The sequence below is a fragment of the Cavia porcellus genome, unplaced genomic scaffold (assembly GCF_034190915.1).
Source record: "Cavia porcellus strain 051 isolate PalLab524CR breed Dunkin Hartley unplaced genomic scaffold, mCavPor4.1 scaffold_33, whole genome shotgun sequence".
Taxonomy (NCBI): domain Eukaryota; kingdom Metazoa; phylum Chordata; class Mammalia; order Rodentia; family Caviidae; genus Cavia; species Cavia porcellus.
In genome coordinates, this window is record NW_026947516.1 from 24928970 (window position 1) to 25073148 (window position 144179).

General features: G+C 37.2%; 1 protein-coding gene across 2 annotated transcripts; it reads left to right on the forward strand.

Moving 5' to 3' along the window:
* Positions 1-16107: 16107 nt before the first annotated feature.
* On the forward strand, positions 16108-71662 carry Ptchd1 (patched domain containing 1). Of its 2 annotated transcripts, XM_063243022.1 has the most exons (4): positions 16108-16182; positions 16599-16950; positions 52357-53017; positions 64751-71662. In XM_063243022.1, exons 2-4 carry the CDS (start codon positions 16600-16602, stop codon positions 66403-66405), a joined length of 2667 nt encoding a protein of 888 aa, XP_063099092.1. In that variant the 5' UTR covers positions 16108-16182; position 16599; the 3' UTR covers positions 66406-71662. The 2 variants fall into 2 exon arrangements, with proteins under 2 accessions (XP_063099092.1, XP_003466451.2); XM_003466403.4 differs by lacking the exon at positions 16108-16182 and having other exon boundaries at positions 16484-16950.
* Positions 71663-144179: the final 72517 nt, after the last annotated feature.

Here is a 144179-nt window from a genome sequence, read left to right on the forward strand (position 1 = left end):
AGTTCATGGCTTTTCTTTTCACTCTGTTGGATATTTCTTTTGACATGCAAAAATTTTTAATAAGACAAGATCTTAGTTGTTGATTCTGAGAAGTATTTCCTATGCAGTTTGATTTTTGTTCATGAACTCTCTGCCTACTCCTGTGTCATCAAGATTTCTACCTACTTTGTCTTCCAGTAGATTTAGTGTTTCTGTTTAATATTTAGACCTTTGATCCATTTTGACTTTAGTCTAGTGCACAGTGATAAACATGGGTCTAGTCCAGTTTTTCCAGCACTACTTATTAAAGAGGGTATCTTTCTTCTAGTGAACATGTTTGGCCCCTTTTATGACTGGTGTTCTTAATGAAAGGGAGAATTTGGACACAGACACACAGAGAGAATTCCATGTAAATATCAAAGCTAATAAATTTATAAAGCCACGGAGAGCCAAATATCACCAGCAAATCACCAGAATCTAGGTGAGGAAGCATGAGACGGATTCTCCCTCATAGCCCAAACCTGCCTACACCTCAGTCTCAGACTTTCAGCCTCTGGATGTGTGATACAGTGATTTTCTATCATTTTAGCCCTTGGTTTTTGGTATTTTGCTATGGCAGCCCTACGCTATTCATATAAGAGGATAATAAACAAGATCTCTAATGTTTCAATTTCCAAGTGCTACCTCTTCCACAGACTATCTTACCACCACTAATAAATTACTACTGTCTAAAGATAGTAAGATATGCTATAAAAATATATGCTATGTATTTTTACCAATTCCCCCAAGATAATTATAAATATTATGCATTGGAAACATATACTAATTAAAAAAACTAAAAAAATATCACTGACTTGGTTTTCATTGCTTCTATAAGTTGCCTTCTGCCTCTGGCCCATTCTTATGTATTTACTTCTGTTTCATGGTTAGAAAAATCTGTGTTTACTAATTTTTGAGATGAGATTGATGCAAAGCCATCTGTTAAATGAGGAATATTCCTGTATGTATGAGATAACCAACAAATATGGTTCCAACTAATGACTTTTTAAAATAGATATTTAAATATTGATTTTACTATGTTCATATGATGTCAAAACAAATTATTTGCATGTGACTATTTTAAATAATTGGCTCTTTCATCTACATAATGCTAAATAATGTGATTGAATTTTGTTCTGTTATCAGATTGACTGGACTGACCACTGGTTTGTGGTATCATAAAGTATAGCCTAGATTTATTTATTAATACCAAGAGACCAAGACAGAGAAATAAAAAGGTCTTTCTTTTCTTTAAATCCCTAAGGACTATTAATAATGAAATAGTACAGTGGAGGAAATGTATCATTTAGAAAATATTACTTAATAATATTAGTTAATAGTCCTTTCTGAGGGATTTTGTCACCACCTTATTTCATTTTTATTGTTCTGTAGGGAAATTCATTACTGTGGCTTAGGTGATACTAACTGCTTTAAAGAGATCACAGTGTTATTATTCCAAGTAAAGGCAAACTAAACAATAGGCCAACCAACCTTATAAGAAATAGGGAGGCCAAAAAGTAGAGAGAAAGGTAATGAACATGTATGTTTTCATTTTCTTCTCTTCCCCATTCTTTAATTTCCTTCACTGCCCTACTGGTCACAGTAATGGTGACTGGCTGGATAGACATAAGCTGAGACTGGAAGCCAGAAGTTGGAGAAAATAGCTTGAACTGGAGAAGGGGAAGACCTGAGTTGGATACATTAATCAGCTTTCTGTCAGTGTAATGAAACACTTGAGTTAGTAACTTACACAGCTTTCAGTTTTACAGATTCCAGCCCAAGACAAAATGGATCCAGTGCTTTGGGCCTCTGGTAGGTGTGTCCTACAACAATGGCAGAGTGTGTGGCAGAGCACACTGCTCACCTCAAGGCCAGGAAGCAAAAGAGAGTGAAGAAGTGGGAAGAGTCCTACAATCTATTTCAAAGGCATTATTTGCTCAGTGCCCTAAGGGCCTCACAGTAGATTCCTCCTCCCAATATTTCCCAATAGAGCAACACTGGACAGCAGCACATGGACATTTGGAGGACATTCAACATCCAAATTATAGCAATGAGGAAGCTTCCAAGTGGGTCCAAACCAGATCTACTATCATTACTCAGGCACTAGTTCTCTGGCTACCATCCAAACTGTAAGCAATAGATGTCACATTGAATCCTTGTGACCTTCTCACAATTTTCTTTGGGTCTTTTACTTCTGATTGGCCTTTCCTCCCTTTTTCCCTCTTATGGGTATGAAATGAGTGACTATCATGTGTGTATGGTGGGGGGACTTGGCTGAGAAGTGAGTGCTTACACTGCAGAGGAAAAGCACACAGCCTCAATGACAAATGAATGGTGAAAGAAAACAGGAAGTTAAGATTAATGAAAACTGTTGTGTCTGGCTGTTGTCCTTTCAGCCTGGAAACAGCTCCTTGCCCTGTTTTTTTTTTTTTTTTTTTTTTTTTTTTTTTCTACTTTTGTTTCTTCACTTACACTGATATTCTAAATAAAAGCTGGAAAGTTCTCAGCTTTGGGATTTCTCCTGGGATTCTCTCTAATGCTGAGTGCCCTCCGTTGAGATAGCCCTTCTGGGCCTCTTGGTGATTGAATTAAGTCTTGTCTCTGAGTAAACCTTCATTCTCTATACCACCACGGCCACATACTATGATAATGTGGTCACCATCTTCCATCTTTGCTGTCCCATGCTTAAAATTGAAGGTTCTATGGAAAACTTGGGATACTGTTGCAAGATGTGGACACTGTAGTCTGAAATTCAGGATCTGCAAACAAAGATCCTCCCAGTAATTAATTGGTGCAATCCTGTATATCTTCTAGACAATTTCATAAATTCTTATGATAACGTGGAATTTTCAAGTCACATTTTAAAGTATTTTTAAAAGGTTTTCATCCAAAAGTAGAATTTAAAAGATAAAGAAATCAAGAAGGAAACAGCAAAGATTTTATTAAGCTAACATCTAGTAATAAGTACAGAACAGAATTAGCATATATAATGTTTTAAAAACAAAAAACATTTGTTAAAAACAAACCAAAAAAAATCATCGCTGATGAGAATGAAAAATATGTCATGCACTTTGGAAAACAGTTTGTTAATTCTTCAAAATGTTAAGCATAGAGTTATTATATGACCCAGCAGTTCCTCTCCTAGATGTACACTCAGGAGGCACGAAAACATGTGTCTGCCTAAAAACTGAAACAGGAATGTTCACAGCAGCACCATTCATGATAAAATAAAAATACTTCAGTAAAATGGTTTCATATGTACAGTGTCCCCATATAGTTGTCAATGAAAGGAAGTATCTAATACAAAAATGTCTTATTTTCTTAATTCATTTTAAGTTTTAACTATATAAATTAAAACAAGCCCAAAGATTGTGCATATATTTGTTTCTGTATATTTTTGAGAAGGATAAAGCTGCTTGCAGGGAACAGAGACCTTATATGTACAGTGGGTATGGGCTTTGATCACTTTCAGAAATGGATTCTAGCAAACCATCAGAAGGAAAATCTTCAGTCATGTTTTGTAAAGATGAAGAGAATTGATATGGACCAGAGAGAGAAGGTTTTCTGGAGACTTTCACTCAAAAAACATCATGTTTTCTCCCCTCTCTTCCCCCTCCTTCTTCTCTTCTTTCTCCATATTTATCCTCTTTCCTTCTCTAAGAAAAGTTGTTTTGTCTAAACAACTGACCCTCAAATCTAATTAAATTCCCTTGGAAGTAATGTCATTTATTAATACACATGAATATTCACATAATGGATGTGACCTAAGGACTGTAGCCTCCACTTTGTGGGCTCCTACAGGCCAGTGACTTACCCATTCAAATGTCACATGAATCCTTTCCATTTAGACATCATTTGTTATTGTTCATAGTTTAACATGGTCAGTCCACCTTTTTTTCTCGCTCATCTTGACAAGAGTCTCTTTTCCTCAGTGGAATTAGCTAACAATAAATTAATACTTCTTGGGTTGGATCTAGTTAAGCGTGATACTGTGTCTTTAGATACTACAATGCAGTATTTTAGCTCCAGTTTGCAATCATCAGAGTCCTGCCAATTCTTTGCCCCTATAAACATATCAGCTCTTCCTTCTCTGTTCATTCCCCTGGTCTTTACTTGCTACGAGCCCTAATCCTTCTTGTCCTAATTATCATGATGACCTCTAAACTAGTCTCTCTGCTTTTAGTATTGCCCTCCCCTGTCTGCTTTCTATGTGGCCACCAGACTTCTAGACTACAAACCCAACCTTCGCCATAAATTCCTATTTAATACCCTGAAATGGCTCTCCATTACCTTTAGAACAAATACCCAGGCCTTTTTCTAAGCGTATAAGTTCCTTTTATAACCATTTCCAACCTACTTCTTTTCTAAACTATTAGCTATCCATTCTGAACCATTTGTAGCTCGTAAGACAAGCTAAGCTCTCTATCTCATCTTTATTATTTGAAATGTTATTCTGCCTAGAATATTCTTTCCCTCAGTAATAGGTTAGCTAATTCTTAAATAATTTTATTGAGGTAAATGTATTTACTATTAATTTTTTAAGATTTAAGTGATAACTTTGCGACTCCATTTAGATGTCCTCTCTTATTTTGGGTTGGGTTCCCCCAAAACAAAGATGTGGATGCAAATGTTTTTAGAAGGGAACAAGGGTACCAGAAAGCAAGGCTGGGCATGGTGGCACTTGCCTGTAATTCCAGCACTTGGGAGACTGAGACAGGAAGATCACGGTGAGTTTGAAGTTAACCTGGACTACATAGTGAGTTCAAGGTCAGCCTGAAGTACCTAATGAGACACCATCTCAAACAAAACAAAGCAAAAACAAAATAAAAATTATTTTCAGAAAACAGAGTGAGCAAATGACCAAATGCCAATGAACAGTATATTAGTGAGTGTGAAGATGTCAGTGATATGGACAAGTAGGGCTCTAGCATGCTAAGAACTCTTTGAAAGTCTGTGGGAAATACATCTCTGAGTTGTTCCACAGGGAAACAAAAATGTCTGGGTATTCATCTATTTTCCCATCCCTCATTAATTCGGAGTCGCTCCTCAGAGCATTAGTTCTTGGCCATTTACAGGATGGCCTATGACTACAAAATATGTCAGTTAGAAATGAAGTCATCAGCCTATATGGGAGCTTCCAGGGGGAGGCCAAGAGGCTAAGAAGGGAGCACCACAAAGCAAGTGAGCACATCACCTTCAAAGCATTTCCAAACTGCACCTCTGCTTTCCAGGTAAGGTCAGAAGAAACCACCAAAGTCCTTTGGCTACTATGCAAATTTTGTTTGTTTGTTTGTTTGTTTGTTTTGGTGTTGTTGTTGTTGTTGTTGGTAATCTTTGGGCTTGCTCCATTGAACAGTGGACATCTTAAAAGAATGGTCTTTATATCTCTGCATGCTCCACATTTAGCAAAGTTCCTTGTACCTAACAGGCCCAATACTACATATGTGGTATTTCAGGGCTCTTTGTATTCATCATCATTTTACACATGAAATCCTCAGCAGGGAAATATAATAATCTTCTTTATAATACTCATTTTAAGGACAGAAATCTTAAATTCAGTGAGGAAACAGCTGAATGGAGGACCATATCTTCTAACGGCTATGGCAGTATCTAAACTACTTAAAGTTCCTGTTGCTTGGTGCACTCCAGGAGGTAATGGCATTCACCTGAGGCTAAACTTTTTAAATCTTGGCAGAACAGAGTTATCCAAGTCTAGAATAATCCTCTTTACAATATTCAAAAGATGCCTGAAGGTGGAAGCACAGCAGCCCTGGAAATGCCAAGTCTTGTGCTTTATCTGTAAAAGAGATCCTTGAATTGTTTTCTTCCCCTACTAGCCCTCTCCTAAGAACTGCTTCCCAATTTAACTTTTCTACAATTTTAGTATTTGTGAATATTTAAATAACATTTTACTATTAATTAATTCACAAACATAATGCCATTCACTAGGAAGAAATGATCATTCATGGGGAACAGAATGTCTTGTAGCTTTGTCATTTTTAAAAGTCAAAGCAAGAAGTACATAGTTCTAATAACAGAAGAGATAAAGTGCTTTGTTCTTAGGTTATGCTCTAGAGTACAACTTTTTAAAGGATTAAATTATGTAAACATCAAAGAAATATTTCCCTGAAGCTAAGAGTTGTTTCAAGAAACCCCCTGATTTTTTATGTCCCTTATTTCAAACATAAGACAATGGATATGGTGATTAGAACGGTCTCTGTTCACTTTACATGGTAAAGGAAGAGAATTAAAGCAGCTCTCCCTTAGCAATATAATGATGACTGGTAAACCACTGAAACATGGAAGCATTTCAGCATGCATAAGGTCAGAGTGTATTTGGTTGCTTTTTCTGTTATGTATTTTGGAACCACTTGACAGTTTTCCATTTTAACATTTTGAGGAATTTTTCTTGGTAGAATCCAGACAAGGACTACAGAAGTTTTGCCATCTGCAAAAAGAGTGGGTTGGATTAGATCAGCAAACATTTTGGGTTCCATAGCAATATTTTTGTTGGTCCACAGAACTCCTCAAAGAAATACCAACAACAGAAATGAATCTAAATATTGTAAAACTGGTTTATTGGTAGGTCACAACATTGCCTCTTTACTATACTATTAGCAAATACATAAATACCAATAAATTGATTATAATATTCATAACATATTATATTTTCTGATAATGATTGCTTCTACACATTATGATAACCAGTCAAGGTATTTCAGAAAAGGAGTTAAGTAATTTTCTGCTAAAATGTAGAAGTACCTAACATACAAATATACATTTTTATATAGAATGGTCCTGAATTCTATATATACTTTCATTACAGTAGAACCATGGACAAGATAGTTAATCTCTTTAATCCTCAATTCCCTCACTTTAAAATGGGTCTGGTAAAAATTAATAGCCTACAGAGTGTTTTTTTCAAATTACATAGGCTAAGATACTTTAAAATACCTAGGGCTAAACTTGTACATAAAATGCACTTAAATGGTCTTTTCTCTGTTTTCTCTCATTCCTGTAAATTTTTAGCAAAATTATTCCTAAAATGTAAGTGATTATATCTTAGTCATTTTAAATATTTTCCTTTAAATGTTTCCCTCTCCAAATATATCAAGAGTATAAAGTATTGGACATAATTTGAAATATGGCCATATTGGACCAGTAGTCCACCAACTCAAATTTATTTTCATTTAATTGGCCTGTCTCAGAAATCACACTCAACTACCTTATCTTTGATAAAGGAGCCAAGCAGGTTAACTGGAAGAACTACAGTCTCTTTAATAAATGGTGCTGGAAAAACTGGCTCTCCATTTGCCGAAAACTAAAGCTAGACCCATGTCTATCACCATGTACTAAATTAAAATCTAAATGGATCAAAGATCTGAATATTAAAACAGAAACACTAAATCTATTGGAAGACAAATTGGGTAGAAACCTTGAAGACATAGGAGTAGGTAGAGAATTCATGAACAGGACTCAAACCGCATGGGAAATACTTCCCAGAATCAACAACTGGGACCACTTCTTATTAAAAAGTTTCTGCATGTCAAAAGAAATCTCCAGCACAGTGAAAAGAAAACCACAAACTGGGAAAAGATTTTAGTGAACTCTCTCTCAGACAAGGGAATCTTGTCTAAAACATATAAAGAATTAAAAAAAACTCAGACCCCCAAAATTCAAAGATCCAATCCAAAAATGGGCATCTGAGATGAATACGCACTTCTCAGATGAAGAAATACAAATGGCAAATAAATACATGAAAAAATGTTCATCATCATTGATCATTAGAGAAATGCAAATTAAAACCACACTGAGATACCATCTCACTCCTGAAAGAATGGCCAGGATCAAGAAAACCAACAACAAGAAATGCTGGAGAGGCTGTGGGAAAAAAGGAACTCCCTACACTGTTGGTGGGAGTGTAGACTGGTACAACCTTTGTGGAGGTCAGTCTGGAGATTTCTCAAAAAGCTGGAATTGGAAGTCCCATTTATTCCAGCTATTCCACTTCTAGGCATATTCCCAGAAGAACTGAAAGCATCATACCACAGTGATATATGTCCACCTATGTTTATAGCAGCACAATTTGTAATCGCCAGATCTTGGAAACAACCCAAGTGTTTATCAACTGAGGAATGGATAAAAAAGTTGTGGTATTTCTATACAATGAAGTATTATTCAGCTATAAAGAAGGATCACATTGAGATATTTATCAATAAATGGGCGCAGCTTGAGACCATACTCATAAGTGAAATAAATCAATCTCGCATGCATGAATACCGAATAGTTTCCCTAATGTAAGTAATGATTCAAATATATAAAAGTATGTGATAATCGTGATTCCCCATTATGTGGCCTTGAAGCCTTATAAAGTTTTCACTTATTAATTGAAAAGTCTTTATTCTGGGCTTCTTGATATGGAAATATTTGAAGCTATAATATATGAAGTTTTATTCAAATATTTCAAGGAAAAAGACAGACACTATGGTAACTACTATTAAGTCGGGTTATTTGGTGGTGAAGCACTAGGTTGCTGAAACAGTCATGCTTTGACCTATATTGTTATGTTGTTATGTCCTCTTTTATCCCAATCTCTCCCTTCATTAAAAATTTATTCATTTAAAAATTTATTCATTAAAAATTATTTAGTTACTTTTATGTTTTTTTAATTAAGGGGAAAAATTTTAAAAATTAGCAGGATATATTACAGTAACTTTTTTTGATTTCCTATTAACTTGTTTTGAATTCCTATAATACTCCCACTATCTTGTTTTGGCTGATTAGACTCTGTTCCATTCTGTATGATAGTATCAAGTTTGAGGGTATAGGCAGCTACTTTGAAGGCAATAAGATTCACTAAGATGCCCATTCTGGTTTGACTATTGTCTCCTTTGGAAGACCTGTAATGTTTACAATGCCTAAGTTTTATTGGTCTTGTTCTCTACTGTTTTGTCCAACTTTATAATACCTAATGAGATAAACAATTCTTTTTAAGGAAACAAGAGACATTATGGTAGCCATTGTTAATAACCTTGTACTCTGCTCTACATCATGTGCTATGTCTATCCTTGGTTTTGACTGACAGCTTTGTTTTGCCATATTTGACTTTATTCTCTTCCAAAAAAAAAGTAATAAGAACTAAGGAGTAATAAACCCCCTCCAAAAAAAGAAATATATGCTCAACTATTGGATTACATTAAAGAACCTTTTTAACTGTAAAATTTTTCTACAACTAAGTTGGAAGTGAGAAAAGCTGGAAAAGGGAGGGGTTTAATAAGATCTGTCCCTGGTGCTGAAAATGAATAAAATAGCTTAATTCTTCTCATTTTGATGGCTAGTTTAACCAAATGAAAAGCTTAAATACCACTTTGTTTGCTGTAAAAGTTATAAAAGTAACATTATTCAGGTGTCACCAGAATCAGGAGAGATTATCTCTTTGACCCAGCTCAAAATTTTAGGCCTATTCCAAAGAAAAGAGAGGAAGGGATTTTCCACTAGTCCAGTGATTCAAAAGGCTGATAGGTGTGCTGAATACAATCCCCTAACTACTCAAATTATAGATTAGCTTTTAAATGTTTTACACTTACTGCTTTCAATGTCTCCAGTGCCTCATAGTATTCTTGGTAAAATGTGTGTAAACCAGTGTCCCATTCCACACAGTTTAGCATTTATAATTAGCAGTATTCATTTGCATGCTAAAATGTGCTCAACCAATCAAATTCAGAGTTCCTCTTAAATCAGCATGCCCCCACACCCATCTAATTTACAACCCAAATTTCTCATGTACATTAGCACATAGTTTGCATGTGTGGAATCAGAATAATTAACTTCTCCCTTAATTATTTTTATCATCTAACATTGATTCCAATAAAAACATTCTAAAAACCATTTTTCCAAGTAGACAACATCCCCATCTTCCTTGGGCAACTTATATATTTTACTTTAATAAACCACTAATATATATTTACTGAAGCCTGCTCTGTACCAAATCATGGCACTGAGGATCTGAAGGTAGAATAAAAAGGTCAACATAAGTTTCTTCATCATTAGAAGGTTAAAATTTTGTTAAGGGAACAAAAAGATATTATAAATATATATGAAACATTGGATCACAAGACAAAAAACAGGAAGCAAGACAATAACTCTAGGATAAAGGTATTCTAGAACAAGAGACCAAATAGTGTGTGTGTGTGTGTGTGTGTGTGTGTGTGTGTGTGTGTGTGTGTACTGGGAATTAAACCCAGAGCCTCAAGCATGCTATCAAATGCTCTACCACTGAATTATATCCATAGCCTTCATTTATTCCTTTTATGAGCTCACAAATTGGTGGGATGGGACTTCTTCTCTGTCATTTAAATTATGCAGGTTTATATTTTAATTCTCTGTATATTTACTTAACACTATTAGACAATGAATTCTTTAGCAAAAGGAATCTGAAATTCAATTTTTCAATTTTTGCAAATCATCAGCCACAATAGGAATTTGCTCAATGAAATGATTCAAATAAAATTGCTCAATGGAATTAAGTTAATCAATCTTGGTTGTGACAGACCAAAGAGTCTTATTATATGATCTGAAATTTTAAGAAAACTTTGAAGGATAGAAAGATTTTACAAGGTGGAGATAACATAAGGCCTTACTTTCATTTGAAGAAAAAAACAAGACAGAGATTTGGGCCAAGTTTTCTTCCTACCAGGGGCATTATGAGCACAAACACTCAGATAGTGTATGCCAAAATGTTTTCCCCAAAACCATTGTGAGAAATAACCCTCTTTTAACCCTGAATGCTGTATTTATTCAGAAAAATAATTATACATGGTCTTTTCCTTATTTTTCCTGGATCATTCTTCTAAAAGACTCATGATGACACTGAGAAACTGCTAAGCTGGCCGAACAATCTGAAAGATCAAGATATACAAACTACTCTTTGAGGCAGGGTTCCTCTACACACATATTATATCTCTTCATCTTAAACAGACTGTTAAGGCTTGCCACACCAGCTTTCTCTCTTCAAGTGCAAGTTTAAATTACCTTTAGAAGTTTTCCTTGCCATTTTAAGGAGTACAGTATTGCTGTGCATAAAACAGCTTCTCAATTAAAATGAGGATGAGATCTATTGGAGGCAAATGATAGATTTCCCTAATTTGAATCCTAACCCTTGTTTGACCTTGAATGCATGTTCCCATTCTCTAAGAAATCTCACCTAGATCCTTAAAGATGGTTTAAAAAAACCCTCCACTTAGCAATATACCAATATTGAGATTAGAGTGGTATAAAATAATTACAAGAAGACCATACTAAGTGCCAGCCTCAATCGCAGCCTCTCAAAATCCTTTGCATAATCCTATTTTGCAAAGTGATTTCATGGTTGACATAGAACTGTTTAGATTTAAGATATACACATGAAAATAATTCACTGTTTCTCAGCAGAAAATGGTGGCATAATTTAAAGTTAACACCTGAAACATTTGCTAGGCAAGAGTAGACCCTAGTTTCTGACCTTATCAAACCAAATAACCTTTTGTCTTAAATCCACTCTCCTCCACCACAATCAATCTTTCTGGCACCTCTGAGTAAGACTGAGCCAAGAGACCGATTGCAAATGTAATAAATGATACAAATCCCTATAAAGTGGTACTAATTCAGTATTTTATCAGTATTTAACCCCTGTGGAGGAATGATTTTGTCTCTTCCAATTTAACAATAATTAGAAAAGCATATGCTAGAGGAACTCTACTTAAAATGTAATAGTGGACCTTTGACCCTAAAAAACAGAGATGCAGTCTGAGATTTATGTACAGGATGTTCAGATCAGTGTTATTTACAATAGAATATTTTTTTAAAAAAATTAAATGTCTAACAATGTAAGTTAAATAATTAGACACATGGTGGAATTCTATAGTCATTAAAATATTTTATGGCAATATAAATCGACATTAGAAAATGCCCATGATCTTAATGGGAAAAATGGTTACCAAACACATTATTATGATCCTCAATATATAAACACTGTATGAATGTTGTCAATACCAAAGACCACCAGGACCATACAGTAGTTGACCAAGTTGGGTTGATTCTTCATTGTTGTAAGGGAGAACATACACTATGGAGAACTAAGGAAATCATTAATAACAGAATGCTAAAAATGATATAGCTTTGTATTAAGTGATTCAGGGAAAGGTTTAAGTAGGTGGGCTTTGCTCCAAATTGGATGTCATTAGCAAGCAGGAATAGTTTTATTGCTGAATAGCTTGAGAGAAATAGAGAGAGAGAGAGAGAGAGAGAGAGAGAGAGAGAGAGAGAGAGAGAGACAGAGAGACAGAGAGAGAGACAGAGAGACAGAGAGACAGAGAGACAGTCTAGCTCTATAATTTGTGTCTTATAAGGCCACAATAATCACCTGTATTAACCAGGATAAAAATCTGTTTAGTCATTCTTGTGGTTTAGACAAGGTTCATGTTTGGTGTATGTTCAGACATGATTATAGGGTGGTCTTCATTTTATCTTAATTCCTCACAGTTACAGAACATCCTTATTTGACATCAGTGTTTTAGGAAATGCTTTATGTTCAACCAGAGAATGCCAAAGCTTAGCTGTGGGTGCCAGAACAGCTCCTAGCAACACTAAGGCCCAGCTGACAATACCAAGCCAGCTCTTTAATGTCAGGGACTGATTTGCTTTTTGCACACATATAGAGAGAAGACTAGAATTACAGTGGCTATAATTTATTAGGTTTTTTATACTCAGTGCTATTTTAAGTGTTTTACATCTTATAATCCATTTAAAACATTGCAGCAAATTTGTGGGGTGAATACTATTATTATTCCCATTTTCCAGCAAAGAATACTGTGGCATAAACAGGTGAAGTTATTCACTAAATGCAGTACATGGTGCCTAATAAATACTGGAGCAAGGACTCAACTCAGTGGCTCAAAAAGCAAAAGTTTTAATCTTTGGATTACATTATCTATGTGTACAAGTAATTATTAACAGAGATTACATTTAAATGGTAGGAGTAAAGTACTGAGATAAAGGTGTTTTATCCCCCTTTCTTCCAATTTTCTAAATGACTAATATTAATATGCATTAATTTTAATCCAAAAGTGTAATTAATGAATGAATTGGTGGAATCTGTTCCACAGTCACGGTTCCAAAATCAAATCCATGTCTTTTGCAATAGCAATGGTCTCCTAATGTCAAAGTCAAAAGAAAAATAGGGAGACTTGCTGGCTCCGTACCCCGCCCCCATGTGTATGAATGTGTGTGTGTGCGTGTGTGTGTGTGTGTGTGTGTGTGTGCGCACGCGCGCGCGCGTGTGCATGTGTGTGTTTGTGTATCTGTCTCTCTCTTTCCAACATTAACTGCATTGCTCACAATAAAAGTAGTTAAAGATCCACTCCCAGGCAGTTCTGTCTCCAAATCAAAACAAGCAGCGTGGAAGTTCCCCCACAGGGGACAGTTACAAATTGGGAGTTGGGAGGACTAGCTATGTCTGGGTCTCAAGGGCCTTTCTGTGTGGGAGAACAACACACCCACCTTGGTCAGCTGAGCAATGCTGAGTGTCTCAGGCTCTAAGATTTCAGCCCAGGGTACTGAGAGGACATGCCTGCTCTTCACCCTGCATAAAGGCTGACATTAAAAGGCCAGAAATTCTGAAGAAGAAAACCAAGGTTGGGAGGGAATCACTTGAAAGTACTGTGCAAAACAAAGACCTCAGAATGGAAACCTCTTCGCTAAAATATTCAAGATTCCCAAAGAGACCTGTGGGCTAGTCTCCCTTTCCCTCCTCTTACTTTTGTCCCTGCACTGGCGTCAGGGCACATGAAATATCACTGTCCCTTTTACTGCTGAGAGACCGATTTTAGGCCTCTTAAGGAGTGCCCACCCACTAGATGCGGCTGGCTCACGGTGCTGGGCTGGCAGGATTTCCCATTGCCCCCCCCCCCTATCTTTTCCTCTGCCCGGGCTGAAAGCCACACGGGGCATCCACTCTGCCATTTAGCACCTCCACTTCTCAAGGGTGGGTGGTTTCCCAAAGCGTTTGCCCTAGCAGCTACTCTTGCTCGCCTCGCCGCTTGCAGGGGCACAAGTCAATGAGGCTTCTCCCTCCGCGATCATCGTGAATCAGCAAAGCGCTGCAGAGCAGCGGTGTCTCAGCCAGCAGAAATTAAAATGCTGGGGGAAGGGCATCAATAGAGCATAGCTGGGAATTTCTAGCCCCTTTCTCTCCTGAGGAGGTGTCCCCCGGGAGAGTGGTATTAGGGAGCAGGGCGGGGCCAAGGTGTTAGCTAGAAGCTGCGGGACTTAGGCGTCCCGGGGAGCCCCGTGAAAGAGAAAGCAGGCTGAGGAAGAGCGTCGGAGAGCAGAGAAAGTGGCCTGAGAGCTGGTTAAAAAGACCTAGGGAGGGCAAGCCGAACAGAGCGAGAGTGCTCCCGGGTCGTTAGCCCAGCAGTTGCAGGTGTTGCTGCTGTCGGAGTTTGTGGGGGTGGGGTGGAGAGGAGAGCATCAAAAAAGGAGGAATTCCCAGCCTGCGACTTCCTGTTTCCAACGTGCAAGTTCCCAAGTTCTGTTTGAGAAGTGGAGGGCCGCTAGGCACTGGGGAGTCTGGGATGGGAACGACAGAAAAATGCCTGAGTTTTTCTCTCTCTTTCTCTTTCTCTCTCTTTCTCTCTTTCTCTGCCTTTCCCGTCCCTAATTCTGTCTTCCTTCAGCTTTGATTAATATGCAAGTCCATGCTCAGTTGTGCGGGCTACACTCCAGGGGCCGCACCTCTGGTCATCACCACCTCCCACTCGACTCCTGGCACCGGGACACCAAGGAGGAGCGATCGGAGGTGTGGGATAAGGCCAAACGCTTGCATCGCAGAGCCTGAGGACCCCTTCCTCGCGCCCTAGTTCCCACCCCTCTCCCTTGGCCGTTCAGGACGCCTCAGTGACCTACACTCCAAGATCTGGCTCGATCTACGTCGCAGTGGACGAACCCAGGGGTTTGGAGCACGTGAAGAAACGCGCTAAATTGTACCTGTGCGTGGCCGTTCCCGCCGCCGCCGCAGGTCTATCCCGGGCTGAAGCCGGCGCCCGCCTTCTTAGGGAATTCTCCCGAGGGGAAGTGCGAGGGGAACCACGGTAGCTGCTGGCTAGCTCACGCTGGAGCGCACACGCCCAACTTTGCCAAGCCGTCCGCGCCCCCCGGGCTCCCCCGCGCCCCCTGCGGCTCGGCGCGCTTGGAAACCTGTATCTTTCCAGGTCTGAGATGAGGTTTCCCCCACTCACACCTTTGCGCGTGAAGGAGGAGTGGGAAGGGGAAGGGAGACAAGGGGGTTAACTACTGGCTCCCTGACCAGCCTTTCTCAAATACTCTACACCCGCAGGGGCGCCCGCGCCAGCCCCGCCGCACTAGGTCCCCCAGACTTGCCAGTGACGACAGAGAGGAGCAGAAGGCAGGGAGGAGAGCTCAGTGCCTAGGAGCCCTGGCGACAGACAGTTCCATGGAGTGCCTCTCACAATCAGACTTTATTACTGGGGGATTGGGTGGGTAGACTGAGGGAAGCAACAAACCTGCCTAGCCTCAGTGCACTCCAGAGCGATCCTAAATTAGGGCCCGCGAGAACAATCCTTCACGGACACATTTTGGGTGAACGTGCTCCCGCCGCACACCCCGAGCCCATGGTCCCGCCGAAGCTGCAGTGTTGGGGCTATCTTAAATGGCTCTTACTCGGGTGGAGGCGTGATTTCCACCCTCCAGCGTTTGGGCTCCCCACCCCCTCTCGGAACAAGCCAGTGCGCGCCACCACCTGAGCCTGGCGAGAGCCCGGGCGCACGCAGTCTTCAGCCTGCTCCTTTCCGCCTCTGGGGAGGCTCAACTCTAAGCGGGTCCGCCCGACGCCCCCAGCCCCCGCTGGAGAACTCTTTACTTTTTGTTTGGAAGATCCGAGCCATTTTTTATTTATCTCTGGGTCTCCCCAGAGGAGGGCAAGGGAGGGGAGCGCGAGCGCGGCGGGCCGGGCCGGGGGAGGGGAGCGCCGGGAGGGGAGGGGACTGGGTGTAGCCTGGAATTCTCCCTCCTCGTGTTCCTGGGCTGGCGCGCAGAGTCTCCTGGCGATAGCGCCGCCGCCGCCACTGCCGCCGCTCCCAGTGCCACCCCGTCGTTGGCCTCGGGGGTCGGGTGAGTGGGGTCATGACGCGCCGCGGGGGCTGCCCCGGGCCCCGACCGCGCTGAGGAGGGACGCGGCGGAGCAGCGTGGAGCCCCCGGGGCGGGGAGGCAGCAGAGGGTGGGGAGGGCACTGGGGGTAGGGAGGAGTGGGGGCAGCGCGGAGGCCGCCAGGCTGGGGGGCTCTCCGGGCGGGCGCGGCCGCGGGCAGGAGGGCGTGTCTCCAACCGGAGGGGACCCTCCCGAGGCGCGGCGCGGGACTCCCCGATGGTGGTGCCGCGGCTCCAGGAGAGCTCAGGGTCTTGCCTCCGCCGCCGCCGCCGTCGCCGCCGCCGCGGGCGCCACCACCACCGCCGCCGCCGCCGCCGCCGCCGCCCGAGCCCGCGCCGAGCGTGCGCCTCGCCCTCCTCCCGCGCCCGCTCTGCTCTAGGATGCTGCGGCAGGTTCTGCACAGGGGCTTGAGGACGTGTTTCTCCCGGCTCGGCCACTTCATTGCCAGTCACCCGGTCTTCTTCGCCTCGGCGCCGGTGCTCATCTCCATCCTGCTCGGCGCCAGCTTCAGCCGCTACCAGGTCGAAGAGAGCGTGGAGCACCTGCTGGCGCCCCAGCACAGCCTGGCCAAGATCGAGCGCAACCTCGTCAACAGCCTCTTCCCGGTCAACCGCTCCAAACACCGGCTCTACTCGGACCTGCAGACCCCCGGGCGCTACGGCAGGGTCATCGTCACCTCCTTTCAGAAAGCCAACATGCTGGACCAGCATCACACCGACTTGATCTTAAAGGTGAGAGAGGGACGGGTGCGGGCAGGCTCCGCTGGCGCCAATGCGGCGGCCGGGCTGGCTCTGCGCGGGGTCCCGGCTGAGAGCGCCGCCTCTCCTATCCTAGGCGGCTGCGGCAGGGGCTCCCCTGCACTGCGCGCCCCTGGGCCGCCGCTCAGAGCCTCCCAGCCTCCCCGTCAGGGAGCGTCCAGGTCGAGACCGGCCCTACCCGCACAGCCTTCGCCGCCACCCCGCAGTTGCTGCAACAGTTGGGGCGGCGGCGGCCACAGTGCTGTGGTCTGTGCGCTTGTTTTGGTCGCAGTGGGCTTGGGGGCGGGGAGACTTTGGGGTAACTGGGCCAAGCAGCAGCAGAATGAGAGAAGACATTCAAAGTCCCGCTACTTGAGAACAAAACATTATCCTGAGGGGAGGGGTAGAGAACCACTCCAGTGTCCCCAATCTTCTTCTCCCTTCCTCTGGTCCCAGAAGTGTTTTGCGGAAAGGCTATTGGGGGGGGGGGGCAGAGAAATGGGAAGCGATACAGTGGGGAAAATTCTCCCATTCACTTAGAAAAAGTGTGGTCCCTGATGAGGACACTGTCTGCCCTGCTGCCCTCTCCTCCCCAAGGTAGCCATATCTAAGTAGGAAATGTTTGCAATTCGCAGTTATTTGTTCTCTCATGATAGCTTCTTTAGGCAAAAGCTTCTTTAAGAACAGAGGAAACCCATGGATTCACTTTCACTTGGTGCATTTGAGCTCAGAGGGAGGGGCAGAACCCCCGGAGACTGAGGGCAGAAGCTGGGGCTGGGTGGCCCTGAGAGGATCACAGGAAACAGAGCAGCTGGTTAGAGGGTGGCACTAGCAGAAATCGGTTGTGCCATCAGCCTGAGGTGGGAATTTGATATGAAAAGTGAAGTTAATGGTGATAACTTTCCAGAAGTTCCCAAGGAAAACAGGAGCCTGGAGATAGAGAAGTGGAGAGCACGGGAGAGGAAAGGGAAACTAGGTGAGAATGTTTCATCTGAACCCCTGGTGGAGACTGTGGGTTTGTTTACGTCACATTCTCCTCTGGAGACAACAGGGAACCTGTCCTAGCTAGGGCTCTGACTCCCAAGGATGGAAAGTGCTGGTTTTGTTTGAGTCTCTGGTCCAGATCTGGGACTTGAAGCAAATTAGATTTTTAGTCTACTTATGCCAGGAAGACTCCGCTAGTGAACCTGAGGAGCTCTTCCTCTCTTCATCTCCAGGTAACAGTTTATCCCTAGAGACAAGCTAATTTTCCTGTTATTTTCCTCCCTCTGTTTGTTGACATATTATCAGTCAGCAATTAGTAAAGAGGGGAATCTGGCTAGAGACTCAATGGAATTAAAACCATCCACATTGAGTGGCTCATGATGTTTTTAGTGGCACACAAATCACCACAGATACTTACTTATTGTAGGGCCTTATTAACGTTAAACCTAAAATGTTCAATTTTTTCTTGATTATCCTTCCAACATCGGAGTGTTTTTTAATGCTTGTGAACATATGTTGACACACAGATAAACACTGTTTCAAATGCTTTCCCAAGAAAACAAGTAGTAGATTCATTACAGGCTTAAGGAAAGTATAATTCAACCAATCCTGACAGTTGGAAGTGCCCTATTTTTTGATAAGTGATCTATTAAATAATGTTTCTATTTGGAATTTTTCTTCCCTGAGATGTTTCCATTGGCTTTTTCCCCCCTAACAAACCATCACGCCACTGTGACGAGCAGTCACCAGTTACATTCAGTCTCAAGGTTAATGAGACACCAACGGGCACATCAGATCTTTTTTAACTGGGTTCTTTCTCCTTATTTGCTTTTGATCAATTCAGCAAAGGTTGGGACTGGAGAGAGGGAGGGTGGCTTTGCCTCCCTGCCTAAAGGGCAACTTTAAAGGACAGTGGTGTACTCAGTGAACTGTTTTAAGAAATGGGATGGTTTTTTGTGGCCTAGGTGTTTGGATGAAATGAAGACCAAGCTAAATAAATAGTGGTCAGAACTCATTTGTGTCAGATGGCCGCTTGATCAAATTGGTTCATACTCATTTGATATCTTATCAACCCTAGGGAATTGTCCCCAATTTTAAACTATATATTGTCTTTTCCCCCTCTATCTAACTCCTATTTTGGTAGGTATGGAGTACGGTGATAGGAAAATGGACCTTCAGTAGTCATGGTAATGTAAAGTGTGGGAGTGAGCACTTTTTTCTTTTTCCATTTAGAGACATGATGACTTGTCCTTTACAAAAGGTGTTTTGAGTGAAAGAGTCACTGTTACTGTAGTAACTGGTGTTATTCTGATATGTGGTTATTGGCATCAAGGTTAGCACCAACAGTTAACACCTACACAATACCAAACAGCCCCTGCTTGCTTTGAGGCATCTCATTCAGAGTAAAATTAAGTGGGCAGATCTTCAGCAGGATTGGAGGCATTCTTTGGATTACCAAACTGGAGGAAAAAAACCTGTAGGGTAGTGTAGGGTATTTCAAGCATAATGTTTCTCTCTTCATGTTTTGGGGCTGTACTATTCAATGAAGGTGATGCTTCTTAGGATATTACTGTAGATGCTTGCTGACTAAAATTAGGCTGGGCAGGGATAATGACAAAATTTGAAAAGCCACATTGACTTTTTGAAAATGTAATTGAGACTATCACAGAATAAAATCCATTTTTGAAAATCTCACTATCCTGGTTCAAAAGTGATCTTGAATTTATGCAAGTGACGTAATTACCATACTCTGTAGTATGGCATTTGATCCCATAGGGAGTGAGTCTCTGTACAGTGCTTTCCTCTGAAGGCTTTAAGCCAAAGATGTAATTTGGGGCAAAAGTGGATGATGAAAACTCATGGTGGCTGCTAAAGGCTCAGCCATTAATTTTTGAAATTTTGATCTTCAAAGGCTTTCATTTAAGTAGAAAATTAAATTAACTCATTATAACTTTTAACAGAAAATCCATTATGTTCATCTCAGAGCAAATTTCAAAGCAGGGCCTCACAAGCTTTCATAGATATGTTTTTTCATGATCACATAAAAAGCGAAGTACAAGAAGATCCTGCTGATAATTGATTTGGGCTGTGACTAAGACAATACTTGATTTATCCCAGAATCATCCACACAGAATGAAGAATGAGTATAGCTGGGTTCTTCTGATAATGTTATCACCTTTAAAACACTCTGTATGTAATAATACTGGGAAAAGTGTCCCATTTGCAGATGAAAAATGTACTCCTTAAAAGTTAACTGATTTGCCCACAGAAAAAGCATGGACAGACTGGGACTAAACACAGGGTTTTAGAATTCAAGCCCCATGCTCTTCTCACTGTAATTTACTGCCTTTCATATGAGAAACTAGTTGAATGATGTAAAATATGTATTTTGTTATCCAGGGGAAGTACATTTGATCAAAATCAAATATCCAATTTCGTACCATTGTTCCATCATTAGTAATTGAAGAATAGGGACATTTTCTAGGCTTGTTCTTACTGGTGTTGATGAAAATCTACATATAGAAACTACAAATGCCCAAAGTAAACATCTGATATTTGTAATCAGCAATATACAAAGATATACTTTACTAGAAAAAAATCTCTAGATGACTGAAAATAGTTGTTTCCTCTCAGAGTGCTGTTCATTGGCAGGCTCCAGGTGAGTTCAAGTCTAGGGCATCATACAATCCCTGGCAGAGAGCGTCTATACAATAAATACTTGTTGAATGGAACTCTCCTAGTTTCCTAAAACATTTAGGTGATGGCTAGAGAAAATTCTATAGAAACTACTTTGAAATATATTTTAAATGAAATTTTTATTTTACAATTTTACAGGCAATTTTTAGGCATCTTTTTTTTCCTAAGACACCATTTTCCCTTCCTTGACAAATCTTGTTAGTCCTATCAAAACATATTTTGGTTTTACACTGGGGTAAGAAAATTTCCTTTGAGTAATAACCTCTTCTTCAAAAGGACTTAGGACATTTAATTCCAAGCCAAGCAAAGAACGCATCCCCACTAAGCAGATGTTCTTCTAAATATTAGAGAGTCTCGTTGTGTTCAAATATCAAGTTTCTGTTTTATTTAAACCTTTTATGTTTAAACATATTAAATAGAATTAAACTGCAAACAAAATTAATGGAATTTAACCTAGAGTTATTTAATTTCAGGCTTTCCAAGTAGGATAGCTTAACTGGTTAGCTCTGGGTCACAAAGACCTGGTAGCTAGATCAAAATCTAAGTTTTTCCAAATACTGTATCAACACTTTTGATCATTATAGGAACTACTATCATTTCTTCCTTTACAATCTAAGCAAATTTCAGCCAGTTTTTGTGCTCCAGTGAATTTTTACATATATAAAGGATTCTAAACAAAATAAAAACAAGACCATACATTAGGGACTTGGGTGACTCAAAAAGCCTAAAATATTTACTATCTGATTGTTTTATGAACAAAGTTCCTATGTTGTATTCCAAAACCCTTTCAGGATGTTGACACTGTTAAAATAACTCATAAAGCAGTTTTGAACTAGGGGGTAATTGTAATGCCCCAGGGACATTTGGCAATGCCTAGAGACATTTTTGGTTGTCATAATGGAGGGGTAGGCTATGCTGGTGGGATCTAGTGGGTAGAGGCTAGAGATGCTGCCAAACATCCTGTAATGCATAACATAAACCCAAGAACAAAGAATTGTCTGACCCCAAATGTTGATAGTACCAAGGTTGAGAAACCTTCCTCCTTATGTGTGTCTTTTTATTACTTTTTTTTAAGATAGACTGATTATATAAAATGAAAACAGTGTCAAAGAGAAGTTCGCATTCAAAAATCTTACAGGACTTTGGAGAAAAATATTAATGTAACCTCTGAGATGATGCTGTCTTGGGCAATTGGGCAGACACCAGATTTCCCAGTGTAACCTTCCCCAGGATGCAGTTATCTTTGCTTTCTACAATAACCCTATCCCTTATGGTCAAAATCCTGCCTGCTGTAGGGGAACTCAAGAAATCAAATGCAGTTTATTGCTTGCATGGCAAAACTGCTGAATTGACGCTGGCAACTGAGAGTTGTCAGTTAGTAGATACCCATTATTGGCATATGTGAAGCCTCAATATGTGATAGTTGCTCACTTAGGCTGCTTCTGACAGCATATAAAACCCCACTGTGAGTCATGACCTGTTCAGGACTGAGGAGGCAGCACTTTGTCACCTCTTCCAGCTGCTCTACTTTTCTGGGCATAAAATGACAAAAGAAGAGGTTGTATCCAAGAAATATGGAATCAAAGAACTTTGGATTTGGAAGGCAACTTAAAGGTCATCTTCACAGATGCTGATGCTGGAATCTGGTCTGAGCATCTTAGAGTGGCAGGTGCTATGATGGCTTGGGCAGTCCAGTCTCTTCTTCAAGTTATCCAACAGGGAGATATGCTTAGAAAAGCCTGAGCCCAGGCCTGAAAAAACAGCACTCATATATATTATTTTTATAATAGGAGAAAACTAAGAAGAGGGTGAGATTGCTTTCATTCTCCTTTCATTTCATAGAAAGTAAATCCAAAAAATCTAAGTACAGTCTCATTCTATCATTGTTTGACTTTTAAATATATTTTATTTGTGTGACTGGTATGTCAAATGCCTGCCCAACTTGTTTCATTTAGATTTGAGAAACAATCTTTTACTTTCACCATGAAGGTAAGCATTTGGGACAAACTTTGGTTATTGTGCTATTTCATACCAAAATTTCAATACAAAGCCATCAGAGGAAACCCTATGTTTTAATGACTCACAGTATGTTGGTAGATGCAATAGCAGAGTTAGGCAAGGATGAGTATTTTTTAAATATACAGAAAACTAAATCTCTCAGGATTCTCCAGATATGCAAACTTCACAGAACAGATGAGCATTTGACTGGCAACTCCTTGTAGAAAGAAGAGAAGAAGCTAGCTATCAGAAATTAGTTGTTTTTTTTACCTGGCATGTCTTGGCATGGGAGTTAGGGAAAAGTGAGATGTGGGTAAGCTGATCAACTTTGACTTTGTGGGATGCGCCATCTGGTACTCAACTTTGGGGCTCACTGTGAGCCCCAAGTGATACTTGAGATAGGCTTAAAGCAGACCTTTCAAGTCACCTGCTTGGTAGCACATCACAGCAAGCAGGCCTCTCTGCAGCACTACCTGTGTCTCCGCCACATACCCGGAAGGCCACAGAACCACGGAGGAATCCTGCCAGACTGATTTAATGACCAGCAGGGGAGGTGAGTAATCTCTAACCTTTAAAAGACGAGAAAGAAAAAGAAATCAACACCAGTTGTTATTTCATATGGGAAGCCCTGAATAATATGTCATAATATGTCATGCCTTCAACTTCAGAATTCATATTTTGAGCAAAAGGAGACAATGAGGGAATAGAGAGCCTATTTTTATCTTCTTGCTCTCTAAGAAATCCTCTCGAGAATATTGTTTCTGGTATTTTTAAAGATACCCGTTGTTAGGTCTTTAGGTTTAAATCAAGGGCTCCAAATATAGTCGAGATGAGGATTTGAGTATAAAGCCGTTTCCTGAAAGGTGATATCAAAAAGTGCTTACAAGGGAGTGAGGAATTAAAATAGAGAGTAGCCATTAGTCAATAAGGGGAGCATTATCAGGCAAGGGTTTACCCTTGTGTGAACAACCAGGGCCCATTTTTGCTGGGGAACTCAGCGAGATACTGTAGAATATGCATCCAAGAAATTTCAACTGTGGGTGAGTTGGGTAAAATTCCCCAACTCCAGCAAGGGAGGCTGTATATAGGGTTCACAAATCAGTGGCATCTGTATATACTCAGTATACCCCATATACTGAATCTGTCTCTGGAAGATTGTTACAGGTGCTTGTAGTAAGTGATATTGGCATGTTGAGGTCAATGTAAGCTGAGAGAATATTGAGTTGATCTCTAAAAGCATCTGTCCTGGAGTCTTACATCCAACCATAGTTGTGCATTTAGGGATTTAGGGCCCAGTTCCTAGAAGATGTCCATTCTTCAATTCTACTAGATGTCTATGATCCTATCTCTATGAAGCTTACAGTCACGATCTAGCATAACTGTTTAATTATTCTTGAGTTTAACGGTAACAAGGGGATGTTAGTAAAGACAACTGCAAATAGGTCCTGGCACACACCAGCAGGACATGTGGTTTTAGATGATGCCTAGCCTCCACATTTCAATGGCACATACCCAGCCACCCTTTTCTTCTGTAAATACCGAAATCTTCATGCCCCTGTCTCATAGCCTCCATCTTCACACATCTATTAATTTTATTTTCCTACTTAGAAATGCTCCCTTCCTTCCATAAGAGCCAATTCACATGCCTCCAATTTAGGAAGCTTTTGCAGATTTATGGCTTCTGTCCCTTAAATCTACCTATCTGATACTTGTATCCACATTCCTTAATCCTCAGACCATTATAGAATTTGCTGTACTGTCATGTGGTTACTATGAGTAAGATCATGAACTGTGCATGGGCAGGAGCAATGACTGATGCTGCCAGATCTCTCCCAGAGACGCGCATAATGTGGAGTGTGCAGCAGGTGATTAATAAATTGTCACTGGGTGATGGCTTAGAGGATGGGAAGTGTGCTCTCCCTCCCTATTGATTTATTTGGGTCAAATATATTTTTGCCTGGTGCAAAACCACATGATTTCTTTAGATCTATCTTAATTTTTCATCCTTGAGAAATTCTGATTTCAAACTTCTTGATAAGCATTCATTCTGCTTCTAGATCCACTAGCATTTACTTCATATGAGGAGAAATTCTTAGAAAAGCAAAAACCTAACCATGTCCTCTGGTCCAAGTGTAATTTGGGGTGGCATAAACTTAACCCCAGTCTCCTGTGAGTAGTCCATTCCCAAGTGATAAGATGGAACACTGAAGATCCCAATCAGTACTCTGAAAGTTAGCACTCCACACTACCCATGCATTTATTTGCTTGAAGTACAATCTCAAATCATTGGCCATGTATGTATCTAAAAGTTTATGAAACACACTTTAAAAGTCAAGGGTAGGTGGTTCTTAGCCTTAGCATCAATGTTCAAAAGATCACTATTGTGATACTGCTTTCCTGTTCTTAAGAGTGAGCCTTGAGTCCATAACAGTAAGTGAAATAAACCAGACACAGGTAATATAACATGGTTTCTCTCAGATGAAACATAAACATAAATAGAAGAGTAAATATAGATAGTAGGAAATAAAAAGGTGGACTTGTTGGAGGCGGGGAAGGAGATCAGGGGAGAAAGAATAGAAAGATAGAAAATTATCAAGCTAAGGTATATAAATGTATCCACTTTTCAAAATGAATATAACCATGATATATTACAAATGCACTCATTAAAAAAGAGGAAAAGGTTGAGGGGAGACTAAAACTAGAGTAACAAAGTGTTCTAAGATGTGAACTTAAAATGTATTACTAATACAAGAATCAGCTTTTCTCTGTGAATTTAACAAAAAATACTGATTTTTCAACTATGAAAGGGAATGTTCTTTTGTCTTTTCTCCCATGAAGTTTCCCCATCGCTAAATAGCATGGCTTTGTCAGTTCTTTCTAATTGTCTCGAGAAAAGAAATCCATCCCTGCTATAAAACTATCAATATAAGTGCTCAAAATATCTTTGTGATATTTAGTACCATAATTTACTGAGGCTTGAATTGCTGGCTTTTGTTGTTGTTGCTGTTCACGTGATGCATCATCTAGGCAAGTGGTCATACTCAATTAAGTTTATTTTACTGCATTTAAGCTTTTTCACATGCACTTACATCACCTGTGCTTCTTTGTTAAAAAATAGGTTCTAATTCATTGGATCTGTGATGGGATCTGCCAGTCTGCATTCATAATACACTCTGACATGATGCTGATGTTACTTGTCAGCAAACCATACATTCAATAGCAAGGCTCAAAGTTAACTCTTGTGAACAGAATACTTGATTTAGAATAAAGAAAGCCAAGTTCAAGTCCCAGTTCTCCTAAGTATGTGACTTTGGGTAAGTCACCTAACCTCTGTGAGAAGTGGGTTACTCATTTACATTGAGTGTAATGACATCTCTTTCATTCAATAATGATAATGATGCAATGAGATAAGGTATGTGAATGCATTGTGCAATCAAAGCCTTGGTAGGTTCCTTATTACTATTTGCATGAAAATGACTATTATTTCCTGATATGCCTTTCAGAGCAATCGTTGTCTTTTGAGTAAATATACATGTAGGCATTTTCTTTCTTTGATCCTATAGGCAGTAATGGATTCTCAATCTACATTTTCAGTACTCAGATTTGCAATATGTTGGTCTTTACTAATTCCATCTGAATCCTTACAGGTAATTAGATTCATCTTCCTGCTGAGCATGCAGCTCCTCCTCCTGCAGAAAATCTTAGGCAGGTGGAGCTGGATTGGGCTGAGTGCTTTGCATTCTATCATCAAGGTGGTTTCTTTGGGCCACATCTGGTCTTCAGGCTTGATGGGACTTTGCATACAAAGGAAGCCTTCAGTTGCTGCCCAGAGAAGTATCTTTGGAACTAGAAGCTCTGGGAGGCCTTGGGCTCTGGTTTCAAAATTCTCTTCACCTCTGCCTACAGCACAATATGCCAAAATAAGAGATTCTCCAGCAGGTTAGGTGAGAGTGTTGATAATTCTTTTTCACTTAATTTTCCTTGAGTACAATGTTTCCATAGGAAATCTTTCCCAAATAAGTAGATCTGGAAGCACTTCAAAGGAAAGAGTATTGTCCGAATTGCCAGAGATCGAAAGAATTGGGCAAAGTGATGATTGTAAAGCTCTTTGATAGTGAAATGTAAAATCTTGCTGATTAGAGATTTTGATCATTTAGGTCAATGTGTTTACCCATCTATTCCTTTTCAAAATTTATTTTTGTAGGACTCTAAGAGAATTCAATAATTAGGCTCAAAGTCAAATCCTCTGAAGAAGATTCCTCTGCCTATCTTGCTCTCTGCCTTCTTCCCACAAAATTTGCCTCAATGTGAGATTTAGCAGTGCTTTTCAAGGTTGAATGTGCTTCCAAATTCCCTGAGAATTGCCATGAACATGCAGATTCTGATTCAGTAGGTCTGAGGCAGCAGACCTGAGACTCTGCACTTCTAACAAGTTGCAAGGAAGTGAATATTGCCAGTCTCTGCGCTACGCTGTAGTACAGCCATGGATTAGTGAATCCGAGGAACATTGCTGAACCTTTGTGTATCCTGGCTAAAGGTTGCTACTGAATTTCCTGTGTAAATTAAAGCAGTGGTTCTTCAGTGTGACTGGATAGCCCTTAGAAGGATTATACAAGACTGGCCTTCATCTCTGGAATTTCTGAATCAATAGATCTGAGATAGAGCCTGAGAATTTGTACTTCTACCAATTTTCCAAAGTACTATTGTTCTGCCTGGTCCACGGATCACACTTGGAGTGCACTGCTATAAAGTATCTTACTAATTAGCTGCCAGGACTAATTCCAAGTATGCAGTTTCTCCCCAAAGAAGCTGGCCAACAGATATAAGTGGGGCGCAAATGTTATTTGTTTAGCAGTTAATTCTGAATGATGCTGTAATAGCTATTGTGCAAAAGATACCTACCACATAAATCTGAATATTTAAAGTTTGAAGTGTAAAGCAGGCATGTTGGACAGGGATAGCTGTTCTGTTCCACGTTTCCAAGTGCTCAAGTTCAGAAGAAGGGCACTGAGTAGAGGACGGGATACACTGAGAAGGATAAAGAGAGAATTTCCCTCCACTTACATACTGTGGATGGTGTTGCCACCATCACATGATTACCAAAGCTTCCTTTCTTCCAAAGACTTCCTTACAAAGTCACCTGCCATTTACAGCTGCAAAAACTTGCTTTACAGCAAACCAGAAGGCACAGAAGGTACAAATAGGAGCTACATGATACCTTTCTGAGACAAGGCCCAAGTTCTGTGGTTGTGTTAAAGAAAAAACTTACAGCATTTTTTAAAGAATAGTAAGACAGACTTCATGCAAGGGGAACCATAGGAATAGGTGTAATGTCTAGGTATAGGGTTTTGCAGTAGGGGAAAGAGATAGGGCTCAACTCATAAGACAAAAAAGTGGGAATTTGTAGCCATGGAATAGGACATGAATCCATGAATGTTAAATTGCTAAGAAGAAATGTCAGGAGTAAGTAGGGGATTCTGACTAAAACATCCCTACAAGATTCTTGCGAAAGGAAAGCTAAAGTAAGGCGACAGTGGGAAATGAGGAATTTGATCAGAGGTTTAGAATAATCAAATATGGAGGGTGAAGGATTCTGACTAAATGGCTTAGCAAGATTCTTGCTAAAACTGGATAATGTAAAGATAAGCCTAAAAGCCATAGCCTAGTTGGGAAAAGGGTTCAGGAGTGCCTGATTGGAATTTAGTCAAGGAGAGGGTCTTTCTTAGTTACCAGAGGCAAGGTGTCCACAAGGAGGAACATAGCAGCTAATGTTTAGTCTCACCTACTGTTTAATGTCACTGCTCTCAGAAAGGAAGAAATTCAATTTATACTAGTATTGAACTAGTGTAATAAGCATTGTTTCAGAACCCCATAGCTCTGTGTACCTAGGATATGAAGTACAGTGTTAAAGTATCCTTGATCATGTCACCTAGCTCCTCTGGGGGTCTCAATTTTCTCAACTGGAAAATGGGATCAGCAGTATTATCATTGTGAAATCCATCTAGTTGTTTCCATAACAAAAGTCTCCTCTCCTGGGCAACGGATTTGCCAGAGTACAACTGTGAAACTTTAGCCCCCTTCAGCCCTCCTGCACTACCTAAGAGGGATAGATCAACTTTATGAGTCAGAGATTCAAGGAAGTAGATTTAGAGCACTCAAGCCAGAGAAGAACACAGAAGACAAGGAAGCAGAAGAATCTATATCACTGAAGTACCTGTAAAGATTATAGCCCCAAGGTACAGGCCCACTAAAAGATTGAGGTTTCTTTAGAAGATTATATAGCATTTCCCCTTCTCACACTTTACCACCGTATCAATAGGGCTTCAGTATAATGAAGTGAATCACAGCTGAAACAAGATACAGACTCTCTGAAGAGTAATATATAAGGAAACCCAGAGTCCAAAAGATAGACAAAAGCAAGGTCAGTGGAGGAATTTGAAGCTTCGGTTACCTGTACTACAGCTACAGCAAACATTAAATGCATCTTGATTCTTATATTAATATCCTATTAACTACTAAATGTCCAGCTTTGGGAAAATAATTTATAAGGCATGCCACAAGCAAAATACATAGTTTAAAGAGACAAAACATCAAAGCCAGACTCAGATACAACATCAATGTTAGAATTATTAGAAAATAATATAAAATAACTGATGACTGTGTTAAGGGCTTTAATGGAAAAAATAGACAATATCAAGAACAAATGGGTAGTGTAAGCAGAGGCAGAAAGTCAGTAGTAATCAAAAGTAAATGCTTGAGGCAAAAAAGTAAAATGAAATGTAGTTTTGATAGACTCATCAGTATAGATAGCATAACCCTAGAAAGAATCAATGAGCTTGTGCACCTGAGATTTAGCTCAGAAGCATAAGTGCCTGCCTGGCAAGCACAAAGTCATGAATTCGATCTCCAGTACCAAAAAAAAAAAAAAAAAATCAATGAGTTTGACTATAAGTCAAGAGAAACACCACAAACCAAAATATAAAGAGTTAAAAACAAAACCCAAGAAATATCCAGGAATTTCATAACAATTTTCGTAGTAATAACATTGAGTTGGAATACTAAAGGCAAAAAGAATTTGAAGCAGTAAATATATTTGAACTAATGACTGCCAGAACCTTGAAGAATTAATGGTATATACCAGACCACTGATCAGAATAGCTCAGAGAACACTAACAAGGCTTAAAAAAACCATAAAAACACAAGTAGGCATATCATATTCAAACTAGCAAAACTAAAAAGTTAGTCTTGAAATACACTGTGGCAGGGAGTGGGGGAATCTTGCATATGGAGGAACAAGAATAATAGTATTAACCTTTGAGTACTAGAGGAAAATGGAGTGAAATATTTAAAAGATTGAAAGGGAAAGACTCGCCAACTTTAGGAGTGTATATCCAGCAAAATTATCCTTTAACATAAAGGAAACTTTCTAAAACAAAATTAGAATTCGTTGCCAGCACACCTGTCCTGCAAAAAAAGTTAACAAGTTTTTTAGGCAGAGGAAAATGATATAGGTAAAAAATTCAGGCCTCCATTAAAAAGGTTAGAGGAGTAAATGAAGCTGACCTAAAATCATTTTCTCTTTTTTATTCTTGTGGATCGAGAAAGTAACTGTTCATTTACAGCAGTAATACTAACATTGTACTGAATGGTTATATGGTGGACAAGTGAATTGAATGACAATTATATTACAAGGGACATGGAGGAAGAATTGAGAATATTCTATTATAACTAAACATGTGAAGGTGTGTAATATTATTCGAAAGTTAACCTAATTGTAAGTGCTAGGCAACCAGTAAAGTTTTTTTAGAAGAAGTGTAATTGATATACTAAGAAAGAGGATAATGTGTTCAATTAAAACCAGAGAAATCAGGAAAAGAGATGGAAAAATAAACAAATAATAATTATATTCAGAGTAAATAGTAATCCAACTATATAAATAATCAGTTGAAATATGAATGGCAGAAATATATAAAGCAAAAGACGTGTCAGCATGAATTATGAAAAACAAGACTATTGCCTACAAGAAACCCACTTTATAAATATCCACATAGCTTTAAAGTGAAGGGATGGCAAAAAATACCATATTAATACTAATCAAAAGAAAGCTCAAGCACCTGTGTTAACTTGAGACCAAACTACAAAACTAGGAAAATTACCAGGAATAAAAAGGGTTGTTACATAAGGATACATCTTCAGAAACATACAACAATCCTAAACATATGTACACCTAACAAAAGAGAATCAAAATACATAAAGCAAGAACTGATGTGACTGAAGGGAGAAACAGATAAATCCAGTACAGTAATGCCTTGGTTCATGAATACTTCTGTTCACAAACAATTCAGTTCTCAAAAGCACTTGACAAAGTTTTGCTTTCATTCACAAAGTCCACATTGAATGAGAAACACAACCATGGTTATTTCCCCACACAAACACAAATGTAGCCATCTTGCCCAAAATCATAACACAAAATAAGTTTGCGAACCAATATAGCACTGTAATACAATTGGAGACCTATTGTCAGTAATAGAAACAAAGCAGAAGATAAGAATATAGATGACCTGAACAGAGTGAAAGGCAAGATGTCTATGGGACTTAGAATGATCAAACTTTTATAAAGATAGCACTCTCAGAGGTATAAAAGTTAAAGTGGGGAACCAAGACATGGGATAAAGTGACTCCCTCCTCTACCCAGGGAGCTGTTGGAAGTCTATAAACAAGAAACTTGAAATAAGGTAACTATAGAAAGAGAAAAAAAATAGTAAGATTAGACTATTTTTACAAAATGTGTTCTAGGAAAGTTCCTTTTAGTGCTGCAGTAAAATCAGACTTTGTGGCCAAGTAATTTTGGCAAATAATACATAAGGTACCCCATATTGGATCCCCGCATTGACCGTACATGTTCCTACTGAAGACTAGTGTGGTGCATCTAAGGCGTGCATACTGCAATGGGCTGTTCGTATCATTGAAAGCTCTAAAAGGTTCACCATCACTGCTCTAGACTGTTTCACTGTGAAGAAAGCTAATTAACTCTGCCTAGTTTAGTATTTCTCAAATATATTTGATATGGATACTTTTTACTCTTTTGAGGACCCCTATTAACGTCACTAGGACTAATGAAGTTCAGAATTCAATAAAAATACAAGCTCCAAAATAGGAAAATAAATCAATATTGTGGATCACTAGGTCTGGGAGTAAACTAAGGAGAAAAGGTGATTTGAGCTTAGATATTTCCCCACCTGGGTAAGTAGAAAGAGGGTGATGCTGTTAACTATATATAACAGGAAGCAGGTGAAATAACAAATTTGTCGGGAAAGATTCAGCTGTTGGATAGGTACCAGATGAAATACTGCCATTGTTGTATTTGCAAATCTTCAGGAAGCAGATGGAAATTCAAATCTGGAGTTTGGAAAAGAGGTGAGGTGTTGAAGTGAACTGGAGATTGGTCAGCAGAGGGTGAGAAGTCAAAACATTGAAGTGTAATTTACCGCCTGTGGAAATGTTTTTCTAATGTAACAAGATCAGAAGTGCCAGAGATAGCATCTTGAGTCAAACCAAATTACAAAGATGCAAAGGAATGAGAGTCAGAGGGAAGAGGGACACTGAGAAAGCTAGGTGGAGAGATTAAAGAGGAGCCAAGTAGTAGAATTCATCATGGGAGAGAGGGAGGATTTCAGTCAAACCGCTGATATTTACTGAAACCCTTGTTTCCAGGGACATAGTAGGGTGAGTAGCTGTGAAGAAATCATGCCCAGGCTTTACTGGACCCTACTGGACTCCCATTGAAATCTCAACATGCTTAACTCTATCTTTTAAGTATTCCTTGTATTATTGACTTAACTGTGTGTACTTGCTGTAAGTTTAAGATGAGAAAAACTGAAAAGTACCTGTTGAGTTTATCTCCTTGGAAGCTATTGAGTTTTAGTTGAGTGCCAGGATAGGGCCTAGACTGGAGTGGTTTTAAAAGTGAATGGGGGAGCTGGGGATTTAGCTCAGTGGCATAAGCGCCTGCCTTGCAAGCAGGCAGTCCTGAGTTTGATCCCTGGTACCCATAAAAAGGAAAAAGACAAAAAAAAAAAAAGTGAATGGGAAGTGAGGAAATGAATTCAGCAAATAAATGTAAAGGAGGGATGTGGCAAAAATTGGAAGGAATATGGGGTTAATGAGACCTTTTCTTTTTTGGTACTGGGAAATCAAATTCATGAACACAGGCTTGCCAGGGCAGGAGCTTATGCCACTGAGCTAAATCCCTGGTCCCACGTTTTCTTAAGTATGCAGAGATGCGAGCGTGTTTTAAAGTTCATGGGAAGGAGTTAGAATTTGAGGACATGGGAGAAGAAAGGATCTGGAATCTAATGAAAGGCATTTACCTTAGAGGAAAGATCTTGGCTTTGATTTCATTGGTGGGAAGGATGAAAGCAGATGTAAGTATTTTATGGATATGTAGCAAGAAGTTGAAGGGAATTTCCACTTGATAGTTTACCTTTCTCTGCAAGGTAGAAAGCAATGTCAGCATCTGGAAGTGAGTCTTTCTTGTCAAGTGCTAAAGAAAAAGAATATTTTCATATCTGAAGGGGATGCGTATATGTATCAATTCTCCAAAATGAAGGTAATTATTATGTATCTCAAACATACCAATAAAAATATCTGTGGGCTTGACAACAAGTTGACAAGGGAATAAGAAGAGACTAGGTAGCAGTGTGGAAGTGATCTCTTTCATGGAATTTGGATATGAAAGTGTCACTTTCTCATTGGTTTCAAGGTAAGCAAAAGTATAGAGAAAAAATTGAAGTGTAACTAAGGCAAGTTGAAAGAGTCCACACAAGCTATGTTTAGATTTCAGAAGAAGAACATAGGCTATTGAGAGGGAAGGATGTCTTAACTCTTTAAGAGTTGTTTAGTAGTTGAATAGCTCACTAAAAGAGGCTGAAATGACCTAGGATGGCTTAAAAAGAGGTTGAGGAGGTCTGGCCTCCAAATATAACACAGCCTCCAAATTCTATAATATGTCTCAGTAGTTCTCAAATGTGTCTACATGTTAGAAGCACCAGAGAAATTCAAATATCCATACCAGATCTCACACCCATTGATTCTCATTCCATTGGCCTGATGTGCTCCACAGACTGGCAGCATTGGCATCCACTTCGCCCTTGTTAGAACTGCAGGCTATCAGGCTCCGTTCAAACCTTTTGCATCTGAATCTGCATTTTAACAAGACCCCCCCCCATTGAATTTTGTACACATTAAAGTTTGAGAAATGCTGGAATAAACTCTGGTCTAGATTGGAGCTCAAATACAGGCACTTTTTGAAACTCCCCCAGGAGATTCTAATATGCAATTAGAGTTGAGAACCACTGCTGCATAGAAACAGAGATCGTCTTAAAAACTTAATTAAGCTCACATGATAAAATTTCATGGCCTTGTACATTCAGGAGAAAATGCACATTAAAAACTAGAGAAACCTAAATAAGGCCTGTAGGTGATTGCATTATACCAAAGTCAGTTTCATAGTTTTAATAATGTACTGTGATTATGCAAGATATTATCATTGGGGAAACTGGGTGAGGGATACATGGGAACTCTGAACTATATTTTCAAATTCTTGTAAGTTTTACATTGTTTTAAAATAAAAAGAAACATTTTAAGCTAAGAGAAATCCTGCCTATGATGAGGAGCAGCTGTTCTCCATCATCATCTAGGAAGTACATAAGCTCCATTATTCATTGAGAGGGGAGCCATTGGAGGATTTAAAGCAGAGGGAAGACAGGTTTGAATCTGTGTTACAGAAAAATGAATCTGGTGACTGTATGGAGGGTAGACTTAAAGCAAAAAAGATGAGTTAGGAAGCTGTTTCTGTCATCCAGATAGATTAAAGGGCTAAAACCAACTCAGCAGCAATGGAAATGGAGCAGGAGACGATGGATTTGAGAGATTTGAGAGACAAAGCTGACAAGATTTGACAAAGGATGCAAGGGTTTTCAAACTCATCTCTGTGTTATCATCCTCTGGGAAGCTTTTTCAAATGCAGACGCCTGATACCTTGCCAAGAGATTCTTATTTAATGATGTGAAGGTGGGCCCAGGCATCTGAGTTTGTGCAGTTCCATGGGTTCAAAAGGGCAGAGGTAAGAGGGGCTGAATATGAGGCTCTTGCTGAGAAACCAGCAAGTGCAGATTACTCATCATGTTTTCAAATCGCTCTCCAGCACAGAAGGATGAGGCAGCACAGTACAATCAAGAAAAATTAGGGAGGAAACCCTTCCTCTTTCACTTGTTCATGTTGGGGAAAAATGTAAAAACATTCAGTTAAAATGTGTAAGGCCATAAAAATCCTTGCAAACTAGCTAATCTTCTCATGACCTAACTGAACAAATGTGTAAAAGAAAATATTTCAGTCATCTGTGCCATCTACCTTAACCTTAGCTTATTAAACACATCCTTTAGGCAGTCTCAAATTTGGATATATACGAAGAACTCTTCAGGAGACTGTGCTATGATGGGTTGGGAATAAGGTGGACTTCATTTGTCTGCTCTTAGCCCCTCTGCATTTTCTGGAAAGTGTCTCCCAATTTATCGTCTCAAGTCCACCAAGATATACTTGCCCCATTCTCTCCCAAAGCCTTGCCTTTGGAATTAGTTTGTGCTTTTGTGCAGCTTTATTTTGGAAAGCAGCCAAATGCTGCAGGGGGTGTAGTATGGCTGCTCCTGTCCCTACCTCCAAGGCTAGCAAGGCAGCAGGCACATCAGAGCCTCCTCCTTGCGATTCCATAGGTGTTCTGAGAGCACGCTCCCCGTCCTCAGACTCGAAAGTAGGAAGTGACAGTTGATTGATGGATGGTTTTTATAGGGTGATCTGCCAAAGCCACCAGTCCTTGCCTCATAAAAACAATCTGAGAGTTCACCATAGAAAGTTGTGTGTGGCCTGGTGAGCTCTCTCTTTATAAAGTTACATGCAAAACACCGTGAACATGTATCCAAGTCAACATGGCATTTTGTTCTTTAGCATTTCAGTTTTCCCCTTCAAGGACATTTTTGTCCTCTTGGGACTTAAAAAGAAGTTACAAAGCCTGATACCGCACATTGTAATAATGCACACATACCTCATAATATGTAAAAATAAGCACATCACAGACTTCAGCAATTATTTTAAGTGGTTAAAGTAACATTTACAGGGATACTGCTATGGTCCAGGTTCTTCTATGACCTGTAAGGTTTTTACAAGGTAACAGAGAAACACCTCAGCTCATCCACTTATTAAATGAACTCAAACTTAGTTTGAGAACTATGGACTGGGTTATATTGATTATAGAAAGCTACTTCTGCCTTGAAACAAGACGTGATTAACTCAGAATTCAAAAATAATCTTTATTCCTAACTCCATGTGCTATGGTTTCTAGAAGACCATACATTAGTATCTATGTGTATTCCCTTGAAAACTGAGCCGGAAGCATTGCTGTCATTTATTTTTTACTTTTGTTTTTAAGTTGCCATAGTATCTTTACTTTTGCAGACATAAATGTACATGTATTCTGTTTAACAATCATCTAGTCCCACATGTTCCGATTCCTCGTTTGCTTTTTTTTAATTTGTTTTGCTTTTTTCCCCTGAATCTTTGAGAACTAGTTAGTACTTTTATTTAATCGCTTCTCAGTATTTAGTTTTAAGACATACAAGGGGAAGCTGTTTAATGCACATCAAGGAGACTGTTCAAGGAGTATGTTGGCTTATCCAGAAAGTGTGTCTTGAGTATTCTGTGTCTACTCTTTGCATTCATTATACTAGGAGCAGCAATGAGACTCAGTTCCTTTCCTCCAAAAGGTAAAAGAAGATACCATGATAACATAGCAAGGGATAAAATAGAAGTGCTCACACACAGGTTACTGGGGGGACTTAATCTGCATTTCATTGCAGATGTCCTGGAGAAAATCACCTTTAAACTGAGCTCATCCCTCCTTGCAAATTGTAACTCTTAGAAGGGAGAGCAGGGGACTATGTCTTTGTTGCTCGCTATGCAGACCTTGCATAAACAGCCCAAGTTTCTTATTAGTACTGATCTGTAGCAGTTTCCTCCCAAATGAGAGGACAGGGATCTGAAAATTGCTGTGGCGATCCCTCCTCCCTTACATCAAGTAAGTCACTGAAAAATAGCATATGATGTTCAGTGAACTTTGCCAGTGTATCTTCCACAAAAAGAGAAGTGCTACTTCTCACAGAAAATAGAACCCTCACATCATGAGAGAGATGGTGCACTATGGCAGCAGCACTAGACAGCCAGGAAAAATGTGAGACTTCTAGGCATTAAATTAAAACCATCACATGTCTGATGAATAGCAGCTCCTAAGGGAAAGTGCCAGCTCTATCTTCTGATTGAGATAAAGAAAGATTTCTCCATATAAAAGTGTACTGAGTACTTGTGCTGGGCTTTTATGACAGGCATTTTATCTGTGTCTTATCCAGAAGTCAACAATGCTGTGAGACAGGACTCCCACTTTCATGGTAGGAAACTGAGGTTCCAAACAGATAATTTGCTCAACAAAGTCATCAGGAAATGACTCAGTTTAGTTTAAGTACAAGACTGTATGATTCCAATGTGAGGTTCTTTTTGCCTCTGGTGTTCTTCTTTTAGTGTTTTCAGTCAGTTTTGTTACTCTTGAACTTAGATATTCTCCTACAGATCAATAAGGGAACAACAGAAAAACTCCATAACCAAGGAGGCAAAAGGCTCGAATAGGCACTTTGAAAAAGAAGATAGTCACTAGGCTAATGAGTATACATAAAGGAACTTAGCTGCGGTCCCTTCAGAAATGCAAATTAAAACTAAAAATGATATACCAATATACAATCCACCAAAATGCTAAAAATTAAGACTGGTAATACCAATTATTGATGAGGATATGAGGCAGTTGTAACTTTGATATATTTTAGTGGAAATGTAAAAGGGTACAATCATTTTAGAAAGCTTAACTGAAATATATATCTGCTCTCTAATCCTGAAATTGCATATATACATACGTACGTACAAACATACATACATACTATCAGTTTTGAAAATCTGATTCAGTGTATTTTTTTTCTAATTCAAACCCTTTTGGTAACTTTAAATTTGCCACGATACGATTATTTGTAAACACGAACTACAGCTATTTTTATTAGAGAACTGATTGTTAAACATTTACACCACCATGTATATCTGAGAGAAATGAGAATATATCCTCTGAAAGCTATGTGTGTGCATAGTAGTTTCATTTATAAAAAACCCCAAACTGGAAATGACCCAAAGAGTTCGATAGGAAAATATAAAAATAAACTGTATTTTCTCACAATGGAATACTGCACAACAAAAATAAATAAAAATAATAGACTACTGGTAAATGCAACGCAAATGGATCTTAGAAGTCATCACTTTTAAGATGAAAAATAGAAAATAGAATGTACTGTATGATTCCATGCATAGGAAGCTCGCAGACAAGCAAAACTAGTCAATGTTGGTGAAGTCAGAAGTTTTGCTCTGGGACTAATAGAGATATTAACTGGAAAAGGAGATGAGGAGGCCACTTGGTGCTGTACATATTCTGTCTCTTGATCTGAGCAATGTTTATGTGGGTGGGTTCATAAAATTTATTGAACTCTACACTTAAGATCTGCACATTTTATATAAGTTGCACCTCAAGAATGAACACTGTAGACACACTATTTAGTGACCCTGTGAGTAAGGCAGAAGAGTTGGACCACCGTCCCAGCAGTATAGAGTATAGAATATGATGGTGAGTACCAACAAGAAGAAAGACAGCCTGAATCTTGGCAGACTAATCAGCTCAGTTTTACTGACATCCGACACACTGCCATCATGGAGTCTTTCAACAACTGTATTGGCAGCAGTGCTGATGCATGGAAGATTTGTCTCCACCAGCATATACTCCCCAGGCACATCACTGCCTGGGAAGGAATCCAGTGAACATATCAGCTGTCTCTCCCACACACCTACTGCCATAACAGCAGAAATCCAGAAATGTAAAGATAGGGACTCTCATCCAACTTGGGCAGGATGCCAGAATTTGCTGTCAACAGAGAACACTGAAGCCTGAGACCTTACCTCCTGAGATATTCCAAAAGGCTCCAATGAGACTTCTAACAATAGCACTCAGGTTTTTTTTTTTTTTTTTTTTTTTTTTTTTTTTTTTCAAATATTGAAAAGCCAAAGAAATGCCTGATTCCCTTAACACTAGTAAGAAGAAAAATGAGGGATTGTATCATTTCATGGTTCTCTATTCCTAGCAGGATGCAGGCCTAACCCCTTGTTCTACAGTACATTCTTGTCATCAGTATACCCTGGACCCATTATGTAATTAGCTGTAAGCCTTAATGAAAATATTTGACTAAGGCCCAAATGAGGGAGAAGTAGAGTTTATAGCACCTGGCCATATGCATTTGTTCATTTAATAGGATCACTTGGAGAGGTAGATATTGCAAACCTACTGTGTGCATCCTCAGAAAAAGGAAGGCAATTCACAAAATCCTAAGAGCTGAATTGCATTTCCACATACCCATGTTTGAATATGCAAGATGTTGGGTATTTGATTTGACAATGGTTTAGTGTTTTGAGACACCAGCAAACGAGTTCCAATAGGCTTTGGGCATTATTGGTCATTATCTTCATTCTGGTTCCCCAAGAAGCCAACTCTGAAACAAATCAACTAAAGGCAATTTGTGAGGTAAAGCCTGATAAGAAGGGGAGTGAGGGAGTGAGTTAGAAAGGGGAAGAAGCATGAAAGGAGATGTAACCACCAGGTCAGTTCTGTGACAACTGAAGTACAATACTCGTGAGAAAGCTCCATGAACCAGTTTCAAACACCCCAGAGTGATCTCACCCATGTAGAGCAATCTGGGTTTTCATATACTAGCTCCCATCTGTCATTGGCTGAGGGCTGCTCCAAAGAGGTGTTAAATCCCCAGCACTTCTGCCTGCCAAGTAGATGGCAACGTGGGCTCTCTGACAAAGAAGCGTGGGTGTCGGCATTTGAAGTTGGGCAGGTGTGCTCTCAAGAGATAAGGGCTAGAGGATATGAACAGAGTGCCAACCACATCTGCCACAGGATAACTTGAAACAGCTGGCCAGGAAATTTGGGGTTTATGTGGTCTGTGACAGAACTTTAGAAATATACATAAAAAGAGTGAAAGATGACATACTAACTAAAGCTATATATTGAAAAATCTGTAATTGATAGCACATTAAGATTCAAAACTGGGAAATGCAGCCCAAAAGCTTAATCTGTGCCATGAAGCTAAAAAGTTGTTATCCAGTAGACTAACTTCCTGAAATAAACTGTCCAGATCTAGATAAAGGTAGAAACAAAGCCTTCTGCCTTCTTCAAACCAGTCCAAGCATTCTGGCGCCCTTCATCTTACAAATTGAACTACTTATGACATTAGTGTTGTAGTCTCTCTCTTTGCCTCTCTCTTCAGCCTTCCTAATCCAGCTACCATATTGTGACCTTCCCAAGACAAAATTCTGATCATCTCATTGTATTTAAAATATTTTATTCACTCCCATTTTCCCACAGGACAAAACCCTGACTTCCAATTTCAGCAGACAAAGTGTTGCATGGTGTGGATGTTTCTTGCCTCTTTAACTTTGCTCACAGATTTTCCACCACCTGGATTACTTAAATTTCCCTGACCTCATTTTTGGCCCTCTGAGACTTTTCCCATGCCATAGCTTCTACCTGATATGCTCTGCCTACCAGTTCTTTACCTCTGGCAAGCCAAACCTCTTCCCATGATTAGCTCCTCATCATTCTTAGGCCCTAAGTTTAGCAAGAGGTCTTTCTTGATGCCTGCAAGTCTAGCTTGGATGCCTTTCCCTAAATACCCTGCATTTCTCCCATCTTAGACCTCCACACGGATTTTGCAATTGCCTCATTGTTTTTTTTTTTTTTTTTTTTTTTTTTTTTTTTTGTCTCCCATAACATGGAATGCTCTGTGAAAGCAGAGCCATATCTATCTTACTCACATGGCTTGAGTTGAGATTCGCTTATAGTTACAAGAAATTTCATTGAAAGGATGAATGAGAATAACCTCATCTGGTCCCTATTTCCTCTCCAACTTTGTATTTCATTGCACTCCACCCACAGCTACACACATGCTTGTGCACTCACACCACACACACACCCTACTCATTAACATCCTAGAATTTCTGTCCCTGATGCACCCTTTAGCTACTCCTTTCATAGCATTATAAGCTTTGCTTCACTTCATGACTCACCTGTGCTGACAAATTTTGGAAAATTTGCCTAAAATTTCTCAGGTAGGTTGCAAGTTTCTTGAAGGCAAAATTATGTCTTAACTTTCTTTTCTTTATCTCATCAGGGATCACATAATGCCCAGTATATTACAGACATTCAATATATGTTGAGTAAATGGACCATTGGTGTAACTGGTGATGAAGTACTCTGGGCATTCTCTATATCACCTCTAATTCTCAACAAAGCAAAAAGATTCTGCTTTCCCACCTGCTCAGTGTCTGAGACCCATCACAGTGTCACATGTGCAAGCCCCCACACTTTCATCATCCATATCTGCAAGGCACTATAAGCATTAAAGCAAGATAGAACCACTCAGAGTGACATCTTTGGTGGTAAAGCAATCTCTGCTCCTGGCTGGGTGAACTGCTTCTAGAAGACTCCTGTCAGTGAGACAGCTCAATGGAAGCCACCTGTCAATTCCAGCAGAGCCGGTGTGCTCAGAAAAGGTAGATGAAATGTTCTGAGGGTTGGATGGATGCACTCCTCCTCTGCAGTCACTAAAAAATCTGGGCTGCAGGAGAGCTGAATTGTGTAAAACATCAGAGCTTTGTCATGGAAGGAAGTTGCAATGGTAAAAGGGTAGGAGTAGCTGAAAGTGGTTAGAGATGGAATGAGTTTTTCCAAATTCCTCTCCTGGAGGCCTTTACAGTAACAGAATAATGCCATGTGCAGTATTCTGCATTCCACCACCAGCAATAGGGCTATAAAAAATTGCTATCTAAGGTCCGCCATGAGGCAGAGGTGCATGAAGTCACATCACTGCTTGTATCCTAAGGAATCCACAGGGAAAACACACATCCTGGTTTGTCTGTGATGATCCCACTTTACTCTTGTTGTTCCTGTGAAATAACAGTGCACTTATTCACTCTCCAAAGTGTTAATAGTTTGATAAATTATATGGTTACACTACCTGACAGCATTTACAGTAAGGGCAGAATCTTCAAATAGATATGACATTGGATGAAAGGTATGCTACATTTTTATACTTGTCCCTAGACTTCTATATGTTTAAACTTTTCTCCTAAAAAACCCCAATACATTATGAAAAATTCCAACTGCCCTGTAATTAAACATAACACATAATTATTTCAGTCCCCAATTGCCTACCTAAATTGTTTTTCTGCTCTTATATGTTTTTGTTGATTATAGTCTAACAATATCCATTTGTCTGATGAGATCAGCCATTTGTCTGCAGCATGTAAGAGACAGGACCAAATTCAATGTCATCTCCTTATTTAAGATGTAAATTATATGCATGTAGCACAGTGGCCTTTGGGTACAAATGAAGTATCATTCAATGTCACCAGAGAAAATATAAATCAGCAAAAAGGAACAAACACTGAAGGTTCCATCCTCGAATCTTTGTTGGGCTCCTTCTGTATCCCAAGCACCTGTAATGGTCCTTGGGATACAGGATTAAATTAAACAAAGTCCCTGCCCTCATAGGGTATATATTTTCTGTTGTTAAATTGTTTTTGGAGAGGTATAATATCCAAATTATTTAACACCACTGTCTTCAATCTGATTTTTGCAATTTTTCAAGCTGCCAGCCCTTTTTACTACCAATATATCTGTAAAGTTTTTGTTCCTTTTCTCCTTTGTATGTCTGTCGAGTTGGGGGTAACATAGGAAGCATATATGATACAAAAGATGTTATTTGGACAAATGAATGTCATCTCTTTCATGTCTGGTTTCTTCATCTCCAGCCATGAGCATCCCTGCCATTGCTAACAGGGTTGTGGCTTCACTCTGAGGTTTATGTTGTAAATGTCTGGCACTTACCAAGCTTCAGAAATGGTTTACTTAGGCTTCTTTGTCCTGTTTGATCCCTTGGCTTCTCTGTGTCAGTACCAACTCATGCCATAATTGATCATCCTTAAATCGAGTGCTGGAAGCAGAGTAATTAGGATTACTCTTTACCTTGCCAAAGAAACCCCCATTAGAGGACAATCTCTTAAGCCTAGGATTTAAATATGCTCTGATTCACTTATCAAATTTATGACCTTGGGAAGTTTATTTGAGCCCTTTGAAGCTCACTTTCCTCACCTACAAATGGGGATATAGTGTATACCTGCCTGAATTACTGTGAGGATTAAATAAACACATACAGCATTCTTTGCACAATGCCCACTACTTAGATAATTAAAACCTTTTAGATTCCTTCTTTTATACTCACCACTTTTCCCCCAATGAGTTCTTTAGGTAGTGTCTTTAATAATCTTAACTAGGGAGCTAACCTGAAGAACATGGAATGGTTTCCAGCGTGAAGCTTACACTGTAATTAGATAGTGTCAAATTTTATACACATACTATCCATGTGTTTTCTTAAAATATATATATTGATGCATACTACCACCTGCATTTACCCCTTAATCTCTTGGTGAAAATCTCTCACATTTACATTTTATTGAATATCCCTTTCATGAACAACTGAGAAAGTTTCATTGTTTAAAGGAATAAAAAAATGAGAGTAAGCAAGGCAAAACAGACATAGAAATAAGGTGTTCTGTTTGTTCATTTTGGCTTTGCTTTCAAACAACTATTGCATATTCCTGTGTATCAGACTATGATTTGAATTTAATTTTGTTATGTCATCTTCAAGAATCCCAATGACATAAGTGCTATTGTTTTCCCAGTTTTACCAATGAGGGAACTGAGGCACATATCTACAAATGCCAAAGCTGAGATGTGAGCCCAGGCAGACTGTCTCCACCAAGCCAAATCATACCACCAATGTCAGCACCTCTGGAAGAGTCAAGGCTTTAGCAAGCTGAACCAGAAATGATCATAACCTTCTTCCTTTGCTCTGCCAGATTGGGAAAAGGATAGCAGTGACTGAGATATTCGTGTAATTTTTCAGGACACTAGTTTTATCTATCAAGTAATATGCCCTTTTACAAATTACATCAAGTACTTATTCTTGTAAGGCTTATGGTCTGTCATTCAGGAAAGTTTCTTCCATATCATTAAGTGGAACATTTTTCTTGTTACTTCTTTCATCATCTGTAACTTTCACTATTCCCCATTTCAGTGCCCATTAGAAATTTAGAAAATCTTTTCAAGGAAAACAGTGTCAAAGAGCTCATCCACTAGAGTTATATATTCATTTTTTTCAGATTTAACACTGTTACTTATTATTTACAGTTTCAAATATTTCAGAGATATGAGTTACATAGCATTTGAGTTTTTTCATGGGCGGAAGCTACTGAAAGTGAGAATACCAGTAGCATACTGGGGCTCGTGCTCACAATGTGTTCAACCTTGCCTGCAACTATTGTATTTTTCCTAAGAGCCTGCCCTGGTACCCCTAAGCAGTCTTTGAAAACCAAACAAAATTGCAAGATATACCCTCTAGGTAAGTTAAAGTTCTGACAAGACTCTTGGGGAAGAGAAAGGGACAGGAGTGGGGAAAGGACAAAAAAATACTGAGCACATAAAATTTCTACAACTAAACCACTTATGGACCCATAGAAAGGGAAATTTCATGTAGTTTAACCTAATACTAAATGCGAGGCTAGAGATGTTTTATGTTGTCCATCATAATGATCCCACGAGATAAAGATTATCTCTATTTTACAAATAATGAAATTCAATTAAATGTCTAAAGTCATTGTTTTAGTTTGGGTTCCCCAAAAGTTTATCTGATGTTAAGGACTCAAGAGAAGTAGTACATTTAGCAGACAATTCCAGGAAGTGCTAGGAAAAGGATGACAGCATGAGAGGAACACATGCTGTCGGGTTTTCCCTCTTGTAAGGCCATGCAAGCTGGGATGTTTATATACAAACTATCTTTAATAGGAGGTCTATAATCTGTGAGATTGAGATAGTATGTTAATGCTCTAATGTTTCCACATTTGGCTGCAAGTAGGGCTGATGTACAGTGAGGTAATGAGTGTGAAGGAATATGGACAGGGCCCAGCTATATCTGCTTCAGAGCCACAGATAGTACTAACAGAGGTCGGCTTTAAACTTCTGGCATTCTAGGGCTGGGGATTTAGCTCAGTGGCATAAGCACCTTGCCTTGCAAGCAGGCAGTCATGAGTTCCATCCCTGGTACCGATAAAAAGTTAAAAAAAAAAAAAAAAACTTATGGCATTCTGACCTCATAACTCATGTCCTCCACATGAAAATACAAGATGCTGTTGAATTAGAAAAGATCATAGTCTTAAAGGCAATCAAGAACCAACTCTAAATTTTATCTGGACATCTATAAAACCATTAACAAGAGGAGATACCATCCGGGCTTCCTGTTGTGTAATAATAGCAGTAACATTTGCGTAGCCTTCCAGAGTTTATAAAATACATACACATCTATCATCTCCTTTGGCCCCTGTCATGCCCATATTTCATTCCCTGCTGAGGTTATTACATCCTTGCATTGACTCCATAACTGCAGAGCATATGTTCCAGGTACTGTACTAGAGAGCAGAGATGTAGAGGTGGATAAACACACACACACACTACAGGATGGTAGAATGCATTCCAGTGGGGCAGCAGAAATAAAGAAACAAAGACATATAGTGCAGTGTCAGATCATGTTTAGTGCTGTGAAAAAATTAAACTGAGATGATGGCTATGTACAGGATCCTTTTTTTTTTTTTTTTTTTTGAGTGTGGTGCTGGGGGAAGATTATTGCATTTAAGCAGGAAAATGAAGGAAGTAAAGATTCAAGTTGTAGAGAGTCTGGAAAAAAGATGTTCTGAGCAGAATGAAGAGCCAGATGAGCAGCACATTGGGAGCATAGTGAGATATGACTCTGGAGAGCTCAGCGGAGACCATGTCCCATGTGATGGGCCACAGCCAGCACTTGGAGTTAGCAGAGAAATGGCATGTTTTCATAGGTTCATGTTTTGTTTATCTCCAAGTTATAAGGATAATAGAAGCCTGAACCAGGCATAAAACTGAAGCCATCTGACCCCTAACGCAGTATTTCTTGCACTCATGTCCACAGTCATTCTCTAGAGCTGAATGTCCTTGGCATCCTGTTCTTCTGGTCCCCTACATGGTTTGTACTCTGCTGACCAAACCTTAAAACAGGTAGTGTTTCTTCCCTGTATATTTGTCTCCTTTACTGTTTGGCCAGTCAGCTTTTGCATTCTCCCATTTCTGTGAGCATCCCGTCCTCTTTGAGCTATTTAATAAAGCTCATCACCCACACACTTGCTTAACTAGAGTTTAAGCTTAACCATAAAAGTCAAGTGAGGACATAAGGAGTCTAATAAGAAAGTTTAACTTCACTGATTTCTAGGCATCCTCGCCATATTAAGGTTTTTTTAATTGATCAAGTAAAATTTTCTCCTAGATTCTGGAATTAAGATTATTGGATCTATGGTTCACTCATTCATCTTTCTCATTTAGACTGTAGAGTCAGGCAAGAGTTACAATGAGATACTAGGGTTTTTTCACCACTACTGTTTTTTATTTTTAAAATTTTAGGTTTATTTCCTTCTAGTTCAAAGTTGCTTTGTTTTTCCAGCCAAGGCTACAGAGACAAACTCAGTTTGTTTGGGGAATTACAAAACAGGGCTCTCTTGATGCTTCTCTGTGTCAGCACCCACAATAACACCATTTACCCCACTGTAAAGTAAGAAGCAAAATATATGCACTCCGCTCTCCCAGACCGGTACTGGCATTGCAGTACACTCTCACACATGTGCGAAGGAAGCATGTGGCTACATAGTCACTTGTTTAGCTTTATCCACAGCTTAAATTTGGTGTCCTCTGAAAATGTAATGTTTCAAAGGCAGAATGATTATTTCTGTTCACTTATTAAGGGATGACTAACTTGCTTTTGGCTGCACTACAAATGAATCACGGTAACAATCCCCAACTTGCGACTTCTGGTGTTCTGATGTAATGCATTTCTATTAAAAGAAGAGGAAAGAGAGTGGGTGAGAGTGAGATCATGCAAAGACAGAACATAACACCAAGGGAGCTAGCGTAATTTATGAACTGCAGAGACCAGATCCATCCACTTCAAGGTGTTTTCTTTTATCCTGGGTGAGGAAACCTTGCCAGTTAGTATCTATTCACTTACCATTACAGAATATAGACCCAGATGAAGGCCTGGAGTTTGGAGGGATTCAGTGAAGAAAACATCTGATTTAGGGGGTGAAAACAATATATTCCTTGAAAGCATTTTCAAGCAATTCTTATTTAGTGTGACTCGGTAATATTTGGGGGCAAATTAATTATGAAAGCAAACCAGCTTTCTTTCTCTGTTTTTTAAAAATATGTATGTAGATTATTTGGGATAATAGTAGCAGAAGGTTGGAACATGAGGCCAGGAAAGCAGCTGATAAAGACGGTGTCATCAGGCTAACTTCCCACTGAGGCTCAGTGACTGGAGCTCCACTTTGCTGGAGACCTGGGGAACCCGCACCTCCTACAACTCTTTGCTTACAGTGAAGATTGCTGGGGGACTGCTTGAGGCTGCTTCCAGAATATATTAATTACCCTACATGGGAGAGCACCCTTCCTTTTTTCCTGCTTCCTTTTTTAATACGAAGAAAATGAAAGAGATCCAAAATATATTGTATAAGATCCTCTAACCCTACAGGTATTTTTCCTGTGTTAATCACCACTCAGAAGAGGACACTTCCTTCCTCCCAGATCCCTTCTGTACTCTCCTCCACAAGGTGCCCCTGCTGTCTTCTGAGGATGATGTGCGTATGCCAAGGAAAGAGAGAGAGGAAATGAGACTCTGGCCTGTCGTGACCAACAGCCCATATTGGCTCTGTCCCAGGCTCTGGCAGAAGGGGATTAGAAGAGTCAGTGCCTCCCCAGAATTGGAAATCATTCTGGGAAGAAGATCTTTCTTTTTTTTGAAGTAAACCTAGTTCCTTTACCCTGTTTTCTTTCTTTCTCAGTATTATCTGCTATCAGACCTGTCATTGCCCTAAAATGAACTTAAATGTGTTGGGAAAGCCAACCACAAGCACCTGTAATAAGTCTCAAGTTGATATTTATGAATTTAACTTTTTCTCACCTGAGACTGCACAGTTTGTAGATGTTACTTATCTTAGAGTTATGCAGTGTTCAAACTTGGAAAATCTGTTCTTAACGATTCACTAGACCAATGCCTTCCCCTTTTCTTAACTGATAAATCTGAGACCTAAAGTCTCAAATGTGAAGAAGTAAAGTAACTAATATTCCTAGGGTTTCCAACACACCAAAAGTAAGCAGCAAGAGTCATAAAGGAAGTCCAAACTTCCTCTTACTGGATTCTATTGTGTCCCGTGTCGCTTTCTTAATAAATCTGTCTTGAAAGTTCTACTTGGCAGCACTAAAGATGGGCAAGAAAATGAGAAAAGTCAGTAAGCTCAAATCTCATCGCCTTTATTTACCCATTAACATTGCCACGTACTGTTGTGGTCTGGAGATGACAGTTGACTCTTGGGATTACTTCTGGTCTTTGATAGCAAATCCCAGACCTCTAAGTATGGGTGTCCCAGAGCTTGGTCATTTTCATTGCCAGCCATTTGAACCAGGTGGCATGACAATTCTTTATTCTTCTCCATTTTGCCTTGGTCTTCATTGCAGAATTCACATTATTCTGGGGTTTAGTGGTCTGCTGTGGAGTAAAGCCTGATTTAGAATTAGGCACTTGACCTTCAGTTACTGGGTTATTTTAGATGAGTCATTGAAATTTTTTAAGCCTAAGCCTTAGTCACTTCCACTGTAAAATGGGGATAATAATTTAACCACTTCCATAGGATCTTTACAGTGAATAAGCTCTTAAACTGGTATAGGATATAGTGAACAGATCACTAGCTATTACTGTTATCATTGTTAACTTGAAGAGTGGTGAGAATAAAAAGCCTACTTAAGCTGTCTGTTCAGAGCCTCAGAGTAAATGTCAATTTACTATTCAGCTCTAGCCACCTTGGCAGCAAACAATAATAAAAAATATAATGATTATAATTGGCATTGGATCAAGCTTTCCTAGTACAGTGCTTAGTGGTTTACCTTTAAGAGCCTTCCATTATTTTGGACATTGTATCTCCTGATTTTCTGTGTGTGAGTGCATGCACACCAAATTCAGGGAAAATATCCCATTAACAACACTGTAGTTTCATGAGTTCTTGTTGAATATGTGTTGAGTGAATAATCAAGAATGTACACATAGTTACATGAATATATAGATTCATATGACAGATCCAAACTATGTAAAGGATCAAGACTATTACGCTGTAATTTCCCTTTTCTGAGAGTCTCTTACCTTATTTAATAATAAACTTGTATGGCTTATGTTAGTACATTTTGTATATTATTTGAAGCATAGCTTTAATCTCTGGCATTCTTTTTCCCTGGTGAATATGTATATATCTGATACCATAGTTTAAATGTATACTATGAAATATTTCTTCTGTTCTGATTGGGGCTTCTTTGGGAAAGTAAATCAGGGCATTCTAAACTATGTGCAGATAGATGTTCAGAAAGCATGTGCAATGTACCTGCCCATGTCTCTGTGGATGAACAAAAGAGGGTGTGTGTGTAATTGATAGGTAATCATGAGTACCAAAGAGTAGAACTAAGATATTTTAGAAATCACAAAAAAGAATCTCAACATTCACTTCCCATGCTGCATTAATCCTCTCACCTTTTATCCTATGGTTGAATTCCACAAACTCCCCATACCTGGTGGGAGGCCTGAGCCAACACCCCCTCTCTCACCATTTTGTCATTCCGTATCACTCTGCCACTCAGAAGTAAGAGTGACACATGTTCCACCCACCACTCCATCAGAAATTCAAGGCAGCTGTGTCTCACAGCAGCTCTGGTGCTGAGAGTTAAGAAACCATCCCTCAGCATTCAGTAAGATTCCCATTTTCCAAGACTCCCTTCTATTGACCAAGAGCACAGAGGTTAACATGATGTCTACTTTCTTCAGTGTATGGTCCCAAGGGTCATAGCAGTTCCCAGCAGGGCATGGTCACCTTAAAGAATGGATGGAAAATATCCCCTTGCTATAATTGGGTTTGGCCCTGTGGCTTAACACTATCTTATTTGGCAGTCTTTTTCTCTTGACATATTTAGTAATCACTGTAAGGGAGATTTATTGCACTGCTCATGGGAACAAACAATGCACTAAATATTACACATATGCATGCTTTCAATACCACTCCTTTTCTAGTATATTCTGAATCTTTCCCAAAAGTCTTTTAACTCTTAGTCAAACCCCGAATTCTAGCTAGGAATTCTTTTCATCAACATTTACTAGGCAATGCTTAAAGAAGAATGAATGAAAACACTTCCACAGCTTAAAGCCCTTGAAAGATATTTACTGACGTTTAATCCCTAAACAAATTTAGCATATGATTAGAGTTGTGAAAAGAATATCCTAGGTATCTCTAGCACACTCTCTCTCTCTCTCTCTCTCTCTCTCTCTCTCTCTCTCTCTCTCTCTGTGTGTGTGTGTGTGTGTGTGTGTGTGTGTGTGTGTGTGTAAGATAAAAATATTTCAATCAAACATAATGCAGAAGGGGGTAGTGAGGTAGCTCAGCAGCACAAGCACCTGCCTGGCAAGCACAAGGTCTTGAGTTTGATCCCTGGGTCCAAAAAAATGCAATAAAGTGTTTTCTGAACCTACGAGTTGGCTTGGAGAGTCATGGGGGAAGGGAACGCTAAGAATTAGGATTCTCCATGCTAACTAAAGGACTCTGACAGCTGGTACACCTCAGACATTTTCAAAAAAGTGTGATATCCTTCTCATCCAGCCACATGCACAGCCTAGAACAGACTTGAGAGAAAGTATTTATTTTCAGTCGCATAAACACTAATGGGAGAGTCCACTCAGTGCTAGGCATAGTCCTATATATACTGCTTGACGTATCACTATACTACGTGTCTGCCACTGGCCTCAGTTTGCAGATGCACTACATTTTACACAGAGAAGGCAAAGCCACCATGGTGACAACTGACTAACAAGTTGAAACAGATGAATTAGGGACCAGTGCACCTGAAGCAGTCACCCAATGTCATTCTAAGACTGCCCTTAGCCCTACTGCCTCCCCCATCTGCATGACCTCTATAAGCCTCAGTTTTCTCCTCCATACAATGAATTGTTGAAAAGGTTGAAGGTGCAAAGCCCTGACACATGGTATAATTCACTAAAGCACTTTACTTCTCCCACTACTGCCTTGTTTTTTGTTAGTAGATTGTGTATATTTCTACTTATCTCAACTTGTAGGGTCAGGGTAGTAAAATCACAAATTCAGGCATTAGTTGCTGGCAGAAACTCTCATTCAGGGCCAAGGACTTAGCTCAGCAATGTAGCACCAACCTGACAAGTGCAAGGTCCTGAGTTCAATCCCAAGTACCAAAAAAAAAAAAAAAAAAAAAAAACCTACGGTCAGATGCTGGCATTACTCAAGATATATAATGAAGGGCTAGGAGCACAGTTTTGGAATCATAACCCACTCTGCCTCTTACAGTGTGTGATCTTGGGAAAGTGACTTGACTTCTTGGTGTTTCAGTTTCCTCATCTGTAAGACGAGACTAGTACTCATACCTACTTTGTTCTAAGGATTGAATGAGCTGATCTGTATAAAGGATGCAGAACTATACCTGGCATGTAATAGGGACTGTTAAGTTAGTGCTGTTACTATTCTCATTGCACTTTGGTAGCAAGGGCACAATAGCTGGGCAGTATCAAGTTTGACATGGGACAGGGTGTGTAGAATAAATCTCACTGTGCTCTTCAGCATGACAGCCATGTTGCGCAGTCCTACAGGCTCTTACAGATACAGATCCCTTCCCATATATGCAGACAAGGAGTGGTAGATAATACAAAGACTCTCGTGATCAACCTTTGTCATTAAGGTAGAGAGTAATGGCATGACGAGACTGTCTAGCTACCCTGCAAATTGGCAGCAAGATACTGGCCAGAGAGGATCTCCTCATTCGAAATTGTATCTCAGTTCACATTTTCCATCATATTTTTAAGAGGAAGATAGAACAAGGGACCTAGATAAGATTTTAAAACAGTGTAGAACAATTGGGTCACAAATAAAGAACATGTAAAAATAATTCTGGGGCTTTAATGCAGTATTTCTTAAACTTTAACTGGAATCAAAATCCCCTGGAGGGTCTGTGGAAAGCCTGATTCCTAGGATTTACCTCTGAGATACTGGTTTCCTAGGTCTGAGATAGGATCTGGGAATTTTCATTTCTGACAAGCACTTGGGTTGTACTGATGCTGCTGGTTCAGAGCCACAATGTGAAAACCACTATTCAAATGTTTATTTTGCATCTTTACTGCCCATTTCTGATTTAAGGTTATAGCCTTTCATTTGAACTCTTTGACTTAGTGATGAATGAATGAATAAATGATTATGAGGGGGTATCTATAGAGCTAATGTCACTTATTGATGTCTAATTTTTGGTAACAAACACTGACTCTCACTTTCTTCCCATAGTTGCATGCTGCTGTCACCAAGATCCAGGTTCCAAGGCCTGGTTTTAATTACACGTTTGCCCACATATGTATCCTGAATAATGATAAGACTTGCATCGTGGATGACATAGTACACGTTCTGGAAGAGCTAAAGAATGCTCGGGCCACCAATCGGACCAATTTTGCTATCACTTACCCGATCACTCACTTAAAGGACGGGAGGGCCGTGTATAATGGGCACCAGCTTGGAGGCGTCACTGTGCACAGCAAGGATCGGGTGAAATCAGCAGAAGCCATTCAGCTTACCTACTACCTACAGTCAATCAACAGTCTCAATGACATGGTGGCTGAGAGGTGGGAGTCCAGCTTCTGCGACACTGTCAGACTATTCCAGAAATCCAACAACAAAATCAAAATGTACCCTTACACATCCTCATCATTGAGGGAAGATTTCCAGAAGACCAGTCGTGTGTCAGAACGTTACCTGGTCACCAGCCTGATCCTGGTGGTTACCATGGCCATTCTCTGCTGCTCTATGCAGGACTGCGTCCGCAGCAAACCTTGGCTAGGCCTCCTCGGGTTGGTAACCATAAGCCTAGCCACTCTCACCGCGGCTGGAATCATCAATCTTACTGGTGGGAAGTACAATTCCACTTTCCTAGGAGTTCCTTTCGTCATGCTAGGTAATTACTGCCTTTCATTTGTTTCTTTTCTTCTATTAGTGGTGGTAACTGGGTTTCTAAAAGGCCAGGAATACCAATCTAACAACTTTGTTTCATTTGTAGTGTCTTCATTTTGCCCAAAAGGCCTGGGACCAGTTCTACAAAGTGCTGGTCATTGACAAGAAGCAACATAATCTGGTAAATATGCCAGAAATCCAAAGACTCGCATTAACCCTAGTTCTCCATGAAGTAGCTAAATGCATTTAGCATGTATTAATCTCCTCTTAATTAATCCCAGTATCAGTGTAGGAATGAAGAAATGAGAAAGGAAGGGAGACAGTTTTTAGTATATTAATGTTCAACTAATTTCAGGGTACCTGGGGCTCAGTCCCAATTGAGACATTTGGGAGAACATACCTCAGGGGGGACCTCCCTGAAGGCTTATGAAGCTGCGCTATTTACTCAGAAACCCCAGATGCGATTTTTTGATGGCTTCTCCCCAGGGAAGTTAAGTTCTAAGTGCTTCCAAGGAAGACCGAACATACTCCTGCAGCCAGAGAAAGCCACCAGCTGACTGTGGTAAGGAGTACTCAGTGAGCTCAAGAATGGTACATGAGTGGTCATACAAGTTAGGCACTGACAGTATCTGCTACCCTGAGTCTCCTCACTGTATAGATAGGGTGCATGTGAATATCACACAAAAAGACATGGTAATGTATAAGAACTTTGAAAGCAACACGTGACACAGCAGTAGGAAGCTTCCTTCCCTGTTCTTGCTAAAACTGACCGTGATGCTATGCTCCCAATGTATTGGCTTTTGGAAATACAGAAATTCTCTGACAGAGATAATGGTCAAAACAAAGCCACAGTGGTCATAACGCTAGTTGCTGTGTCCATCTGGTATTGAAGATGACACACTCAGAAAGCCTGATGGCAGACTTTCTGTGGGCCAAGGATTCAAGCAGTTAACTTTCCCCTTTTGGCATGGCAACTACTCAATTCCTTTAGCAAAATTAAAATGTCATTTGGAATAAGATATTAACATTATAAATGAAGTGGCAGTTTTTGTTGACTAGGAAATCACCATGGTTGAGTTCATTAGTATGCCTGATGCCCTGTGGGGAAAAAAAGAATTTCCTCCAGAAATTTCAGCTGCATTATAGTTAAATAAGCAGGGCTGGTGAGGCTTTAAGGCCACAGAATCACATTCCGGCTTTGATGCTCTGCAGCCTGTAAGAACTGAGACCTAGTCATAAACACATACTAGTAGCTTTTGTGAAAAGTGGGGCACTGTGGGGAGACTCTGCTAGATCTGTTCACTTGACATCCCGAAAACAACAGAGAAGGGGCCCTGATGTACTCTGAACTTCCCCCTAAGTTCAGTCCATTAAGATAGCATAACTTGCTTCTTTAAAATAGCCCCAAGACGATGTGGGTCAGTTGTGGAATACAGTACAGTTCCTTGAAGAATGAGTAGGGCCATTAGTAGCTTCTATGGAGGTTTGAGTCAAGCAAGGTTTAAATTAGTAAGATGTTTTGCTCATGATTAGTCACATGCTTGAGTGGTTAGAAAGTGTTTTGTTTTGTTTTTTTTTTTCTTTTTTTTTAGGTTTTCATTTTAAAAATAGTGTCCTTTGTTTTTGCAGGAGGAAGATAAACAGGAATAAGAAAAGGGTGTAGAACTGAAGGGAGGTAGTAAAGTGTTAAGGTTAAGGAAAAAAAGATGTCAAAGCTAGAAAAAAAAACTATTGGTGCTGACCTTATTACATTCCATGGTTGTTATCAGTGAGCTCAACGCATGTCCTTGTATTTAAAGCTTCTTAACAATGAATTTTAGTAAGTAAAATAAAATTGCAATTTTGAGAGCTTCTTAAAACTAATTTTAAGTAAACTAAAATAGTGATGTTCAAAACTTCTTGAAGTTCATTAAGTAAAATGAAATTAAACATTCAAAATGTAAAAGTAATATTACAAAATAAAATAAGTTACAAAGAACTTATATTTGTACTTTTTAAAAGGAGTTTTAAATATTGTAAGTAAAAGTCAATGCAATAGCAAGTATGTCACATGTCAAACCAGTAGGAAGGCATGGTTTTTTCCTGTTTTTGCTATGAACTCAGACAAATATTTAGAAGTAACATGGATGGCATGTTTTCAGTGTATTAACTATTGGAGTTCTCAGGAATTCCTGAACAGAACACTGGTCAAAACAAAACCAAACCACCCATACCATTAGTTGCTCTATCTGGTAGTATTAGTGGAGGGAAGGATCTAAGAGATGATAGGATGGAAATACATTGTTAGCAGGTGAGTGTCTTTAAAAACCAAGTCCAGAAATAGTAATTCCACAACTCCACAAAGACTATCACTGAACTTTACGTTACATTTCAACTCTGAAAAAGCAGATATTTGCAGAGAAAGAGAATAAGGACTGCAGGTGCCCAATACTCCCTTGTTTGCAATTTATGAGGAATCTTCCATGCATTGATTTGATAGGAGTTTTCCCTGCTGAAAATCAGTGTGCAACCTTTCTGTACATTTTCAGCCCAAAAAGTTCTCAGATTCCTTAGTCACAACACGAAAGGAAGCTACACATTTTAGTAGCTAAGACTCATTTGCAATAAACACTTTGCATGATTTAATGAGTGCTTAAATATGCTCACAAAGCTACCAAAGTCAGGATTTAAGATGATTACTCTTATGGATTTCTTAGATAAATTCTTCATTCTTAGAGTACGATTATAAAACAAATTATAAGAGAAGGTATGTAAATATTGTATTCAAGTCCAATGTTTAATTCTACTTTTGTTGCTGATCAGTCTTAAGATAACAATAAGTTTTTCAATAACCAAGAAAAAATACAATGCTAAGGGTTTTTTACTACAATGCATTGCCCATTGCTTAAATTTGCCTACCCAAAACAAAATGGCTGTGCTTAATCTAAACACATTTAGGCAAAACTTCTTAATTTAGTATATTGTATAAATATCAAATAAATACAAATACATATAGCTTCATTTTCAAAAAAAACTATCCAAGAAAAAAGCCTCAAATAGACATTTCTTTAGCTGTCAGTAGGTCTATAATGTGATAAATATTATAGATTTAAAATTCAACAAACCAAACATTCTCAGTGTGATGCTAGTCACATAAGCCCAGATCCAGCCAAATGCCAAAATGGCAATAGATTTAGAATGGAAAAATTTTAAGACCATGTGTTTCAAGCAGTATTAACCTGACAAAATTCCAGAAGAGGAATGAATGTGGATAAACTCTTAAGAGCTCACCATAATGGGATGTGTTTGTGTATTTCTAGCCAAGATGCTATGTGACATCTCTGGCAATAAGAATATATCCTATATGGATGAATCATTTTGGCAATGATGTAAGCATAGATACATCATGATTTAGAATGTTTTTAATCCATGTCGTGCATACTAGACAATCTCACTTCTGCCAAAACCTCTGTCCAGATGAGTCAGATTGGTTTATTTAGAACTAAAATCCTAAAAGGTCTGCAGTATTATAAATCCTCATTGACATTTTTTAGTTACTACAATTTGGAAAAGAACTTATTTAATCTACACCTCTTTTTGTGCATAAAATAATAACTTTTCTTTCCAAACTATATTGATATCAGGTAGTGAGGTACTTGAAGTGTCATTTGTAAACATGACATTCATCATTTTAATCTATTATGGAATTCCCTTTAAAGGAGGAAGATTTACATCATTGTTCTCCAGTTGGATATGATTTAACAGATTGGCATGAGTTTTGTGTGTGCAAGCTCTTACAAAGCTTAATATTTCTACAGCTTTGCTGATCAGACACAAATCAAGAAAGATAAAATGTTGGGAAATATAGAAGGAAGGCTTTCTTCTTTGTATATACAGAAAGTTTGTTCTTTCACATGCACTCTGTGCTACTAAAAGGAGAGAATTGAAGTCATTCTGATAGTTTGAGTATCAGTTTCTATGTGGTAAAGTAACTATATGAGATAATTTATCAAGATACAAGAGCTCGAGATTAGATGAGATCAAAAATACTCTTCAAGCCCTATTTCAAATGTCTGGAAATTTTGAGGAAGTCAAACGTCAAACCCAAGGGGCTCTTTTTCCTTCTGAATTATCCAAGCAGGCCACTCAGATTCAAGGATGCAAAAGGAAGGAGGGATTTGGATTAAATGCTAGGAGAAGAATAAAAGCAGAGAAATTTGGGGTCTTTCCACTGTAAGTTATGTTATTCATATTTTTATCAGAGACCAGATTGGTTTTAATTATCCAAGAATTTGTTTACATATAATGCCACTTATAATGTAGAGAATGGAACTTATAAAAAGAGATGGGGCAAAGTTCCTGTGCAAAAAAATTTAATTCAAACTGAAAAGTTGGAACTCCAAATTATTTTCACTTAGACTTATGCAAATATCAATGATTTTCAAAATTCTTGTATATAGCATTCCTAAAGTGATGAAAAACATTGGGGGGAATAACCAGATAATAATAAAGTTTAAACACTATGAAGTTGCCAGTATCTAACATTTTTGACCTAGGAAATTGGTACCAATCTCCAATCATTTTTTAACTACAAAAACAGTAGTTTCATATGATTAAACCTAATATATTATTGCGGAAATCTCACTATTTGCAACAATATGACAATCTATGTGACAGAGTTGCAGTATATTAGAGTAATATGGAAATATTCAGCCTAAATATAAATCAGTAAAACATTTCAGTAGTTTCTAGAAGGGTTTTATTCACATTTTTATGTATGCATCTGGTTTAAATTGAGAGTAATTCCACACAATATTTCCAAGGTTTGTTTCCTATCTTTGTAATGGCCCTTGGTTGTATGGGACTAGTTTACAAGATTTTATAATCTAGTTTTGTGATTACTTCTCATCCTTTTATTCTTATGCTCTACCAATCATATTATGATGAGGAGTGAATGGGGAAAATAAGTTTGGGGAAATAGGACATAACAGGTTCATAGTTCTGTTCCTAACTATAATCTAAAATAAGACTAGGACTAAGAGTGCAAGTCTAGGGACACAGACTGAATTCAGCAGAAGAATGAAAGGTTTTGTTTTGTTTTGCTTTGCTTTGCTTTCTTAGACCAAAATAGCCTGTCTATCTGGTCTTGCCCAGGGAATGGTGGTGGGGCAAACCTTATGATGGTCAGGCATCAGGAGACTAAGCTGATAAAAATAGAACAGAGGGGAAAACACCTCATGTCTACATTTGGACCAGAATTCAGAAAGTCACAGCTGGGTAGCTGCGACCAGATGGGTCTGCAGGAGCTCACAACCCAAACAGATTCAGAGTCATAGAGTTATTGTCAAGGAAGTCCTGCATTTTGCCCAGACTTCACTACTTCACTAGCCAGGAACCAAAATATAGAAAGATAAAACCCAAGAGAGGAACTCCATTCCCTTTTCTACACTGATTCGTGTAGCAGCATGAACACTTTTTCTACTTCATCAGCAAAAAAAATGTGTCAGCCTACTATTCATTTTGTGTATATATAACCTTTGTACATAATTTATATTAGCTATATTTGATATCATATGTAATGATATGCAATCACCTATTTGTATTTATATGTATAGAATGTATTACATATTATGCAGTATATTCTAAATGTTTACATATAAATACTATATATTTATATATTATGTAGTATTCATCCATTTTATATATAAATATATAAATAGATTTGAATAGGATATGTCATATATACATATACTGTACTTGTATATTACATCTGTCTTATGTATGAAAAGTTATTACACTATGACTATAGCATGCTATGGGGCATGTTTATACACACACTTTATACAGTGCATATATATATATGTGTGTGTGTGTGTGTATATATATATATATATATATATATATATATGACATCTAAATATGTTGTCTTTAAACAAGAAAGAATTGTTAGCAAATTTGTTTCTTGAGCATTACTTTGCAACTGCCTAGGAAAGAAAAATCATTTCTAAGACTCATGTCCAACTCCATGATTAGAATAATCAAAATGTATCAAGTCTCTAGTAGAAAGAATAAGATGTGTATATTTCCCCTGATGTGAACATCTGTTTTTACTTAAGCAGAGTACACCTTTACTCTTACTCTTAACTCTGAGACAAGACAGGCTGCGATAAACCAAACAATTCCACTTATAAAGTAAATGTTTATAGCTGGCAAAGTGCAAATGTAACCCAATTAATGAACTTCTCCCTGAAAATAGATGTTATTCAATCCAGATAGAGAGATGTAGATTTTTTAAAATTATTCTAAAAATTAAAAATCTTGAATTTATGTGGATGTCACTGAATGAAAAGAATTTTATAAACAGGAGCTACTTAGTGAAGCTCATCTAAGAATAAAATATGTTGTAAGCAGAGTTTGCTCATCCATTATGCTCTATATATTTTCAAAAACAAGGTAGTCATTTTATGTCCATATATGAAACTTGACACTGCCCAGGCATGCTATAAATGGCTTCATTGTCTTATATTAACTGTTTTCACACTGAAACTGAAGGATCATCCATCAGTGAGCCATTTCATTTCACCTCATCTTCTCAGCTATTCTTCGCTTTGAGAAACTCAAGCTGAGGAAATCCTGCTAGTGAGGGAGGGGAATTGATGTCAAAAGCGTCAGTTTGCCTCTGCTGTGTTTGTGTGGACTGGAGAAGGTGGGAGAGTCTGGGACTGAAGAAATATCACACTTAACAAAATCTAGATACACAAATTAGATCAATTTGCTACTGAATATTCATTTCCAAAACAAACAAGCAACAACAATAACAAAAACCAAATCACCTAGCCTACTTCTGATAGCAAAAGCAGTCAATAAATTTAAAACATGATTTACTTTATGAATAACTTTCCAGAAGCATATCTATGGATAAAGTTAGGTTAATTCTCAACTATTTGTTAGTGGATTCCTGCCTTAGTGGATTATAAACAACCCTGAAAGCTTTGGCCAGACCCCAGAAAAGTGTTTGGGTGAGTGAGATTTAATCTGTGAATATGCCTGAGAGTTCCCCCAAGTAACTGAAGAATGAGCTAGTTGCATTCCTTTCACATTAGTGTTATTTAGTATCTGTGCTTCTTTTTCTCCTCATTAGTTCAAAAACCTGGGAGTTAATTGCACATACAGATATAAAAAAAATCTTTGGAAAAGAAAAATATTAGCTTAAATTCTTTAGTATTTGATTTTACTAGTCGATAATCCCAAATTCTACTGCTAATAAAATTAATAAAAGCATTTTCCTTTAAAAAAAAAAAACACTTTTAGTACAAATTATGTCCGAACATTGGTGAAGAGCTTTACTGACCACAGCTAAAACCTGGCTAAACGCCCGTGTTTCCTCAAAGCAGTCATTCATGAATAATTAGAACTTGGATCTGTGTGTGTGTATGTATCTTGACACATACTGATATGCATGTGTTCCTATGTGTGTAACAATATGGACATACAGTGTGACAAAAATAGAAACAAATGCCTAAATGTGCTTTTAAATGACAGAAAATGCTTTCAAAGCCTCTTAATCTTTATAATTTGATAGAATGAGTATATGTTGTTTAACAAGAATTTTGTCAACTCCTCAGCCTTATATTATGACTGTAAGAGAATAAATGCTCTAGAATACTGGTAGTTTCTGACATCCTCACTATGACACCTCCGGGTCTCAGGCTATGACTTCCCCTTTGATAACAAATCATGACTGTCATTACCACCATAGTGCCCCTGGTTGTCAAGGTCAAATTCTGTTTAGGCAGCATCCCCGTGCCCACCCTTGTGAGCTCTGCTACCAGGGAATCCTAGTCAACAGACTTGGGGCAGACATCCCAAGTGATGCTTTGTGCCAATGACATGAGCCTCTTAGATGTAATAGAGAAGCTCCTGCTTCATAGAGAAGTTTTAAAAGCAAAGAGCATTACTTTTACTTTTAAAGCACTTTTTCAAAACAAGACAAATGGTAGTCAAACCTCTGAAAAGTACCTTCAGTTTACAGATAGTATGTTTATCTGCATCTATAAAATTTGGCCGCAGAGTCCTGCCTGCTGGATTCCAGCTCCAAAGAGGCCTGTGAATGTTGGTGATGCTAAAGAAGAAACCTATCCTCTTAAGGGAGCAAAGTGAAAAGGAACACAAGCTACCGAAAGCTTTCACTTCTGCCTTTCAGAGACTCTGATTTGCCCAGTTTCTGTAGAGGATGTGGAAGGTAACATCAGGGCTGGTTAGAGGAAAAACTGAGAAAGTTACTCTGAAAGTTTCCTACCTGTTATGTACACCTTCCTCAGCCTCAATCTCAGTTTTGTTTCCCAGACCTTAAGTGTTTCAATAGCACAGTGGCCCAGAGGAGTTTGCACTTGAAAATACTGTATAGCTTTGAAAGTGCAAACCAAAAGAAATTCAGCTGTAATTCTAGGCAGAGTAGGTACTGGAGCAGGGGGCAGGGTGTTCCTCACAACCTAGGGCTTTTGGAATGTGTCTCTTCTTGAACTCAGGCCAGGAAAAAAGGTCCCCACAGTTTGGCTTTCCTTTTGGGTAAAAGAGATCGACCTCTTCAGCATAAATACCCAGCTGTGAGCTGGGTCTAGTGCCAGGCAGGCACTCCAGTCTGTTAATCCCTGAGAGGTACCCACAGCTCGGTTGGCACTTATCCCTCCCTCAACTGACTAAGCTACAGGAAGGAGGCCCAGTTATGGCATCAGCAATTGTTCCAGAAATACAAAGGGTGTAAGCATGGCCAGAAAGGTGTGGCTTAAAAAACAAAAATCAGTGCTATCAGGAATGGTTGGAAGAAACCTTTGATGTCAAGGTCAAGGATGACCAGCAAAGCCACCTCATACTTCTGTGAGGGTACACACACACACACACACACACACACACACACACACACACACACACCTAGCAAGAGAAAAAAGAAAAGATCAAACTGCATAAAGGTGGTCCTTTAAAAATGCAACAACAGAATTCAGTACACAACAGCCTATTTCCACTTTTCCTTGAGTTTGATTCTTTTTATTCTGCATCCTTGAGCCTCACTCTTGTCACCTAATAGCTCTTAATTCCAATTCCTTTTCTCAATTCCCTTTTAAGATTATTCAATGGTAAGGTAAGAAATGAATTTTTATTATATTTTCCAACAAGAGTCAGGGCCAAATAATGTCATAAAACATCATACTGATTATAAAAATTATTGCAAAGCAAATGTAACTCAAATTCTACTATATGATTAATTCAAATTCTGCTATATGCATTCTTATTTTCTTAACATATTTGACTCAGTACTAAAGCCCTGTTTTATTATTTATTTATTTATTTATTGTTTCCAGCAAATAAATACCATTTGAAAAAAACTATTTGCTGTATTCAGCAATCTCTTGAAGTGTGTTTTGCCTTCCAAAGTTATTTGGTATACATGGGCCATAGAAAATGCTTAACATTGTTTCCCCAGGGTGCTGAAACCTCAAGGTATTAATCTTCTTTTTACCCTCATTGTCAAGGGATGGTTTACTTTTAATTAAAGGTCAGTTGGTCCATCTTGAGACCACAGTGGAAACATTTAATAGTTCTCTCTCCTGCGACTAGATTCTAACTACCTAAAATATAATTAATGACAGGATGTCAGTCAACAAGTATGCTTTTGTTTCATGTCTGGAGAGTTTAAATGCCTCCAATTTAACAGGGGCCATGATGCTAGTTATCAAATGAACAGTCTTGGCCTAATCTCTAACAGCAGTTGTAAAATGGTGCCTAGTAAATTAAGATAGGGGATGCAACTGAAAAACACAGAGAGTGTTTCAAAATTTCACAGTAATAGATGCTTTGCATTAATTCCCCTCAAAACACTTTCCCTCACTTCAAACACATTTATCCCATTATCCCTGCTACTTTCTTAAGCAACTCTGAACTTCTTCTTGTGTGGATGTCTTTTGTTGCACTGTCATAGCTGCCTTGATGTCCTGAATCAATTCAAAATGTTTACCTTTTATGGTCATTTTGACTTTGGGGAAGAGCCAGAGGTGGCATGGTGTCAGATCTGGTGAATAAGGTGAATGAAGACACACTGCAATGTTTCTATGAGCGTGCCTGTTCACTGAATGGCACTTGGCAGCAGCATTCAGCTTATTGTTGATCACATCTCATAAAGACACAAAGAGGACTTCCAGAACTGCTTCAGAAAGTGATGAGAATGATGGAGTAAGTGTGTTTCAAAAAAGGGGGAGTAATTTAGGGAGATCAGTAGCAATGCATCTTTTACTGTAATGAATGTTTTTAATTTAAACATTCACTGTATATTTTGATCTCTCATTGTAGATGTCACATTGCTCTGAGGAAGCTGGCCTATCTCATTTCTATGCAGTTGGGTATTCAGGTTTGAGGCTAGGACTTCAAAATAAGGATATAAATACCAACCTGGTAACAGGGGAAGATGTGTGCTCAGTTGTTGTACACACAAGATAACAATGACTCACTTCACTCACATTACACTTGGTTGGAGATTTTAAATTCTTTTATAAAAACAAGACTATTGTACCAAAGGCTAAAGATTTTATTAACCTTAATAATAGAATTGAATATGCCAAGGCATGGAAGCAAAAAATTAGAGTGCTGATCCCAGTGCCAAGATAAGAGTTATCAAATGCCACACTGGGTTATTTTGGTGGGCTTCCCAATGTTACAGAGGCTTGGAAACACAGATAGGCACGGCAAGGAAGTATTTGATTCCAACCTGAAGTGGCAGATGACATACTAGAGCTCCCAAGAAGTAGAACTACGTCAGAACATGGATGCTTACTATATATCTCCTGGTTCAGTGTTACTGGAATGCTTATCAGTGAGGCAAAGTCACTAAGCAGTTAAAGAAAGAGGTGGCCATCCTGGCTCTGTTCTACACAGGCCACTGCCAAGTAGCACGGAGAAGCCAGCAGAGTCACCGCCTGTTTGATGCGTCATCTATAAACAACCAAAATTGGTCAGACAAATCTCTGAAGACAAAATGCAAGTCATAAGCCTTCAACCTGAGTTCAAATTTTTAACAATAACAGAGTTCGTATGAGTCTTATTCCCTGTATACATTCTTCCCTCTTTCCTCGTCACTCAAATATGTTCCTATTTATTTTGCTTTCCCATTTCTCAGATTTATTTCTTCCTGCCCTGATACTTAGTGGAGAAAAACAGGCTGTGATTTAGTTTTATCTCAAGACTCAAACTAAATATAGTGCCTCTTCCTTACCAAAGCTCCCCGCTTGGGCAATTTTAAAACAGTTGACAGGATGTTGACTCAAAACTCTCTACCATTCTCTGTGCAGACCCCCAGCCAGATGTGAGGGGATTGAAAGCAAACTGATGATTGGCTAGGCATCTTCCCTGGAGTATTCCACCAACCAAACAGTGCCCACAACCCACACTATTGATGTATGTCATTCCCAACAGACATGGGCACAAGTTTACATGGCTTTCAATAGACAGATCATCTAGCTTTCTTAAGCCAGAATGGAACATGAAGATCCTAGCTCCACTAGCTGTCCTGCCCCTACTAACACTTGCAGTTCACTGAAACACGGATCTGTCTCCCCAAAGGAGAAATCACTGGCATTAACAAACCTCTCACCATCAGGCCTCATTATATATTTCTCACAAGCCAGTAGTCTCCATGATCAAGTTGCTTTGCCTCTTTAAGAAGATCAGTTCTTTAAACTTTTCCTCTGGTCTTTTTCTTCTCTCTCAGGTCATGGATTATATGGAACTTTTGAAATGTTATCCTCCTGGAGGAAAACTAGAGAAGACCAACACGTTAAAGAGCGAACTGCAGCAGTCTATGCAGACTCCATGCTTTCCTTTTCTCTCACCACTGCCATGTACCTGGTCACCTTTGGCATAGGGGCCAGCCCTTTCACAAACATTGAGGCAGCCAGGATTTTCTGCTGCAATTCCTGTATTGCAATCTTCTTCAACTACCTCTATGTACTCTCGTTTTATGGTTCCAGCCTCGTGTTCACCGGCTACATAGAAAACAATTACCAGCATAGTATCTTCTGTAGAAAAGTCCCAAAGCCTGAGGTATTGCAGGAGAAACCGGCATGGTACAGGTTTCTCCTGACCGCCAGATTCAGTGAGGACACAACTGAAGGTGAGGAAGCGAACACTTACGAGAGTCACCTATTGGTATGTTTCCTCAAACGCTATTACTGTGACTGGATAACCAACACCTATGTCAAGCCTTTTGTAGTCCTCTTTTACCTTATTTATATTTCCTTTGCCTTAATGGGCTATCTGCAGGTCAGTGAAGGGTCAGACCTTAGTAACATCGTAGCAACTGCAACGCAAACCATTGAGTACACTACTGCCCAGCAAAAGTACTTTAGCAATTACAGTCCTGTGATTGGGTTTTACATATATGAGTCCATAGAATACTGGAACACTAGTGTGCAAGAAGATGTTCTAGAATACACCAAGGGGTTTGTGCGAATATCCTGGTTTGAAAGCTATTTAAATTACCTTCGGAAACTCAATATTACCACTGGCTTACCTAAGAAAAATTTCACAGACATGTTGAGAAATTCCTTTTTGAAAGCCCCCCAATTTTCACATTTTCAAGAGGACATCATCTTCTCTAAAAAGTACAATGATGAAGTTGATGTAGTGGCCTCCAGGATGTTTCTGGTGGCCAAGACAATGGAAACAAACAGAGAAGAACTCTATGATCTCTTGGAGACACTGAGGAGACTTTCAGTCACCTCCAAAGTGAAGTTCATCGTCTTCAATCCATCTTTTGTGTACATGGATCGATATGCTTCCTCTCTGGGAGCCCCCCTGCACAACTCCTGCATCAGTGCTTTGTTTCTGCTCTTCTTTTCAGCATTCCTGGTGGCAGATTCTCTGATTAATGTCTGGATCACTCTAACAGTTGTATCTGTGGAGTTTGGAGTGATAGGTTTCATGACATTATGGAAAGTAGAACTGGACTGCATTTCTGTTCTATGCTTAATTTATGGAATTAACTATACAATTGACAATTGTGCTCCACTCTTATCCACATTTGTTCTGGGCAAGGATTTCACAAGAACTAAATGGGTAAAAAATGCCCTGGAAGTTCATGGGGTAGCTATTTTACAGAGTTACCTCTGCTATATTGTTGGTTTGATTCCTCTCGCAGCTGTGCCTTCAAATCTGACCTGTACACTGTTCAGGTGCTTGTTTTTAATAGCATTTGTCACCTTCTTTCACTGCTTTGCCATTTTACCTGTGATACTGACTTTCCTGCCACCCTCTAAGAAAAAAAGGAAAGAGAAGAAAAATCCTGAAAACCGGGAAGAAATTGAGTGTGTAGAAATGGTAGATATCGATAGTACCCGAGTGGTTGACCAAATTACAACAGTGTGACAGTGTCTGCTCGGTGTGTTTTCACCCTAGGTCTTATCAAGAGCAGAGATTCTGTTACTGAAACAGCTAAATTCAAGGTTGTTCCCTTTTTTAAGGATAAGAAGGTATTACAACAAAAAGGAAAGGACAAGGGGGGTAATTGGCATGGCATATTTTCAATCTTTAAAACAAAAGAGTTATTATGAGAATAAACACACACACACATACACCCTAAGAGACTCAATCTCTTAGGATCAAATAGAAGAAAGCTTATTAACAGGCAGGATCCCATTTTTATCCACACTGCAGATGTTGCTAGTATTGTGATAAACGCAACTGATTGAAAGGTCAGCTGCCAAGGCAGAAATAGCTTTAAGCATTATTCAAACAAGGCTTTCAAAACTTCCCCAGAGCAGTAGCTATAGTCAGTGTCTGTGGCTTGAGGTCTTGGCTGTCTCACCAATCTACCCAACACCTGAGAAGATGTTTATGAAAATTCTGACCAGCAAGCCAAAACCTCAGAATCAGACATAGTAGAATGGCTGTCACCCATGAACTGAAATTGAGTAACCCCTAAATTCACCTGGGTGAGGCATTTTTGTTGTCCAGAATGAATTTATCACATTCCCCATTGATGTACTTTTTAACATTTGTGTAGTTCAGTTAGTATACCTAAAAACCAATGCCAGCTTGAGCATTACAGAATTGGGGCAATTCTATTTTGGAATATCTTGCCACTTATCACCAAATGGGCCTGTTTTATTAGTTACATCTCTTGGCAGGAGGCTTTAGGGACATAAAACTACAGAGCCAAACCCAAATACCTGGCATGATAGAGAAAAGCAGGTGTCCACTTGAACCTAGGGACAGTGTCTTCATTTTAACAACAACAACAAAAGCCAGCTGGTACAGCTGTTTGTGGTTTGGCCCTGCACACATTTTTGCATGGATTCCCAGAAACAACATCTGCCCATATGTAGATGAGGATGGGAAGAGGAGCACTGAAATAGTTATTTGCCATACATGTCAACTTGTAGTACCAGTGTGCTTTTGCCGTGGGACGACTTCTCAGGGACTTCAGAAGACAAAACAAGATAGTGAGTCTAAGTCCTGCCACTGAGAAAGTTTACAGCACTGCAAGGAGATAAAGAGCCAAAAAGAAGAAAGATGACACTTACCAGGAAAAGTAATCACCAATACAGATCAATTGACAACAGCAGTCAAACTTTTCTGTTAAATTGGCTCTCCCTCACCTTCATCCCCCAACACATCTTTTCGGTGCCTCTCTACTTCACTGCAAGTCTCTTCTGTACATTAGCAAGCCCAGGTATTTATATGTTGACTTGCAAAATCAATAGGGGAAATGGTTCATAGGTCTAAACAGAAATGTTTTGTTCTAAAAGAGTGATTATGTTGCCACTGACCGCTGAACTTTTTCAAATCTATAAAAATGAAACTAAAACTTACTTATAGTTGAAACAGACATCTACAGTATTTTCCTCTTTGTAGATATGTGGCTTCTTTAGACATCACTAGTGGTAAGCATTTCCCAGAAGCATCTTACTTTTCTGGCCCTAAGCAGAGGTACTGTGTGACTTCCCAATCCTTGAAAGATGAGGAAACTGAAAACTAAAGGAATAAAGTGACTCACCCAGGTCACACCACTAGACAGTTCTCATCATTTTAGCATGCCTAAGACAGGACAGGTCAATATTAAGTTTTTTAATAAGAAAGATATTACCCCCCTTGAAATACATTTCTAAGACAGAAATATAGGACTTTATTGCCACTGGGCAGACACTTTTTAAATGTCTAAGATAAAAATGTTTGGCATTTCGGTGTACCATTGTCCTTCTAAATAGCAAAAAACAAAAAAACAAAAAAAAAAAAAAGCCCAAATGATTCAGATGTAACCACACCAAGTGCAAACCTGTGCTTTCTATTCATGTACTGTTGTACATAAAGTTCTAAATACATGTGCAGGGGATCATAGCTAGTGCATTACACACTTGTTCAGTCTCTCCTGCAGATACACTAAGTGATCATACTAACGTGTTATACACTCAACAAGAAGATAATGAGCTTTAATCCAAGGACAAGTACAGTCCTCACAAAAGGGCAAGTTTGCATAATAGATCTTTAATCAATTCTCTCTCCTAGGGGCTTGCAACTAGGCTATTATTTATAAAACACAACAGAAGAGGGGATTGGTTTTATTCTTAAATCATATGTTGCTAAATCATTTTCTGAACAGTATGTTCTAAATCAGCCATTGATTTAGTGTCAGCCACATGGAGCACCTCAGCTTAAAATGACTCCACAAAACTGACATAACACATACACCAATTAAATGGATTTTGTTGAGAATTTAATCATTCAATTTGGTCAACTGGAATGACTTACTATGGAACTTTCTTTATGACAGATAGTAGTTTTCCAAGTTGATTGAGTCTCTGTATACCCTGGGATATTGTATTTTTAAATGAAGGGCATTTTCAAACTTGTCAACTTCTCTTTTCAGCATTTGAAATCAAGGCTTCTGAAATTCTGACTCTGAAATGAATTTTTCTATTGGGGGATTATGCATGCCAAGATTTATTATTTATTGTTAGAAAAATATTATTTGTTAATGTTGGTTATTGCTCTGACAACATTGGTTTAGCCCCACCATGGAGAAGACACCTTAGAAGTATCTCAAAATCACATCTCCATAAATTTTAAGTCTGTCTGTCATGAAATTTTCTTTTTGGAATTGCTACAAAGAGGGAAAAAAAGATCCCAGCAAGCACTTGAAGTGTTTTTTTTTTTCTTTTAAGTCCAACCAAGACATTAGTGTTCACTTTACCAAAGAAACTTATTTGGTTGGTTTTGATTTTGTGTTTGTTGTTTGTTTACCAAAGACAATATTCCATTCATCAAAAATATTTCTTCTGGTCAAGTAAAAAAACTGTGATACATGAGGTCACTTGGCCTTCATAAGGAAAATAAGAAAAGCCAAGGTAAGGATGATGATATTCTCTCATTGAGTGAAACTTAGTAGAAAATGTGAACTCACAAGGAACTTAGGATTTACAAGAAACAAAATGATACATGAAATAGGGCATTATTGTTTAGTCTTATAGCAGTGTACCAACAAGTAGCAAAAGGGCTTCTCAGGCTAAAGGAAGTACAATTGGTTCCACAGAAATTATAAGAAACGCCTTCATGAAAATCCCTATTCATTGTTTCAGCCTATGAGTTTTGTTTTGTTTCAGGTTATTGTTTCCTTTTTGGTGTATATTGCTTTTGTTTTAATTTACGATTTATGTTTATTTCTGCCTTTCCTACCACTTTTACCCTCAATTTTCAGTTAAAAGACAGATTACCAGATGCTATCCTTCATGGCCACAGTTACTTACACAACATACTACTCTAAAGAAGACCCTTGAAATTTTCTTTATTTGAAATAACCACCATCCAATTCTAAGTGGCATTCTGTGACCATGACACTACTTTTTCTCCAGCCCCAACAACAGAGCTTGGCTGTGTCCTTCACAAGAACAGGAGAGATGGAGAGCTGCCTTGGGGTGTAGCAGGATACAAAGCCTCTTGGCCACAAGTGATATCTTTCTCATAATGGGTATATTCTTTTGGATCCTATTAAAGTATCCCTGCAGCTTGTAGTAGTGTTTGACCTCTGTGAATCTGTTTTGTCATCTATAAAATGGGGATAATAACAGTAAATATCTTTCAATTAAGCAAATATTTATTGAGTGCCTAATATTGCCCATATACTGTTACAGAGACTGGAGACACAAAAGTTAACAAATCAGGTAAAAAATAAGTCTGCCCACTTAGAGTCTGCATTTGAGTGATGTGGCAAGTTTCTGGTGAGAATTAAGTGACATGACATTGGGAAAGCAAGGACTGGCAAAGAGTAGGAACTCATGACATTATAGTTAACTTGTCAGCCTCACACAGTAGCACAGGGCTCATGATCTAAAGCTACACAGTAGTAGATGGATGTGGCATAAGATTAGGGCTATATAAACATGCAGGGAATTGCCACAAAAGTTAATTCCAGTCATTTTAGAACATTCAAAATTTGGCTGGATCACCACTTAGTGGAACAATTGTAAAGGAGGTATAAGCCCTGAATGTTGGGGTTGGGCTTTAACCATGAAAATGGGATATAGGCACTTGGGGTGGGGGTGGGGAGGGGACAGCGCTGATTATTTTTGCTATGCCTGGCTTGTCTGAAGACATTTGAACATTCCCTTTGGGTAATTTGCTTTTCAGTTGTGCTAAATAAAAAGCACCCAGTATCTGAAGACAAAGTTCCTATTTTTTTAAAAAAATGGTAACGTTGTAATACAAAGGAAAATATTAAGTTAGCACTATACTGGATTGGCTGGCAAAGAACTGACAATGGCTATAGACAGCATATTACAGAGTTCTTCCCTGTGGTGGTTACAACTGTTTATTTCTGTTTCATGCCAATCCAGGAGAAAGCAAAAGGGAAAGTGAATGAGCTCGAATCTGTTCACCTGCAGACAGTGTCAGGATGTCCTCCCTAGCCCATCTCTCATCTGCTCCCCTTCATTCTGCCCAGGTGATCTGTTTGAATTCCTCCTTGACACCTATGAGAGTGCCAAATAAGGAAAAGAAAGTAAGATGACCAGAGAACTCTGGCCTCTGTGCAGACTTCTGAGTTAGGTTAAAATTAGCACCATGAGATTTAGAGAAGCCTACCTAGTAGGGAAATAGGCTTCTTTTCAAAGTACAAAGAAAGCAATGTGTACCAAGGAGGCAACCCACAGACGAACCTTGGTGGAAAGGAGTGATGTTCCTATGGAATGTGCCAGCTTCTCCCTCCCAAATGTTGACACCAGATGCATCTTTGGATAGAAGTAATCCTACTCCCTCATTTTCCATGTGAGAAATCTAAAATCTGGAGAAGTGAAATTCTATCCACAGAGCTAGTTAGAAGCAGAAACAGAACTGTAAATGAAGTCTAGTTTCTAGTCTCAGTTCTTTCTCCATTTTGCCACTTTACTGCCAAATTCTGTGTATCTAAAATTTGGGGTCTTAACCTGGGGGTTGTAAATGAGTTGTTAGAAGGAGGAACTCTGAGCTCTCTAAAATTAAATCATATGCAAAAATGTGTGTATATGTTCAATATGTGAATTTTCCTAATTAGAGGGTTCCTAGCTGTCATCAGATTCTGAAAGAGGTCTGTGACCTAAAAGGAGTGAAGAACCACTGTCCTAAATTAATAAAGACCTCATTGGGAGTGTGATCCTGGTGTCCTTGTTTTAGCTAATGAGCAATCAAGAACTTCTCAACCATTTTGTCTGCAAGGAGCCAAGAATTTCTTCCAAATACTGGTTTCTTCATGCCAAGCCCAGTGCCTATTTCTGTTCATAAATTCTTCATTCACTCTTTCACTCATTCATTTGCTTATTCTGAAAACACATTTTCAGTGCTAATTTATTTCTAGCACAAGCTAAATATGACCTCCATGGCAAGACCATGAAAGGACTCCTTTGAATTGTGCCCTTGTGGATAGAAAAAATACCGGTTACTACCACAATGCAACAAAATCTATACAGCCTCAAAGTTACAGTAACTTCCCCACACACATATGCAAAGAGTGGGGGCCAACCTATAGAAGTGTGTCCTGTCAAAGAACGACATAGGTGAGCCCTATTTTGAAAGGTATACCAGGCACACTTGAACACACATGTTGCTGACTCCCCGACAAACAGTCTCATTCATCTTGATAGTACTCGTAGTAGGCAAATAAAATAAAACAATGACTATAAGCGGATGAGTTCATTTAAAGACAAGTGTGTGTCTTGGACACATATACGCAAATAGAAGGCTAGTCCTTTTGATTACTGGTCAGAAGCAAGATATAAAATAGTTTGATGGATGATGGAAGAATTTGGAAAATAAATGGCTCTACCTGTCCTTGGTTTTGCTTCTAGTATAACTCTAGGCACAATAATCTACCAAGATTTATTTACGAGCAAGCCTGAGGAAATCCCTGCTTGGCCTGCACTGAAACACAACACTGCCACTTGCTTTGCCCTCTTGCCAGCCATCAGGGAGACTTTTTTTCAGATGGAGGAACATTAGTCCTACACTGCAGCATCTGTTGTGAGGTTTAAGGGCTTTATTCATTAAGATCTGCAGCGCTTTGTGTAATTCCTACAAAATACCAAAACATTCCATTTATTGTTTCCCATGCCAGCATTATCCTTGGAAAAAAACCCCAAATCTCTATTAAAACAATGTCCTTGATTCTCCAGAATGACTTCTGAATTTGTGTGGTTCAGCCTTTTGGATATTTATTTTTTAAGTTAACATCCTGCAAAACTTGTCTTTGTCCACTATTCCAGAATCACCAAGACAGTTGTCATAATGCCCTCTAAGATTATGGATGACTGGGCAAAATCAGCAAGACCCACTGGCTCTGTTTGGGTGACACACAAACACTCACAATGCATACACACAGATATAAATATGCATCTACCTTTCACAGTATGCCTGATACATGTGAGGCAGTTTGGAATACCTTAGTAGGCTCAGTCCTGTGGTTCCATAGGTTTGTGAGGTTTGTCTGCAAGACACCACACCACACCAAACAAACAAACAAACAAAAACTTCCTTTTCTATGTTTCCTGGATGTGAACACATCTGACAGCAGCCAAACAATATTCTTTAAAGAAAAGAAACCTGGAAAAGTCAACACATTTTACAATTTATAAGTTGCTAACTAATTGTTTCATATTGAAAAAACTATATTTGATGGACTTTTCCAAGTCATTATAAGACTAGCAAGGATACAGAACCACAGAGATATCTCCCAACATCTAGGATTGTGGAAATTTACCCAGGCACAGTAGCACACACCTAAAATCCCAGCTACTCTGGTGACAAAGTCAGGTGGACTGCGAATTTGATAACAATTTACTAACACTCTGCCTCAAAATTAAAAGCGGCTCAGTGACAGAGTGCTTGCCTAGTGCAAGGCCCTAGGTTCATTTCTCATTGCTGAAAAAAACAGAATTGTGGAATTTATCTGAAATCCTTGCTTGGTGACCCAGAATGAGGGAAAGGAGAGGGAGGGAAGGAAGAAAGGCTTGTAGGGTGATCATTCCATTTTTCCAACTCTCAGTAAGAAATGAGCAGTTTCCATTTATCCCTACTGTATCAGTTTGCTAGGAAAATCAATACATTTGATCCAGCTCAAGGAAAAGAGATGCCATCTAATGAAACCTGGTGATAGGAAACATCAGTGAAGAAAAACGTCATGGAAGCAACAGAAGAATTATCCTGAACCAGACACAACACACACAAAACTTAACTAACACACACAAAAGTGGGAAAGCGGACATTAAGAGGAGTCCTGGTACCTGGTACGGCACCTAGAAATTTTGGGAATAAATAAGTCAGGTAATTATGAGGACATGAAAACCAATGAAATTTGTAGAAATTGTTGAATATATATGGTAAGAATAATGGAGTTGTTAAGGATTTACTCCAGAATAAAAATATAAAAACTTCACCTGTCCTTTTTTTTACTAAACTGAAACGATCACACATTTTCTTTTGAATTATTTATTAACTCATAATTTCTCCTTAGTAACTTGATCAGAAAACAGTTTCTCTCCTTGTTTTTTATGATCCTATAATTCAACCACGCAATATTTGCTGTGGATTTACACTCTAGCTGAACACCCATGAGCAGAATTATTTAGTGCCAGCTCAAAATAAGAAAAATTTCTGCTTGGTTTTAGTAATTCCTTGGCCTAGTTTTTTCTCATTAAGTAAATGAAAAATTGCTTCAAAGCTGTAAAACATGCGTCTGCTTAGTCAGTGCACTTAGTTCTTTAACATCAAAGAAATCTTCTGCCAATAATTATTAACAACCAAAATAGGCAATTTTGTAAAATCCTGAATTATTTCTATAGTGGTACAATTTTAATGGGTAAAAAATCCATATGGAAGAGAGTCTATGCCAAATATTTAGTAATGCTGGGGAAGAACCCCACCTAATTATGAAGTAGTTTATATATTAAAATGTTTTATGTCTCGTCATCACTAATGAAAGAAGTTCTTGAAATTGCATATTATTTTACAAAGTTTTGAGCTAAATCAAATACATTTTTCAGTTGTATTCATGGTAATAGATCATAAGACCATATCTTCTTCATCAGAGTAGCCCACTAAATCAGTATCTTAACAACTATTTTTTCCAAAATATTCCATAGTTATGTATATTTCTTAGTATTTTAGCTATATTTTTCATACTAGGCAAATACATGATACTGGTAATAATAAACTTTTACTTTTAAATGAAGAAAAATATGTAAATGCTGGAGCACACAGGTAGTTTAGATTGTTCAGTTTTGAGATAGATAAGCATAAAACTTTATAGGGAAAAAATGCAGCTCCACTCTGACCTGAACAAAGTGTGAGTCACATCATTTTCATCCATGGCATGGAGTACCTGCTGTGGTGGGACTTAACCAAAGGCTTAACCAGAGCAATGTTTCACAAACTTAAAACATTTTCTAGAAAAAAAAAAACATCAGTCAACCTTTCTTGGAGCCTCTCTACTTCATTATGACAAGGTTCTTTTGTACATTAACAAACCTCGATGATTATGTTGTTAGTGGCTCATGGGTTTAAACAGAAACAGTAGGTCTGAAGAGGCTATATGTGGCTGTCCCAGACCCCTGCCATTCCTTTAAATTGACAAAAATGAAGCTAAAACCTGGTTATATTTTTTGGCAGATATTGACAGTGTTTTCTCTTTTAAAGATACTTAACAAAAACCAACATATTAAAAAAATGACTAATGCTTTCAGAAAAATACTGTTTCATTATATTTTCATACTTGAGTTTCTCTGGTGCTTCAAATATGCAGCATCCCACATCTACACATCAGTAGGGAAAACCATCCCACTGGTGACCAGTAATCCCACAGTTCCCCTCTATCTGACCAGCTTTCCATGGAGGACAACATTTCATGCCTGCAGATGGAGTTAATGGATGGAAGAAGCCCCTAGGCCACTTAGAACACTGAATCCAGGAAATGGCTAGTGCCAAATACAGCAAGTCCTTCTTTGATTATCTTTCCATACTAAAATACCACCATCAAATCAAGCATCCTGTTTTCAATCTTGACAGTCAATTCCCAGTATAAAGATGTCAAAATTCTGCTTTCACCTTTTCTTTTTTATTTATTAATCTTTAATTGACATATAAAACTTGTATAGATTAGTGGGGGTACAGTGTGATACTTTAATATACATATGCATTTGTGGAATGATTAAATCAAACTAATTTGTATACCTATGCCTTCTGTACTTATCCTTTTTAAAAATGTTTTGCTTTCACTTTTTAATGCATGTTCTAATCTTTTCATAGACACACACCAAAGAGTGAAATGGCAATGGGCCAGAGGAATAACTCCAGTTGGATTTTTTCCTTGTCTTAATGTTCAGATATTTTAGTGCTCTTTAACAGTAATTTGTATGAGAGGTGGTTTTGTTTTTGTTATTGTTGTGTTATTTTGTGTTTTCCAGATGAATAATCAAGAATGTATATGGATTGAAGACTGGGTTTTCTGTTTATCAAAAGATATCTTTTTATAAAACCTTGCATAGGGTGTCTTCTTTACATTAATGGTGCCATTGTTGTATTTCTGTCTCTAGGCAAAGACAACAAAAATCCATTTCTTGGTCTTAGTTTAATGCATGATTACAAATGGGGCCATAAAATTATAGCAAGGAGCACCCTATCTGCCTGCATGCCTGGATTTACAGAAAGTCAATAGAGCCCTAAGAAGTTTGGCCTTTGTTTTCCATAGCATTATTTTTCCAGGGACATTTAGAATGTGACAGAAAAGAAATATGGGGTGTATTACCTTATAGTTAACAACCTGTATGGAGAGAGAAGAAAAACCTAGGAAATCAGTAACAAAGCAGGACATATGCATGAGGATGTCAAAGCATTTGTTAAGGACTGGTGAGTGGATTTTCTTTTTTAGAACATTTCACAAAGCTAAGTGAATGGATGAGTGATCACTGTCAGAAAGAAAGTTTCAATTCAAAATTATATGTTACAGATATCAACTTACAATATTGATCTTTAATATAAAGGATTGGGATAATTTCAGATTTTGTCTCAGTAGTACTGAACTGGAACTCGGCAGCTGGGAACTGCAAAGAAGTTGCACTCATACTCCTGTCAAAGTCCTTATTTAGCCCATTTCCATGGAAACTGAAAGCAGATCTCTCTCTCTCTCTCTCTCTCTCTCTCTCTCTCTCTCTCTCACACACACACACACACACACACACACACACACACACATACACACCCACAAAACTATGCAGAGTGTGGGAACATGTATATGTGTAAGCATCCAAAAGATAATTTCTATATGGACACTATCTCATCATTAATAATGCTCCAACAAATGGAAGAAAGGGCAATCCAGGCTAATTTCTTTTTTCAGAAACCAAACCTGTAATGTAGATTTTTAAAATCCAGGTTAAAAAAGTAAACCAGAACTACCAACTACTTGGGGAACTCACTCCAATTAATAACCCTGTGTTCAAATAATTGAAGTAAATTGGAAATATTTTATGGAGAGAAGACATCCACAAAAACTAAATTTAATCTCTTGGATTTTTGCCTGCTTTGCTTTACTCTGAAACATCGACATTTCTGTAAATAGCCCAGAAAATAAGTTTTAAGGGAAAAGAAAAAGTGAATCATTTCACTTTTTTTTTTTTTTTAATGGGTACCAGGGATCGAACTCACGACCGCCTGCTTGCACGGCAGGTGCTTATGCCAGCTGAGCTAAATCCCCAGCCCCCCCCAATCATTTCACTTTAATTTGTCAACCTATACTTAGTTAAGTTTCCATCCTAATGGCAAAATAATATGTGCATATTCCAGATTTATGGAGCTATTTTATAATGTATGATTCTATCTTAGCATCTCCCTTGAAAACAGGCCAACACTCAAGATGCCGCCTATAAAAGGGAACCAATAAAAATTGTAGTAAGGTTGGAAAAAAGATGAATACTGTCCCTTTCCACGAACCTTTAATGAGGCCATCAGGCAACCTGGATGCATTCTACACAAGAACAGTTTTTGCTAATAGATATTTTATCTCCCATTTCTGTTCATTTCTCCATGAGAAAAGATGAGAATAGGGTCTTTTTAAAAAGAATTTTTTATAATATGCTGTAAATGATTTTGGTTTTAAATTAAATGCTTTTTCCCCCAACCCTCTGCAAAGACTGAGTGTTGCAAAGCATAAAGTGTTTAGCTTTTGCTAGAATCCAAACCAGGATAAAGTGCTGTATGTTACAACTGGCAAAGTTAACAGGACAACAGGGCTTGATCTTAAATACACATTTTTTAAACCTCACTGGAGCGTATTTTCATTTGGCCTTCATACCTGAATAGGTACTGTTATAAAGGAATAAGCTGTATTTAAAAGTGGGCAGGGAGGACCAATAGTTACATTTTTAAATATATAGGGGAATGGGAAATAAAAAGAATCAAGTTATGTTATGTACAGGTACAAATTCCCTATGATAAATGTGATCATTATGCATACCTGAAAGATACCAATAGACTCAATCAATAAAATAATTTTAAAGTAAAAAAATTAGCAAATTAATAACAGGTAAGAGTCTGCATTCAAAACCATGGTAAATGGGAGGCAATGACCTTACTTGATAAAATGGATAAGTGGCATGTTAAGATAATTTAAAATTCAAGAGTAAGGAGTGAGGGGTAGGTAAACTAAACTTTCTCATCCTAAAGGATTACTCAAGATGCTGAAATCCACTCTCTTGTCAGGAATTACTACCTTGCCCCCAGGGAGATTTGCACCCAGCATTCCTTGTATAAGTGTAAAAATCATCTAGGAGACCAGCAACATTAAGAAATAGAAATTTATAATAGACAATCATTTTCAATCCTTTTACTATTTAGAAATTTCCTTTCCATTATCAAAGGAACAGAAAATCATTAAAAGTGAAAATACTGTTATTGCCATGTTAAGTTGGATGTTTTCTCCTGTCTACAAATACTTCTCCACATCACTTACTCTTCTACTATTTGAGATGTCAAAGGAATTCTGCTGCAGTCAGGGTTTGCAAGTAAAATGTTTTAATACAGGACATAATTATAGAATTATTTTTAATAATAATTTTTAATAATAATAATTTTTATAATAATAACCTAAAGAGTAAAACAAAAAGTGCAGGAAATCTGTCCACATACTAAAGACCCCAAGGAAATCAACTGAGGGCCTGGATCTCATAACAATATGCTACATGGGTCCAGCTGAAAACCTAGAACCCATGACACTGTCTCATGGAAGTCTATTTCATGGTTCTTGGCTAGAAAAGCCCAAAGGTCAGCAGTGGAAGGTATACAGTCTCTGTCAGCGGGATGAAGGATCCGTGCCAGTAGGCTGAGGGATCTATACTGGAGCCAGGAAGTGATGCTCAAAGTAAGGACTCCCCTGAAAAGTACCACAGCCATCTTCAGAGATAACAAGGTCCCAAGGTCCTGCAATGATGAGAACATTGGAGGAAGCCAACGTGACAAGGTTCTCCAGGAGATGGAACAGCACACTACTTCCCCTCCAGAGCCAGGAAGTGATGCTCAAAATAAGAACCGGAGCTCCCATAAAGTGAACTACAGCCATTTTCAGTGACAACAAGGTCCTGAACTCCTCTGAGGATGAGAACATGCAAGTTCATGTGAGGAAAGAAGCTCAACAAGCTCTTCCAGGAGAACCAACAACACCACTTCTTCCTCTCCAGTTGTTCTTTTAATGTTGTTGACAACGATCTTCAGACGGGCCATATGCACCCAGAACCACCCTGATTCAGTTCAGCTGGGTGTTAACAAATTGACTACCAGTTATCAATCCACCACAAATTCCTATACAAACTTTGCAATTGTAAGTATTTATGGCTTTCACTAAAGGCTAGCTGATGCATCTTCCATGTGAATTCTATCATGAAAGTTATGAACTGATGCACCAACATCTAAAGGATACAATTACAAGCTGAAACATTGTGACACACTGTGTAATGTCACACAATCAAAGGCAGTGTTCAGTAAATAGACATCTTATTTTGCATTTATTTACATATATTTTAAAATAAAGCACAGGATTAAAGTAGTGTGTATCTCTTTTGCGTTACTTTGATCATGGCAAAGGAAAAACACAAGTTAACACCACTGCAAAATGTTTGGCCATCACACAATGTTAAAACTAAAGCAGAGCCACATGCAGTAGCACACATGTGTAATTCAAGCACTGAGAAAATCTGAAGCAGGAAAATCATAAATTTGAATCCCACTTGGGCAAGTTAGTAAAATCTTGTCTCAAAATGAAAAGGGCTGAGATGTAGGTCGGTAGTAGAGCAACCCTGAATTTGATGCCCAATACCAACAAAACAAAACAAAAGTAACCACTGAGCTGAACATTTACAAATGTGTTAATTGACCAGCCAATAATCTTCTTATTCAGGTATTATATCTCAAGCATTTTTCATAATTTGATTCATATATGCCTTGTAATCTGTTACTGGCATAACAATAAGAGAAATGAATGTCTCTGGCTGAATCTTTCCCAGAATCAGAGTCAGACAAAAGATGTATATGCAAGTGATTTATTTAGGGGAGGATCCCAAAAATACCTGCAGGGCAGAGAGAAAGTGACAGAGGAAAGATAAATAAAACAACAAGGGATTTGTTAATGAACAGGTTATTTTAGAGACTCAATCCAATTTTCAACTCCTTAGAAATGATTATGGATCATGTTTTTGAGTTGTTTCACCTGAGACAACTAGGGTATTTAACTTCAACTGCCATCAGATATTAGATGAGTATTTTGTTGTTGTTTGTTGTCATTGTTGTTGTTGTTCTGGGCATTGAACTCAGAGGCTTGCACTGAGCTATATTCCCACAATATTTTTATCTTGGGACAGGGTCTCAGTTGCCCAAGCTGGGCTGGGACTTGCAATTCTCCTGCCTCAGCCCCCCAGAGTACTAGAAGAACTCTTTATTATCTCACCACCTTTAATTCCTCATTAATTCACTTACACCTCCAGTCTGCCTCATCTAAGATGAGCAGAAAAGCCCTCAGAAAGAACTGCCTGTAGTAATAGTAGATGCTGTTGGCACATATGAAAATAGTGAGTGCCAAAGGAAATAGAGAACTTGCAATGTCCACTCAAATTAGGGATATTCCTGAGCTATTCACAGATACTGAACATATTCTTCATTCATTCTCTAAGATACCATGGTATTAGAGGCTCAGAACTAAATGCTGGTAAGTTAAAAATTAGTTCAGTTCTCCAACTGAATAAGACCACCAAGGGAAGACTAAAAACTGGTTAAGGATATTGAAGGACAAAGTCAACAGGAATGATAAATGTAGATAAAGATCATGGTCCATGTCTTAGTCATTTTTCTCATTGCTGAAACAAAATTCACAACAGCCAAAGCTAAGGGAAGAAAGGCTTATTTTGACTTACAGTTTGTAGAGGTTTCAGTTCATAGCTGGCTGGCTCGAAGGCAGGGTGGCATGGCAGAGGAGCATCACAGAGGAGAAATAGTTTATGGCAGGCAGAAGACAGCAAAAGCAAGCAAGCAAACAGAGTAATTAGTGGATGTTACGCAGGCTACCCGCCTAAGGGTTGGTGTAGCATTCATACCTATAATCCTAATCCTTAGAATTATGCTAAATCAATCAGTAGACTACTTTAATAATCACACACTCTTGATCCCAGTATCACACACTCTAGATCCAGGCATCCCTGAAAATCATCCTCTATGACTGCCTGCAGCTTTGGGATGGTGGGGAGACATCTAGACACAAGCCATAACAGTCCATCAGACATTAAGGAAGTTAGTCATTCTGAGGTATGAACAGGTTTAAGAAATCAGACAACTGGAGAAAAATCAAGGTCTAGAGTCAGAACCAAGAAGAACTCTATAGGTTTATCTTTATGTAATCAAGAAACTTCGCACCCAGTAGTGTGCTAATAAACTTTATCAACTGGCTGTCTGAGGAAGAAGTGTAACTTACTATTTAATCTATTCATGATTTAATAACTGGCCAACAATATTCCTGAAAATTTAATTATTGGCTCTCACAAACACGAGCTAGCTCTACCATACCACTGCTTATATCTCTCCACCCAACATCCAGCCACTTTTTGGGGTTTGAAGGGCTAATGACTAATCACTAAAACATCCAGTTCCTAATATGAGAGGTTATGCCTGTAACCTCTTTCTGTGTGAGCAGGTGACACCACTGATTTGGGTCTTGGTACTCAATTCAGTTGGATACTGACCTCTTCACATCCTCTGATTTTCCTTCATTGTTGTCTTTTTCAGAACCTTTTAAGTACGTTGAGTCTGGAATTAAAATTCTGGCAGAAGTGCCTCTGGCTCAGGCTTTGGCTTCTTTACCCTCACCTTCACATTAACATATTTAATGTGCCTATTTTATTCTGTCTAGTCCAGTGACTTATCCAATAATATTTGTTCCATGCATCTATAGGTAAAATCAAGCAATAACCATATCACAAATCAGAAAAATTTGGAACTGCCATATAAATTTACATTAACAAACAACTTATTGCATTACAGTCCTACACTCTTGCAGATACCATGTTTAATGCAGATTATGTCTATTCAAATCATAAATAAAGCATTGTCTATGCAATACAACATAGAGGCATGTTCAGTTCACAAGGCTTCCTCCATACCCGGAGTTCAGGGATCCCTATCTTTCTCCAGAAAATCCTAAGAGATGCCACTGGCAATCATAACTTTAAAAAGCTGTCCTGTTTTTGTAAGCAATACCTCAAATAGGTATACATCACTAGTTGACATTTACCATAACCTTCATATTTTAAAACAATCACTACTTCTCAAGTGATTTATGAGGTATGATCAAAATACAATGTGTTTAAATTTTATAACTGTATTACAGTAAAAGACACATTACCATTATTTCCCCTCAAAAGACTTCCCATTGCACTTCCCATTGCTTCAGATATACTTATTCTCATTTTCCTTGCCACTTTCTGAAGCAGTTCTGGAAGTTCTCATTGAATGTTGCTACTAAATGCCATTGAACCTAAAGGCAGGCTTGCCAAACATTACAGTGTGTCCTCATCCATTTTATTCACTGGATCTGGCACTGTGAAACTTCTGGCTCTTCCCCAACATCAAAATGACCATGAAAGTTTACATTTTTAATTAATTCAGGACATAGAGGCAGCCACAACACTGCAACAAAAAACATTGATTGGAAAAAGACTTCCATAACTGCTTCAAAAAGTATCAAGAATGACCAGATGAATATGCTAAAAGCAAGGGGAAATATTTTAAGGGAGGTTAATGTCAGTATGTCTTTTGTTGTAATACATTTTTAAAATTTAACCATTCATTGTATTTTTATCACACCTCTAGTAACACTAAAAAACCTGTGGTTGACTATTATATTTCTGTTACCTGACTGATAGCTGCAAAAATTTTATTCTGTACTCATGATGAATAGTATTCTAGTTTCTTGGTTGTTTCTTCTGTGTTCAAAACAAAACATAGATGCATGTTCAAAGCAAACAGTCCTCTTTCCCTAATTTTCTCTGGTTATTTCATAAAGTTAGATTTCTTTTCAGCTCAGTAAATCTTCCTAATTCCTTGATGCTCTCTTCACTGAAGGTCGCATATAAGTTGAAATTTTCTGTGCCCATGTTTTATGACAGACAACTGCTTAAATATGTCAACTGGAGAATCAGATGATAAGATTCTAGTTATTAGTACATGGCTGTTATAGAAGTTCTAATATTCAGATCACATCTGAAAGAAAGAAACTACCCAGTGACTTAAAATTTGTGTTTTTCAAGAGGCAACTCTCATGTCTGCAACAAATCAGAGGCAACTCAGATCTGAAGGTAGACTCTACAGTTAGAACAATCAGAAATACAGAGGAGAGAGAAACCAGACCAACAGAGGCACCAGCTGTTCAAATGAAGGAGGGGAAAAACCACTAGTCCTAAATAAAAAGGATCTGACCAGAGCTGGAGCTGGGAAGATGATGCATCAATAAACAGCAAAGTAAAAAGCCTCTCTGAGAGAAACAGTCCATGTGCAAGACTATTGCACTCTGGAAAGACCAGATAGAAGGAGATAGATCCTCTCAACCCAGAAAGAAACTAAAGTAAAAAAAAAAAAGATAAAAGAAAAATTTTGACAGAGAGTGCTGGCGAGACGTGCTGTCACCAGAGTGGGTCCTACTGTAGGTGAAACACCACTGGAATGCAAAGATGCACAGTCATGATGAAATTGGCAGTTGGCAAGCTTTGTTGGGAGGACATGGTCATGGAGGGGAGTGGCAGACCAGAGAACTGCATAGGCTTGCAGTGAGTGAGGGGGGCTCAATCCTCCTGTGGGAGTGGGTGATTGGCAGGGTGCCATTTTGGAGTCAGTCAGGATAATCCCAGAACCAGAACTGCAGCTGGCTTCATTCAGCCACTCCTAGTGCAGAGCAGATTGGTGATAATTGCTTGGACTGAGGCCCACCACTGTGTGCAATCCAATGGCCAAAGTAGAGGTTTCCTTGAAGCTATCTCAAACCAGTCCCAACCATGGCACACACTGGTGTGGTGAAGACTCACAGTGGTTAATCATCTTACAAGGGAGGGACTGGCATGGCCTCCCCCTGATTGTACTCTCCAGAGGTCACCAGCAGATTGGAGAGAGCAGCAATCCCTAGCCAGCATGCTTCAGAGTAATTATATCCAACACAGAAGTGCTGTGGACTCTACTACCCACTTGTCTGAAAGAAACCAGAAACATGACAAGAAACAAAAGGCAGTCTGCAGCCTCCAACCCAAGCAATACTGGCCGAGCAGAGGTAAACACAGAAGAGATCAGAAGTTGTACACCTGCAGTTTCTGAAGAAACGGCATCTGACATAAAGAAATACATTCATGAAATTATAAAAGGACTTAAAATAGAAATATTAATTCAAGTAAAGGAAGATATAAGAAAAATAATAAAAGAAATGCTAAGTACCTCTCAAGAAGACACAGATGAAAGAATGGAGAAGCAGAGGAAAAAAGATGAAGAATATTTTAAAAATCTAGAATACATGAAACAGATTCAAAGATATTACCAGGAAATTAACAACTCCATTGAAAGCTAGAAAAACTGCTTGAAATAAACTAAAGATAGACTATCAAACCTTGAAGACAGGTTTGTAACATGCGATCATGAAAGGAAAGATCTCTTAAAAATAACAAGGAACCAGGAAGTAACAATAGAAAGACTAGAAGATGATAAGAGGATCTATAACTTAAGAATGAAAAATGTAAGTGAAGAAGCAGGGATAAACACAAATGAAATACGGAGGCTATTTACAGAAATAATTAAGGAAAACTTCCCAAGCATAGGAAAAGAAAATGATATTCAGATATATGAGGCATACAGAACTCCAGCCAGCTATAACCAAAACAGATCTATATCCAGATATATAATAATCAAAATTCCAGAAATTCAGCACAACAACAGAATATAAAAAGCTGTCAGAGAAAAGAAACAGATCACCTATAAAGGAAAACCCATCAGAATCACGATGGACTTCTTGACACAAATCATCAAATCAAGAAAAGCTTAGGGCGAAGTATTCCAAGCCCTGAAAGAAAATAACCCACAACCCATATTGCTGTATCCTGAAAAACTATCTCTCAAAATTAATGGAAAAACAAGATGCTTCTATGACAAAGAGGATCTGGGGGTTTTGTGACCACCAATCCAACCCTACAAAAAATACTGAAAGACATTCTAGAGAGAGAGAGAGAAAAAAGACCATGGTTTCAAGAACAGCAGCAGAGGGGGCTCACTGAATGGGGCAGACATTGAAATGAAGGGGGAAAGTAGACAACCAACAACAGAAAAACAGCATGGCAGGGATGAGGCAAAGAAGGTTGGCCATAATCGCTAACACAGATGGCCTCAATACACTAATAAAAGGAAACACAAGCAGAGGGGATCAGGAGACAGGATCCATCAATATGCTCTATATAAGAAATATAATTAACCTGCAAGAGGGTTTATGAACTGAAAGTCAAAGATGAGAAAATAATGCTCTATGTTGCAGGGAACCAGAAAAAAGTGGGAGTAGCTAGCCCTTCAGCTGCAGATTGGCTGGAAAGACATAACACTATTATACTATGGAGAACTATTCAGCTATAAGGAAGGAAAACCTTGAGGATCTTGTAGGCAAATGGATACTACGTGAGATCATGTTCAGGCATAAAAAGGTTCAGAATCACTTAGGTATGTAGCAGGTTGCCTCCATAATCTAAAAACTAAAGGAGCTAGTAGGATACAAAATGTACAATGTACCTCATGAAAGTGAAAGGGGAGGGATTGTCTAAAAAGGGAAGGCATTGTTAACCTTGTATCATAATTTGAAACCCATATTGTTTACACCACTCTGTTTAGTTTGGTTATATTCTGTTCCAGTTTGTCTACTTCTACTAGATTTGATGGCATGGACAGCTATTTCAAAGATAGCAGGATACACTATGGTAACCATTTTTGATTTCCTATTAACTTAATTTGAAGCCCTATATTGCTTTCCCTGTCTTGTTTTGACTGATTTTATTTGAATCTGTTTTGTTTGATCACTGCCTTGTCTTAACTGATTTTATTCTAATCTGTTATGTTTGGTAGTATCAAGTCTGAGGATATAGGCAACTAATCTGAAGACAATAAGATTCATTATGATGCCCGTTCTGGTTTGACTATTATCTTCTTTTGAAGTCCTATAATGTCTCCAATGTTTTGCATTTATTGATTTTGTTCTGTACTGCTATGTTCAATTTTATTATGCCTGATGATACAGGCAATTCTATTGAAGATAACAAGAGACATTATGATAACCAATGTTAATCACCTTGCATTTTGGTTTTAAGTCATGTACTATGTCCATCCTTTTATTTTGACTGACCCCATTTTGATTTCTCTCATTTGGTTTTATTCTCTCCAAAAAATAAATAAATAAAAAATATCTGAGGATAAGAATCCACAGATATTCACTTTCTGATATTCCATATTCTATTCTATAGGACCTATTTATCTTCTCTTGGTTTTCTCTTTTCCAAATAAATCATCTTCCTTTATTTAAAAAAAAAACTGTCTTTCTAGGGCTTCTCTTCGACATAGTAGCCCCTTGGCTCTGATCAAAGTTATGATTTTAAGCTTCCATGTGCAATTTTATAATCTCATCTGAAAACTATAGCAAAAATAATAGTGTTAATAACAAGAATCTCCCAAAACATTTCCAGCATTTATTCAAATGATATTTAAATAGAAGTGTAACCAACTCCCTTCCTTAGGTTCTTGTCCTGAGGGTGACGAAGATTGAGACTATCAGAGGACAGAACAGAGCAAACAGTGTGGAATGACCGGGTGGGCTTAATTACAAAGAACAGAGAAAATCCTTCAACTAGATGAGGAGTGAGGGCAAGAGGATGCCAAGGAAGTGCCTGGATTTAGAAATGTATATACAGCTCAGAGAGAGCAGGCAAAAAAGGCAGAGGAAGTACAAAACTGCAGGTTTCTTGCTGTTTGTTGCTGCTGCTTACCAGGCCTCCCATGACCAGTGGATTTCATCAGTTCTTTGCCTTTTGTAGCCCAACTTAGCTTGAGGCTCATTTCTCACCTTGCCTTCAGTTTACTCGGCTTATTTAATTTGTTCAGCCCTTTGCCTCTTGTACCTTTATTTTTTGGTCTCATAAGCATATATTTACTGTTACCTGGCAGATTTTCTTTTGGAAAAAATTACAATTTGTACAATATTTTATTTTCTAGCATAACATGTCCCATCTTTCTGTCAATACCAGCCATATGGTACTTATTAACTAAATAAATAATCAGACAGAAGAATTGGCCTTTGAACAAGTCAGAGTACTATCTGATAAAATTTTCCTAACTACACATTAAGTTCTAGATAGCAAGAATGTGTTATCTTTCACATTTCATATCTTAAATCCCCAGACCACATTTCTAAGCCCTAAGACTTATTTAGAAACTAAAATGAATTTCAGGGACAATAATAGGATTCAAGATGTCCCTCTGTCACTTACTAATCACTAGAGATGTGGGTACCTCCGAGATGAGATCAGAATTGAGGGTGGAAATGAAAAGAGTGGAGTGCCTAATCCATACCTAAGTCAACTTCATTTCCTTAACAGTGTTTTTTATAAAATATGTGATGGTTTAGAGTTATCATTTCTAACTACCCTAGAATTTGTCAATGCTGAAGTATACCTCTTTCTAAAAGAACTGTATCATAAAACAATGGACGGTTTTTTTCTGTTGCAATTTACTGATTTATATTATCATCTCAGAAAATTTTTCTTAATGTTAAATCAATTTAATTTAATCTTAGTTTTAAGTTGTTCCACTACTATTTTGACTAATGACTGCCAAACAAATTCCTTAATGCAAAACGTTGCAGGGAAACTGGAATTTCCAAAGCCCCTTGGTTAAATGGTATCACAGCATATGTCACTGTGAAAGAGAATTTTAATATGCAGTGTTATTTCCTTAATTGAGAAAAAGAAAAAAATATTGGTTGATCTGATTACTGGTTTTATATACTGAAATGTCCCATGTAAAAGTAGCATTTCTATTACAGTAGCTTTGGAACAAACTTGATTATTAGCTCTTCTATATAAATCATAATGATCTCTTACGGCTTGTTATTGATCCTCTTCAACTCCTTGCATCTATTCACCTATCAAATAGTTCAACTTCCTATACAAAGTCACCTCCAGTCATCCACCAAATAAAATAGAGGAATTTATGAAACAAGTAAGAAAAGCAATGAGACTCTGGGTAGGATTTTAAAAATTGTCTTATGTATGCTGGCTTCTAATTCACTACCAAGATAAAAAGTTTCTTCAGGTGAAGAAAATGACAAAGAATTCTCTGAAATCAAACAAATCTTGATCTCTCATGTAAAAGGGTATTTGTAAACATTTGCCACTACTTGTAAATGTTTTAGTTCACTAGTTGTAGTAATGTTGTGTTTTATGTCTGATACCTTTCATGGTACATTTGTGTATAATTATTCAGTGTAATATAATAAACTGAAGTAAATAACTTAGAATAAATGAATCATTAAGAATTTTATTTACATTTTGCATTAGTGTTTTCTTTGCAGCATTTTGTGAATAGTTTGTCTTATAGACAAATATATTTATTAAAACTTCAAATCACATAGAGTTTTTATGAATACCCTACAAATTAACATTGTCTCAGTTAAAACCATTCTTGTATCTATCCTGATAAAATAGATTACATTAATTGCAGCATTAATTTAGAGACCTATTATAGCATCTGTTTTGAAAATAGATACTAAGAAGATTTTTTTAATTTCAGACTATTTGCCTTACATTGTGGTGGGCATGAATTGTGATAGGACTCATGGCCAACAGGATAAGAAGGATAACTTGAAATGCCTTTCCCCAAGAGAAATACATCCCAATCATCTACTGGCAGCATGTACTATCACCTTCCTACAGGAGCAATGGTATGTTATTTTTGACCGGATTTGTAGAAAGTAAAAGTTCCTTAACACACATATATTCTGGAATAATAAGTATACAGTACAAGTGACACTGAAAGATACATAGTTCAATGCAGCTTAGAAAGGAACTAGAGAGGTTAAGGAAGTGTCAAAACATTATGGAGACAACTAATGCAAAAAAAAAAAAAAGCTTAATTTTTGCTGCCTGCCCTTCCTCTGTTCTACCTTTTTCTAGAGTCCTACAAAAGGTCATCACCCATAATCCCAAACATCTGTCTTCATTAAAAATCCTAATGACTCAGGACCAATGAACTGTGGAAATATGACCTCTTTATTACTCTACAAAGTTACTGAGAAGTAAATCAATAAGGTGTACATGCTTTATGTACAACTTTTGTACACATAGCTTTGCTTTCATTCAATTATATATGCCAGTCATTAAGTACCTGCTCCATATTAGACAACCACAACAAAACTTCGTTTAATGGAGGCTCTGTGAACAGACAGAAGACAAACATATCACTACAGATATCCAAAAGACTTTCTCATACCTGCAATATCTCCCACCTACTTTATAATCTATCCCCCTCAAATTTCACTTTTATTCACTGTATTAATAGAACGAATTCATTCTCAAGTAGAAGAACAGTGAACCCCAAATAGCTTAAATAATAAAAGCCTTATGTAACTTGAAAAGTTAGTGTTAGAGTATGCAGGATTCAGCGCAGACTTGATTCAGCAGTTCAACAGTGAAATAGAACTCTCAAATTTTTTCCTCCATGTGACAGCTTTATATTTAGAGTGTTTCCCATTATTAGGCTGAAGATAGCTCCAATGACTGCCAGAGCTACATACTTTTCAAAAGAGGGGGAGAGTTATCCTAGCTTCAAAGTCTAAAACTTTTTCACAGGAGATGCTAGAATAATATAGAGACTAGTCTAGAATCAGTCTCTGGACCAATATCTACAACCAAAACTTGGGATTAAGTTGAAAAACTCAGACATGATAGCTCTCACTCCTAGAGCCATAGGTAGAGTCAGATGGAACCAAAACCCTCAAAGTTAAGGAAAACTTATATAGAAATGTACCAGTGGTGCCTGCACACTCTGTCATCCTCATTGCTATCCTAGCACCACAAACTTCAAGGGGGCCATCCTGGCCTCTTTTCTCTTGTGAAAGAGAATTGATGAGGGCATGGCACAGAAACTTCTGAGTTCAGAAATATTTCTTTCCTTTTCAACAAAATGAGCCACTTAAAAAAAAAAACAGAAAAAAGGGTAAAAATGAGCTACCTTTTATTAGCGGTAGCTGTGGTCACAACAGAACTATGATTGATACATACATCATACCCAACAATTCTACACACCAGCAATTAGAGGAACACATGCACCCAAGAGCTTCCCAGTAGAATGGCTGCCAGAGTCCTCACGGACTGTCACAGGATTGAGTGTTCTGTGCCAAAGTCAAGGATAAAGAACACTCTAGAATCACAACTCCCCAAACTCACTGCTTGGCAGAGAACCACCACTTCCACCTGCGACCATCGTCTATGCTCCACTTCCTTGTCATTGTTACATCTCCTTGCTCCTCAAGCTTCACCTTTCAGTGTCAAGGAGGACGAGACTCTATATCAACAGAGCACGCAACATTCTAATGTTCCTCTTCCCTTGTCAGGCATGGCACCACTTTAGATATTTTAATTCTTGCACTTACTTTTCAAGCAAGAACTGGATGACCTAAAGGTGTCACACTTGATCAAAAGATGAGGTTATTGAGGAGCAAGAAGCTCTAAAACAAATCCTAGGGGTATCTTATCAGCAAATAGGATGAAGCCAGTCTGTCTTGTGGCTTCCGCCCCTTACTATAATTTCTCCGCTACCCACAATATGTACCAGGCTTTGCTTCTGAAATATGTCCCAATAAAAAGATAAGTCAGCTAGTAGTGAATTCCCAAGCCACAATTTATGCCTATAATTCTATGCCCTAGACTGGAAAAACTATGCAAATGGCCTGTTGTAGGGCAGTGAGTGAGTCACCAACAGTATCTCTCTATGTGGAGCTTGATGTGCTACAAGGGCATAAAATATTCCTTCCTTTAGGGGATTTTTTTCCATGTTCTTTTGTGTGTTCCACTCCAGACCCTTACTTGCCTCTCAAGTTTGATAAATGCAGTAGCTTATGGCCGTAATATTTATTTGCCATTAGCAAATTTAATAGCACTGAATTAATTTATAGGAAACAACAGGCTTCAGTAAATGCTGAATTTTGCCTGAATCATTTGTCTCTGGAACAGAGGTGTGGTTGGCAGCTGATGGTTTGTTTTGCTGCATTGCAACAGACTGCTGTGACATTATGTATTCTACCAAAGTGTGAAAGCTACTTTGAGAAAGATTTGCACCATGAAAGTCTAATATACTGTGTATTTATTCATCCCCATTTGACTTATTTGTCATTTCTGGTAAATAAGGAAACATTTTTATATTAAAAACTATAATTCTAGATATTTCAACTGAATATTGGTTTAAACAGAAGATAACAGTATAATTCATGTCTATGTATACAGTTAGTGTCTGTAAAATTAATGTGCCCCAAATCTTATTCTGTTTTGCTTTGTGCTTTGTTTTTTTTAATAGAGGGCTCTAATAGGTAGTTTGGACTGGCATTGAACTTACTATAATCCTCCTGCCACAAACTCTTAATGCTGGGATTACAAGTGTGCACCACAGTACCCAGATGGCCAATATCAAATACAGTGATTCTTAGAATTACAGTTATCACATCCTTTTGTTTATTTAGTTTCCAATGACTTTTTATTCTGCCCAGAATGGCATGGATCTTTAAACCACATTAAATTTTATCTTGAATTGAGTGATTTTTTTTTTAGAATTCCATAATATCCTTCAAGGTCACTGAAAGACATTCTCAAGATTACAACATAATCTGAAATGAATAACCAATAATTCAAGATTTTAAGCATTAAACAACACAAATTGAAACTAAGTCAGCATTCTTTAAATTTCTATGCCTAAAAGTAGAATCTGCTTCTTTTTAAAACAGTTTATTACAAGTCACCCAATATTTGGCAAGATTCTAGAGGATTTGTCTTCTCAGACTTTGACACAAGAATCACCTGGAGGGTCGGTTAAACTACAGATAAATGGAGCCTCAACACTAGGGATTCTAATTCAGTAGGTCTTGGGTGGAGATCAAGGTTAAATAACTCTAACAAGCTTCTAATTGCTGATTCTATCAACCAACCAACCAACCACAGGCTTTAAGACTCTTCACACACCTGAAGTCTACACTATGTGACAAGACCAGACCCACTACTTTCCATGGTAATATTAAGGGATCCCCAAAATTCAATGTCATTATTTGATGTTATTGTTATCACTGTCCTGAGATCTATAGGGATATATATGGAGAAAATATTCACTCCCTCAGAGGATGTATAAATAATGGAAAAAGTAAAATAATTTCCTGGAATCAGCTGTTTAGGCTATGCCATAGCCCCAGGGAGCAACTACTGGTTGATTTTGACTACCAAACTTGCTTCCTCCAACTCACAAGTACATATCTTTAATTTGGTACAAAACATTCTGTGGATTGAAAAATACTACCTGGGAATGTGTTCCCAGGAAAAAGTAAACAAACCTAAACAGAATGCTAACAATATGAATGCAAGTTACATGATGATACACTGAATGTGCATATTGGTTAACTTTTTCTTTGCCAAAATTCCACTAAACTATTGGGATGAAGAAATTATGGAAGAAAATATTACCTTGATAAAAAATAGTAGCTTTTTACTGACAGCTCATAGTGGAAGGAAGCAAATACTTTTCAACACCTACAAATACAAGCCTTGTGTTAATTCCATAAGCAGTTCAACACAGAAGTTGTTATAGTTATTATTTTTCTACTTACTTATAAGGTAACTAAGGTTTCAAAAACTTAACAAGTTATAATCACAGTGTGGTGAATCTAGGTTTCAATTAAATAATGCTATTTTCTCTACATATACTAGTCCTGCTGATGTAGGTTCTCTTACTAATAGCTAAAATTTACTAAATGTTTTCTGATTATTTAATATAAATTTATTTCCTTGTTCACAGCCGTACAACACAATCCCTAATATTATCATTTTATAGATAACAAAACTGAGGTGTTGAAAAGTTAAATGATTTTCCCAAAGTCACACGGCAAATGAGTGGTGGATCCTCTGCAGTTAGGATCTAGGCCCATGTTTTTAACTACTTTTATATTTATACATTACACATTATATAATAGAAAAGGCACAGATTGGGGATTATTAAAAACAACCAATTATCCACAATATACCATCACTAAAGATTTGAGACTTAAGACAACTTTGAGTTTGGCAATGATGGAAAAGAGAAGGGATTAACCCTAGAAGACTTTTTGAAGAGGTAAACATTTTACCATTATAAGAAAATTGAAGGACATGATCAACTGGCAAATAGAATGAAATAAATCATCAAAATTTTCATACATCATGACCAATTAGGTTTCATTTTGAGGATGCAGGGATGGTTCAACATATGCAAATCAATAAATGTGATACATCACATAAACAGAAGCACGTATAAAAATCACACAATTATCTCAATAAAAACACAGAAAAACTTTTGACAAATTCCAACATCTTTTCATGTTAAAATTACTTAAGAAAATAAGTATACAAAGACCTTATCTCAATCTAATACAACCCATTTATGACACACGTACTACTAACACCAAATTAAATGAGACAAACACTGAAACCTTTTACTCTAAAATCAGAAAAAAGACAAAGATGTCTATGAGCATCATTTGTGTTCAGTATAGTGCTTGAAACATTAGCAAGAGCAATTAGGCAAGAAAAAGAAATGAGGAATATATGTTGGAAATGAAAAAGTCAAATTATCACTATTTGCAGATGATATGATCCTCTACATAGAAGACCCCATAAAATCCACCAAAAGACTTTCAGAAATAATAACTAAATTCATTAATGTAGCAGGGTACACAATTATCACACAAAAATCAATAACATTCCTGTACACTAATGTTGAACCCACTAAGAAATAAATTACAATGGCCTCAAGAGAAATTAAATACTTAGGAGTTAACATAATTAAGGAAATGAAATACCTTTACAACAAAATCTACAGCACTTTAAAAAAGCAAATCGAAGAGTACATCAGAAAATGGAATAATAACTTTTGTTCTTGGATAGGCAGAACCAATATAATCAAAATGGCCATACTTGAAAAATTGATATACAGATTTAATACAATCCAAATCAAAATACTAACACCATTCTTCACACATCTAGAAAAAACACCCATAAAATTCATATGGATTCAGAAGACACCCAGAATCTATGTAAGAAGAGCAAAGTGGAAGACAACACAACTCCAGACTTGAAATTACACTACAAAACTATAGTGATTAAAAACAGCATGGTATTGTCACAAAAGCAGACATGAAAATCAAGGTAACAGAAAAGAGACTGAAGAAACAGCCCCAAGCACACTCAACTGTTTGGTCATTGACAAAGGGACCAGAAACATACACTGGAGGAAAGATAACTTCATTAATAAATGGTGTTAGGAAAATTGGATATCCAAATGCGGAAGAGTTCATCTAGTCCCATATCTTTCACCACATACTAAATTAAAATCAAATTTGATCAAAGAACTAAATTGTAAAGTAGAAATACTTAAACTGCAGGAAGATAATCTAGGAAAACTCTAAGTACAGATGTACAAAAAGAGTTTCTGAACACAATCCTGGTTGCATAGGAAATAGTACTAAGAATCAACAAATTGAATCTTGTCAAATTTTTAAAAAGCTTCTGTACAGCAAAATCAACCAAAACAAGAGTGAAAAGACAACCTAAGGAGTGGAAAAAATTTTGCTAGCTACACCTCAAACAGAGGAAGAATATCTAGAATATGTAAAGAACTCAAAAACTTAGTCCCCCCAGAATAAAAGACGTAATCAAAAAATTGGCAACTGAAATGAATAGACATTTCACAGAAGTACAAATAACCAATTAATACATAAGGAAATTATCAACATCACTAGTTATTAGAGAAATGCAAATTAAAATAACACTGAGACTCCATCTTACCCCAGAAAGAATGACTTGCAAAAGCTTTAATACTAACAAACACTGACAAGATTGCAGGGAAAAAGAATCCTTCTAAATTGATGGTGGGAATGTAAACTAGCACAAATACTCTGTAAATTAGTATAGAGAATCCTCAAAAATCCAAAGCTAGAAATTCCATTTGACTCAACTATTCCTCATTTAGGATCTTCCCAAAACAAACAAAAACATCATATTACCATGATACATGCATACCCATGTTTACAATAATACAATTCTTGGAAGCAGTCTATATGCTCATCAACAGATGACTGAATAAAGAAAATGTGTTATTTACACTCAGGGGAGTGCTACTTTGAAGAAGTATAAGCTTGAGTCATATGTAAAAAATGAATGAACATTGACACCATAGTATTAAGCAAAATAAATCAGACGTACAAGTTAAAATATTTCATGGTTTTTCTTCTATGAGAGACCCAGATTATAAATAAAGAGCAAAATAAAAGATAGATAATAGGAAGTAGAGAGATAGGTCTTTCTTAAATGGAAAGGTGATCAAGAGATGGGGGAAGGGGGAGTGATGGGAGAGAAAGGTTCAAAACAGAATTAAGATATTCTATGTACATGTATCAACTTCACAAAAGAATGTGAACATTATATACTCCAAACATGTGCTAATAAAAATGCAATATTATCAGCTACCACCAATACTACATAGTACTGTTTCAGAAGTTCTAGTAAATACAAGAAAATTAAATAAATTATAGAAATATCATAACAGAAAAAGACAAATATAGTTTTATTTGTTGATATAACTAAATGACTTGAAAACAAAGACATTTGTGGAGAAATCTAGTAATTTTAGTAAAGCAATTGGCAATGTGTGGAATATAATGTAGATAGAATAATGAGCAATAATTTTTCTCTGTTTTACCTATACTCGCTTAAAAATAGAGAATGGTATTTTAAAATCTTCAAATGGAAGTAAGTGTTAAAAGTGCTTATGAATAAATATAACAAGAAAATCATAAGACGTTTATGAGGAAAATTATTAAATATAATTAAAGGACATAAAATTTGAAAAGATAAATCATGTTCATGTTGAATGGAAAGGCAGCACATTAAAAATATTAATTTTGCCAAAATTAATAAACTCAATGCATTCTAATTATAAGATTAAAAAGAATTTTATCTTTTAAAATGCATATAAGTGAGTACATTATACTTTGAGGAATAATAATGTAAGGAGGAATCATGGTTAAAGAGGCAGAACAAATCCAGGAGATTTCTTGGCTTCATCAGAAGTATTAAGTGAACTGTAATACAGTATTGCAGCATTTGAGGTAGAGATATTGTAAGGCTTCTGACTGTCCTGAAATAGCTACCATTCCACTGAGATGTAGACTACTCAGTTTATACACTACACAGTGACTTTTCTTTTTTTTTATTTAAAGAGAGAAAGAAAACAAAACAAAGCAAGACAGTAAAAGGCTACAAGTAGTACAGAATTTCAAGAGAAAAAATATACAGTAAGAATTCACTAGTAAATAGATTACATATTGTCATCTCAAAAACAGTTGAGAGATAGGTCTTTCTTAAATGGAAAGGTGATCAAGAGATGGAGGAAGGGGGAGTGATGGGAGAGAAAGGTTCAAAACAGAATTAAGATATTCTATGTACATGTATCAACTTCACAAAAGAACGTGAACATTATATACCTGGAGGTTACAAAATTAAAACACACAAAGTGGACATTAATACAGTGAGATTGCAGACAGTTCTCTTCAATGATCCAAAAAAACTCAGTAATATGGTTTTCTATCCTACACACTTAAATACACTTGCAGTTATATCTTTTAGATCACTTTCTTTCCTCCCTTTTTTATGCTAACAATCACACAGACACAGTGACTTTTCAATACAAATAACAGTTTATTGGCAGGTAACATGCAACTTGTTTTCCAGGCTTTATCTTCTCCCTGAAGGGGACTTTGGTGAGTCTGCCTAAGTTAAGCATATGCTATACTCTGTATGATTCAATGAAAGCAAACACTGCATGTTAAAAGCTGGAAAGCAATTTATCAGAAAGTGGATCATATGTCACTGTTTATCTTTGGGATTTGTGCTTTGACTGTTAAGGAACAGTGATTTCTAATTTTAAGTGATTGCCTCCATTGTTTGTCATCATTTCCCAATTTCCACCTCAGGAACATGATCTCTAATTTCACTTGAGTCCACATGGGACAATTACTCTACCATTTCCGTGCAATATCTGCATCCTCTCACCTGAAAGATCAAGCTTCAGGAAGCTGAGGATTTTATTATAGTCATTCCTTGTAGCTGAAGTAGAAAACCCAACCCAAAAGGCAGGAGAATGAAAATATAACTCAATATATAAAGGCAGAATAAAGATAAGATGGATATGATAGGCCAAACATGGAGAATACACTCAGTTTAATGACAAAACATTAACACCAAATTCAGCTCTAATCTACCTCATGGTCCTTCTTCCATGCTAATTAATTCACCTTGCTTTCTTCTGCAGAATCTAATTTTTCCTGCCCTACAATTTATTTTTGCCCTTAATAAAGGGCATGTGGCACTGAGATACAGGACAGCCAGCTGGGCACATGGGCACACACATGCCTTTGAAGGGCAAAGTAATCAGTGAGACCAGCAACATGGCAGTGTCTGAAGCAGCAGCAAGGAGCCAGCAATTGGGATCTGGAGAACTCCACCAACAGAAGACCAGTCCTGGCACCCACATGCAAAGTCCAGATCAGCTCCATAACCAACACAATTCCCATGACAAACTTGACTGGAGAACCCAAGACATTTCTGGGATCTGACATGAAGGCTATCAAAGAACCAGAGGTATTTTGCTATATTTTGTTTATCAGATTAGTTAGCCCTTTCCTATCCGGCTGGATGTCATCTTGTTTTGTTTTGTATTTTGTGTTTATTTTGGTTTTTTCTGGTCTCCTTTTCTTTCTTTCTTTTTTTTGTTCTCTGCTTTCTTTTTTCCTTTTTTCATTGTTTAAGTTTCTTATCTTTCTTTTTTGTTTTCTTCTACTGATCCTTTTTCTTTTATCAATTACATCTTGAATTTAAATTTTCAAGTAAGTAAACATTGCCTCTTCCCTTTCTGATTACTCTTGTGCATTCTATTTCATCATATCCCTCTTGTGTTCCCCAGTTTCCTAAAACTCCGGTGATCATCCTTTGACCTCCAGCCTTGACTCTACTATATTTGACATCATTCATCATTTTACCCTGTTCCCTATCCATCTTAAGCCTCCTCCCTCCACATAGAAGGGTAAAACCACTCCACTCAAGGGTAAGTCACTACATACATGCACACAATATGTTTGATTTTGTTATACAACTTTAGAGTTTGTTCCTATGGTCAGAGGTAGCCAGTTAATGGTTATCATAGAGTGTCAGTAATTAAGCTGTGCTTGATACTATTGTTATTATGAACTTTACTACTTTAGCCAGGATGTCATACATGTTATAGTTTTTCTCCCTTGTATTATATGGGGTCTTAATCACCACCACCTCCCAGTACCAAAGGATTGGGTGCTGACCTAAATAATAACTTTGATTCTTTACAAATTGTGAAGGTAAGTTCTTGGGATAGCTCTAAATAATCACCTACATTGAGAGGACATTCCTGAAGAACAGATGTCTCCTAGGGGGGGCTTCAATATTAGTGATAAAGCTATATATCATAAGAAATTGGCAAGCATCAATAGATAAAATAAAATGAAATTAAAAAGATAAAATAGAAAATGACAAGACACGGGAGCAAAATGCAACCCCAGACCGCAAGCCCACCCAGGACAAACCCAGGGCACAATAATATAGACAAAATTGGAAGTCAAACATTGGAACTTTCTGAAACGCTAGCACAAGAATTGAAAAAAAACAAGGGAAAAGGTCATAGAGAAAATAATCTCTCAGGCACAAAAAGAAATGATTCTTAAAATCAAAGATATTAGAGAAGACATGATTAAAGAATAGATGAGCTTAGAAAAATGCCCAACATAGGAAAGAAATGGAATTCATGAAACATCCAGACAGAAATTCAAGAGATTAAAACATGCACTGAAAGTATACGATACTGATTGAATGAAGGAAAAGATATAATATCAGATCTTGAATTCAGTCTTGAATTGCAGCTAGTGATCATGAAAAGAAAGATATCTTAACATAGCATGAGACCATGAAAAATCCATCCAACCACTACAAGAAGAAGCAAAAAATAAGATTGGGTCAATGTGAAAGCTGGAGACAGCTGAAATGACACACAAAAAAAATCTTCACATAAATAATAGCAAAAATCATCCCAAGTGTGGATAAAGAATTTGACATAAAATATATGAAGCATATAGAACTCCAAACAGCCATGATCAAAATAAAACCACACCAAGACATTTAATAATTGAGATTCCATAAATTTGGCACAAGAAAAGAAAATTAAAAGCTGTTAGAGAAAAAGAAAACAGATCAATTATAAAGAAAGCCCATCCAAATCATGGCAAACCTTTCAACACAAACCCTTAAATCAAAGAGAGCTTGGAGGCAGGTAAAAGAAAACAATCATGTAAAAAGTAAATCACATGTAGCATCTCAGCCAGGACAAATTGCCTTGCTTCCCAGATCTTCCCACCATTGTCTGCCTTTCATGTTTTTTTTTTTTTTTACATTGCCACAGTCTCTGGATTCTGGATGCTCCCCACTCCTTGACTGACAGCCTAAAACATTTTTATAATTTTCTGTACATTTTCTTAAAAGTGTTCTATTTTACAGCGCTGTGTTTCAAATAATTTTACCTCTCACTCATAAGTTTTAGTTCTTTTTTAACAAATCCCTCATATGGTTATTAGTCTATTCACATGTCCTTATCTTTCACATTTTAAAGGTTTTTTTCAAGCTCAAGTGTGATGATATTAATTTTGAATTTGACTGTTTTTCAGTAAGATTTACAGCATAAGCATTTTGCCATCATAATGATTTTAAAATATGTCTACGAATTCTTTGATACTTTTCTATTTAAAGGATATATATAAGGGGCTAGGGATTTAGCTCAGCGGCATAAGCACCTGCTTGCAAGCTTGCAGTCATGAGTTAGATCCCCGGTACAAAAAAAAAAAAAAAAAAAAAAAAAAGATAGATATAGATCAGTGGTAGAACATTGGCCTAGCATGTACAAAGACCTGGATTCAATCTCCAACACTGTGAAAAGAAATAAAAATAAAGATTAGAGCCTAACTACTTAACTATTCCTTTCACTGAAGTATGATCTATACTAAAATGACCCGATCCCAAAGAGCAAAAGAGGGCAACTGTAAGATGTATGAATTTCGAAACTGGTGCAAAATGGCATTATTGCAGCTTCTTTACTCATTATTTCACATCACTTGCTCTGAAAGAGGTCAGCTCCCATGCCATGAAGATACTCAAGTGGCCCAAAGGAAGTCACCTGAAAACAACTAGCATTGACATTCAAAGCATAAAAGTAAGCTACATAGGAAATGTATCCTCTTCAAGCCTTTGGACAACTGTAGCTTACTTAGGTCAACATCTTGACTTCAACTTCAAGAGAGACCCTAAGGCTGAAGCACCAGGTTAAGCTTCTCTCAGATTTCTGATCCATAGAAACTGGGTATAGTAATAAATATACGTTGTTTTAAGCTATTAAATTTCTACTAAGTTTTGGGGCCATTTGTTAAATAATAGAAGGTAATGAGCACAACTGTTTTATAAATTTTTCACAAACAATCTTTTAATATGTCTACTATATATATATATATATATATATATATATAGATGTAAATACACATATCTATTTTAGAGGAAGTAGTCTATCTTGACAGGCATGTTGGGAACAGAAAAAAAGTTGGAGAACCTTCATTTTTCCCTAGTAATTTTTATTACTTCTTCAAATCAAAATAATGAAAGTGTACTATTATAAAATGCTGGCTAAGATTTTCAAGTCTCTTGCTTCCCATACTATACTTAAAATACAAATAAAGTAGTAGTCTTCATATTTGCATGGAAGAGAAATGAAAAATAAAAACTTTATCTCAAAATGTTTCTTTTATGTCTTAATCAGAGGAATATTCTATTCTTTTTATTCTCCTTCAAGAGCTGAAAACATATGTGGCTTTTCTGATACTTGGATTGCAATTTTGATTCATTCCACGGATTCTTAAAATGCATGAAGCATATACATTTATCACCTTTAGAGTTGCTGTAGAAAATATCTGCCACACAAATTACTAAAATATAACATTATTTATTCACACAATCACTAAATATTCTGAAGATTTATTATTCTAAATAAAACACAATCTTTGATCACAGCAATGATGGGGTGGGCAGGCAGGTAAATTCTTTAATACAATCTTTTGAGATAAACAGCACAAATAATGAAGGGTATAATACATAATGCAGAGGAATGGAATTGTGAGTTTGGCAGACATATTTCTACAATCACAAAATTTTAAAATATAGCATAATTTGCAACTAAGTAAACAGGTTATCAGGATAAAAAGTATTGAGAATTATAACCTGGAGAATTATATAATCACAAAAGCCTTCCAAATATCCTGAAGAAATAAGCCTATGCTACAGAGGCTAGATTTCTGGCAGCAAGCAGTTGTTGTATTTTATTTAAGAATGATGATAAAGTTTTTCTAGATAAAACAGCCTTTAAACTGAGCTGCATGTAAAAATGTTCTGGTAAAATAACTTTCCAGAAAAAGGCTCAAAAGTCATGATTTGTAGTGAATAAATAATGTTATATTTCCACCAGAGTCTTTGTTCAGGCCTATCTGATACCTCATCTAGATTATTAAAATAATTCCTCATTGACCCCCCCACACCTGATTAACTGATGTCTCCTCTCCTAAACTCCTTCCAGCTACCTTCCCATCATGCCTCTTCTGTGCATAGAATTCTGAGTAACACATTACTATCTATATAATCAAAATGTCTTAAGATAGCATACAAAACTCTTCATAGTCTTTTTTTGCCTGCCTATTTAGCCTCAACTACTAACACCTTCTATTATGCCTGCTCTTCACTAGCCATTCTAAATGTTTATCATTGACCTATAAGTCCTAAAATATAACATTTTTCTTTGCCTCAAGAACAACAATGTAAGCTAGTATTCATTTAGCATTAACTTAGTGCTAGGGAAGGTTTTAAGTACAAATATAATAATAATGGAAGTACAAGTATAAATAAAACACAATCTTTGATCACAGCAATTATGGGGTGGGCAGGCAGGTAAATTCTTTAATACAATCTTTTGAGATAAACATAGCACAAATAATGAAGGGTATAATACATAATAAAGAACCATAGACCATTGGATCTTGTAATAGAGACTGGAATATATTTGTTAGATACATGAATTAATGATGTAACACAACATAGGATCAGAGAACACTTCAAATAAGAAGTACCATTTGAAATTTTTGTTTTCTGCAATCCTATGCTTTGGGTTTGGGGCATACAGCTCCTGTGGGGTAGGTTTTGTCATTAGGCAGCCTCTAGAGATCCAGTACTGAACCCCAAAACAAGAACCTGAGGAGCACTGAGGAATGTCAAGAAGGCCTACTCTGAAGCTGTTTGCAGGACAGGCTTGACCTACAGTGAGAATTTTCCTCAGTGCGCGTGTTTTCCGTCTACCTTGGACATCTCAGGCTGAGCCTACAGACGCAACCATGCCTATGGATGGATGAAAGATGAGAATGTTCCCTCCTGCACACATTGTGCTGATGAATTCTGTGCCCTGGCCATGGCCATCTGGCAACTGCAACCCCACCTTCAGTACATGACAACAGAGGCACTGGCCTACCAACCAACCTGATTATGGGTGCAGCCAACACTCTCAGAAAGAAAGTAAGCCCCAGAATGTCAACAGATCCAGGGGAAAATAGCACACCAGCCCAAGACTGTTAGACCTATGAAAAGCTCATGGGTATTGTAAACTACAAAAACAAAGTAGGGTTTTACAATGAAAGTGACTTCTGCATGGTAGGCTAGTGATAGAGAAGAAATCCAAGGCAATATTCACTTCATTAAAGAGAGTTTAGTCAAGAGTCATTGTAAGAGGCAATTAATTGTTAAAGACCCACATAAAGAACAACTTCATATCAGATTTCCAGTGTTACTCTACCACAGTGACTAGGTGAGAGACTGCCACAAGAGACAGCCACAAAGAAGGTCCTAGATAGACATAAACACCCACCAAAGTTCAAGCTCAAACCAAGAAAGACATGGGCACTGCCTTCCATGGTGAGAAGCCAGGCCCAGTGAGTATGGCTTCCTAAAAGTGATGACACTAACTCCAATGGTTTGCTTGAACCCTTGCCTTGTCTGTATCTGGCAAAGGCCAGTGGGGAATGCTTTCCCCAACTGCCAGTGTGAGCAATAACATATTTCAGTTTTAAAGGTTGCCATAATCTGTCATGTAATGGACAGAAGGGGCCCTTGAGCACAGAGACACTTCTAACCCCCAAGCCATAAAACTATGTGGAGAAAACTGTGACTTACTGGTTTCCAAGAGTGCAGATACTAGACAGACGCCACTTACTCAAAAATATAAAGGAAGATCCAACATGGCTGGCTAGAGGAGGAGTCATGTCAGAGATCCACAGAGAAGATTCTCTGAAAACACAGGTTCTCTGTATCAGAGAACGTACTCACACTCTGAACTGGAAAATTAACCTAAAAGATGATACATATAGATCAAGCCAAATATCTGGACAATTGAAGAGGAAACAGTGCTGCCACAACTGTTCTTACCCCTACTCCCTCTGAGGAACATCCATCACAAAAGCCTTCCAAATATCCTAAGGGAATAAACCTATGCTACAGAGGCTAGACTCCTGGGATAGACCTTATGTATACAGACCCCTTTTTCCCTTCACCCCTAAAACATTGGAGAATGTTGCACCCTCTGGAGTATTCTCTCTGGTGCTCACCATGAGCAATGTAAGCCACATCTCTAAGCAGAGAGAGAGGATAAGCATGGCAAATGACAAGTACCCACCACAGATCACATTCTTGAAGACAGAGTGAAAAGAGTGAGCTAGATCATCTGGTACAGAGTGAGCTCTTCCCAATCATTTACAAAATAACAGAAACATCTCAGTAGGAAATTCTGAACAGTCACCACCATCACACTTGGAGGGAAAGAGTTCCTAAAGCAATCCTCGGGACCATGTCAGTTTCTGCTTTTTTAAAAAGGAGAATTCCTGACAGAGGGCCAATTCAGGAACCCACAACAGAAACTAAAAAAGATGGGACAGGTGCAGAGGAAGGGGTGGGCGGATCTGGGGTGCCTGCATCCACTTCCCCGTGTGTCTGGAGGACTGTGGATATCTCAGCAAGCAGGGGAGCATCGCAGGTTCCAGAGACCCCATGGCATGTGGTAAATGCTCAGTGCACTCTGCCCAAAGCCCAGACTGTTCGGGACCCTCCAGGCTTCCGGGTGCAGTGAAGTGGATAAGTGGGTTTGAGGCATCTACATCTGCCTCCCCATTCCGGCTACATTTGGAGAACTATGGAGCTTCCAACAAGCAGGTGGGCGCACAGTGTCCCTGAAGCCCAGCTTATCTGGAACTACAGAGTTCTAAACAGGCAGAAGAGGGCCATTGGTTCTACAGGCCCAGTGGCTTGAGGTAACTGGGTGCCAGAGTCTCAGGAGCTACGAACATAGAAGGGGATTTCCAACAGACCCTGAGGAGGCTTTCAAATAACACTTGAAACACAGAAATATAGGAAAATGACAAAACAAAAGATGAAATTACAACCTCAAACCTCCAGCCCATCTCAAGAAACCCTAGGAGTGATGGATATAGAAGAAAATATAGGCCATTCAAATCAAATATCGGACATAATAGCTACTGAAATTAACAAGCAACTCCAGGAAGCTTTAAAGAAATTCAAACTCGAAAAAATCTACCAGATAAAAGAAGAAATGATAAAAGAAATGAAATAGATTCTGAATATATCTAAAGAAAACACAGTTAAAAAATTGGAGGAACTAAACAAAAAAGATAGAATCCCTAGATGAGCAATATAAGAAACAAAGAGAATACATAATGCAGATGCACAGAGATACACAGGAAATAAAAAACTCCACTGAAAGTGGTAAAAAGCACCTCAATGAAAGTGAAGATAGAATTTCAGACCTTGAAGACAGGATTGCAGCTAGTAAACAGGAAAGGAAAGATCTTTTAAAAATAACACGGAATCAGGAAACAATAATTCAACATCTGCAAGATGATGCAAAGAAAAATAACATAAGAATGATAGGGATTAATGAAAAAGAAGGAGACAACACAAAGGATGTCAAGAGGATATTTAGAGAAGTAATAGCTGAAAATTTCCCAAGCATAAGATCAGAAACCGACATCAGGATCAGTAAAGCATATAGAACTCCAAATAGTCATAACCAAAATAAAACTATACCCAGACATATAATAATCACCATCCCAGAAATCCAACATAAGAATAGATTATTAAAAGCTGTCAGAGAGAAAAGACAGATCACTTATAAAGGAAAATCCATCAGAATCACAGCAGACTTCTCAGCACAAACAATAAAGTCAAGAAGAGCGTGGAGTGAAGTATTCCAGATCCTAAAGCAAAATGATTTCCAACCTAGACTGATGTATCCAGCAAAACTATCATTCAAAATTGATGGTGAAATACGATACTTCCATGACAAAGAACAGCTGAAGAACTTCATGAACACCAAACCAACCCTGCAAAAAATATTGAAAGACAGTTTAGATACACAAAGGAAAAAACCACTAAGCAAAGCAGATAATTAAACAGAACAGAAAGATAAAGATGCAACAGCAGAGAGATAATATGTCAACAATAAACCAGCATTTAACAGTAATAACCATTAATGTAAATGGTCTCAATACACCAATCAAAAGAAACAGACTAGCAGAATGGATCAAGAAACAAAATCCAACCATATGCTGTTTACAGGAAACCCATCTAACCCAGAAGGATACTCACAGACTGAAAGTCAAAGGATGGAAAACAATACTTCATGCAGCAGGAATCAAAAAAAAGCAGGAGTAGCCATTCCATTTGCAGACAACGTGAACTTTAAACCAACAATGACCATAAAGGACAAAGAAGGTCACTGCATACTCGTAAGGGGAAAACTCCAAGAGGAAGAGATAACTATCTTAAATATATATGCACCAAACTCTAGAGCACCCAGTTATACGAAACAATTATTAACAGAAATGAAAACTCAAATTGTCAGTAACACAATAGTAACAGGAGACCTTAATATGCCATTGACACCAAGGGACAGATCAACCAGACAGAAAATGAGCAAAGAAATACCAGAACTGAATCACACCTGCAAACAAATGAATTTGATAGACATATACAGAATGTTCCACCCAACAACATCAGAATACACATTCTCCTCAGCAGTACATGGATCATTCTCTAAAATAAACCATATATTAGCTCACAGAACAGATTTAAACAAGTGAAAAAGAGTTGAAATAATCCCTTGCATGTTATCAGATCATAGCGTGCTGAAATTAGAAATTAATGATAAAAGATACTGCAAAAATCCCACAAACATATGGAAACTGAATAACACATTCTTGAGTAATCAGTGAGTCACAGAAGAAATTAAACAATACCTAAAAGAAAATGAAAATGCAGATACAACTTAACAGAATTTGTGGGACGCAATGAAAGCCGTCCTCAGAAGAAAATGTATTGCAATGAGTTCCCACATCAGGAAAACAGAATGAATAAAAATAAATAACTTGATGCTATACCTCAAACAGCTAGAAAAAGAAGAGCAAGTCAAGCCCAAAGCCAAAAGAAGAGAGGAAATTATAAAAATCAGAGCAAAAATCAATGCAATAGAGACTAAGAAAACAATCCAAAGAAACAATGAATCAAAGAGTTGGTTCTTTGAAAGAATAAATAAAATCAATAAGCCCCTAGCCAACCTTATTTTAAAAAAGGGAAGAAAAAGCTCAAATTCATGCAATAAGAAATGAAAAAGGTGAAATCACTACAGACCCAATAGAAACACAGAAGATCATCAACACCTATTTTGCAAACCTCTACTCTCAAAGATTTCATAGCACAGAAGAAATAGACAGATTCTTAGAAACATATGAAGTACCAAAGCTAGATCAAGAGGATGTAAAACTGTTGAATAACCCAATCTCTGTTAATGAAATTGAAAATGTAATTAAGTCCTTACCTACAAAGAAGAGCCCAGGCCCAGATGGATTCACTGCAGAATTCTACAAGAAATACAAAGAAGACCTAATGCCGACACTCCTCAAACTATTCAATGAAATTGAAAGGGAAGCAATCCTTCCTAAGTCATTCCTAGAATCAAATATCACTCTAGTACCAAAACCTGAGAAAGACCCAACTAAAAAAGAGAACTCTAGGCCGATCTCCCTAATGAACACAGATGCAAAAATCCTCAATAAAATATTGGCAAATAGGATGCAGCAAATCAACAAGAAGGTTTTACACCATGACCAAGTGGGATTCGTCCCAGGAGTGCAAGGATGTTTCAACATATGTAAATCAATAAATGTAATCCACCTTATCAACAAAACCAAAAGTAAGAATCACATGATCATTTCTATAGATGCAGAAAAAGCCTTCGATAAGGTCCAACATTCATTCATGATAAGAACTTTACAGAAAATTGGAATAGATCATCTTTACCTCAATATATAAAGGCCATTTATGGCAAACCAACAGCCAGCATCATACTAAATGGCCAAAAATTGAAAGCCTTTACTTTAAAATCAGGCACAAGACAAGGATGTCCTTTATCACCACTCCTATTTCATATAGTACTGAAAGTACTAGCCAGAGCAATTAGGCAAGAGAGAGAAATAAAAGGGGTAAAGATAGGAAAAGAAGAAGTTAAATTATCATTGTTTGCAGATGACATGATTCTCTACATAGAAGACCCCCTAAACTCCATTGAAAGACTCTTAGATATAATAAATAAATTCAGCAATGTAGCTGGATACAAAATCAATACTCAGAAATCAATAGCATTCCTATACACTAACAAAAAAATCACAGAGAGGGACATAAGAGAAACCACAATCTTCACATTAGCAAGCAAAAAAATGAAATATTTAGGAATTACTCTTATGAAAGAAGTGAAAGACCTATACAGGGAAAATTATAATACAATGAAAAAAAGAAATTGAAGATGATCTCAGAAAATGGAAAGACATCCCTTGCTCATGGATAGGAAGAACAAACATTGTGAAAATGGCCATTCTCCCAAAACTGTTATACAGATTCAATGTAATTCCCAATAAAAATACCATCAACATACCTTATAGATGTAGAGAAATCACTCCTAAAATTCATCTGGAACCAGAAGAGACCTAGAATAGCAAAGGCAATTCTAAGCACCAAAGGCAGGGTAGGAGGCATCACAAACCCTACTTGAAGTTATACTACAAAGCAACAGTAGTAAAATCAACATGGTATTGGAATCAAAACAGAGCCGAAGATCAATGGAATGGATTAGAAGATACAACCACAGTTACAAACATACTCAACCACCTTATCTTTGATAAAGGAGCCAAACAGGTTCACTGGAAGAACGACAGTCTCTTTAATAAATGGTGCTGGAAAAACTGGCTCTCCATTTGCCGAAAACTAAAGCTAGACCCATGTCTATCACCATGTACTAAATTAAAATCTAAATGGGTCAAAGATCTGAATATTAAAACAGAAACACTAAATCTATTGGAAGACAAATTGGGTAGAAACCTTGAAGACATAGGAGTAGGTAGAGAATTCATGAACAGGACTCAAATCGCATGGGAAATACTTCCCAGAATCAGTAACTGGGACCACTTCTTATTAAAAAGTTTCTGCATGTCAAAAGAAATCTCCAGCATAGTGAAAAGAAAACCCACAAACTGGGAAAAGATTTTAGTGAACTTTCTGTCAGACAAGGGACTCTTGTCTAAAACATATAAAGAATTAAAAAAAACTCAGACCCCCAAAATTCAAAGATCCAATCCAAAAATGGGCATCTGAGATGAATACTCACTTCTCAGATGAAGAAATACAAATGGCAAATAAATACATGAAAAAAATGTTCATCATCATTGGTCATTAGGGAAATGCAAATTAAAACCACACTGAGGTACCATCTCACTCCTGAAAGAATGGCCAGGATCAAGAAAACCACCAACAACAAATGCTGGAGAGGCTGTGGGGAAAAAGGAACTCTCCTACAGTGTTGGTGGGAGTGTAGACTGGTACAACCTTTGTGGAGGTCAGTCTGGAGATTTCTCAAAAAAATCTGGGATTGGAAGTCCCATTTGTCCCAGCTATTCCACTTCTAGGCATATTCCTAGAAGAAGTGAAAACATCATACCACAGTGATATATGTGCACCCATGTTTATAGCAGGACAATTTTAAATAGCCAGATCTTGGAAACAACCTAAGTGTCCATCAACTAAGGAATGGATAAAAAAGCTGTGGTATTTTTATACAATGGTGTACTACTCCGCTACAAAGAATTATCACATTGAGATATTATAAATAAATGGGTGCAGCTTGCAACCATACTCATAAGCGAAATAAATCAAACTCACATATACAAATACCGAATAGTTTCCCTAGTGTAAGAAGTGGTAAGAATACATAAAAGTATGTGGTTAACATGATTCCCCATTATATTGCTTCGAAGCCTTATAATGTTTTCATCCATTAATTGGAATGGTTTTATTCTGGTTTGATTGATTTTATTGTCTGTGATGGTATGAACAGTTATTTTGAAGAAAACAAGACAATGTAATAGCTAGTGCTGATTTAATACCATCTTCTTTTGAAGTCCCATTAAGCTTTTGTTCTTCTGTCTTCATTGGTTTATCATGTTGTATCTTATTGGATTTTATTATATGTTATAGTATAAACAAAAAATTTTATAGGCAAGGAGATAATATAGAAACCATTGTTCATTTTTGTTAGGTGGTTCTAAATGCCCTGTAATACTTTCATTCTCTTGAATGGTTTTACACTGTCATGATGTGTTTGATGCTATAATATACGAAGTTATACTCAGATATTTCAAGGAAAGAGTCACTATGGTAGCTCCTCTTATGTCGTGTTATCTTGTGGTGAAACACTATGAACAACTTAAGCATGTTAAATTGTTCAGTTCTGACCTGTGTTATTATGTTGTTATGTCCTGTTTTATCTTAATCCCCTTCTTTCTTTTAATTTTTAATAAAAAAAAGTTTAAGAAGAATATAATCTCCAGCCTAGATTGATGTATCCTGAAAAACTGTCTCTAGAAATTAATGGAGAAACAAGATGCTTCCAAAACAAAGAGGAACTGGAGGAATTCACAACCACTGACCCAACCCTACAGAAATACTGAAGGACATTCTAGAAATAGAGAAAAGTACCAGGATTTTAGGAACAGTGACAGAGATGCCTCAAGGAATGGAGCAGAAAGGTGAATGAAGGACAAAAACCGGCAACTAATGGCAGAAAAAGAGCACAACAGAAATGAGGCAGAGAAGGTTGCCTACAATCTCTAACATAGATGGCCTTAAAAAAGAAAGAGAAACACGGGCTGAATAGATCAGGAGGTAGGGTCCACCGATATGCTCTTTATAGGAAATATAATTAACCTGGAAAAGGGTGTACAGGCCAAAAATCAAATATCAGAAAACAATGCTCTATGTGACAGGGAACCAGAGAGTAATAGGGGCACCTCAACCAGAACCTGCAGATAAGTTGGAAAGACATGCTTTAATAGGTAAAGGAATACAACTTGAGATCAAGTCCAAGAGGGAGAAGGTTTGGAACCACTTAGGTAAATAACAGGTTGCCCCCGCCCCCAAAACTAAAAACTGAGGAAGATGGTGAGACCCAAAAATGCCAAGTACACCCTGGGAGAGTGAAAGGGGAGGAATAGTCTTAAAAAAGAAGTCAGAGGATATTGTTAATAGTGTATCAGGATTTAAAACCTATATTACTCGCACTGCTCTGCTTAGATAGATTTTATTCTGTCCTGCTTTGTCTACTTGCACTAGATCTAAAGACAGAGACATCTATCCCAAAAATAACAGGATATAGTACAGTAATCACACTTAATTTCCTATTAACCTAATCTGGAGCACTGTATAACTTATACTGTTTTATCATGATTGACCTTAGTTAAGTCTAGTTTGTTTGATTGCTGTTTGGTATCAACAGATTTTATTCAAAACTGTTATGATTGATAGTATCAAGTCTGAGAGTATAGGCAACTACACTGAAGATGACAAGATTCACTACAATATCCATTCTGGTTTGATTATTACCTGTTTTTGAAGTTTTACACTATCTACAAAGTTTTGTTTTTATTAATATTGTTATGTACTGCTATATTCAATTATACTATGCCTGATGATATAGACAATTCTATTGAAAATAACAAAGGACAACAAAGTAACCATTGTAGAACACCGTGTACAGTGGTTTTATATGACTTTCATTTCATGTGTTCATAGGAATATGTTTTGTTTTGTCTTGCTTTGTTTTGTTTCTCCCTCTAATATAGAAAGAATAGAAATACATGTTGAGACTCATGCATACATAGAACCTATAAACAGTTTACAAGAACTGATCTTACAACGTATGATGAAACGAACAACTACTTTGAAGAAAAAAAGACACTACAGTACCCAGTGCTGATTCCATAGCATGATGTGAAATCCAGCAATACTATCATTCTTTGTTCAGAGTGATTTTAGCCTGCTTTGGTTTGTTTAATCTTATCATAAATGAAGGCACAGATAACTGCATGTATGTCTAAGTGTATAGGACTGATAATCATATTACTAAATTTTTGTTGGATAGTTGAACAGAGCTGTTTGCTGTCTTTCTGTTTGAATCACTACTTTGTATGCTTCACTTTTGTAACTTATACAATTATTTGTAAGAGGACAATATGTAATCATCAACTGGTTATTTCTTACAGTTTATTTTTTCTTTGAAAGTATGTATTAATTCTACCTTTTTCTGTTTTGTTTAGTCTTTCTTTAAATAAAAATTTTTTAAAAGACCATACTCCATAAATGAAATAAACCAAACTCACATTTAGAAATATCATATTGTCTCCCTAGTGTAAAAAATAAAAATCTGAAAGAATAATAAGATTCTAAATATACTATAGATATTGTAATAATGAAGGGGAAAGAAAGTGCCTGAAAGGACAGAACAACTAGGGTAGGGGAAAGGAAAAAAGGAAGAAAGGAAAAGATTATAAGTATGTTGGTAAACACATATAAATGTATGTATGTATGTGTATGCTAGATAGATAACTATACTACTGATCTCTGTTAGTTCAGCCAAGAGAACAGTTAGTGCTGTCACTGTTTGACTGATCATTTTTGTGCCTAAATTTTACAACATGAACAATTTCGAAGACATAAATATGCAATATATTAACCAATTTTAATTCCTTACTTTTTTGAAATTCTGTATCATTTCTATCCCTTTTTGTTTTACTTTTTTTAAAAAAGATAAAAAATAATAAAATATGGCAAAACCTAGAAAATGTCTATCAGGAGTGCAAAATATTTTCAATAAAGAGTAAGTTATATAGTAGATAGTAAACAATTTGCTTTTGTGGATTTAAATGTGTCTCTTAAATTAAATGAGTCAAATTTGATTACACTTACTTAGTTTGAAAAGATTCTGAGGCAGTTCATTTCCTAGTTCTCTAAACACAGCTGACACAACCAGAAGGTATTGACAGACTCTTTCTCTTCTAATTGTCATTTACATAGCTAACTGAATCCAGAGCTCCAGTTCGGAACACAAAGCTGCACTGCCATTGTTTGTAGCTTCCCTTCTACAATAGAGCGAGTTTTGATGGCTTGAGATGGCTCTAATATTTTGACTCTTTTTCTTCCTACTTGGATTTCTTGTTGCCTTCATTCTTTCATAGCTGTCATCATCTGTATTCACATGTAATTTTATTGTATTCTCTTCACATTTATAGTGAGTCACTCTGGGTAGGATCATCACTTGATAGCACAGTGTTTTTAGTTTACTTCTCACTTGTCCCAAATTCACCTTCACCTAATAAAGGCGTAGTCTCAACATAAATCCAAAATCCAACAGTGTGTGAGTCATATCTTGCTATTTTTGTAGTCTGAGCTAAAATGGTTTTTATGTTGAGAAGTGTTGTCAAAAATATATACAACATAGACACTGTATGTTTTTGTATATATCAAAAATATATACAAATAATTACTGTTAATTCTAAGTGTGACAAATTGTATTGTGATTGTGCCCTTTCTAATAAAAAGATAAGGCCTTATGTTTCCCAAAAAATAAACTTGAGGATCAGTGGAATGGAATTGAGAAAGCAAAAACAATCACTACACATAAGCTAATTGATCTTTGACACAGAGATTAGAAACAAACACCGAAGGAAAGATATCCACTTGAACAAATGCTGCTAGGAAACTGGCTATCCACAGACACACAATTGAATCTGAAGCAATGGATCTCTCACTATACACTAAGCAAAAATCAAAATGGATGAAACATTTAAATATGAAAACAGAAACACTTAATCTGTTGAAAGATAAACTAAATAAAACTCATGAATTATTCCTTTCCTTGTAGGCAAGCAATTTCTGAACAGAACACCAATTACACAAGAAATAACATGAAGTATCAACAATTATATATCAAATGAAAAAGCTTCATCACAGCAAAGGAAACAATTTAGACAACATACAAAATGAGAAAAAAATTGCCACTTAATCTTCAGGCAGAGTACTAATATCTATAATATATAAAGAAATCCAAAAGTGTTGTATTCCTCAAAATAAAGTATTTCATCAGAAATGGGCCACTTAAATAGATACTTTTCAAAAGAAGTACAAATACCCAATAAATAAATCAAAATATGTTTAACATCTTGAGCCACTAGAAAAATGCAAATGAAAACAAAACTGAGATTCTATCTTACTCCAGAAAGAATAGACATGGTCAAGAAATCAAATAATAACAAATGCTATCAAAATCACAAGACGAAAGGAGTTCTACATCATTAGTGGAACATAAACAAGTACAACCACTGTGGAAATCAGTATGTAGGTTCTTCAAAAAACTAAAACTTAGAATTCCATTCAACTCAACTATTTCCCTTTTAAGTATCTTCCAAAATGAGTTAAAGACATCAAATTACAGTGATACATGCATACTCATATTAATAGCAACACAAACCATAATAGCTACATCTTAAAAGTGAACTATATGTTCATCAAAAGATAAATCAGTAAAGAAAATGTGATGTTTGTACACATAAATATGCCATAAAGAAGTATAAACTCCAGTCATTTGTAGAAAAAGGGAATGTACTCTGAAACCATGATGTTAAGTGAAATAAAAAGATCCACAACTTTAAATATCACATGGTCTTTCATATGAGAATCCAAAGCATAAATAATTAAAGAGCATAACTAAAAGACAGCTAATAGAAAATAGAGACGATAGGTTGAGAGAACATGGAGGATAGATAGCAGCAGCTACGGAGGCTCTCTGAGATACCCTGCTTAGAGTCCAGGAATGGTGTGGTATGAGGAGTCCTAAGTAGGGGGAGATGTAACCTGCCGACCCAGGAATGAACTAAACTAAGAGAAACCAACTGGACACGCAATCCCGGTGCTATAACAGGAGCAGATAAGGTCTCAGCAGGGAAGCTGGAGCCCGCACTGCTGGAAGCCGAGATTTGAATTTTCCTGCTGCCACTGCTGCGTCTGAATCAGCATAGGAGGGAGAGAGACGTGCAAAAACTCTGAGAGTGGGAACCCACGAACAGAGTTGAGAGCAGGACTGGCAGGGAGCCCTGTATCAACCTGCAGTGAGTGAGCAGAACTGGGACCCTTCCATAGACTAAGAGGCTTCAGCAAAGGACATACTGGGACCCGGCAGACTAGCTGAAACAGGACGATGCAGTAACTTCAGTCACATATTCCCCTCTAAAGCAGATTGGTGATGAGTGCCTGGCCTGGGTGACACGTCTGACTAAGACCCAGTAAGATAGCCAAAACAGGTCCCAGTACCTGGAGGTGCACCCTAGCAGTGAAGGTTGACTTGGAGGGGCGGGCCAAGCAGAGGCTGCCCAGGTCCCTGTCTTCCTAGCACACTGCAGTGGGCGGGAACACCTAGCTGGGGAAATTCAAACAAACTGTAACAGACAAAGAGAAAAAAAAAAAAAGCTGGGCCTCCTATACTCGCTTGTATGGAAGGAACAAAAAGTATGGGAAGGATAAGCAACGGGAAAGGGTCCTCAGTCCCCAATCCTGAGAACACTGATCCAGGAAAGGTGAATGCAAAGGAAAACGAGGAAAGAAAACATGCAATATCAGACACGGCACCAATAGACATAAAGCGATATCTCTGGAGCCTCATAGACGAGTTCAAAAGCGAAGTATTTAACGAAATAAAGCAAGATATAAATAGAATAGTTAGAGAAATGCTAAGCACCGCCCAAGAAAAACAGATGGGATAATGGAAGAACAGAAAAAAAGGGGAGAATTGTTTGATGGAGAAAGTAGAGAAAACATGGAATATGTGAAGCAGGTTCAAAGAGATTACCAGGAAACTAAAAACTCTATTGAAAGCTGGCATAACAGCTTGAAAGAAACTAAGGACAGATTATCTGAATTGGAGCACAGATTTGTAACATGGGAGCATGAAATAAAAAACTTCTTTAAAATAACAAGAAAACAAACAGCAATAATACAAAGGCTAGAAGATGACTATTATCTTCTTTTAAAGTCCTGTAATGTCTCCAATGTTTTGGTTTTATTCTTTACTGTTTTGTTCAGTTTTATTATAACTGATGATATAGGCGAGTCTTTTTAAGATAGCCAGAGGCATATGGTAACCATTGTTGATCACCTGGTATTTTGTTTTTACATTATCTATTATGTCCATCCTTTTGATTTGACTGACTCTGTTCTGTTATGTCACATTTGGTTTTACTCTCTTAAAAAAAAATAATAAGAACTGTGGGAGTAATAAAACCCAGAATGTGTAATTCTCATTGTACAAAAGAGATGAAAAGAAAGTGCTCTAAAAGATATAACTGCATGTATATTTAAGTGTGTAAGATAGATAACCATATTACTAAGTTTTTGTTGGATCATTGAACAGAAGTTTGCAGTCTCACTCTTTGAAAGTCCACTTTATATGCTTTAATTTTGTAACTTCAACAACTATTTCTAAGATAACAATATGTAATCTATTAACTAGTGATTCCCTACTGTTTATTCTTTCTGAAATTCTGTATAACTTGTACCCTTTTTCTGTTTCTTTTTCTTTTTCTCCTTAAATAAAATTTTTTAAAAAGTGTCTTACAATAACAACTTTGACATAGTTTCTACAAACAGAAAATAGACTACAGCATTTTTCTCTAAATCAAAATATAGTAACTTTAGGTAGCCACATATGCTTCTATCTTCTCCATTTGTTCCCCAAGTACCATTTCTTGGGCACTGTAATTTTCTATTTCACAGGATTAAGTTTAAACACTGTATCAAGCATTATGAAAATTCTAAGTTTTTAAATAAACAATACCCAGGAGAGAAAAAAAAGAAAATAGATAAGATAGATCTTTTATGAAAGGGAAAGTGACAAAAAGATGGAGAGAAGAGGTGGGAAAAGGGAGAGAATATGAAAAAGAAAATAACTGTTATATACATGTACCCATTCCCCAAAAGAAATGTAGTAATATATTGCAAACATGTACTAGTAAAATAAAAACTGAAAAGAAAAGAATTATCATAAGCATGAAGAGAAAAGAGAGTCCATTGATTTTTGGAGGGAAGACAAAAATTATAATTTAAAAAGATGAATCATAAATATCATGAATCCTGAAAGATATCTCTAGAGATCTCTGAGCCTCCAAGTCTCCAAATGTTCCTTCATGGACTTATGCACTAACCTGTGCCTTCTAATTGTTTACGATTGTTGACCATGAGAATCATCTAAGGAGATTTAACATATGATAAATCTGGTGACCCAGCCACATCTCTTAGAAGCATCCCAAGCATCTTTTAAAAAAAATCTCATCATATTTCTGAAGTATATCCCCAATTGAAAATCATTGTATAGATTTTACATCTCTGTTGAATTCTTTTGGCACCTATTGACAAGATTTCCTTATAGCAGAACTTTACCTGCCGAGGGTTCTCCTCACCAGTATTTCATGTGAACTTTATTATACTTCCAAAAGTATTAAATTAAAATTATTTTAGAGTATGCTTTTATTTTGTTATAGCAATTTGCTAAAACAAGGCAATGCTTAAAAGTCTCTTGAAGGAGTTTCAAACTTTTGTTCTTGTTATATTACTGTATAGCAAGGTACAAAGGTGAGTGGTAAAGTAGGGAGGCAGTGGAGAAAATAATCCATGATAGAGATGTGTGTACAGCATTCCAATCTGACCAGACAAAGCTATGAGTGTCTCTCATTAGGACTAAAATCAGACAAGTTTTTATCTTTCCCTAGTGAGATACTTCAAGGAAAGGATTTATCTATCTTACATATTTAAAGTAATTAAAACAAATGGTTGTATAAATTTTGGTACTTCATAGAAAACACTTACCTTGAATTTTCAGTTTTATGTAAGCTGCAAAGTCTTGGTGCATTTTCACAGTAAAAGTAAAAGAAACTCACTTTTTAAAATTAACACAAGGGCCAGGGATTTGGCTTAGTGGCGCAGCACGTGCCTGGCAAACTAGAGGTCCTGAGTTTGATTCCCAGTACTCAAAAAATTAATTTAACTAACACAAAAATTTAAAAAGATAGTAAAGTTCATCAATCCCCCCAAAACACTATTCTGCTCCCTATCTATTATTACCCTTAAAATTTTTATATGCATGTAAAGTACATGTATTTTCCCATACACAGTATTGTGTAGTCTTTTTAAAATCACTCAGTGTTTTGTAGGACTGTTGGTTTGTCAAAGGCTATAATTATATCTTTAAGAATACATACTTATTTATCTATTGCATGGATAGACATTTGTGTTCATACCAGTTTTGCTAAAACAATACCAGAACAAATACCCCTTGTATAGCTATTTCTTGAATTTAAATTACTAGCAGAAAATTCTTGAAACAAAAACAGTAAGCACATTTTAATACAAGCTTCTTTTCCAGAAATGTGGATTAGTTGATTCCTCATAGCCAGACAAAATAATCAACACTCATAACTTTCAGGAAATATTTAATTTAGCTTACAGTTTCAGGAGATTCAGTACATGGTCAACAGTCTCCAAGGCAGAAACGTCATGGTGGAAGGAAAGTTTCTTAATTCAGTATGGTTGGTAAGCAAAGCAGAGGAACAACATCAAAGAAGAACAGCTAAAAGACCATATACAGAATCCAAGGTCCTACCTCTATGACATATCTGGACATACCCAAGAATCTGTTTTTCTAATCCGCTAGGTATTCTTAATCCAATGAAGTTCACATATCAGGATTAATGGTCACAATCCACTCCTTGCCATTTTCACACTCAAATATGTCTCCATAAACCATACTTAACCTTCAAATAAAGATAATAAAAAGTTAGTAATTCCACTTAACATAATACAACTATCATGCATACAACCAAAGACACAGTAATGACATCCCCAAAGTCTCAACACTTTCAGTATTTCTCAAAAGTACAAGTCCAAATCCCTGCTGTGACTCAACTGTGAATCTCTGTAAAAAATCAAGGAAAAATACACAATCCCAAGATAAACTGCTTACTACGGTAAACATTCCCACCCCAAAAGAGAAGAATAGGACAGAAAAGAATAGGACCAAATCAAGGCAAAAATCCAACAAGTAAAAGTATTAAATCCAGTAGCTCCATGCTCAGCATCTGAGGCATATGTTGGCATGATGTGACTTCCAGAAGTCTTGAATGGCCCCACTCCTACAGCTTTACTGGTTGCAGTCCTTGTGACCTTTCTCGTGCTAGTTCCATTCACTGGCTGCAACTTTCCTTGGCAGAATTTTTGCATTTCTGACCTCTTAGGGTCTCTATCACACCTTTGGTTTCTTTCTCATCCCTTTATATTCTGCTTGCTCAAGTGTTTCTCATCTGACCTCCCAAGATTTCCTTTGAAATCTGAATGGAAGCCTCCTTGACCTCATAACTCTTGCATTCTTTATGCTAGCAATACCAGCATTGAGTGGAAAATACCAAAGCCTGCTATCAGAAAAAGCAATAGCCAGGACTCAATGGACTATGACTGCAGCAGCCCCTCAGTGTGGGTAGCTGATAGGTATTTCTATGGTTAGTTTGTTTGAGGAAACTCCATGCTGAGTGGCTATAGTAATTCACATTCCCATCAAACAGCGGTAGATGCATCATTCTGTTACTTATTTGGATCACTGTGTTTTTCTAATGCAGACACTCAGCTATAAACTTCCCCCTTATAGCTGTTTTTCATAGTGGTGTCATAATTTGTATTTATTGCAGTGTTAGGAATTGAGCATAAGAACTTGCACAAACTGGATGGGTACTCTGCCACTAAGCCACATTTCTAGCCTGTGGTCTTACAGATTTATATTCTGACCAGAAATGCATGAGTTCCAATTTCTTATTAAGGCTTGTTGTTTTGTTGTGATGAGGATGATTTCCATCCCACTGAGTATAAAATAGTATGTCATATTTGCTTTTTTTTTTGCATGTCCTATACCTAATGATTCACGATATTGAGCACCCATCCCTCAAAAAGTTAAATATATAACTACTATGTGATTTAGCATTTCCACTTTTATTATATACTAAGAACTGAGTTCTTGGTTGACATTTTTTTCAACATAAATACTGCTTTGTATGCTCCACCATTCTAAAGAAAAATCAACATTTGGTCTTGTTCAAAATTCCTTATTCATGACAACTTCTTTTCTCTCACTGCTGTCAAGATTCTCTCTTTCCCTTTGATGATAAGCTGTCTCAGTGTGGAGCTTGGAGTTTCCTGTTTGTGTCCATTGTGCTTCTTGGACAAGTAGTTCTTTCATCAAATGTGTTAATTTTTCCCACAATTAATTTGAACATTCAAGCTCACCCTTTCTCTACTCTCCCTCTCAGATTTCCATGATGGATATATTGAATCATTTTGTGTCTCATGGGTCTCTTAGGCACTGCTTGTTTTTCTTCATTCTTTCTTTTTCTACTTCTCTGGGTTATATCAATGGTCTGTCTTCCAGTTTGCTAATTTTCTGCCTGCTCAGATCTGCTGTTGGATCCCTTTAATGAATCTTCACTTTAGGTATTTTACTTCTCATATCCTGAATTTCTATTTGGTCCTTTAAAAATCTCCTGTGTCTCTCTTTGTCTCTCGCTCTGTCTCTGTCTCTGTCTCTGTCTCTGTTTCTCTCTCTCTCTCTCTCTCTCTCGCTCTGTTTCTCTCTCTTTCTCTCTCTCATCTCTCTCTTTCTCTCTCTCTCTCTCTCTCTCTCTCTCTCTCTCTCTCTCTCTCTCCTTCTTCTCCTCTCCCTCTCTCTCTGCCTCTTCATCTTTCTCTCTGAGATTCTATATTTTGTGAGATGTTCTTCTCCAGATTTCCTTCAGTTCTTTGTCCATTGTTTCCTTTAATCTGTTGTAGATGTTTAAGACAGATGATTTTAAATTTTGTTTTAGTAAAAGAGTGCTTATATTCCCTCAAGGAGTATTTGCACTTTCCAGGCAGGCACTTACACCACTGAGCTAAATCTCCATCCTTAACTTTCCATTTCCTGATACTCTTTTCAATTTTCTTTTTAGAGTATTATAGTTTTCATTATAGAGGCCTTTCAAGAAAATAGATGAGACCATAATGTTAAAAGTGAAATAAATCATATTTTCAAGCTTAAATATCACATGATACATATTTGATAAAAACACATGATAAAAATATTTTTATTAACTTATTTTTTCTTGTGAATGAGCCTTATTTCTTTTCAGATGTAATATACTTTATTGAAAACTATGTTTTAAATATTATATATCTCAAATCCAGAAATCACATTTCCTCCCTCTATACATTCATAGTATCTCTAGTTGTGGCTTGGTTTTTAACTCACAGTTCTTTTTTAATTTTTATTTTTGTTAGTGCATTTTTTAGTATATAATGGTTACATTAACCATGGGGAGTTGGTGCACATACATAACACATCTTAATTCGTTTTTTCATCCACTTTCCTTCATCTCCCTATGCCCTCCTTCTATCTCTTGGTCCTTTCCCTTTTTCAAAAGATCTAATCTTCCACTTTCCTGTCAATTTTATTTTGCTCTTTTATTTACTTATAGTTTTGGTTTCTTATATAAAAGAAATCATGTAATATTTAAGCTTGAATATGATTTATTTCACTTAACATTATGGTCTCATCTATTTTCTTGAAAGGCCTCCATGATGAAAACTATGGTACTCTAAAAAGGAAATTGAAAAGAGTATCAGAAAATGGAAAGTTAGGGCTGGGGATTTAGCTCAGTAGTGTAAGTGCCTGCCTGGAAATTGCAAGGTCATGAGTTTGATCCCTGGTACAAAAAAAAAAAAAAAGAAAATGGAAAGTTAGTCCCTGTTCCTGGATAGGCAGAACCATGATTTTCAAAGTGCCATACTTCCAAAACTGATATATTGATTTAATGCAATCCCAATCAAAATACCATTTCTCACAAAATATAAGAAAAACAATCCTAAAATTTACGTGAAACCAGAAGACACCCAGAATAACAAAATCAATCCTGAGAAACAACAGTAAAGCAAGAAGGATCACAGTCACTGATTTCAAGTTATAAAGCTGCAGTACTAAAAACAGAGTATTACTGGCACAAAAACAGACAGGCAGATTAGTGAAACACAATACAGCATGCAGAAACAACTCCAGACACATTAAGCCATCTGATCACTGACAAAGTGTCCAAAAACATACACTGGTGGAAAGATAGCCTCTTTATGAATGTGTTGGGAAAATTAGATATAACATTTGTCTTGGTTACTTTTCTCTCATTTCTGAGACAAAATATCCAACACCCAAAATTAAGGAAAGAAGAGTTTATTTAGCTTACAGTTTTTAGAGGTTTCATTTCATACTCAGCTTGCTCCAAGGCAGAGTGGCGTGACTAAAGGGCAGCTGTTCCTGGTGGCTGCAAAGCCACAAGAGTGAAAAGGGCAAAAGGGGAAAAGCACACCTCCTTCCCTCCCTTATATTATATGTGGGTTACCCACCCCTGAGAGGGTGAAGCACTCACACTGCCAATCCCAGTGCTAGACAATGAACCAATCACAAATATTAGACTCAGCCAACCTAAAAGGCCCACCACTCATGATCGCATGAGGCTTTGGGAGGACATTTAAACAAACCACAAAAGCATTGAATCCAGACTCATACCTCTCATCACATACTAAACTAAAGTCAAAATGGATCAAAAATCTAAATGCTAAAGCAGAAATATTTAATCAATTTGTTTGGTCAGTGACTTTGTAACTTTTATACATTCTGTATTCTTTGCCATGTTCATTCACTATGGTCTGTGTTCTACAACTTGGTGTTCAGCTTTTATTTTAACAGAGTTCCCTACATGCCTGGAGCTGAAACAAAAAAGGAAGGAAAAACCACTCCAATACACTGTGGGTTGATTCAGGGTTTCTACGTTCCTTTAATACTTAGCTAGGCAATTTTGCCTTGCACAAAGCCTGAAGGTTAGCCAGAGGTTAAATATTAGAGTGTTTTCAAGTCTTCTCTGAACATATATCTAGCTGTGAGCACATGCATGGCCACCTTTATTCCTCAGTACATGTGAAAATGTTTAAATGCATTATTCCTCCTGTTATTTCCTTTTGCAACCTTTTTCTTCCCAGGCTTTTTTGTGTCTGCTTTTGTCTCAACTGTTATCTTGTGTCCTTGGTGGCTAAATTTGATACTTTATCTTTAAATGTTATTGATGAATGACATACATCAAGTCACCCCAGCCTTGGGAATTATCCAAGTCTGGCAAAAAAATAAGACAAGCCATTCCTCTGGTTTACCAGACAGCTCAAAATCCACAGCTTCAATTCTTTGATATAAAGTCCCTATAACTTCCTTTAGCACTAGCTACCTGTACCAAGAATATAAACTGCTGTCTTCATAGACACAGACAATATAGAGGTGGGATATGGCATATGGGAAACAAAATGTCACTATACAAGGTATATGAAGTAGCTATTTCTTCCTAAAGATCTCTCTTTAATTTCTTCCTAAAGATTATCCTTTTTGATTCATCATTTCTATTAAAGTTGATTCTGACAATTTTTATCAGCTACTCTTTTATTTCTCTGGAGAAAGAAAGCCATTTTTTAACAATGTCTCTTGAGTCATTTTTAAAATAGTGGTTGTGATTTTAAAATCAAATTTTAGTGTATGAAGGAGTTCAGAAGTTAACCAACCTAATCATCCCACAGCAGATGACATAAGAACTTTCTCTATAATATCCTTGCTAATAATAATGCCTATAAGTACTGAGGAAGTTCTATGTGCTAGAAACTTGGCCTTTTTTCACCCTGTTAATAACTTGGTGAGGTAAATATTGTTATTACTTTTATTTTGCAATTGAAAGCTCCAAGGTGCAGAAAGGCTCAGTAAATTTCATTATATGATACATTTATCAATAATTAGCTGATCAAGAATTGGAATTCAGGTTTTCTTGACTTCAAAAACAGTGGTGACTGCCAACTATCTTTCCTAATTTATGTGCCAGTTAACTAATTTGTGCAAGAGACAGCTCATTCCAATCATTACTTCCCAATGGAATCCATTTTCCTAATGAAAAATGTGACATTACTGCATTTTTGTTGGTATTAAATGACTGATTTCCTGAGATTAACGATGTAAATTGGCTTTGAATATTTCCTATTTTTAAAAAAATAAGTCAGACACAAGGTCCAAAACATACCATAACAATATTTCACCAAAAATATGATTTTTTAGAAGATTAAGGCAAGAGAATCACAAATTCAAGGCGAGACTGGGTAATTTAATAATACCTTATCTCAAAATAAATAATATAAAGGCTAGGGATATAGCACAGTGGTAGAAGGTACAATCACATGGCCCTAGCTTTAATCTCCAACTGCAAAAAGAACAATAAAAGCCCCAAGATATTGAACCCATTTAAACAGCACAGGATTTTTGTCTTGCAAATGTCTGAAGCTGGATTTGATCCAAAATTATTTATCCATCTAATTGATGAATGAACTGTTATTAATCAATTTTTCTGTGCCTTGATGGTAGGGTACAAATTACAGAGATAAATAAGTCAGTAAAATTGACTCCCTGACATTAATGGTTTAATAGTACAAAGGAATGAAATACAGCAATGCCTCAATTCACAAAATTAATTTGCTTTACAATTTAGGGGAAGATGGGTACATTTGTATTTATGTGGAGATGGCCATGGTTGGTTTGTGAAAAACTACAGAGTTTGTGAACAGAAGAAAAATCTTGCCAAAAGTTTTTGTTTGCAAACCAAATTGGTTAGAAGCAGAAGCATTCATGAACTGAAATACTGTTGTATACATATTAACAATAGTGACAGGGGCCTGGAATTTAGCTCAGCAGGCATAAGTGCCTGCCTGGCAAGTGCTAGGTCATGAGTTCAATCATTGGTAGCAAAAACGAAAAATAAAAGTGACATAGGCAACTTCTTGTATAGAACAGTTGGATTTGATATTAACTACATTTGAAACAACAGATGTTCTTTTTAAATTTTATTTTATTTGTATACTTTTGATACACATAATGACTACACTCATCAAATGGGATTTGTAACTGTATGAATAACTTTACATGAATTTTTTTTTTTGTACCAGGAATCGAATTTGTGACCTCATGCTTGCCAGGCAGGCACTTACACTGCTGAAGTGTCTGTTCATGTCAAATGAACATTTTGTCGTTGAATCTTTAAATTTGAGGGTTCTGATTTTTTATTTTAGTTCTTTATATATTCTAGATACTAGTCCTTTTTCTGAGGAATAGCTGGTAAAATTCTTTTTTCATTTGTGGTTTGTCTTTTCACTCTGTTGGTAGTTCTTTTTCCAGTGTAAAAGCTTTTCAATTTGATGTGATCCTAGTTGTTAATTCTTTGTAATATTTTATATGCAATCAAGGTTTCATTCATAAAGTATTTGCCTACACTTATATCTTCTAGGGTTTTCCATATTCTATCTTCTAGAAGTTTTTTCCTGTTTTCATGTTGAGACATTTGATCCATTTTGATTTTAGGTTTATGTGTGATGAGAGATGAGTCTAGGTTTAGTTTTTACATGAGAAAGGCCATTTTTCCAAATATAATTTTTAAAGAGGCTATCTTTCCTACAGTGCAGGTGGTTGGCCCCTGTATCAAAGATAAACTGGCTAAGTGTGTTTGAAGTTGTTTCTAGATCTTCTACTCACTTCCGTTGATCCTTGGGTCAGGTTTTTTAATTTTTTTGCAAGTACCGTGCTGTTTTTAATCACAGAAGCTCTGTAGTATAATTTCAAGTCAAGGATTATGCTGCTCACTGCCTTGCCTTTGTTGTCCAGAATTGCTGTTGCCATTCTAGGTCTCTTCTAGTTCCAATTGAATTTTAGGATTGTTTTCTCTAGTTCTGCGAGTATGCTGTATGTCTTTGATCCAGATTTCATTAAATCCATATAACAGTTTTGGAAGTATGGTAATTTTCACTGTACTGGTTCTTCCTACTCAAGAACAAGAAATATTTTCCAATTTATGATATCTTCATCAATCTCCTTTTTTCCACAATATTATTCTCATTTCAATTTTTTTGATGCTACTGTGAAAGGTGTGGTTTCCTAATTTCTTCCCCAGTTAATTTATTATTTCTGTATAGGAATTATATTTATTTTCAGTGCTGATTTTGTATCTTGTTATGCTACTGAATTTGGTTATTAAGTCTTGGAATATTTTGGTGGTGCTTTTGGGAGTCTTCTATGTAGAGTATCTTGTCATCGACAAATAATAATTCAAATTCTTCCATTCGTATCTTCCTTCCTTTTAGTTTTTTCTCTTATCTAATTTCTCTGGCTAATGTTTCCAGTACTATATTGAATAATAATGGTAATGATGAACATCCTTGTCTTGTTCCTGAATTTAGAGTGAAAGCTTTAAGTTTTTGACCTTCTAGTATGATGCTGCCTGTTGGTTTGACATAGATGGCTGTTATCAGATTGAGATAAATACCTTCTGTTTCAGTTTCCTTCAGGTTTTTATCATGAATGAGTGTTAGACTTTGTCAAATGCTTTTTCTGCATCTATTGATATGATCATATAGTTTTTGTCCTTGGTTCTGTTAATGTGGTACATTACATTTATTGATTTCTCTGTGTTAAACCATCCCTATATCTCTAGGATGGATCAGTACTCATAGTGTATAATTGTTTTGATGATTTGCCACATTGTGTTTGCTAGTAACTTATTGAGGATTTTTGGTTCTGTGTTTATAAGGAGATTGTCTAGTAGTTGTCTTTTTGGGTTGGATCCTTCTCTGGTTTTGGTACCAGGGTAATGCTTGCTTCCAGGAATAACTTTGGGAATATTTCTTCTCTGTCAATTTTGTTAAAGAGGTTGAGGAGTAGTGTCATAAGATTTTAAATTTTATCTGAATTTCTTACAGAATTCAGCAGGGAATTCATGAAGACCTGGACTTTTCTTTGTGAGTTGTTAAAAATTATTTTCAATTTCACTGACTGATACTGTTTTATTCAGAATTTTATATCAATCTTATTTTGGTAATTCATATATATCAATGTATCTGTCCATTTCATCTGTGTTTTCAATACTGTTATAGATTCTCAAAGCAGGTATTGAAGGTCTTCTGTGTTGCTGTAGGACTTGTCATGATATCACCCTTTTAAACTATAATTACATGGATTTGAGTCATTTTTTCCTGTTTTTTGTATAAAGTTGGCTAGGTTTGTTGATTTTATTTAACCTTTCAAAGAAACAACTCTTTGATTCACTGATTCATTCTTTTTTGTGTTCTTAGTCTCAATTGAATTAATTACTGCTCTAATATTTATTTTCTTCATCATATGCATTTGAGTTTAACTTCTTCTTTTTCTAGAATCTCATTTCAATTGTAAGTTATTTATATGACCTTACTCTTTTTCTAATGTGGGAATTCACTGCTATAAATTTCCCTGATAAGACTCCTTTCATTCTATTCCATAAGTTCCTGTATGTGGTATTGGCATTAACATTTAATTGTAGAAATTGTGGGATTTCTTCTTTGAATTTATCTGTGATTCATTGGTTGTTCACAAGGATGTTATTTAATTTCTATTTATGCATATTTTGTCATTTTTTGCCACTGATTTTCAATTGCATTGCACTGTGATCTGATAATACTCATGGGAAATTTCAGTTCTTTTGCATTTTATAAGCATGTTGTATGAACTACTGTGTGGTCTATTTTTCAGAAGGCCCCATGTGCAGCTGAGAACAATGTGTACTCTGAGATAAGAGCAAACAATCTGTAGACATCTACTAAGACCATTTGTTCAAAAATTTCAGTTCTGATATTTTATTGCTTTTTTTGTCAAGTTGATCTATTTGTGAGAGTAGTGTATTGAGGTCTCTCATTACAATTGTATTAGTGATTATTTGATTTTTCATGTCTGTTAATATTTATTTTATATAGTTAGGTGTGCTGGTATTTGGTACATATATGACTATTATCTGGTTTTCTTAGAGAGTGACCTACTTTGTCTCTTCTGAGCAGTCTTGGATTGAAGTCCACTTTATATTCCTGGTTTTTTCCCAGGTCTTGTTACATGGAGTATTTTTCACCTTTTTCACTTTCAGTCTATTAATTTCTTTTTGTGTTAAATGTTTCTTATATATAGCACATTGTTTGACATTGCTTCTTGATTCACTTTGCACATTGTTAGATCTTGCTTCTTGACTCACTTTGCTGATCTGTTTCATGAAATTGGTGAATTGAGATGATTCACATTGAAGGCTAAAACTGATATATATTCACTTATACTTGTCATATTATTTCCCTGTTGTTGGTTGGTTTCGTTCACCTTTCTTTAAAAAATTGCCTGTTCTAGTGGACTCGTTCTATTGGAATTCGTGGAATTGTTCTCTTCATTATTTTTTTCTAGAAGATGCTTCAGAAATTTTTGGAATGATGGTTTGGCAGCCATGAGTTTCTTCAGGTGTTCTTTGTCATGGAAGATTCTTAATTGCCCATCAATTATGGAAGGTAATTTTGTGGGGTACATCAATATGGGTTGGAAGTTGTTTTCTTTTGGGCTTGAAATACTTCACTCTAAGCTCTCTGTAACTCAAGGATTTGTGTTGAGAAATCTGCTGTGATTCTGATAGTCTTTCCTTTATAAATAATTTGTTTGATTTCTCAAATAGTTTTATTTTTAAAAAAGAGAATAAAAATAAATAAAAATGATACAGAATTTCAAAACAAGATGATAGGAAATTAACAATAGTTATTATATTGCATATTGTTGTCTTCAAAATAGTTGCTCAAGTTACAAGATATAGGCATGCATAATTGATCAAACAATATAAGCACTAATTGTTTCTTTCAGTGAACTACTAGAATGAGTAGTACAATTATCTTAGCTATCATATATATATAGATAGATATAGATATTTAGATATATCAATATAATTTCCTTCCTTTGCTTTATTCTTTCCCCCATATCAGGTGTTCTTTCCTTTTGAGCAGTTCCTTTCCCTTTTACAATACCTATTGTACATTTTGGATCTTATTTACTCTTTCAGTTTTATATGCTAGTGAGACAATATATTTACACATGCAAGTTTGATTTATTTCATTTATGAGTATGGTCTCTAGTTCCATCTATTTACCTATAAAAGCCTCAAGTTTGTCTTTATAGCTGAGTAGCTCTCCACTGTATAAAAATACCACATCTTTTTTATCCGTTACTCAGTTTATGGGCATTTGGGTTCTTTCCAAGATTTAGCTATTAAAAATTGTGCTGCTATAAACATGGGTACACATATATTGCTGCCGTATGATGTTTTTAATTCTTCTAGGAAGATACCCAGAAGGGGAATAGCTGGGTTGAATGGGGCCTCCAATCCTAGTTTTTGAGGAATCTCTACACTGATTTCCTCAATGGTTGCACCAGTCTAAACTTCCACCAACAATGGAAACGGGTTCCTCTTTCTCACAGCATTTGTTACTGACTGATTTTTTAAATCACATCTGTTTTTCTTGGGTGAAATGGTATTTTAGCCTTGTTATAATTTGCACCTCTTAAATGACAGTGTTAAGCATTTTTCATGCATTTATTTGTCAATTGTATTTCTTCATCTGAGAAGTGTGTATTCACCTCAGATGCCCATTTTTAGATTGGATCTTTGGATTTGGGGAGTCTGATTTTTTCAGTCTTTTATATGTTTTAATTTTTTGCTTGTGCAAAAACTGGCTATGAATTTTTCCACCCTTGTGGGTTGTTTTTTCACTCTGTTGATTTTTTTGTACAAAAGCTTTTTTAAAAATTTTTATTTAAGGAGAAAAAGAAAACAAACAGAAAAAGGGTACAAGTTATACAGAATTTCAGAAAAAATAAACAGTAGGAAATCACTAGTTGATAGATTACAGGTTGTCATCTTAGAAATAGTTGTTCAAGTTACAAAATTAAAGAATACAAAGTGGACTTTCAAACAGTGAGACTGCAAACAGTTCTGTTCAATGATCCAACAAAACCCAGTAATATGGTTATCTATCTTATACACTTAAATATACATGCAGTTATATCCTTTAGAGAACTTTCTTTTCATCTCTTTTGTACAATGACAATTACACATTTTGGGTTTTATTACTCCCACAGTTCTTATTACTGTTTTTGAAGAGAGTAAAACCATATGTGACATAAAATAGTCAGTCAAATCAAAAGAATGGACACAATACATAATGTAAAAACAAAATACAAGGTGATCAACAATGGTTACCATAATGCCTCTTGCTATCTTAAAAAGAATTGCCTATATCATGTTATAATAAAATTGAACAAAACAGTAAAGAACAAAACCAATAAAACCAAAACATTGGAGATATTACAGGACTTCAAAAGAAGATAACAGTCAAAACAGAATGGGCATCATAATGAATCTTATTGTCTTCACAGTTGTTGCCTATACTTTCGAACTTGGTACTATCAAGCAAAACACAATAGAGGGAAATCAGTCAAAACAGGACAGTGAGAGAAGTACAGGGTTTCGAATCAAGTTAATAGGAAATCAAAATGGGTTACTATAATATATCCTCTATTTTTTATTTATTTTCCCTTAATTAAAAAGATAAAAATAAAAAAGTAAATAATTAAAAAATGAGATTTAGATAAAAGAGGGCATAACAACAAAGCAGCACAGGTCAAAACATAACCATTCAAGCAAAATAGTGTTTCACAACAAGATATACCAACATAAAAGTAGTTACCATAGTATCTCTTTCCTTGAAATCTTTGAGTATAGCTTCATGTACTGTAGCATCAAACATATCAAGACAATGTAAAACCATTCAAGAGAATGACAGTATTACAGGGTATTTAGAACCAACTAACAGAAAATGAACAATGGTTTCTGTATAATCTCCTTGTCTATAAAAGTTTTTGTTTATATTATCACATATAAAAAAATCCAATAAGATACATGTTAAGACCGATGGAGACAGAAAAGCAAAAGCTTGATGAGACTTCAAAACAAGATGATATTAAATCAGCACTAGCTATTATGATGTCTTGTTTTCTCCAAAATAGCTCTTCCTACCATCCAACATTCTCTGCCTCATTTCTGTTGAGCTCTTTTTCTGTTATTAGTTGTCAGTTTGTCTTCTTCATTTTGCTTTCTGCTCCATTCATTGTGGCCTCTCTGCCACTGTTTCTGGAATCTTGGTATTTTTCTTTTTTAGAATATTCTGCAGTATTCTCTGTAGAGTTGAATTGGTGGTTGCAAATTCCCCTAGTTCCTCTTTATCCTGGAAGCACCTGGTTTTTCCATCAATTTCTAGGGACAGTTGTGCAGGATATATCAATCTTGGCTGGAGGTTATTATCTTTCAAAGTTTGAATTAATTCCCCCCATGCTCTTCATGATTTGATTGTTTGTGCTGAGAAGTCTGCTGTAATTTTAATGGGTGTTCCCTTGTAAGTGATCCATTTCTTGTCTCTGATGGCTTTTAATATTCTGTTCTTATATTGGATTTCTGGAATTTTGATTATTATATGCCTGGGTGTAGCTCTGTTTGGGTTGTAGGTGGCTGGAGTCCTGTATGCCTCATACATCTGAGTATCTTTATGTATGCTAAATTAGGGAAATTCTCCTGGATTATTTCTGTGAATAGCCTTTGTAGTTCATTTGTTTGTGACCCTACTTCTTTTACATTCTTGATTCTTAAGTTATAGATCCTCTTATCATCTTCTAGCCTTTGTATTATTGCTGTTTTTTTTCTTGTTATTTTTAAGAAGTTTTTCATTTCATTCTCCCACTTTACAAATCTGTCCTCCAGTTCAGCTAATCAATCCTTAGTTTCTTTCAAGCTGTTATGCCAGCTTTCGATAGAGTTTTTAGTTTCCTGGTAATCTCTTTGAACCTGTTTCACGTATTCTATGTTTGCTCCATTTTCTCCATCAAATAATTCTCCCCTTTTTTCTGTTCTTCCATTCCACCATCTGCTTTTACTTGGGCAGTGCTTAGCATTTCTCTAACTATTCTACTTATATCTTGCCTTACTTCATGAAATACTTCACTTTTGAACTCTTCTATGAGGCTCCAGAGATATCACTTTATGTCTATTGGTGTCGTGTCTGATATTGCATGTTTTCTGCCCTTAGTATCCTTGCAGTTACCTTTCCTCGATCAGTGTTCTCAGGATTGGGGACTGAGGACCCTTTCTTGCTGCTCCCTGTTCCCATACTTTTTGTTCCTTCCATACAAGAGTATATAGGAGGCCCAGTTTCTTTCTTTGTCAGTTACAGTTTGTTTGAATCCACCAGTTAGGTATTCCCGCCCACTGTAGTGCACTAGGGAGACACAGACCTGGGCAGCCTGTGCTGGGCCTGCCCCTCCAGGTCAACCTACCGAAGGCTTCATGGTTAGGGTGCACTGCCAGGCACTGGGACCTGTTTTGGGCTAGCCTACTGGGTCTTAGTCTGAGGCATCACCCAGGCCATGGTCTCCCCACCAATCCCACTTGAGAGGGGAATATGTGACTAAAGTCACTGCAGCATTCTGTTCCAGCTAGTCTGCGTGGTCCCAGAATGTCCTCTGTTGGAGCCTCCTAATCTATGAAAGGGTCCCCATTCCTCTCACTCACCGCAGGTTGATGCAGTGCTCCCCGCCAGTCCTGCTCTCAACTTCGTTTGCCAATTCCCACTCTCAGAGCTTTTGTGCCTCTCTCTCCCTGCTGTGCTGATTCAGACACAGCAGGGAAGCAGGAAATTCAAATCGTGGCTTCCAAAGGCATGGGTTTCAGCTTCCACACATAGATTTTATCTGTTCCAGTTATAGCACTGGGATTGCATTTCCACTTGGTTTCTCTCAGCTTAGTTCATTCCTGGATCAGCAGGGTATATCTCCCCTTGCTTAGGACTCCTCACACCACACCATTCCTGGATTCTATGCTGGCTGTCTCAGAGAGCCTCCGTAGCTGCTGTTATCTATCTGCCATGTTCTTTTGGAGGTGTACAAAAGCTTTTTAATAAGGTGAGATCCCTCATCTTATTAAAAAGTTTTTGTATGTCAAAAGAAATCTCTAACAAAGTGAATGGAAAACTCATGGATTGGATCTAGATCTAGATCTAGAACATATAAAGAATTTTAAAAGATCAGGCCTCAAAAATTCAAAGACCCATTCCAAAAATGGTCATCTGACATGAATCAGCACTTCTCAGATGAAGAAATACAATTGGCAAATAAATATATGAAAAAAGGTTCAGCATCAATGGTCATTAGAGAAATGCAAACTAAAACAATGCTATATTCTGTTTCACTCCACAAAGAATGGATATCATCAAGAAATCAACCAATAACAAATGCTGGGGGGCTGTGGGAGTAAAGAACTCTTCTCCACTATTGATCGGAGTGTAGGCTGGTGTAACCACTATGGAAAACAGTGTGTCAGTTCCTCAAAAAACTGGAATTAGAGGTACCATTAGACCCAGCTATTCCACTTCTGGGCATTTTCCCAGAAAAATTGAAAATATCATACCACAGTGATATATTTGTACCCATGTTCATAGCAGCATACTTTGTAATAGTCACATCTTGAAAAAAAATCCTAAATGCCCATCAACCAAAGAATGGATAAAAAATATATGGTATTTTTATACAATGGAGTATTACTCAGCTATAAAGAAGGCTTGCATTGAGGCTTTTATAGGTAAATGGAAGAGATTTGAGGTCACACTCATAAGTGAAATAAGTCAGACTCACATGTGTTGTCTCTCTGGTGTATGAAACTGAAAGAGTAAATAGGATTCAAAAGCTACAATAGGTATTGTGAAAGGGTAAGAAACTGCTCAAATGGGAAAAATAACTAGGATAGGAGAAAGGAAAAAAAAGGAATGGAAAAGATATAAATTTGTTAATTTATACACAAAATACCTAATATGATTATTCTACTAATTCTATTAGTTCTTGGAAAAGAACAGTTAATACATGATTAGATCAATTTTGAATGTCTATATCTCATAATCTAAGCAACTCTTGAAGATAACAATATGCAGTATTACAACCATTGTTAAATTCCTATCATCTTGTTTTGAAAGCTTATATTGTTGTTTTGAGTTTGTTGTTTAGTTCTTGGTTGTATGTCTGTCTTTTCTTTTCTGTTTGTCTTTAAAATAAAATTTAAAAAATAATATGAGATCGTATTTGTTGATTCTTTGTAATATTTCTCTTGCAGTCTGCATTTTGTTCATCAACTCTCTACCCATACCTATGTCTTTGAGATTTATGCCTTTTTTCTCTTCCAGTAGATTTAGTGTTTCTGTTTTACTGCTTAGGTATTTAATTTATTTTGATGTTGGTTCAGTGCATGGTGTTAGGTATAGGTTCAGCTTTAGTCTTTGACATGTTGAAAGTCAGTTTTTCCAGCACCATTTATTAAAGAGGCTAGCTTTCTTTCTGTGAACCTGTTTGGCCTCTTTGTCAAATATAAGGTGGCTGAGTGTTTGTAGTTTTGTCTGCATCCTCTATTCTGTTCTACTGATCCTCAGGGCTGGTTTGGCTAGGCTAGGCTTGGCTTGGCTTTGTTTTGCCAGTAATATGCTGCATGCAGAATGCAAGAGTCATGGGTTTAAGAAGACTTCTCACCCAATTTGAGAAGGCCTGGGATGCCAGGCAGTGTGCTCCTGAGAGGGCAATGTGTAAAGCTGTGAGCTTGAGACCAAAGGTGCAATGGACACCTCAGAAGTTTGGGGAAGACAGGAACATGGATCATCTGAAAAAACCTGCAAGGATGGAGCAAAGCTAGCTCAATAGATAAATCATAGGAGCTACATTTACTGGAAGTTCCATAGGGATGTAGCTACCCAAGCCATTTAGATTTCACAATTTGCCACAGACTGTCCTGGATGCTGCACATGGAATTACAGGATTTAATGTTTACCCTGCTAGATTTTGGACTTGCCTTTGTCTCATTCCTTTATGTCCCTCTGTTTGTAACTGTTGGAATGGAAATGTTTGTATTGTGCTATTAAACACTGGAAGTGCTTAACTTTCTTCTCAATTGTACATTGGCTCACAGCAAAGTTTGCCTTACATCTCAGAGGATACTAGGACTTTTCAGCAATACGAAACTGTTAGAACTTTGGTAACTCTTAGAGATGGTCTTAGTACCTCTTGCATAAAAGTATGTACATGAGTCTTTGGGGATTCAGGGGTAGATTGTTATAGTTTGTGTCTAGATGTACCCTCAAAGCTTCATGTGGTTGTGGGGGCAGCCTTTAAGAAGTGGTTGAATCTAGAGTTTGTGATTGGTTCATTGTATAGTGCTGTGATTGTGAGTGTCAGTGTTACACTTGAACTAGGGAAGGTAGCCTGCATACAATATAAGGGAGTAAAAGAGGATTGCTCTTCCCCTTTTCACTCTATTGCTTTTGCAGTCTTCCACTATCTTGAACTGTTGTCCTTCTGTTGCCCTACCCTTCCTTGGATACAGCTGATTATGAAATGAAACCTTTACAAACTGTGAGCCAAATAAGCATTTCCTTCTTTAACTTTAGGTTTTGGGTATTTTGTCTCAGCAATAGAGAAAAATAATTAAGACAAACTACTTATATATAATTTATATATTTTAGGTGTTTTTAGTAACAAGATAGTATAAGTATAAAAGAACATGTTCACAGGTAATATACAAATAATACATAATTTTATATAAGGAAGTTGAACATTTGAAGGTTTGCTATCTGAAGAGAGTCCTCAAATCATCAAAGTAGAAATATATACTATGTTGATAAGTTATTCACTATAGTGCCTCATTAAAAAATATGCTAGAGGCACATATTAAAGACCCATTTCCTATATCAAGAAATACGAATTTTATTGTGCTGCTATTGAGGGGGTCACAAAAAGGCTTTAAGGATCCTGAGTATATGTTATTGTTCCTGATAAGCTCAACAGCAATGCTCTACACAAGCACTGACATTGAGAGACATAACCCTGTGTGGTCCCAGGACTAAAGGCGAGGCAAGAGAAAGAACCATAGAAAAGGGTAACACTGATGACGCCTGAAAAAAAAAACAGATAAAAGACAATTGAAAGTGGAAAGAAAACATCTGAAGGTTTCTCTATCTCTTCAGGTTTAGACTACCTTTTTGAAAAGAGGCTAAATGGCATATTCAGGGTAGTGGAGATTGAAACCAAGCCCAAACAGGCCTGTTGGATACCTGACTCAGCTCAAAACAGAACAATAGTAGAGAAGAATATTAAGTAGTCAATGCTGTACTATTTCCAGAGAAATGACTGAGCTTTCAAAACATTCCAGACTTAGCCCTGAAAACAGAGCAGAGTGGATAGAAGGTACAGTAGCTGACAGGCACACTAAAAGAATATTGTGGTGCATACCAGGCTTTAGCCTTGGTAACTGTTCTTTTTTTCTAGTTCCATTTTATTTCTTTTTTTTAATTTAAAGAGAAAAAAACAAAACAAAACAGTAAAAGGGTACAAGTAATACAGAATTTCAAAAAATAAACAGTAAGAAATCACTAGTTAATAGATTACATATTGTCATCTTAGAAATAGTTGTTCAAATTACAGAACTAAAGCATACAAAGTAGACATTCAAACATTAAGATTGCAAACAGTTCTGTTCAATGATCCAACAAAAACTTATTAATATGGTTTTCTATCTTACACACTTAAATATACATGCCTGGGATGAATCCCACTGGGTCATGGTGTATGATCTTCTTGATGATTTGCTGCATCCTATGTGACAATATTTTATTGAGGATTTTTGCATGTGTTCATTAGGGAGATTGGTCTGTAGTTCTCTTTTTTAGTTTGGTCTTTCTCAGGTTTTGGCACTAGAGTAATATTGCTTCCAGGAATGACTTAGGAAGGACTGCTTCCCTTTCAATTTCACTGAAGAGTTTGAGGAGTGTCGGCATTAGGTCTTCTTTGTATTTCTTGTAGAATTCTGCAGTGAATCCGTCTGGGCCGGGCTCTTCCCCATAGGTAAGGACTTAATTACATTTTCAATTTCATTAATAGAAATTGGGTTATTCAGCAGTTTTACATCTTATTGACCTAGTTTTGGTACTTCATATGCTTCTAGGAATCTCTCTACTTCTTCTGTGTTATCAAACCTTTGAGAGTAGAGGTTTATGAAATAGGTGTCGATGATCTTCTGTATTTCTATAGGGTCTGTTGTGATTTCACTGTTTTCATTTCCTTATTGCATGAATTTAAGCTTTTTCTTCCCTTTTTTAATAAGGTTGGCTAGGAGCTTATCGATTTTATTTATTCTTTCAAAGAACCAACTCTTTGATTCATTTAATCTTTGGATTGATTTCTTTGTCTCTATTGCATTGATTTCTGCTCTGATTTTTATAATTTCCTGACTTCATTTGGCCTTGGGCTTGACTTGCTCTTCTTTTACTAGATGTTTGACAGTAACATCAGGTTATTTATTTGTAGTCATTCTGTTTTCCTGATGTGGAAACTCAGTGCAATAAATTTTCCTCTGAGGACAGCATTCATTGCATCCCACAGATTCCAGTAAGTTGTATTTGTGTTTTTATTTGCTGGTAGGTATTGTTTAATTTCTTCTTTCATTTCCTCTGTTGCCCACTGATTACTCAAGAGTGTGTTATTCAGTTTCCATGTGTTTGTGGGATTTTTGCAGTATCTTTTATCATTAATTTCTAATTTAATAGCGCTATGATCCAATAACATGCAAGGGATAATTTCAACTCTTTTGCATTGATTTAAATATTTTCTGTGAGTTAATATATGGTCTATTTCAGAGAATGACCAATGTACTGCTGAGAAGAATGTGTATTCTGTTGTTATTGGGTGGAATACTCTGTATATGTCTATCAAGTCCATTTGTTCAGAGGTGTGATTCAGTTCTGTTATTCCTTTGCTGATTTTCTCTCTTGCTCATCTGTCCATTGGTGTCATAAGTGTGTTAAGATGTCCTGTTATAATTGTATTACTGCTAATTTGGTTTTTCATTTCTGTTAATACTTGTTTTATATAACTCTGTTCTCTGGAATTTGGTGCATAAATATTTAAGATAGTTAACTCTTCCTCTTGTAGTTTTACCCTAACCAGTATGTAGTGACCTTCTTTATCTCTTCTGATCATTATTGGCTTGAAGTTCACATTGTCTGCAAACAGAATAGTTACCCCTTTTTTGGGGGGGGGTTCCTGTTGCATGAAGTACTGTTTTCCATCTTTTGACTTTCAGTCTGTGAGTATCCTTTTGGGTTAGATGGGTTTCTTGTAGACAGCATATGGTTGGATATTGTTTCTTGACCCATTCTGCCAGTCTGTTTCTTTTAATTGGTGCATTGAGACCATTTACATTAATGGTTATAACTGTTATGTGTTGGTTTATCACTGACATGTTATCTTTCTTCTGTTGTATCTTTATCTCTCTGTTCTGTTTAATTGTCTGATTTCTTTAGTGGCTTTTTCCTAAGTGTATCTAAACTGTCTTTCAGTATTCTTTGCAGGGTGGGCTTGGTGATCATGAAGTTCTTCAGCTGTTCTTTGTCATTGAAGTGTCTTATTTCTCCATTGATTTTGAAGGACAGTTTTTCAGGGTACATCAGTCTAGGTTGGAAATCATTTTCCTTTAGGATGTGAAATACTTCACTCCATGCTCTTCTTGACTTTAAGTCTGCTGTGATTCTGATAGGTTTTAACTTTATAGGTGATCTGTCTTTTCTCTGACAGATGTTAATATTCTATTCTTATGTTGGATTTCTGGGATGGTGATTATTGTATGTCTGGTTGTAGTTTTATTTTGGTTATGACTATTTGGAGTTGTATATGCTTCACTGATCCTAATATCAGTTTCCTATCTCATGTTTGGGAAATTTTCAGATATTAGTTCTCTAAATATCCTCTTGACATTCTTTATATTGTCCCTTCTTTTTCATTTATTCCTATCAATCTTAGGTTGTTTTTCTTTGCATCATCTTGCAGTTACTGACTTGCTATTTCCTGATTTCTTGCTATTTTTAAAAGATCTTTTGTTTCCTGTTCACTAGCTGCCATCTTGTCTTCAAGGTCTGAAATTCTATCTTCACATTCATTGAGGGGGTTTTTACAACTTTCATTGGAATTTTTGATTTCCTGTATATCTCTTTGCACCTGCTTTATGTATTCTGTTTGTTTCTTACATTGTTTATCCAGGGATTCTATCTTTTTCTTTAGTTCCTCCAATTTTTTAACTGTGTCTTCTTTAGATATGTTCAGCATCTCTTTCATTTCTTTTATAATTTCTTCTTTTACCTGGGAGATTATTTCTAGTTTGAATTCCTTTAAAGCTTCACAGAGTTGCTTTTTTATTTCAGTTACTATTATTTCAGGTATTTCAGGCGTATGGCATGTATTTTGTTCAATGTGAATGGCTCCTAGGCTTGCTTGAGATGGGCTGGATGTTTGAGATTGCATTTTCTTTTGTTTTGTCATTTTCCTATATTTCTGTGTTTCAAGTGTTGTTCCAAAGCTTCCCTTGGGCTCCTGAGACTCCTCTGCTAGCATAGCTCCCTCCTTGGGCAGTGAGGCCCTTGGATTTAAAGAAAGTTACCAGGCTCCCTCAGGTAGACCTAAAGCCTCCTCAAGCTACACAGCTCCCCCCTCTGGCAGCAAAGTTCTTCTGATGGATAGAAGGCCACCTGGTGTGGTCCAGGCAGGCCCAAATCTTGCTAAGCCCAATCTAGTGTGGCTGCAAGCCCAGCAGGCCCCCAACCCCCTAGAACAAGGATCTCATACTCTCCCGGGGAGTGGATGTTGTGTAACCATCCACCTCTTTGGATGGCAAAGCTCCCCAGTCTGATAGAAGATCCCCCTATGGCCTAGGAACAACACTTGAAAAGACTTCAGTTTGAGAAGAGCTGACAGGAACATAACAATGATGGAGAAATTCAGGCTGGCTCATTAACAAAGAAAGGGGCCTGCTTCTTTCAAGTTTGTGGGGTTGACTATGGTCTGGTTGATCATTACCCATTATAGTTCTGTGGCATGACTCTGAAAAAGACCTTATTGCTTGACCAGGCAGTCAGGTTCCCATGACTGCTTCTGCTGGGATTGGGAGAGCTTTAGTTTCTGTCATGGGATAATTGCTCCCCCTTTGGGAATGATATCAGAATGGCATAATCTTTCTGAAAATCTCTTCTGTTCCATTAACCCAAGGTGACTGCAGGTTAAACACAATAACCGGAAAATCTAGGGAGTCTAGAATAGAACATTGTAACAGCTGGCAGTTGAATGTCCCTGCAAGTTTTCAAAATAACTTAGTTATACTTATCTCAGTGTCCTCTGTCTTAAAAGAGGATGAGATAGGTGAGGTAGATTTGAGGCTAATTAACCTTGTATTACCAGGTTTTAGAAAGACATTCCTTATGTGATTAACATCCCTATATACAGTGCTAAGCAACAGTCTGACAAGGTTTTCAGGTAATAAATGAGAGATAAATAAAATAAAAGCAGATGTGCCAAGTTTTATCTTACTTTTAGTTACATACTGGGCATTTTCAGGCCCAAGTAAAGAGCAGTTTTTAAGTATCAGACTATCACAGTGGGATTTCTCAGTCATCATATTTATATTGAATCAATTCCTCTAAGTAACCAAATCCCAATGATTCTTTTGCTCTGGGGAACACTAACTAATATATACTTGTTATCTGATATTTAATTTATATTCTTTATGATTCACCAAAGAATCACAATTCTTTAATTACAGTGAACTTAAGTGTGAAAGCTTTGTCTCACAAATGCATTAAAAACAATTACTGTTGCACTCTTTTATAAATGGTCACAGAGTCTACATTAACCTTAATGAAAATGTGTGCAATAATATATGTAAAGAGGTAGACAAAATAAATATATGTAGAGAAAGTGAAAACAAATATGAAGATTAAAAATTGGTTGTCATTCAAGAAATTTGAGGAACTTGATAAATTTGACTAGATTTTAACTTGAATCATGACAATTTTTAAATTCTTTAGTGTAAAATCACTAAACAATTTAAAAGAGTAACTGCTTAGTTTAAAGCCACATGTTTCTCTTATATGAGAAAATCAAAATGCAAATAAGCAGCAAGATTAAAGATATATAATAGTAAATAGGGAAAGGAGCAAGAAAACCTGGACCAGACAAGCAGGGTCCCTCCCCCAATGCAAGCAACTGAACACACCAAATTTATGGTACCCCTTGCCCTCAGCTTGAGCAAGCAACTCTGTGCCAAATGTATGTGGCACTTCCCCAATGTGAACAAGTAGCTCCATACAGAACACCACTTCCTTCCAACACAAGAAAATGGGCCCGTATCAGAGATGCACTATCCTTGATGTAAGGGCAAAACCATCTACCAACTAGAGCTAACTCTACACTTTGCTTCCTGCTCCATGGGGCAGAAGAGATGAAAACTGACTAATTGAGCTGATCCTAGAAGAGGACAAATGCCCTGGAGAAAAGAGAGCACCACAGAGACCAGTTTTCTGGGGGCACACTTTACATTTACCATGCTCACATATATAGCTCCCACTCTCCAAACACTGGGAAAAGCATAATTCCTGTGTTTTCCCTTCCAGTATGTACTGGACCCTGCTCCCACACACGCGAGACTCAGGGCAGAGAGAGGATATACATGTGAAGAGTATCCTAAAAGTTATCTTCATTCTGCCAGGTTTCAATATAAATAGAGAGAGAGAGAGAGAGAGAGAGAGAGAGAGAGAGAGAGAGAGAGAGACAGAGACAGAGACAGAGACAGAACAACAACAAAGATAATACATATACACAGGTTAATGGGAAATTAAGGCAATAGAAGACATCTAAGATATATCAGCTCCTGTAGGCAGATCAATGTTCCCTCACAAATGGAAGGAAACCAAATACCAGGTAATTGAGCACTACAAAAATATTAAAGAATAGATGAAGAAATGAGATTAGTTGAAATAAGAAATGAAATAAAAGTTCATGGAATTGTCACTGAAAATGCCCAATATGGGTTTGGGGGAAATAAGTTAAAAATTGGAAGAGCTGACCAAAATGACTTAAGATGTGAAAGAAAAATTCAACAAAGATACAAATTTCACAAAATATATCACACAGAAACACCTGAAATAAAAGATTGTACAGAATTCATAGATTGCAGAAATGACCAGTGTGAAGGCAGAGTGATTAAAATTGAACACAAAATGGAAAATTATGAAGAAGTATTCAAAGAAGCCATAAAAATTAAGAGTACAAAAAAGAATCACCCAGCAAATAATTGATTATCCCAAGAAGACCAAGGTAAGGCTATTTGGAGTTTTTAAAAAAGCTAGAAAATAGCACAATATAATTATTAATGTTTGCAGAAATTGTTGCAGAAAATTTACCAAATATGAGAAAAGAAGTAAACATACAAGGAAATGAGGTTTCCAGAATACCAAACAACTATGATGAAAACCCTAAGACATATCCTTATTAAATTACCAGATATCCAACCAAAAAAAAAATCCAGAATCTTGAAAACAGTCAGAGAAAAACAAAGTCACACATAAAAGTAAATCCATTAGAATTACAGCAGACTTCTCAACAAAAATGTTTAAGACCAGAATTTGAAGTATTTCAAGCCCTAGGAGCAAACAACTTCCAACCCAGATTAATGTACCCAGCAAAGCTTTCTTTTGAAATAGATGGAGAAATAAACACATTCCATGAAAAAGACCAGCTCAAGAGATATGGGAATATTAAACCAACACTCCAGAAAATGTTCAAGAATACTCTAGACAGAAAGAAAGAAACTAATAAATCTAAAAACTCAAATGGAGAAAACACCAAGCATGATCAAAGGGTAAACAGCAACAAAAATGACAGAAAAAGAAAAACAAAGGAATCACTAACAAAGAAAAAGTATGATAATAATAAATAACACATCTCAATAATATCTGTCAAAATTAATGGCTTCAGCTCTCAAATTAAAACAGATTGGCAAGCTGGATCAAGAAACAGACTCCAACAGTCTGTTGAAGTCAAGAAAATTATCTAATCCAAAAATATATTTATAAACTAAAAGTCTAAAGTTGGAAAATAGTATTTCTTGCACCAAAATCATGAAAACAAATGGGGGTAGCAATATTAATCTCAGACGTGGTAAAAGAAAAGACAACACTTATAAATATTTAGACAACAAATACTCTAACATCTATCTTCATAAAACAAACACTGCTGAGCATTAAAGATCAAATAAATATTAACACAACATAGTAGGAGATCTTAGCAACCCACTTTGCAAAGAGATAGATCAACTAAACAAAAGGTTCCCCACCACCACATAAGTTACCAACTAATCCAGAGAAACAAAGGGTACAATGATAGCTACTGAAGTAAAATTCAACTTAATGCTTGTAGTGTTTAGTGTTTCACTGACTTTGTAGATCTAAAGCCAGTAGTCTGATGATGTATTCAGAGGATAATACGCAGTATAGCATCTATGGGGGGATCTCCTTCTAAAGGTGGTAGCCATTGTTAATTCCCTACCATCCAGGTTTGAAGTCCTGTACCATTTTCATTGATTTGTTAGGTTGAGTTTTTTTCTTGTTTTGTTTTGTTTCATTTTATTACATCTCATAGCTTGGGCAGCTATTTCAAAGACAACAAGATATATTATGGTAGTCATTTTGGATTTATTCTTACTTTGTTTTGAAGTCCTTTATTGCATTCATTGTTTTGCTTTTATTAGTTCTATTTTATTCTGTTTTGTTTGATTTTTACTATGTCTGATGGTATCTGTGGCTATTTTGAAGACAACAAGTGGCAGTACAGTAACCATTGTTATTTCCCATTGTTCTGAAGTTCTGTGTCACTTACACTGTTTTGTTTTGATTGGCTTTATTCTGTTTTATATTGCTTGGTTTTATTCTCATTAAATGATAATAAGAAGAAAAAACAATACAAATGGAATTAATAGCATAAAACTTTCCAAATAAGGGCAAAGAAAGTGTTCAGTCATTGAGTGAGCAGAGCTTTTAAACAAGATGAGCTTGAATCCATCTTCATGAAGTTATTCTGGCACAACTGATTGAGGAAAACTAAAGAGTGTATCTGCCAAAGACTGCATGTGTCTGATCTTCACTTCCAGTTATTGTCTCCAACTTACACTCTTCCACTGAACAGAAAAGACTGTATTCCAGATGTAACAATGACTAATTACCCCTAGTTAATGCTCTTGTTAATAACTATCAGTTCAATTA

Excerpts from the sequence above, each read along its gene's own strand:
- Ptchd1 (XM_063243022.1), top strand. The coding sequence starts at position 16,600 with ATGCTGCGGCAGGTTCTGCACAGGGGCTTGAGGACGTGTTTCTCCCGG. Across the intron at positions 16,951-52,356 it reads ACACCGACTTGATCTTAAAG|TTGCATGCTGCTGTCACCAA; the intron begins GTGAGAGAGGGA and ends TTCTTCCCATAG. Across the intron at positions 53,018-64,750 it reads AGTTCCTTTCGTCATGCTAG|GTCATGGATTATATGGAACT; the intron begins GTAATTACTGCC and ends CTTCTCTCTCAG.